This window comes from Balaenoptera ricei, chromosome 19 (assembly GCF_028023285.1).
Source record: "Balaenoptera ricei isolate mBalRic1 chromosome 19, mBalRic1.hap2, whole genome shotgun sequence".
NCBI lineage: Eukaryota > Metazoa > Chordata > Mammalia > Artiodactyla > Balaenopteridae > Balaenoptera > Balaenoptera ricei.
Genome location: NC_082657.1, coordinates 3,729,988 through 3,863,373, shown reverse-complemented (window position 1 = coordinate 3,863,373; position 133,386 = coordinate 3,729,988). Strand labels below are relative to the sequence as shown.

The window sequence follows — 133,386 nt, the reverse complement described above, 5'->3', positions numbered from 1 at the left end:
AGTGAAGCTGTAATTGGAGAAATTCTGTGGTGGTCTTATCTTGGTCTGCCTTTGGGGAGGGTCTGAGTAGGACTTTGGAAGAGGTTTGCTTGGCAACCAAGAGTGATGTCATGAAGGGAACGACGGTGAGTTGCGTGAAAGGTGAGCTGGAGCATGAACCACTGGAAAACAACAACTAGAATTTCACTTGGGATCTGCGAGTCGGATAGAAATAGCTTTTATACGGTAGCTGACATTTAATGAACGTTTTCTGTGAGCCAGTCACTGTTTTAAACCCTTCAGATGCATTGTCCACTTAACTCTGATGAAGTGGGTATTTTCAGTGCTCCCATCTTACAGACAGAGCAACCGAGGCTGGGGAAGGGTCGCTCTCCTAATATCTCGCAGGGAGCGAGCAGCGCACGGGGCTCCCAGCTCAGGTCTTCCTGGCGAGGAAGCCTTAACCACACCGATAGTGCCTCCCGCTGATCTGGGAGGTCCTGGAGAAATGACCCAAAAGGAAGATATCCAGGGCGTGGAGCAAAGGTTATTGTTACTCGGGAAGCTGGGCTCAGCGGGGAGGGCTGTGGGTCTCCTGGAAGGGCGGTCCAACCCAAGGGATTCCAGCTTCTTCACCATCCTCTCTGGGAAGTCTTCTCTGTCCCCTGAGGCTCAGGCCCAGATGATTACGAGGGGCGCGATTCTGGCTGCGCCGGTCGAAAACGACCAGCGTGCCCAGAGCCATGAGGACCAGGCCCGCCAGCCCCAGGCGGACGAGGTTGCCCTGGGTGTAGTCCAAGGAGCCCGAGCCTGCGGGGCCAGCAAGGGGGAGAGGCGGTCAGCGTCCGAACCACAGGTTCGGCCCTCCCTCTGGCTCCCTAACCTCCAGAGTGGAGTTGGGGCGCAAATCCCAGTCTCAAACTTGAGGGGGGTCGATGGGAGCAGGGGCCCCGGACCCCTGGGTCTGAGGGAGGTGGGGCTGGGGGCCCGGACCCCTGGGTCTGAGGGGGGAGGGGCTGGGGGTCTGGACCCCTGAGTGTGAGGGAGGAGGGGCTGGGGGCCTGGACCCCTGGGTCTGAGGGAGGAGGGGCTGGGGGCCTGGACCCCTGGGTCTGAGGGAGGAGGGGCTGGGGGTCCGAACCCCTGGGTCTGAGGGGGGAGGGGCTGGGGGATGGACCCCTGGGTCTGAGGGGGGAGGGGCTGGGGGCCTGGACCCCTGGGTCTGGGGGCAGAGGGCTGGGGCCCCTCACCGGCCGCGCTGATGACCAGCGGCTCGCTGCGCTGGGACAGCACGTAGGGGGCGGAGGGCGTGTGGTAGTAGCAGCTGTATGTGCCGGGCGCGCGGGCGCCGAGCAGCGGGAAGTCCGCCCAGGCCTGCGCCGAGTCGCGGTACTGCAGCGGGGCCGCCACGCCCTCGCGGTACAGCGCGAAGCTCATGCCCCCCAGGCGGCCGGCGCAGCGCAGGCTCACGTTGGCCCCGGGCGCCACCACCGGCCCGGGCAGCGCCACCAGCGACGGGCGCGGCAGCTCGTCTGCGGGGGAGGAGGACCGGGACAGGGGGGCTTGGTCCTCTCTCCCCTCCCCTTCTCTCTCTCCCCCCTTCCTCCCCCATCTCCCCCCCCCCACTCTTCCCGCTTCATCCTCTCTCCCCTCCTCCCCGACTCTTCCTACCCCCCATTTTCTCTCCCCTCCTCCTCCCTCCTCCCTCTTTTCCGCCCTCCTTTCCTCCCTCCCTCTCCCCCCTCTCCTAGTCTCTCAGCCTGTCTCCCCCTTCTCTCTCCTCTTGTCCTGGCTAGTGTCTCGACGTCTCTCCCTTCTCTGTGGGTCTCCCTCAGCTTCTCTGTGTCCGTATTCCTCTCTGTGCCCTTGTGCCTCTGCGTCTGTCTCCCTCCCTGTTTGTCGCTTTTTCCCACTGTGCCGGTGCCTCACTAAAATTCTGTTTTTAACGTCCCACTCGTTCGTGTTTCACTCCCCCGGGTCTCAGAGGGTGCGTCTCTCCCAGAGTTACTCAACCTCAGCACTAGTGACTTTTTTTTTGGATCTTAGTTCCCCGACCAGGGATTGAACCCGCGCCCTTGGCAGTGAAAGCGCGGAGTCCTAACCACTGGACGGCCAGGGAATTTCCACTAGTGACATTTTTGGATAGATCTGGATAATTCTTTGGGCGTGGGGTGTTGGGGGGTTGTACTGTCCTGTACACTGTAGTATGGCTACCCGTGGGATGGCAGTAGCAAACCCTTCCCCAGTCGGGACAAGCAAAAATGTCTCCAGATGTTGCCAAACTTGGGGTGGGGGTGGGGGGAGGTACAATCGCCCCTGGTTGAGAATCACCCCTATTTCTCTGGTGTGTTTTCTGTCTCTCTCTGCCCCTCCTCCCCCTCCCTCATCCCACCTGTGTCCCTTCTCCACACCCCCCTCCCCCAGGCTCTCACCTGTCACCAGCAGTTCCAGGGCATCACTGGGGTGGGACCAGACACCTGGTCCCCAGTTTAGCCTCTGGTAGCAGCAGCGGTAATTGCCCCCCTGGCCTGGGGTCACCTCCTCCAGGAAGAACTCCGCCAGCGCCGCAGATACATCCCGGTAAAGCACAGGAGCAATCTCTCCAGACTTGAAGAGTGCAAACCTCCAGGTGGGCTGGGGTGCCCGGCACCTCAAAGTGACGTTGACCCCGGGGGTCACAACTGCAGCTGGCTGAGCCCCCAGCCACGGCTTGGGGTATGAGGCTGGGGGGACTGAATAAATGGGGCTGCCTGGGTCCTCAGGCTTCCTAGGAGCCCAAGGAAATGAGGGGGCAGCTGGGGTAGGAGGAGAATCTCCTTGAGAATCACTGGCCCTTTCTCAGCCTCAGTTCCCTGCTTGTAAAATAGGGGAGACATTGGACCCCAACCAAGGCTTGTCAAAATTAGCTGCAAATCAGAGGAGCAGGGCATCAACTCCTGACTTTTACTCCATGGTTTTTAAACATCACTTCAAGGGATTGGGTCCCAGAAATCTGTGATTTCAAATTGCCCTCCAGAATATTTGTACCATATTTGACATATTTCAATAGTTGCCAAAACTTGCTATCTATTTGGGGGAAAAAATTGTTGGATCCCTACCTCACACCATTCCCCAAAACTAATTGCAGATTAATGTAAAGAACTACATGTGTTTTTTTAAAAAAAAAAAAACTATAAAAAAGTATTAACAGAAAATATAGGAAAATATATTTGTCTTGGGGGTAGAGAAGGCTGTCTTAAAATATAAAATGAAAAACTCAGAAGGGACAAGGTTAATTAAGTTGACAGCTTCAACATTTTTAAGCTGTGTATGAGAAAAGACATATAAATGAAGCTAGAAGACAAGTGACAGCACTGGCAGAAATGGCTTATTCATAAATCACATAGGTTACGAGTGTAGAAAGAAATCCTAGAGCCAGTTCAGCTGGAAGTTGGGCAAAACATATGAATAGGCAATTCACAGAAGAGGAAGTCCAACTGACCAAAACACATTTGGGGGTTATGATGTGAAAGTTGTCCAACCTTAGTGATATTAGTTTTTAAAACTAAAACAATAGTAAGACATTTTTGTCTCTCAGGTTGTCAAAAATTTAAATAATGGTTAACATTGTGTTTGCGTGAATATGTAGTAAAACAGGCACTTAGGTGCACTCAGTTGCACCTTTTGAGAAGTCATTTTGTCAGTTTCTGTCAAGACACACAGAGGGCATGACCAACCACCCAATAAGTCCACCCTAGACAAATGCACTTACATGGGCACAAAAAGCTTATACAGAAATGCTCACTGCAGCAATCATTGTGAGGGGAAAAGTTGGAAACAACCTAAATATGCATCAAGAGGACCAAGTAAACTAGAATCCAGCCGTACAATGGCAAATGCTAGACAGCAGCTTTAAAAAAAGAGAGAAAAAGGTAGAGCTAGCTACAATGACATGGAAATGTCTCCAAGAGAGATTGCAAAGTGAAAAATGTAAGATGCGGAACAACGTGAGTCACGAAATATCAGTTTTGCTTTGGGAGAAAAAGAAGTACAAAAATACATACGTGTGTTTGAAAGCATGGAAATTTTTTATAAGGATTCAGAGATTATTTAAGGAAGATGAGGAAGGGGAAGAAGGAGGTTGTTATATGTCCCTTGATAATAATTTTTAAAACCATGAATATATGTTAGCTTTAACATTTAAAAAATAATTAAAATAAATTGATAGCTAAGATATTAATGATTCTCCAGGTGATTCTTATTTGAAGTTGGAGTGTAATGGAGGGAAATTGAGAGGAAGAAGAGGTCTCACCCATCAGAAACCCTGGAAAGAAACCCAGAGCTGTCTCAGGGTGGAGGACCCTACTTTCCAAAGGGGAATAATAGGCATTGCCAGAGATCCTATTTCTTGAGCCCTGCACTTTGCGAAGCTCTGAGCCAAGGGTTTTATGCATGTGATTTTATTAAATCCTCACAACAGCCCATTTTACAGAGAAAGAAACTGAGTCTTAGCACTCAGTGGTTTGTTCAAGGTCATAAATGAATATGATGGTGAAACGGGGGTTCCAGCTTAGGTCTCTTTAACTCCAAAGTTCATGATCTTCACTACTTACCTATACTGGTCACTAAAATGAATGAGGAAGGAAGGAGGGAAAGAAATAAAGGAAGGGGGAGGGAAGTAAGGAAATCTGGGGTGAGGGGAGGCACCAAAATAAAATCTGAGTAGTTGGAAATGGGGTGTCAGCAACACACAGGAGAATGGGTGCGGACTGTTACTCACCAGTTGGAGTGATGTCTGCGTGACACACCAGCCCTATAGAAGGTCAAAGGGGCTTGGTCTTGTCAAACCCTTCGGCTGCTCCCAGCCCCACCTCATTGGGCACCCAGGAATCTAAGTCCCCAGGCCCTCTGTCCTCTGGGAAACAGAAATCTTGCCCATACTTCCTCCTCAGTAGCCATAAGTTCACACTTCCAGTCCCCACTTATTTAAGAGCCTAAAAGTCTGGACCCAAGCCCCTCTTGCCTCTGTACCCAAGAGTTCAGGCCCTTGGATTCCACCGTTTCCAGGAGACAATAATCTGAGCCCACAGTTTCTCCTCTTTGGGCTGCAGGAGTCTGGGCCCCCAGTTTCCTTCTTTCCCAGGTGTCTTGGCTTCTCCATCCCTCCCACATCAAGATCTAGGACTATAGGTTCTCTGTCCCTAGGAGTTCAGATCCCTAGCCCTCTCCTGCTTCAAGATCTAGAGAATCCTGCCCCCAACTTCCTCCTCTTCCAGGAACCCAGGAATTCAGGACCCCTGGGTCCTCTTGCCTTAGGACCCAGGGGTCTGAGCCCCAGTCCTGTTATTCTGGCCTAGAATTCCAAACCCTCAGCTCGTGCCTCCTGATCACCCTGCACCTGCCCTCAGGGAGACCCCAGCCCAGCCAGGGGCCCAGGGAGAAGGGGGTGGGGTGTCTCACAGAGAGTCAGCAGCTGCAGATTCATCACCAGGGCCATGGTGGGCAGTTCTCGGCGGGAGCATGAACAGGAGCCAGGGCTTGGCCGTGCCCTCTCCCCTACCAGGAAATGAGGCAACATCAGAAAGCCAGAGCCCTATTTAGGGAAGGAAGGAGCGAGGTGGGGGCCCCTGGGTGATTGTGTCACAGCCCCATGGTGCTGTGGAAAAAGTTGGGAGAGGCCGCAGTCATAACTGTTGTGTTCATTAAACTTAAAAAAAAAAAATTAACACCTGTTATGTGCCAGACCCTGTGCTACACGGTTGGGGGAAAGGGGCACAGAAGGGAGTCAGACCCCATTACTGTGCTCAAGTAGCTCCCAGCCTGATGGAAAGGCAGATTCCGACGAGGTTAGTTAAAACAAAACAAAATGATGTACGCTATAATGGAGGTCACATAGGGCACTGTGAGAGTATACAGAAGGCCCCTAACCCTTCTGGGATGAGACTTAGGGCTTGCAGGACGAACCGATTTTAAGCTGAGACCTCAAATTGGTGATTCGTCCTCTCCCAGCCTCCGTTTGTCCATCTGTAAAATGGGCTCTCATAAGTAAACTATAAAATGAGGACTGATGCATTCCGCCTTAGCTGGACCTCAGTAGGAGGACTGGAAGTTACTCCTCTGGAACGACTTTCTAGGCTGATGGAAAAAACAGAGAGCGGCGGCAGGTGCGCCAAGACAGGTTTGCACTTAAATCTGCAGCGCCGCCTCTTTTCCCCGCAGCCGTCGGCTCGGACCGCTGTTCTGCGCCAGTGCGCACGCGCGGATTCAGCCCGTGGAGGCTAGCGGGCCAGGACCACAACTCCCAGAGTGCTCCGCACCTCCGCCACCCCCTGGGATTGCTTGCTGCGCCAATGAGCACGCGCGGACTCCGACTGCGGAGGCCGTGCCCAGGGACCACAACTCCCAGAGTGCTCTGCGCCCTCGCCGCCGCAGCCGCCGCCGCCGTTGCCGAGACCAAGATGGCCGGGAGTAAGTGCGGGTTTTGTCAGCGCGCGGGGATGGTACCGGGAACCCCGGGTGGTGCTAGGGGTAGGGCAAGACGGAGCCCCCGTGGAGACGGTGGGGTCCGGGCCGGAGGGGGACGCAGAGGTCACGAGGGGGCTCCTCCAGGGCGGGGGTGGCGCGAGAGGGGTAGAGGTCACCGGGGGCATCACCTGCAGGGGTGACCCTCCTCGCCCACCCTTCCAGGAATCGCCGCCTTTCTCAGGAATGTCTGGGCCAAGGAGCCGGTGCTAGTGGCATCCTTCACCATCGGGAGTCTCGGTGCGTGAGTGCCCCAGGCGCGAAAGTGCATCACCCCCAATCGGCGTCCCGGCTTTATCTCCTCCACTCCCTAGAGGTCCCACTGCCCCCCACCAATGCTCCATCGCCACCCCCACCATCGTTCCATCCTGTACCCCCGAGGCCCGACCGCCGCCCTCAACGTTCCGTGTCCCCACTTGTATGAACACCCCCCACCCCTAGTATTATGACTCCTCCACCACCCCATCGCTCCCCACCCCGTACACACCCACCCAAGAGGTCCAGAATCCCTTCAAAGAAGAGGTTGTCAACCCTAGCTGCGCATTATAATAGCTAAAAATAATAATAATAAATGAAAAGTAATGTCTTTATCCTCCCCTTTCACCCTCACCCCCCCCCCCGATTCTGAATTGAATTGGGTGGGGTGGAGGTGCGGCTAGGGAGTCTTGTGTCTTGTGAAAATCCCCCAGTGATTCTAATGTGCTTCTGCGATTGAGAACCTCAGCTGTAGAACTGGGCTACTCAGATTTCAAGGTGATGCTGTGGGTCTTGTTGAAATACAGGTTCTGATTCAGTAGGTCTGGGGATGCTGCATTTCTAACACGTTCCCAGGTCTTGTCAATACTGCTGGTTGGCAGGCCACACACTGAGTGAGGTTCTAGAACACAGTTGTCCCACACGGCAGCCACGGATCACACGGGCCACTGAGCACTTGAAATGGGGCCAGTATGAATTGAGATGGTACCTGTTACCCTGATGTAAAGCATACACCGGATTTCAAAGACTTTGTATAACAAGGAGTATATAAAATATCAATGTCTTTTATGCCGAGGATATGTTGAAATGTTTTGGGTATACCAGCTTAAATTTACTTTTTAATTTGTATGTTTTATGTGGCTATTAGAAAATGTAAAATTACATACGTGGCTCTTACATTTATGTCGGACAGCACTGACCCAGACTATTCCTTTACATGCCCTGCCCCACCCCCCATGACGCCCTGCTCCTACCCCAGGTGGACTGTAATTTCTCAATGACTGTTCTTTGTACAAAACCTTCTCCTCAGTTTGTAACAGTTCATGATTTCTCTGGAACATTCCCAAGACACCCCCGACCCCCACCCCTTAATATGCTCCATGGCTCAAATGCGCTCATTCTGTGACCAACGCTTTCTTCCTTCCTGTGTCTTCCAGGTCCCACAAGTCTGTGGGTGCTTGGCTTCCACCCTCACTTCCAAAAAAAAAAAAAGTCTTATAAACACTTCTGCTGATGTAAGGGGCTCCCAGGGTGCCAAGGGGCCTCCTGGAGGTGCTGGACCCCCTTGCTCCCCTCCCCGCATGCACTTGACCCCCATCTTGAAAAGGCTCAGCTACTGTCCCCGCCGCCACCTCCTTCCCCTGGGCCTCACCCCCGTGTCTCTCCGCAGCTATAATCCTGCCTGCACTCAGCCCCTATGCCAAGTACTCCATCATGATCAACGAGGCCACACCCTACAACTACCCAGGTGAGTGGGGGCCAGGGCAGCAGCCTTAAGGACCTTGCTGAGCTGGGGGCGGAATGATGATGGGCAGGTCTTTCCTCTGCAGGGAGCCAAGATTCTGCAGTGCAGTCGGGACTCTCTTTTTTTCCTTCAGTAGATATAATCCACATGCCGTAAAATTCGCTTTCTGTCTGTTTTTGCACTTTGAGTTTCTGTCCTGGTTCCAGATTTCTGTCCTTGTCTGGGTTCCCAATCTCTGTTGCTTTCTGGAGTTTTGTCTTCCTGGGTCTCCACCTCTCCAGGTCTCTGTTCTGCTTCCTTGTATCTGTTGGGTCTTTCTCTGGGTCTCCTTTCTGTATCCATCGTTCTGGTTTCCCATGTCTCTGGGTCTCTATTTCCCCACTTCCCTGCATCTCTGATTTTCTGACCCTTACTCTCTTTCTTATCTCTCCCCGGGGTCCCATTTCCCTCTCTGAAAGTAAGCTGACAGGCCAGCCCTTCTCTGTGGGCCCCCAGCGATCTGCTCATCTCAGTGGCCCACCCTCCTGTCCCACAGTGCCCCTCCGAGACGATGGGAACATGCCTGATGTGCCCAGCCACCCCCAGGACCCCCAGGGCCCAAGCTTGGAGTGGCTGAAGAAACTGTGAGCTCCTCCATTGACAGGGAGAGGCCCCCTCCCTGACGCCCCCCAATAAAAATGTGAAAACCACGCCCAGCGTCTGAGTGTGTGCGGCTGCAGGTGGAAGCAGTGGACAGTGGCCACGGCGAGTGTGGGGGTTGGTTTACTGTGGGGGGGGGGGGGTCAGTCAAAGGCGGGGCTGGCTAGGGTGGGGTAGGGCAGCAGTTTGTCCGGCCCCCGAGAAACCCAGCTGGAGTCTAGGGCCTCGTCCGCTTCAAAGCCGAAGTCTTCCTCGACCTTAATCTGGGGGAGATGAGAACAAGGCGTGAGAAGGGCCCCGGCCTCGCTGTTCTTTCCCAGGCCAGACGGCGTCCTCTTTGCACCTCACCAGAAGTCCCGGCATCCCCAGGTCCGCGTGCTCTCCAGTGTCACCTCCCTCACCCGCCTTCTCTCCCTCCTCTGCCGCCAACCCTCCCCGGTTATCTTTTCTTCTCCCCAGAGCCTCCTCCAGATCTTCCTTCTCCACTCAAGCCCCTTGCCTGGCATCTTCCAACTCTTTCTCCTTCCCCGGTCAACGCCAGCCCTGTCCAGCCCTTCCAGCTCTCCCCGCCTTGCAGGGCCCAGCCCCGCTCCCCCCCGCAGCGCAGCAGGGAAGCCCAGGAGCCCCAGTCCCGCCCTGCGGACCCCTGGACTCCAGGCCGCCCCCACCTGCACCGGGGCCAGTTCTGGAGTCAGCGCAGCTCCCACTCGGCGGCCGTCCCGGGGTGCTCGCCGCCGCTTCCGCCCGCTGGGCCCCTCGCCAGGGGCCGGGCTGCCAGGTTCTGGGGGTGCGGGCGTCCTTCTAGGCGGGGACAGCCCCTCTTTCTCTGGAGGCTCGTTCTCGGCGTTGCCTGGGGTGGGGGCGTCTGCGCCCTGGCTGCCCTCGTCCTGGCAGACAGGGAGGTGGGCGCGTGAAGGCTGCGTCCTGGGCCCCCGGTTCTCCCAGCCCACCCGCGGCCGCATCGCACTCACCTCCAGCACGATGGTGAGCTGGCTCGCGCGGTAGTCATCGCCGTAGGAGTCCAGCACTCTCATGAGGAACCTGCGGCCGGAGAGAGGCCGCCGGGGGGCAGCTTTATCTTCCGGCGGTTGGGAAGGGGGCCCGCGACAGCCCAGCTCTGACTCTGAAGCCAAGGCTCTCCTGGCCCCAGAAGGTCTGAGACACCCGGTGGCAAGCACTTGGGCAGCCAGTGGGGCTCTGGGCAGGACCAGGTGACCTGCACCTCCGCTCCTGCTCTGTCATCTGGAGGGGACAACCCCAACCGGGCGGCCCGCTGACCACGACCCTGCAGCTTGATGACAGCGCTGCAGTACTCGGCTTGTAAACAGTCAAACGTTAAGTTATTATTTTCATTAACCCCTGGGAGGCGGGCCCAGAGCACTCTCACTGGGGATGCTGCCTTCTCTTCCCCACTCCTGCTTCTAAAAGCTTTTTGGTTTTTTGTTTGTTTTAAGCTCTGATTAGATGGTCCCCATAAGCCAGCGCCTGGGTGGAGCGTTTCACGTGCACAGTCTCTTATTCTACAAGTAGGTATCAGGTGTCCTCTCTGTGCTATCCACCACGGAAGCCACTGATCACCTGTCACCGTCCTTGAGCGCCTGCCACGTGGCGAGAGTGACTGAGGAATGGAAATTTTAAATTTCGCTTGATTTCAGTTAATTTAGATGAAAATCGGAACCACGTGGCCACCAAGCACATGAAATGAGGCTCGTGCAACTGAGGGAGTGAATTTCCCATTTCACTTCGTCTTAATAAACTTGGCCTGTGACCACTGAGGAACTGAATTTTCAATTTCATTTGAATGAATTGAAATTTATTTTAATGAATGTTAAGATTCAACTTCAATGTAAGATAAAGTCACCACCGGCAGCTGGCATCCTGGACAGCACAGGTGCGGACAAGAGGAGGGCCCAGGGGCTGAGCCCTGGCTGCTGCAGGTTCAGGGTTTGGGGAAGTGAGAATGAACCGGCAAAGAGGCAAGAATCAATGGCCGGGAGGAGGGGAAACGGAGGCAGATGAGTGACCTGGCCAAGAAAGTGCTTCAAAGAAGAGGGTGTATCCACTGGGTCAGGTAAGTGGAGGGCTGAGGGCTGACCGGGGGGTCTCGGCATCACGGAGACTCTGTTGTAAGGCCTGTTCTCCTAATTTCATGGAGATGGGGACCCAGTGGAGTGGTGGGCCGGCCCCAGAGCTCACTCTGCGTCCTGGTCGCGGTGACCCGAGGCGGGAGGCTCAGCTGAGCTCATCCCCTGTGGGCTCCCATTTAATCCTCAGCAGCCTTGTGATCTCAGTGTTCACCCTTAGTTGATGGGGAACTGGGGCTCGGAGAGGGGGTGGGGCTTGCCCTGAGTCACACAGCAGAACGGCGCCTGAAGCTGAGTCTGCGACCCTAAGTCTGGTCTCCTGCATTCTGCTACACTCCGTTCAAAGGGAGCACACCACTCCCCCCAAGGCCCAGGGCTCAGCTTTCTTCCAAGGCCCAAGGTGGTGGTGACGGGCTGGGGAGCAGAGGCAAGCGACGCAGGCCCAGAGCAGGTGTGCAGGGGGGTTACCTCCGCTCCTGCTGGAGCCTCCGCGTTATCCTCTGTACCTGATGGAGCCTGTTCAGGACCCGCTCGTTCACCTGCGGGGGGTGGGAGAAGACACAGGTCAGCCGGACTCGGACTCCGCGTGCTCAACACGTGGTGAACGGGGCCCCGCTGGAGGGCGACTGGCCCAGGACCGTCCCGGGGCCCCCAGGGCCCGCTGTGTCTGCTCCTTCCCCCTCCTCACTGCCTCTCTTGCTCCTCTCCCGCATCCATGGCACTCACACTGGCCTCCAAGCTCGCGCTTGAGTCCCGACACCATCCTGTGCTGGGGGCTTTCCACGTGCTCTCCCCCAGGTGCCCGCAGAGCTCTCTCAAAGGCTGCACTCAAAGGCTACCTGCTCGGACCTCCCGTTAATTGCAGCAGACCCTCCCCCACTTCCCACGCCAGAGCGTCCCCCTCCCCCTTCTCAGCTCCACTTTTCCATCGCCTTACAGCCTCTCTCGCTATGCCGTGTCCTCACTCTCCATCTCCCCCACCAGAACAGAAGCCCCAAAGGACCAGGATTTGTGCCTCTGTCCCCGGTGCCTTGAGCAGACCCTGGCAGAGGGGCGCTCCCTAAATACTGCTAAACAAATGACTTCACCTAGCAATAAAATGCTTGAAGGACACCAAACTGGTAGATATGCTGGAGATCAGGGCAGGAGGTGGCCGCTTCAGTTAAGGTCATCAGAGGAGATGTGTGCCCAAGCGTGAAAGAGTATGTTCTGCTCCTGCGTCAGAGAGACCTGGGTTTGAATCCCAGCCTGCCACTTCTCAGCTCTGTGACCTTGGGCAAGTTACTTAACTTCTCTGAGCCTCAGGTTTCTGCACTGGTAAAAGGAGAGTAATAACAACTTATTCCTGGCGGGGGACGGGGGAGCTAGGAGCAGAGGCTCAAATGCAACTCCGTTTGAGCAAATGGTTGAGTCTCTTTGGACCCCAGCATCCATCTGTTGAACAGGGCTCAGGATACCTGCTGCTTGGGGGGTGCTGAAAGAGGTCCCAGGTGTCCTTGCGTGCAGCCCCCAGAGCAGGCCTGGCACGTAGCACGTGCTCACAGGTGAGAGTGCTCGCTCTGGCAGCACCACCCTTGCTGTCAGGCCCTGGGAACACACAGTGACGTGAGGAGTCTGGAAATCACGCGCGGGGGGCGGGGAAGAAGAGAGAGGAGTGGTCGTGGAGAGAAGAGAGGTTGGGGTGAGCTGACGGATGAAGCGGAGGCAAAGCTACCTGGTAAAAGACACGTAGTATCTGCTTTATGTATATTATGTAAGTTTATATTAACACGTACATAAAACCATATTACAGAGTGCTGCAGGGACTCCCCTGGCGGTCCAGCGGTTAAGACTCCGCGCTTCCACTGCAGGGGACGTAAGTTTGATCCCTGGTCGGGGAACTGAGATCCCACAGGCCACACAAACAAACAAACCAAAAAAAAAAAAAAAAAAAACCAAACAGTACGGCTAGGAACGTCATCGGGTTACCTGTCATCGGGTGTGTGTTCGTATGTGTGTCTGCTGGGGACGGAGGGAGGAGTGGGACAGCTGGCCACAGGCTACGCGTAGGTTCAGCCTTCGTGCGGCTTCAGGGGAATATACTTTACCACCTGGAGCTGACCCTGCTCCAAGCCCACTGCCCTCAGCCTGGCATTCAAATCTCCTCCCCAGAATCCCCATCAAACCAAACACCTCTCCAATCCTGAGTAAGCCCTGTGCTACACGGAGTCCCAAATGGACCTTTCCCTCCAGCGTGACATGCTCCTGCTTAATCTAAGACTTGATGCAAACCTCACCTCCTTATTAGTTCTCTAAGTCGTCCCTCTCTCTCCCTCTCCTTGACTCCTACCCCAGCTCAAGCCGCCTCCTCTCCTGCCTGGGCCACTACACCAGCCCCCTTCCAGAACTCCCCCAACACCGTTGTTATGGGTCGGATGGTGTCCCCCCCCAAAAAGGTGTGTTGGAGTCCTAACTCCCAGTGCCTCAGAATGTGACCGTATTTGGACACAGGGTCTTCACAAAGGGAATCAAGTTAAATGAGGGGACTGGCCTTAACCCAATATGACTGGTGGTGTCCTTATTAAAAGAAATTGGGATATACACACACACACAAGCACGGGAAGATGAAAGCAGAGATCTACAAGCAAGGAACACAAAAGATCTCCAGCAAGCCACCAGAAGCTAGGGAGGATGCCTAGACTAGACAACAGAGTCTCTCTCGCAGCCCTCAGGATGAACCAACCCTGCTGACACCTTGATCCCAGACTTCTAGTCTCCAGAACCGGGAGGCAGTACATTTCTATTACTTAGCCATCCGTTTGTGGTTCTTGATACAGCGGCCCTAGCAAAAGAGTCCAGCCAAATTCAGAGAGTCTTTCAAACACTGACCCTGGCCCTCCCCTGTTTGAAACCTTTTGATAGCTCCCCATCACTCTCAAAAAAAAAATAATAATAATAATCCAAACCTCTTGCTCTGGTGTTTGTGGCCTTTCAAGATCTGGGCCCTGCTTACTGCTCCATCCTCATTCCCACCAAGGAGGCTAATGCAGTGATTCAGCAGAAAGAACCTGAGGCTGGGCAGAGGCGTGGGGATGGAGGGGAGGAGAAGGACCCCAGAGAGATCTGAGAGGCAGAACAGACAGGACATGAGGAGCGAATGATGTCAAGGGTATGGGAGATTTGAAAAGCTTGATCGGTGGGGAGCAAGAGAGGCACCTGTGAAACATCAGTGAGCTGATCTGGGCTGTCAGATGATGCTCCTAGAGGAGACATCTCTCCAAGGTGCCTTGCACAGTGCCTGACACATAATAGGTGCTAAATAAATGAATAATGAATGAACAAGTGAATGGAAAATTCATTCAGCCGGTCAAGGAAGGCTGGGCATCTAGACAGGCAGAGACTGGGAAGGATTGGTCATGGAGGTCAGGGGACCCCAAAACAGGGGAATCCACACTCACCTACCTGCTCGATCTCCCGGCAGCGCCGACCTAGCGCCTGGTACTTCCTGCGGTTTAGTTCCCGCTGGCGCCGCCGCCGGCCCCGGGCTGCCTCTTCCTCTTCATCTCGCTCCCGGAGCCCGGAGCCACCCAGACCCCCAGACACAAACTCCACTTCTGTCTCAAGCTCGCTCTCCAGGATGTGACCACCGAACAGCGGAGGCAGCGCCAACTCTGAGCCTGGCGGCGCTGAGAACTCTTCAAAGCCCACGGCTGCCATGGTCCTGTAGAGTCAGTGGGCTCAGGGACCCTGAATACCCAGCCCTTAGTCCCTCCTCCCACAGACCAGGAGCCCAACTCCCAGACCCCCTCCTCTCTCTGATGCAGGAGTCCGAGGCCCCCAGCCCACCATTCCCAGGATCCAGAAGAGTTCGAGCCCCGACCCCTTCCTCCCAGGATCCAGGAGTCCAGAGCCCCAGCACCCGCTTCCCAGTATCAAGGAGTCCAGACTTCCAGACCCTTCTTCCCCGAGTCCCACGGGGAGTTCGAGCCCCCCAAGCCCTCACTCAGACCCAGGAATCCTGACCTCCAACCGCCTCGCCTGTCAGATCCAGGAGCCTAGACCCGTAGCCTTTTCCCCCAGGATGCTCGAGTACAGACCCCAGTCCCTACAAGAGTTATAAGCCAAAGGAGTTGCAGGAACTGCAATCCCCGTCAGTCCTCAGCGCAGAAGACCGCTCTTATGCAGCCGCAATGTCTTTTGGGATTCGTGGTTTTCCCCAAAGCCACTCACCCTTCTCTCTGCTCCAGTTCCATCTCTCTCCGACTCCGGGCGCCCCGGGCCTCAGAACTTCCAACCTCGCTAACCTCTAGGTTAAGTCGTTCGCAAAACTACCTTTCCCATCAGGCTTCACGACGACCCAGCATCCGGGACTTTGCCGCTATGCCTTCTGGGAGCTGTAGTTTCCTATTTCCGGCTCCGCTCCCCAACCCCTCCACCTCCACCTCGACTCCCGGCTGAAAGACTTGCTTTCTCGTCGAACGCCTCCACCAGTGGTCTGAGTTGCCCTCGACTTTATTCTTGTCTTGACACCCTGTCGTCAGACTGTGGCGATTCTCCGCTTATCAGGCTCAGTCCACAGCGGGCGTGAGCCGGATAAAGCCCCTCTCTTCTCTCCTGCTCATCCCTTCTCCGCCTAGCGGCAGGTGCTAATAAAGTTGTTGTTCCAAACGCAGCCAGGAAAGACGCGGTGCAGGGGCCAATCAGAACGCAGCTTTGCTTCGACGACGGCGCAAGGGTGAAACGTCATCAGTGAGCGTCGACCGCTGCTGGGCAGCTAATTTCCTAGAAACCATCGTGCGAGAAGAGAAAAGGTGAGTGTGATGGAGACGAGGGAAGGGCGGAAGGTTGGCTTCCTGGGTCTGGGGGAGGAAGTGTGTAAGGAGAAAGGCGGGCCTTCGTAGACCGACTACCCAAAGGTCTCAAATGCTCCTACATTGTTACGGCTCTGGGGATATAGCGGCAGCAAAAAATCGTTCCCGGCCCTCTTGGCGCTTTGCATGGTGCCTGGGGAGACAGGCTTAATCAAGTAATTACTTAAATAATCACAAATGTGTGAAGTGCCTTAGGGTACACACAGGGCGTGCGGGGTGTATATCACCAAGCAACCTATCTATTCTAGAGTGGGGTGCGTGGGTCAGGGAGGTGGAATATGAGAACTGAAGGATGAAGAGGTGTTGAACTGGTAAAAAGGGAGGGAATGAAGACCTAAAGTGAGGGGAAGAAGTTGGTAAGCGAAAAAAGCGTGAGAAGGATTCAGGGGCGTGGGGGATAGTGGCGGGGGCTGAGGCTGGAGAGGTTGGCTGGCATCAGGCGAGGTCGTGGTACCTACTCCGTGCCAGGTGCTGCGCTGGGCGATGGAAATAGTGTGCAGGGAACAAAATGGACACGGTCCCTCTTTTCATGCAAATTTAAGCTTAATGGGGAAGATAGACATTAAACAAAATGTTAGACATTTAGAGAATCTCAAGTGTTGAAGTGAACTAAAGTGTTCATAGGATGTAGAACAGCGGGATAGGGTCTAGTCTCAGGGTCAGAGATAGTCCACGCTGCAAGAAATAATGTTTGTGCCCTTACCTTTGGGATGAAAAAATAATATATCCAGAGAGCCGGAGAAAGGAAACCATAATGTGGTTTAAGGATTAAATTAAAGGATTTAATAAGGATAAGGTATAATTATTAAATAAAGTTAAGGATATAAGGATTAAATAAAGGATTTAATAAAGTTTATTATATAAGGATTAAATAAAGTATAAGGATTAAATAAAGTTCATTCATTCATTTGCCCAATATTTCTTGAATACCTACAACGTGCTGGAGATTCTGCTAGATGGTGGAGATATAACAGTGAACAGACAGATACCACCCCTGGTTTTGCTTACAGTTTAGTGGGGAAACAGAAGAGAGGATAAGAAGAGATACTTGAGTCTTATGTATGGAGAGCAGGTCATGTCCAATAAAGGAAAAGTTCCTCTTATTCAGAGAAAGCGAGAGTAACGAGAGTTTTAGAGAAAGGTGTGTGTGAGATAACGTGGGTGCGTTTACAAGGAAAAGCTGTGTCTTTTAAAGAGAAGTGAGTATAAAGGGGACATTGCATCTTAGGGAGAAAGGAGGGTATGAGGGGAGACTGAGCTCAGAGACAACTGAACATCCAGGGGTCCTAAACCGGCAGCTCAAGGGCCAAATCTTTCCTGTAATCGTTTTAGTTTGGCCTGTGCCATGGTGGTCTGTTTAAATTAGCCACTTAGAAAGAAACTTTTCAAACTGGAAGGTTACACATAAAAATTCTGACTCTCTTACTTTTCTTGAAAAAAATTAGAAAACCTGGCAACATGGAGCCCGTGTTCCCACTAGCAGGGCGTGTCTGAAGCGTTGTGTCAGCTGAGCTTTCACATCAGGCATGATTCCCTAGCTCTCCAGGCTCCACGTCTCCAGTTGCCCAACCCCCAGCCTGCTTCACTCACTTATGTCACCCACTTAGCCTCTGTGGACATGGAAGTTTGCAGCCTCCGTTTGTCTTTCTGTAAATTTTATTTTATTTCTTTATTCTTTTGGCTGCACCATACAGCTTGCAGGATCTTAATTCCCCAACCAGGGATTGAACCCGGGGCCACAGTAGTGAAAGCGCCAAGTCCTAACCACTGGACCGTCAGGGAATTCCCCTGTTCTTTAATTTCATTTTTTTAATTGAAGTATAGTTGATTTACAATGTTGTGTTAGTTTCAGGTGCACAGCAAAGTAATTCAGTTATATATATACATATATATCTATCTATTCTTTTTCAGACTCTTTTCCCTTATAGGTTATTACAAAATACTGAGTATAGTTCCCTGTGCTATACAGTAGGTACTTGTTGGTTACCTGTTTTTTATATAGTAGTGTGTACATGTTGCATTTGTCTTTTTTTTTTTTTTTAATTTTTATTGGAGTATAGTTGGTCTTCAATGCTGTGTTACTTTCTGCTGTATGGCAAAGTGAAGCAGTTATACATATACATATATTCGCTCTTTTTTAGATTGTTTTCCCATATAGGTCCTTACAGAGTATTGGGTAGAGGTCCCTTTGCTATACAGCAGGTTCTTATTAGTTATCTATGTTATACATAGTAGTGTGTGTATGTCCATCCCAATCTCACATTTATTCCTCCCCCCCTTCCCCCTACATTTGTCTTATTGAAAGAGGAGAAGAACAGGAAGAGGGAGTGTTTCTTATTTAAAAAAAAAAACAAAGCACTGGGGAGGACAGAGTGGTGGGGATTGTACCTTGTAGAGTAGTGCTTCGCAGGCTTTTCCACTGCGTGGGATTCACCGAAAATACTAATATTTGGACAGCACCTGGGGGTAGATGAGGAGTTGCTCGTAGCCCGAGGTGATGGGCCTGGAGGCTCTAGACACTTTAGGCCCCGCCTGGTTGTCCTGATGGCTGAGGAGAGCAGGATGTGTCACCCATTTGGGGCCCAGCAGTTGGTGGGGAGGGGCCTCTGCTAGGGGGGGAAGGAAAGGATGTGAGGAGAGGTCTTATCAAGGGCGGGGATGTATCTTCTAAGTCTTAGCGAAGTGGTGGTGTGAGGGGTGTGCAGTGTCTTGTCCAGTGAAGTGAAGGTGAGAAGGGTGGGTAGTGTGAGTTTTGACTGGAGACCATCTGGTTCTGGGAAGTGGGTTCATGGATTCATTCAGTAGGTATTTACTGAGCATCTGTTATGTGCCAGGCACAGTTAGGAGCTAGAGAAAAAAGCAAAAGAGTGTACCTGTCCTTGTGGAGCGTGCATGCTGGTGAGGTTGATCAAGAAGGACCGGGGCCATCTGGCGGGGGGGCCTCTCCCAGTAATGAGCGGGGGCCCCACTCGCCCTCCCCGCAGGCCTCGGGATGTCTCTGGCCGACGAGCTCCTAGCTGACCTCGAGGAGGCGGCAGAAGAGGAGGAAGGAGGGAGCTACGGGGAGGAAGAGGAGGAGCCGGCGATCGAGGATGTGCAGGAGGAGACCCAGCTGGATCTTTCCGGAGATTCGGTCAAGAGCATCGCCAAGCTGTGGGACAGCAAGATGGTGAGAGGAGCTCCGGGGGGTGTGACACGGGCAGCAGCTGCTTTGCCTGGAGAGTCCCGGGTTCTGACTCTCCGCTTCTCCCCGGACAGTTCGCTGAGATCATGATGAAGATTGAGGAGTATATCAGCAAGCAGGCCAAAGCTTCGGAAGGTACCTTCGCCCTCGCCCTCGCCCACGCCCACCCCCACCCAGGCTCTTCTCCGGCCTGGCCCCTCGGCTCTTATGCTGCTGGTGACTTTGGAAGTTGGCTGTTTCTCTCACCCTTTGCCAGAGCCCTCTTCTCTTCCATCCCAGCCCAGTCCCCTCCTCTCCCAAGGGTGTACTGCATTCTAAAGCTGATACTTCTTTCATTTTTTTAAGTTTTCTTTTTTCTTTTTTGGCCGCGCTGTGCAGCCTGCGGGTCTTAATTCCCCAGCCAGGGATGAGACCCAGGCCCCCTGCAGTGGAAGTGCAGAGTCCTAACCACTGGACCGCCAGGGAAGTCCCTAAAGCTGACACTTCTTAAGTGTCAGCTCCTTGTTCTGTGCTGAGTGCTGGCTAATTGTGATTGATAGGATTTATCTCAAGGCTTCCCAAACTTTATTGATAACCTGATCAGTTATAGAGTTTTGCCACACCTGTAAAACACTTCTCTTATTATTTCACATTTTTAAATCCACATACTTTTTTCCTTCAGTTTACCCAAGAAGGAAAGATATTGCTACTGTGGATGGAAAACTGGTATCATTTGGTTAATGGAAAGTAACCATGAAAATATAAAAAAGTATCCATAAAAATTATTAAAGTCTCTCCTCACTTCTAACTCTGGGCAAAGCTGGGTTATCTGTTGAGTGTTCAGACCAACTCTAAGAGGACAATGCCGTCATCACCCCCGTTTTTCTTGGAAAGCTGTGGCTCTCGAGTGGAATTCCTCGGCAGCGGGGAGCCAAGGGAAGCTTTTTGGCACAGGAATGGTGTAGTCAGAGCAGAGTTTCAGGGAGACTCACTTGTTCCACCCTTTCTTTTTTAAAAAAATTAATTAACTTGTCGGCTGCGTTGGGTCTTCGTTGCTGCGCACGGGCTTTCTCTCTAGTTGCGGTGGGCTTCTCATTGCGGTGGCTTCTCTTGTTGTGGCGCACGGGCTTAGTTGCTCCGCGGCATGAGGGATCTTCCCGGACCAGGGCTCGAACCCGTGTCCCCTGCATTGGCAGGCGGATTCTTAACCACTGCGCCACCAGGGTTAAACTTTAAACCTTTAAAACTTTCTTTAAAGTTTTCCTGAGGCTCCCTGGGGGCCAGGCCTGTGTGGGCCCCTGCTCTCAGAACGCTCAGGGGCTGGCGGAGCAGTTACTGGTGGGCGGCGCCTGCTGGGATGGAGGGAGCCCAGGGCACTCGGGAGCCACGGGAGGAGCTGGCTGACCCTGCCGCGGTCAGGGAAGAACTGATGTCTCGGCTGGGCTTTGAAGCATGAATACACATGACAGGCCAAGAACGGGGTGGCGGGGGGTGCGCCCAGGGAGAGAGAGAGAGCTGCACCTGCAAAACCTTGGACGTCCACAGTGGTGGGGAGGCTGGCAAGGCACCAGACCCTGCAGGGTTTCAAATGCCAGGCCAGGGAGTCGCGGGGAATCATAAAAGTGACATTTCCTGGTGTGGGCCAGGCTCGGGGATTTTAAGTCAGACCCAGTCACACCCCGTGTCTGGTGGGGAAGGTGGACACGAAACACCTCAAAACTGGGTGGCGATGGTGCCTAATGGATGTGGCGGGAGTGTGGCGGGAGCCCAGAGGAGACAGCCGACCCCTCCTGCAAGGTGAGGGAGGGGTTCTCAGGCACCTTGTGAGTCTTAAGGACATAGAGGCACTTGAGCATCAGAAATCAGAGCGCAGACTCAGGAGTCAGCTCTCAGCTCTGCCATCTGCTGGCTCGGTGACATCAGGCCGTGTCCCTCCGTGTCCTTCTCTGCAACATTGGCCTGATTTAACACCAGCCTCCCTGGCTGGTGGTGGATAAAATAAGTTAATGCCCGTAAGGCACTTATAACAGTGTCGTATGCCCAGTAAGTCCTGTGTGTGTCAGTTGCTCGTGATAATACTGTCATCATCGTCATTATCGTTGTTATTGTTAGAGCTTGAAGGGTTTTCCAGAAACAGACACGAGGAAGGGATGTACCAGGGAGAGGGAACAGCATATTCAGAGGCCAAGAGAAGAGTGAAGCAGGCCGAGTGTTCAGGGCACTGTAATCAGTCCTTTAATGGCTGGAATGAAATAAAGCGGGGGTGTGATGAGAGGATGGGGCCAGGAAGGTGCAGAGACCAGACTGGAGTCACTGAGTCAGCAAGTGTGCACGGAGCGACTGCAATGGGCCAGGCGCATCGGGGTGCAGCCACAGGAAGCAGACCCGGTGCTGGTCCTCGCAGAGCTTCCGGCCTTTTGGGAGGCCTCAAACATCGCTCTGGGTAGCTGCGCTGTTAGTCTAAGGGTGTGGTGAGCCCCAGGGGGGTTTAGGTCCACGGTGAGATGGGATCAAGTCTAGACTGGCCTGGAGGGAGAGATGGGAGGTTTGCAGATATGCAAACCTGTCCCCCAGTTTCCTCTTCAGCCCCTCCCTGCCCCGCCCCAGCCGCATCCCCAGTCTCCCTGAGCTGTGGGATCTGGGACGGGGTGGGTGCATAGACACACACCCACACCAGGCTCTTTCTCATCCTCACAGTGATGGGACCGGTGGAGGCGGCCCCCGAGTACCGGGTCATCGTGGACGCCAACAACCTGACGGTGGAGATCGAGAACGAGCTGAGTGAGTGCCGGGAAGGGCAAGCAGGGACAGCCCTGCCCGGTGTCCCCCACGGCCTCCTCCCATCCCCAAGGGAGGGGCAGGCAGGATCGCAGGCCGTCTTCCCTGCTGGCCTTTCCCGGGGTCCTGCCCCCAAGCCCCTGTATTAGCTGGAATCCAGGTTCAGCTCCTGTGACAAGTGGTTACGTGAAAAGGAAGCATATTTTCCTGTCATATGAAAGTCTGGATGAGGAGTCCAGGCTCTTTCTGTCTCGTTGATCTGCCACCTGTTTTCATGGTACAAGGTGACTGCCCACCTCCAGCCATCACCTCCACATCCTCATCAGCAAAAAGATGGGAGAGAAGAGGAGGGCGCATTTTTTTCCTTTGAGGGAGTGGCCTGGAAGTTGCACATGTGACTTCAGCTCACATCTTGTAGATCAGAACTAACTCCCATGGCTGCATCCAGCCATGAGGGCAGCTGGGAAATGTAGCTTTGTGCTGCGTGTCCGTGAGCCCAGCTATAATTAGGGGTTTTGCTGCTGAAGGAAGAAGGGGAAGTGGGTACTGGGGGAGCCAGCAGAGTCTGCCTGCCCCTCATCGGGCTCCTCTCCGCCCTGTCGCCCTTAGACATCATCCATAAGTTCATCCGGGATAAGTACTCGAAGCGATTCCCCGAACTGGAGTCTCTGGTCCCCAATGCACTGGATTACATCCGCACCGTCAAGGTAAATGGGAAGAAGGGGGCTCCCCGACTGCCACTAATGTGAAGGGGAGGCGGGGCCTTGCTCTCGGACCCCCCAGGTCTAAGGGGAAGGCTCCCCTCGCTCAGCCTTTGGCCGGAGACGGGATGAGAATCAGGGAAGCAGTCCTAAGTGCCAAGACCCCGAGATGGCAACAGGCCTGGTGCATTCAGGGAACAAGAGAGGAGGCGAGAGGCGAGTTGCAGAGGCTCCGGGTCTTATGGGAAAGTGAAGGCGGGGTCACCAGTGCACAGGGCCCCCCGTGAGTCCAGGGGCGGGTGGGGGCGGTGGCAGGGGATGCCCACACAGGGAAGTGACGTGGTCAGACCCGCACTCTGAGTGGCCACGGGCCGCAGGCCTGTGGCGGCAGTGGGTCTTCCCTGGGTGGCCCATGTGCTCGGCTCTGCTTCCGGGTCAGCCTGCACGGGGCAGACGGTGCGGATCCTTTGAGCAGCGGAGTTGCCAGGAGTGGGGGAGGCAGGGGAGTGCCCCGGGTACGGATCGGGGGGGTGCAGGAGCACGAGAGGCTCTAGAGCTTCCTGAGTCCCAGGCCCTTGTCCTGCCCTCTTGCCCCCCAGGAGCTGGGCAACAGCCTGGACAAGTGCAAGAACAACGAGAACCTGCAGCAGATCCTGACCAACGCCACCATCATGGTCGTCAGCGTCACTGCCTCCACCACCCAGGGGTGCGCACGGGGTCCGGCCAGCGGCATGGCCGTCAGTCTCGGGGGCTAGGGCACTTGGGCTCGCAAGCCAGGCACCGTGCTGGGCTCGGGGCTCCCCGGGCGTGAGAAGCCAGCCGCACCCGAGGTTCCGAGGGTGAGGCAAGGGGCAGGCCCGTAATTGGAAGTGTCCGCCTCTGACGTGTCATCCCCTCGCTGGGGTGAATGCCGGCTCTCCACCTGCCCCTCCGGCGTCCATGCTGTGCCTAGGAGAAGGGGACATCTGTCACCCCGGAGCAGAGCTCTGGAACGGTTGATCGCAGCGGTGACCGTGCTCCGAGGGGTGGCCAGCAGGGCTGAGGCCCGCAGGGTGTGGGGGGCCTCGGCGGGAGAGCGTTTCAGGCAGAGGGAGCGCCTGCAGAGGCGCGGATCTGGCATGGCCTGGGCAGGGGCGCCTCCCCCAGACGGAGACAGGACTGGGCAGGGAGGTGGTGCCACCGAGGACGGGTTCCCGGCAGCGCTGGCCTCCAGGCCTCAGGGCTGGCGGGAGCGATAGCTGCGGTGAAGCCGCACACGCGTGTGCACACACACACACACACACACACGCAGCTGGGAGGACGCGGGCCCGGGCCGCTCAGAAGGGAGCTGCTGAAGCTCGAAGGTCGGGTCGTCCCAGCCTCGCCCCCGCCCCGCCCCCGCCCCGCAGGCAGCAGCTGTCGGAGGAGGAGCTGGAACGGCTGGAGGAGGCCTGCGACATGGCGCTGGAGCTCAACGCCTCCAAGCACCGGATCTACGAGTACGTGGAGTCGCGCATGTCCTTCATCGCGCCCAACCTGTCCATCATCATTGGGGCGTCCACCGCCGCCAAGATCATGGGTGAGGCCCGTGCCCACGCAGCGACGGCCCCGCGGGCCGCGTGACCTTGGAGAAGTCTGTTCCTCTTCTGTAAAATGGGGGTCTGGCCCTGGGGCCCCGGGACCGTGTCCCCTCGCCCCCACCCTCTCATCTCTCCCGGAGGCCACAGAGGTCGGCCAGCTTGCTCTTCACACAGACACGGAGGAAGGATGGGGGCCCTGAGCCGGGTCAGCGCCCGCATCCCCGGCAGAGCTGGGGCCAGACAGGCCGCAAAGGGGAGAGGCGGCGTGGCTGGTGGAAAGGCTGGGCATGCCAGCAGCTGCCAGCTCTGCCACGGGCCCACGGCGCCGCCTGGCAGCAGTAAAGTCAGCTCTCTGAGCCTCAGTATTCTCCACAAGAGGGGGCACTGCTCCTGGCAGTGTGTTAGGACTAAACAGTGGGTCCCTTCCTCCTCGGGGGCTCTCTGCGGCCTCAGAGTGCCCCCTCAGTCTCCTGGCCCCTTCAACCGAGAAACACTTTCTGGGGGAGTTTGATAAAGCAGCCGTATTAGTCAGCTCAGGCTGCTGTAACAAAGTACCATAGACTGGGGGGGCTTCAACAACTGAGGTTTATCCTCTCACAGTCTGGAGGCTGGGAGACTGAGATCAGGTGTCAGCAGGGCTGGTTCCTTCTGAGGCCTCTCCCCTTGGTGTGTAGATGGCCACCTTTTCACTACGTCCTCATGTGGTCTTCCCTCCATGTGTGACTGTGTCCTAGTCTCCTTCTCATAAGGGCACCAGTCCCATTGGATTAGGGCCCATCCTGTGACATCATTTCACCTTGATCACCTTTTTTTTTTTTTTTTAATTTGGTCGTGCTGGGTCTTAGTTGTGGCAGGCGGGCTCCTTAATTGCGGCTCGCCAGCTCCTTAGTTGCGGCTCACCAGCTCCTTATTTGCAGCTCGCTGGCTCCTTAGTTGCGGCGTGCATGTGGGATCTAGTTTCCTGACCAGGGATCAAACCTGGGCCCCCTGCATTGGGAGCGCTGAGTCTTAACCACTGCGCCACCAGGGAAGTCCCTGATCACCTCTTTAAAGACCCTGTCTCCAAATACAGTCACATTCTGAGGTGTGGGGGGGGGGAGGGTTAGGACTTCAATGTGTGAATTTGGGGGGGGCACAGTTCAGCGCATAACACAGCCTTGGGGGCAGGTGTGTGCAGAGTTGCAGGTAGAAGCAGTGGTGTCGGGGAAGGATAAGCTCGGGTCTGGATCCTGCTTCCCCCCTCGCTGACCTCACATCTTTGGGCAAACGGTGTCACGTGCCTCAGTTTCCCCAGTGGCGATTGGGGGTTGTGCTAGTTTCCTGTGACTGCTGTAACAAATGACCACGAACCAAGAGGCTTGAACGACGCAGTTTATCATCCGACAGTTGTGGAGGTCAGAAGTCCACCGTGGGCCTCACGGGGCTAAAATGAAAGTGTCGGCAGGGCTGCGGTCCTCTATGGTGGGTCAGGGGAGGAAGCCGTTTCCCTGCCTTTTCCAGCTTCCAGGGGCGCCTGCATCCCTTGGCTCGTGGCCCCTTCCTCTGTCTTGAAAGTCTCCTCTTGCGCCACTCTGACTCTGCTTTTCTCTCCCACTTTTAAGGACCCTCATGATTACGTTGAGCCCACCAGGATCCTCCAGGATAATCTCCCCTTCTCAGGGTCCTTAACTTGCTCATATCTGCAGAGTCCCTTTGGCTGCATGTGGCACTGTAGTTGCAGGTTCCAGGGATGGTGATGTCAGTGACCGTGGGGGTTGTTCTGCTCCCGCACGGGTGTTGGAGGCTTGTTTCAAGGACTCGTGTGTGTGATGAGACCATTTACCTAATCCTTAAAAGCGCCCAGCACAGAGCCCTGCACACAGCGGTCCCGCCTCAGAGGTGGCACTACTTACAGTATTTACCTGCAGCTCCTCGTCCCCTCCCCACACCCGCAGACACGCTCAAGGGAGCCCAGAGGTGGCGCACACCTGGGCCCTGTCGTCACGAGCCCCCAGCGTGCTGAAAACCACTCCAAGGCACGGAGCAGGGCCTGTGTGGCTTCGCAGATGTGGGTCCGGTTCCTGCTGGGCCAGTTGGCTCCCTGTGCACCTTTAGCAAGTGGCTTCACCTCTCTGAGCCTCCTCCAAACCCCTGTCGGAGGTGGGATACGTCGGCCCTCCTTGGCGGGGCCGCCTCGGGACTCCAAGCAGAAACTCCTGTGAAGGTGCAGCGCACGGTGAGCCCCCAGACAAATGCCCTCGCTCCTTCTGACCCCCTCCCTCCCTCCCTCCCGCTGCAGGGGTGGCCGGCGGCCTGACCAACCTCTCCAAGATGCCCGCCTGCAACATCATGCTGCTCGGGGCCCAGCGCAAGACGCTGTCCGGCTTCTCGTCCACCTCAGTGCTGCCCCACACCGGCTACATCTACCACAGCGACATCGTGCAGTCCCTGCCCCCGGTGAGTCCCACCCCCCTTGGAACCTTATGCTGTGCCCCAAAGGGCACCCCCCGCCCCCTGCTGCTCCCCGGGTCCCAGGGGTCACTGCTGACGACAGGGGTCAGGACCCTGGAGGATGGACCACACAGGGTGTACGAACAAGGGCGCTGGAGCTGATAGGCCAGGTTGGAGTTCTGGCCCCGCCTCAGGCTCCCCGTCTGTAAGTGGGGTGAACTGAACCTGCTTCATGGGGTCGAGACGAGGGCTCACTCGTACGAAACACCTTGACATCAGGCCTCGCACGTAAAAAGCAATGGAAGCGTGAAGCTTGTGAGTTCCGGGTTCCCAAGACCACGGTCAGGTTCAGTGGCCACTAGAAGGACTCACAGGGCTCACCTTGAGCTGATCCACCCAGGGTTACGGTTTATCAGAGTGAGGGCACCCAGAGTAACGCCAGCCGAGGGGAAGGCACGAGGGCCGGGTCCAGAAGTCCCGAACGCAGCGCTGCCGGGAAGCCCCGCGGGGCCTCGGGGCTCAGTCTCTGCCGAGGCTCGGGGGCACAGGCATGGCTGGGACCCCATGACGCAGAGACCCCACCCTGAGTCACAGCGCTGTTCTCTGGCTTACCCAGGCCCCTGCCAGCACAGATCACCACCCAGGAGCCAGGGCCAAGGCCAGACTTCTTAGGACAGGGTTAAATTCTCCTCTACGCCTAGCTGCTGCTGGCTTACTATGTTATTATTATTACTGTTATTCTTCTTATCATCATTATCATTGGTACCACTACCATTACGACTAGTCACCGAGACTTGGGGCTGTGGGTGTGACAGGTACCATCTTGGTGTTTCTCAGAACTCGGCCCCTACCTTTTGTGGCGCGTGACACCATTTTTGGTGATACACAGATGGATGTTTTAAATTTTAATCATAATGTAGGTATTTTCTCCGTATCTGATAATCTTCCATCTGTAGTAGTGCAATTCAGTCTTCTGTGCAAACGGGGAAGTAGGTTATCGTTATCATTGACTGATAATTTGTTACTGTAACACGTTATTGCAGTAAGGCGGTAGCAGTAAAGGTGACTTGCTGACACGGTGGCCAGCACTGTGGAAAGGCAGGGGTCTGATTGCACCCCCACGCTGACTCTGCCTTCCTGTCCGTTGCTGCAGGATCTCCGGCGGAAGGCGGCCCGGCTGGTAGCTGCCAAGTGCACGCTGGCAGCCCGAGTGGACAGCTTCCACGAGAGCGCGGAGGGGAAGGTGAGGGGCCGGCGGCGTCTGTCCGGGTGGTACGCGGTCTGTCTCAGGGAGAGCTGTCAGTAGAGGGCCCGCCACGGCGAGCGCTGTCCTAACAGGGCAGAGGCGGGGGTGTTTGTTGTGGCCCCGCCGAGGTCAGCGTCCCCTCCCCCTGCTGTACGAGTTTCCTGCTGCTGCTGCTGCTGTGACAGATTACCGCAAGTTTAGTGGCCTAAAGCAACACAGGGTTACTGTCTTAGAGTTCTGTAGGTCAGAAGTCCACGGCGGGTTCCCTGGGCTGAAATCAAGGTGTTGGCAGGGTTCATTCCTTCCGGAGGCTCAAGGCGAGGATGGCTCCGCTGCCTCTTGCAGCTTCCACAGGCCGCCCGCGTCCCTCGGCTTGTGGCCCCTTCCTCCATCTTCAAAGCCAGCGTGGCATCTTCCCAGCTCTCTCTGACTCTGCTTCTGTCTTCACATCTCCTCTGACTCCTTTAAGGACCCAGTGATTACACTGGGTCCGCACTGATCATCTAAGGCACCCTCTCCCCGTTTCAGATCCTTAGCCCAGTCACATCTGCAAAGTCCCTTTTGTCAGGTAAAGTGACACATTCACAGGGACCAGAGAGTTGGTAGTGGACACCTTTGGGGGAGGGGGAGGTATTTATTTGCCTACTGCACCAGGATCTGTCCCCTCTACCGGCACTGTCATTGTTCATGTAATTATTCCATCAACCTGTGTGCCTTGGTGGACTTGTTCTGGGAGAGTAGGTGTTTTCTGTCTTGTGCATGATTGTTTTCCGAGCACCCACCCTGGCACTGTGGGTTCAGGGGTTCAGTCTCTCTCTGACCACTGGCCTGGATGCTGGGGGTACAGCAGTGAACCGCACAGACAAAAGCCCTGCCTCTGTGGCATCTCCATTCTGGCTGGGGGCGGGCCGAGAAGACACAAGCGGTAGATCTGCGGTGTGTCCAGTGGTGCTGAGTAAAGGCTGGGAAGACAGATGCGGGGCGTTGGGGGTGGCGAGGGAGGTGAGACTGATGAACCTGGAACTCAGGGCGGGCTTCTCTGAGGAGGTGAGGGTTTAACATAGACCTGAGTGCACTTAGCACGCGAGTCCCATGGATGCTGGGGGGAAGGGTGTCTCAAGCAGAGGGAACGGGCGGTGCACAGGCCCTGAGGCTGGAGCACAGCGAGCTCCGGGGAGAGGAGGCTGGCGGGATGGGGGCAGATCACCTGCAGCCTCGCACCCTGGGGAGAGCTTGGCCTCAGTGGGGGTGCTGAAAGGGGGCCGATTTGGGGTCCTTCCTGAAGGAAGAGCCTGGCGGGATTCTCGGGGTGTGACAGACTCCAGGGCGTCGCCACTGACTGACCTGAGGAGAGCTGGGGCGGAGGGTGGGGAGCGGGCGCGGGAGCGTCGAGAGGAGAGGGAGAGGGCTGAGCCGAGATACAGTGTGGGAGCATCGCGTGGTAGGTGCGACTTAAACCCGCAGAGCCCAGAGGGTCGAGGTCCTCCAGGGCCACGTGGGAACGGGGGGGCCGGGCGGACAGGCCAGGCCCGAGGGAGCAGCTGTGGGGCCCCCACCCCGTCCTCCGCAGGTGGGCTACGAGCTGAAGGATGAGATCGAGCGCAAGTTCGACAAGTGGCAGGAGCCGCCGCCCGTGAAGCAGGTGAAGCCGCTGCCCGCGCCCCTCGACGGGCAGCGTAAGAAGCGAGGCGGCCGCAGGTGGGGCCCGGAGACCAGTCGGGCCGGGACGGAATGGGAAGGGAAGAGGCTTGCACCCTCCCAGCTGACCCCCTGCCCTGTCCCCAGGTACCGCAAGATGAAGGAGCGGCTGGGGCTGACGGAGATCCGGAAGCAGGCCAACCGCATGAGCTTCGGGGAGGTCAGAGCCCACCCGGCTCTGCCCCCGCCCCCTGCTGCATTCCTTCCTCTCCATCTGTGGCCATGCCCCCCCGCCCCAGATCCGGGACAACACCTTAGCCTCCGCCCTGTGCTCCCCCCCCCCCCGCCCCCCCCCCCCCCCCCCCGGCCTCCAGTCTCTCCCCGCCCCATCCACCCGGCACCGGCCCCGGCCCCCTCGCCCCGAGGCTTCCCATCCACCCAGGATCTGGAGGCTGTTCAGTCTCGTCCCTCCCCAGTCTCGTCCCTCCCCTCTTCCCTCCACCGCCCCGCTGTACACGCGCTTCCAGGCTCCACCCCTGCCAGGCTCGTTACCCGAGCCTCACCCTACTGATCCTGCAAGAACTAGCTCAGATGCCGTTTCATCAGTGAAACCCATTTCAGTTCTTACACCACACGCACGCGCACGCACACACACGCACGCACACGCACGGCCCCTCTCAGCTGTGAGCTCAGGGAGCAGTAACGGGGCCTGACTTCCTTGCTGGGCCCCAGCAAGGCTCACTGCACTCGGGGCCCAGTCGGTGCCTGAATAGGGCCGGCTGATGGGGTGGGTGCCTGGGCCTCTAGCTGACCGAGGAGGCAGCTGACACAGGGCGCCTTCCCCTCCCACCAGATCGAGGAGGACGCCTACCAGGAGGACCTGGGCTTCAGCCTGGGCCACCTGGGCAAGTCGGGCAGCGGGCGGGTGCGGCAGACACAGGTGAACGAGGCCACCAAAGCCAGGATCTCCAAGACGCTGCAGGTACGGGCGGGGGCGGGGGCGGGGGCTGAGGGCGAGGGGCGGCGGGCTCGGGCGCGTGGGCCCCAGCCACAGTCTGCACCTCCCTGGCCCTCCCCACAGCGGACCCTGCAGAAGCAGAGCGTGGTGTACGGCGGGAAGTCCACCATCCGCGACCGCTCCTCGGGGACTGCTTCCAGCGTGGCCTTCACCCCGCTCCAGGTACCGGCCCCGCTGGGGTCAGGAGGCTCAGGGAGAACCCCTTCCCCTCCTGGGCTTCAGCTGCCTCGCCTGCGGAAGGAACACACGACAGGGCCCCTCTCAGGGCTGCCGTGGGGGGAGTGGGCACCGATGAAGCCCCTGAAGGGGCGTATCTGGGTTCCCTGCACTCGGTGAAGTTACCAGGGACCAGTTGGTCTCCAAGACCTCGAGCAGGCTCAGTCCCTCCCTGAGGCTCTGGGTCCCCACCTTCCGAGAGCCGGGTGGCACAGGAAAGGTCCTAGGTAGGTGGGCTGGGCAGTCGGGACCCCAGCCGGCCCCCAGAGCACAGGGTGGATCCAGGGCAGGCCGCTCACCTGTCGGGTCCGTGCCTCGGTTTATTCACCCACCAGAGAGCGCTAGTGTGGCCCTTGGGATCTGAGGAGTACGAGCTCATTCCCTCCGTCAGCAGGTGTCTGCTGAGCGCCTGCTAAATTCCGCGCGCTGTTGCAGGCGCCGGGACAGAGCCACAAAACAGAGACAGGAAGTTTTGCCCTCCCAGAGCTTAGGGGGTGGCAGGGGGACAGATAACTAAGATACATAGTGTGTTGGAAGGTGGAAGGTGCTGGAGACTGAAAGGACTAAGGGAGATGGGGAGCCTCCAGGGGAGGCCTCAGCGAGAAGATGAGAATCACCGTGTGTAAAACATTCACAACAATGCCTGCCACGCGTCGGGTCCCCAGAGCTGGTGGTTAAATCCTCGGTGGGGTTGGTGCAATTTGTGCTGGAACTGCAGGCAAGCCACTTACTTCTGGGACTCAGTTTCCTTATTCAGGAACCAAACAGGATCAGCTGTTCTCCAACGGTGGTGTTTTTAAAATCTCCTGGGGAACCTGCTAAAAATGCAGATGCCCAGATCCTCCCCTCTTCCCCCACCCCCCGGCCCACAGAGTCAGAATCTCCCAAGGTGGGGGAGATTTGGGGGCTGGCAGACTGTCCACGTGTTTGCCCAGAGCCCAAGGGCCACTGGGAAGGGCCCGTGGGCCCCTGACATTTCATGATTCCTTCACTGGGAGCTGGGGGAGCTGGGCGGGGGGCATTGTTAGGGCCCAGGCCCGTCTCCCCACCCCATCCCATCTCCCCCACCTGCCCAGGGCCTGGAGATTGTGAACCCACAAGCAGCGGAGAAGAAGGTGGCTGAGGCCAACCAGAAGTATTTCTCCAGCATGGCCGAGTTCCTCAAGGTCAAGGGTGAGAAGAGCGGCATCATGTCCACCTGAGGGGCGGCGCCCTGGGCCTTCTCCCGCTGAAGGGACACAGAGGCCACACCTCTCTGAAGGGATCGGGTTCAGGATGGGCCTGGGAGGTTCCGGCAAGGAGAGCCGCCCCGTGCCGGCCAGTGCTGGGACTGTCCGGCGAGGCTCGGGAGAAGGCCCGGCCCCGGAGCACAGAGATCGCCGCCCCACTCAAACACACAGCCCGCCTTCATCACGCGTCCTTTTTATTTTAACCGGGAAAGGAAATACCTTTGAATAAGTGCAATTAAAAGCACGTTATCAGGACCTGTTCTTGGCGAGTGATCGTTTGTCAAACACCTGGGCGATTTGAGGAGTCAGAGCTACGGGGTTTTGGGGGACAGAGCTTGGGCTCCCTGGAATCTGGATCCAACCCCGGGCCTGTCACTTCCTCATTGTGCAGTCCCGGGAAGAGAAGAGCCCTCTCCATCTTCAGCCCCCTTAGAGAACCCCGGCCGTTCTGACGCCCCAGCTTTCAATGCAGGCCGCCCTGGGTGGTCGTGGCATCTCATGCAGCTGGCCTCTGCCGCCTTCCAAGCCTCCACACTTCAACCACCAGGCGCACCTGTGAGGACGTAAAAGATGCCCAGGAAGCACTTAGCACTGGGCTCACCGTCAGGGCCCCACGACGGGGCACTTTTGTTGTTCTGTCCAGTGTTTGCTGAGGACTCCCCCTCCCACCCTGGTGTGCCAAGCCCCGGCGGGGTGGAGCAGACAGGTGCCCAGCCCTGGCAGGGACTCAGGGCTATGAAAGTTCCTGCCAGGTAAGGAGAGTGCCGTGCCGCCAGGGGTAGCCTACCCCGTGCTGGGAGATGGGCTTCACGGCTGCTCACTTACCTGCACGGTCAGCACTTAATTACCCAGGAGGACCAGCCCTGGGGGAGCGATGTCTCTCTAGCTCGAGCTTTCTCCCTGCGTCTCTTTCTGGCTCACTGGGTCCTATCTGAGATCTCTCTCTTTCTGTTCGTCTCTCTGGGACTCCCCCATCACCACTAGGGGCTCTGTGTGTGTCTCCGGTCCCCAGTCCCTCCCTCAGCCCAGGGCTCTGTCTCTGGACCTCAGAGGCCCTCTCTGAATCTCTCCCCTCCCACACATGAAAAGAGTCTGCACACCAGGGAGGTTCTTTCCAAAGGCCAGATTACCCCAGGTCACATAACTGTTTCCCCAGATTTATCCCTGAACTTTATTTAGGTCAGCCTTGCTTAAAAGTGATGACCTTTGCTGATCTCTGTCTCTGGGGGTGCCAGGGAAGGGCCGTCTGTCCGCAACTCTTCAGAGTCCCCATCTCCCCTGGCCAGACTGAATCGAACGGTGGAGGGGGCAAGGAGGTGTGAATCTCAAGAAGGAATCGGAGTCACCTGGCCTGCAGTCCCAAATACTCTTAGAGTTTCTCCAAGTTCCATATGCCTCAGAATTGCCTGGAAGGACTGTTAAAACGGGTTACAGGGCCCGGGTTTCCAATTCATTTGGTCTACGGTGGGGCTAAAAAACGTGACTTTCTAACAACTTCCCAGGTGGTGTTTATGCTGCTGATGCAGGGACCACACTTTGAAAACCACTGCTCTAGAAAATCCTCTTATCAGATTGGTGGCATGTTGGAATCATCTCAGGAATTTTCATTACTAATGTCTGGTTCCCATCCTGAGAAACCCTTATTTAATCAGTCTAGGGCAAGGCCTGGGTATCTGGATCTTTTTTAAGCCCCCAGGTGATTCTCACATGCAACCAAATTTGAGAACCACTGCTGTGGACCCTTGCTACTCAAAGTGTGGACTGTGGACCGTCAGCACTGCCTGGTAACATGTTAGAAAAGCAGGATCTGGGACCTCCTGGATCAGAATCTGCATTTGACAAATCCCCAGGTGATTCCTGAGAAACCTAAAAGGCCCTGCTCCATCCAGGGACCACACTTTGTTGTTTTTGTTTGTTTGTTTGTTTTAGGTGAAGTATAGTTGATTTACAACAGGGACCACACTTTGAATAACAAGGGTCTTCTGGACCAATATTTCTTAAACTCTAACGAGGGACTTCCCTGGTGGTCCAGTGGATAAGACTCCGCGCTCCCAATGCAGGGGGCCTGAGTTCGATCCTTTGTCAAGGAACTAGATCCCACGTGCATGCCGCAACTAAGAGTTCACATGCCACAACTAAGGAGCTGGCGAGCCGCAACTAAGGAGACCGCCTGCCGCAACTAAGACCTGGTGCAACCAAATAAATATTTTTTAAAAAACCCAAAAAACCTCTAATGATCACCCAGGAAGTTTATAAAAATACAGATCCCTAGGCTTCACTCCCCAGATCTGTGTGGGCCTAAGAGCACTGCGTTTTTACAAGCATTGCCTGCCTTGCCACGGGCGATTCTGATGCAGTTCTCACTTGCATTTCCCTTGGATTTATCTTACTTTCCTCCACCTAGAGGAGATGGGCAGAAATGACTGCCCACCTTGACTGGGTGACCCCGGGCAAATGCCTCCTGGTTTGCCAAAGCACCAGTGCCTAGCAAGTTTCAACCACAAGTCATTCCCCGTATTCATCCAGGTATTCATTCAGCAAACGGTTACTGAGTGCTTCTTGCTGCTAAGCGCTGGAGATGCAAAAATCCGGAAGGGGAGATTCAAATAATTAAGAAAATGACAGTATACATGCAAAAGTAAATCCGAACGAATAGGGCTCACGTGAGCACTCAGCACGGGAGGTCAGGGAAATTTTCCCGCTAGAAAAGACCACTGAGCTGAGATCTGAAGGACCAGTAGGCGTTAGGAGGCAGCCGTGGGAGGGGATCAGGGACTCCCACCTGTACCTTCTGCGGCGTCCTCACAACACCAGGGAAATGGAGGTGCAGAGGAGAATAACTGTCCCACGGTCACGTAACTACACAGAAGCAGGACAAATACTCCATGCCTCCATGGCGCTTCCCAACCAATTCAGCTATGCGTGATGCCAGTGACTTGGGGCATCGTCTCCTGCTTCCTTCCTTTTCTTCCTTCTTTTGTGTCTCAAAGATATGCCAAATACAGGCACTTGGAGAAAGACTGTGCAGCTCACAGACAGGGACCGGCCTGCCCGGCCAGGACCCAAGGGAGGTGGAAGGATGCGCCCAGGTTCCAAGCCTGCCTGCTACGCCCCGTTTCACACGCCTTAGGAGCGGTTACCGCCCACTCGCCAAACTATTGGACACTCTGGGAGGAACGATAACAGGGCCAACGAAGAAGAGGGGTGGACCCTCTTTCCCGGCTCCTCCCTACCAGCCCAGGGGCTGTCTTCATTGGCAGATGACTTCAGCCCGGCCCCCGCTTTGAAGGCACCTGTCTTTCTCCCATTAGGTACGCGGCCTCTAACGCCCACTCTCCATGCCTTCCTCCGCTTTCCCCACCCACTTCCTGGACCAGCCAATGACTTCAGGGCAGAATGTCCCCCCACGACCAATTGAAAACGGCTCCAAACTTGACGGACGACTTCCCGCCCCTGATCAGCCTAGCTCCGCCCCCCGACCAATTGGCTTACGAGAAGGGGGCGGGTGTATCCAATCAGCACGACACAGGTCTCTGGATTGACGCACGAGTCCTCGCGCTGGCGTGTTGTGCCCCGAGGCGGGAGGAGGCGGAGGAGCGGGGAAGAAAACCTGAGCCAATCCTAGCAGCCCGCGCAGGAGGCCAATCGAACGCCGCGCCTTGGAGAGATTGCCCAATCGGCAAGAGGGGGCCGGCCGCATCCCCGCCAAGAACCAATAGAGCGCGTCCGAGGGGCAAGAGCGACGTGCGGCCGGAGCAATGACAGGCCTATATTTGGGGCTCGGGGGCGGGTCGGCGCCAGAGACGAGAAGAGAGGAGGGGAGGCCTCCGCCGCCGCCGCCATCTTGGACCGGGCCCGGTCAGCTTCCGCGGAGCCATCGGCAGACGCCGCGGCCTCCCTTGAGCCCCGACCCCCGTCGTCAGAACAACCCCGGGCCCACTTCCCCCCACCCCACTTCCGCTTCGCGCCGCTATCGCGATAGCGCCCGGGCCCGGGGCGCGAGAAAAAGGCGGCGGGCGCTCGCCTCCCCCGCCTGTCGCGATACGCTCCTCAGCGGCGGCGCCAGCTCCTGTGGTGAGAGCGTCAGGCTCGACTGGGCCGGACCCCTTCCCCTCCTCCCCCGGCGCCGTTGGCCGCCTTCCCCGCCGCCTCCCGCCCCTGCGACCCCGCCGCCTGCCGCGATATGGCCGCCCCCGGCGCGGCGCCCCCGCCACCGCGCGGCCCCGGCGCTCGCCGTCGGCCTGGCGGTGCGCGGCTCCCCCGCCCCCGCTCCCTCCTCCACGCCCCTCGGCGGCGCCCGGGGGTCCTCCCGCGACCCTGGCCCCGCGCGGCGTCCGCGTCGGGCCTCCGTGGGGTGTGAGGGTGCGAGGTGCCCGCCCCTCTCCGCGTCGGTATTGGCTCCTCGCTGGAAGGATGGAGGCGCCTTGGCCGCAGGTGCCCGCCCTCTCGGGGCTCAGGTGCCTGCCCCCCTCGGCAGCAGCCCCTGTGCTTGGGGGGCGGTCTCTGGGCGAGGCTGCCCCCTTCGCGTGGGTGTGGGGCTACGAGACCCCTGGTTGAGGACCCCCGTGGGGAGAGGGGGTCAGCCTTCCCGGGGCCAGCGCTCCTCTCTCCGCTCCCCTCCCTCCGTGGGCGCCACTCTCCTCTTTGGGGATGGGGTGGGGGGTGAACTCCCCTGGAGTGAAGATGCCACCTCCAGGAGTTGGAGCCTCAGCCCAAGTTTCCGCCTCTGTAGTGAAAAGTCCCCCAGGTCTAAGGCTTCCACATCCCACAGCCCAGGCCTTCCCCCTTGGAGAGTCAGGATTGTCCCTGGCGTTACCCGCTCAGGCCTCAGCTCTTACTCCCTGGGTCTGGGTATCGGCCTCTGGCTTGTTGCATGTGAGCTCTCCCTGGATCCAGACTCTGCCCACCCCCTTCCCGGTGTGGGCTTCCTCTCGATGTCGCTCCCGCCTCGGGGTCCTTTTGGTGGGGCTGTTGAGCTCCCCTGGGTCTCAGGTACCTGGTTCTCTCTTGGTGGGACCTCCCAGGTTCCCGCTTTCTCCACGTTGTTAATGATCTCCTGTTGTGGGCAGCGCCAGCACCCCTGTGTCTAAGCAGGACCTGCCTCTTAGCTCAGGGGCTGTCACCTCCCCCGAGGTTGATGCTCCTGTCCTTTCGGCACTGTTTTTTTGGACACCTTCCGTCACTGCCCTCACCGTGTCGGCTGTCGCTTCCCTCAGTCTGAGGCTTCTATCTACACTCACATCAGTTCCTGCACTGGGGTGTCGTCTTTCCGGGGGTCAAGGACCCCACCCCCTCGGTGCTCCTCCAGGGCTCCTCGTTGTGGGTGTGTGAGCTTCCCGGCACTAGGGAACCCTCTTGGTGTAACAGTCGTGGAACCAGGGCTCATCCCTACCCGTACCCACCCTGCTAGAAGCCTCTAGGAGTGTAGGACTTTTTAGAGCTGAGGTTCTTGTACTGTGAGGTGTGGGGTTTTGGGGCTGGAGTGGTGCCTTTTTCCAGGACAAGGAGCCTCTCAGTGTTACCTCCTCCAGGGGTAAGGTTCCTGCCTGTATTGGCCACTCTTGGATTTGAGGTGTCTCTGCCTTTCTGTGTGTCCCCTCCTGTGGGACTAAGGACCCTCTCAGGTGTTGGTGCCCAGGGCTAATGCTTCAGCCCCTGCTTGTGATGTCCCACTGGGTGGGACTAGGCTTCTGCCCTCTCCTGAGGCACAGGTTCCTTGACGTGGGGCTGTGAGATGCCCGAGACTTGCGGGGGCGACCCCACTGTTGTCACCTTGCCCAGGACTGAAGATTCCTCTGGTGTAACCTTTCCAAGGTGGGATTTCCAGTCCCCCACCCTTGGTACTGGGCCTCGCAGTGGGGAGACAACTCCCTCCGCCCCAGGACCTAATACATCCACCTTCCGGCCTCTCAGATCTCTGTGTGCCAGCGTCAGCAGCCTCCCAAGTTAGGGATGGCCTTCCAGCATCACTTCCCAAGCAGGCCCGCCCTCCTGTCCCCATGGCGCCAGGCTGCTCTGTATCGGCCCGTGACAGCCCCCAGGATCAGGGAGCGCTTGGCTCAGCTCGCCAGGACTAAGCTCTCTGCTCCGCCTGCCCCACTCCTCATCAGGCCTCTGTGTGTGGCAGCGTCATCTCCCCTGAGGTGGCGTGTTGGGGCTCTTTGTTACTTTCAGCCCCTCACTTTACGGTGTTGGCTCTTGTGGGTCTGGCACCCTGCTCACCCTTCCCACCCCCTCAGTACAGGCTCGTCACTCGTGCGGATGTGCCTTCTTCTCGGACGGAGTCTTGTGGTTAAGCCTCCGGGGCCAAGTTCCCGGATTCCTCGGAGCCCTTTGAGACTCCACGCGGTGAGGACACCAGGTCCTCGCTCCCCGAGATGCCTGCCCGTCTCGGAGTGGGCCTGCCGTGGTTCCCGTCCCTGGAGCATCTTGGTGGACCCTCCCAGAGCGGTGGGGCTCCCAGCCCTCTAAGCACGGGACTCTTCTGTGAGGGCACCTCTGCCTCAGGACTCAGGCTCCAGCCTCCTTTCTGGTCCTTCGCTGGGGATCTCAGCTACAGGCGCCTGTTGCTGTGGGGTTTTTCTGTGGAGAGGGGTTGTTGTCTCTGCCGCGAAGACTTGCTCACTGTAGGGCGCAGTCTGTCGAGGGGGCTAGTACCTGGGCCCGGCGTACTTGCCCTTCTCTGGAGGAGCTGCCTTCCTCAGGGCAGGTCTCCCGGTCTCAGCTGTTGCCCACTTTGAGGTTCTGTCTGAAACATAACTCCCCCGGCTGGGGCTCTTGTTCCCTTGGCACCTTGCTTCTGACTCCTTCGGGACTTCCTGGTGCCACCGTCTGTTGCCCCCTCTGGAGGGTACCAACTCCTCAGCTGGGCTGGGTGTCCCAGCCCACTCAGTGTGGGGACTTGGAGAAAGCCTCCCCTCCCTAGAGCGTGCAGTGCCTTGTTTAGGGGTGTAAGCTGGGCGTCCTGTCCCTCTGGGCTGGAGCACCCGGCCGTGCCCAGCATTGGGCTCCTGGGACGGAGGCCGGGAGTATAAGCGCCCGTCTAAGCTTCCTGTACCCACCCCACACCCCTGGGCAGTAAGAGGCTTTTCAGCGTTGGGGTGTTGGAGCGCAGACCTCAGTGTTGGGGTCCAGGCCCTTGTGTGAGCTCCCGCTCAAAGGCGCTTGCCCCACCTCAGTTTGAGTCCCTTCTGTGCAGCTCTCTCCTGAATCCTTTTTCTGGCCGCTTCGCCTTCCTGGAGCTGGAATTTCCCGTGTTGGGATTGGGCCCCACCTTGGCATGTCAGGCAGCCCTGGGCCAAGGGTGCTGCCATTCCTCTTGCTTGCTCCTTTACGGGGGAGATCCACGCTCCCCCGAGTCACAGGTCTGCCGCCACGCAAAGTGGGTCCCTATGTAGGACGCTGCTCTGAGGTTGAGGGCCAGCCCCGTCACGTGGGCTTCTGGTTCTGAGGCGTGCTCTCTGATACCCTGTGCCACCGGTAGCTGCTAGCCACGTGTGATTTAAATTTCAGCTAGTGAGCAGGAAAATTTTTCATTCCATTCTGTGTTGCACTAGCCACGTTTGGAGCTGTCGAGCGTTCAGTGGCACAGATATAGAACGTTTCTGTCACTGTGGAAAGTTCCGTTGGGCCGGACTCTTCTTTGCGTTCCCTTCCCAGTGGGTGGAGGCCCTCTTGCTGTGACTCCCTCTGGGTTAGGGCTCTGAGTCCTCCGTGTAGGGCTCTTGCTGCCTGGGCAGTTGGGGCTGCTCTGGGGCACCCTGCCCTAGGCCTGTAGAGTGGGCACTCCGCAGATCTCAGGAAGCCATGCTTTTCAGTAGAGGCCCCCTCGCTGGGAGCGGGGAGCTCCTGCAGCACAGGCACAGCCCTCCCTCCCCAAGGCTCCCCATCTCCCCTGGTCTTGGTGTCGGGCCCTAAGGTGCCGCTTCCCCCTGGGCGAAAGCTTCTGGTGACTCCCCTTTGACCTCAGTCCCCTCTGGGTTGCATGTAACTTCCTTTAGGATGGAGGTGCCCATGTCTCTAAGTATTGGGTGCTTGTCTGAGGGTTTATGTTTCCCTGAGTCTACATTGCCAGTGCACTTGACATGTAATTCCTTCGTGTGTGCCGATAGCTCCCGCACAGCTCGGGTTCCCTTCCATCCTCTCACCTTTGTAGGAGTTCTCTTCTCCTGCTCTTCTCTCCAGTGGTGCTTTCTGCCCCCACACCTCGAACCCTTTTTGGTATTACCCTCTGTGGGTTAGGAGTATTATCTCCTTTGGTTTAAGGATCCTTCTCTGGAATAAACAAACTTGTCAGAGGTCTAAAGCTCTCTTCTACTTGGAACCAGCCATGTCTGTGCGGGTGGGTTTAGCTTTCACAGTTGTAGGCATCTTCCGTGTCCCCCCACTGCACTTCCCCTTTGTTCCTTACAACTGATACACGTATAAATGGTATCGGGCCCTTCTCCATGGGATGCAAAATTCTTTGTCTCCTGACTTGTCTGAGGAGTAACCTCTCCCTGTGTTAGGATTCTGGTCACCTGTGTGCTTGACTTCTCTATGGGAATTGTGGTCTTCAGGTCTAAGGCCTTTGTCCCTAGCAGGCAGCTGTGTGCTGCATGACATTTTCCTGCTCTAAAAAATCCTTTTGAGTATCATCTGGGGAGAAAGTGCTCCATGCTCTAGGAGTTTTCCATTTCCTGGGTCAGAGGCACACAAAAAGTATATCTTATTTATTTATTTATGTATGTATTTATTTTTGGCCGCGTTGGGTCTTCGTTGCTGCGTGCGGGCTTTTTCTCTAGTTGGAGCGAGCGGGGGCTACTCTTTGTTGTGGTGCGCGGGCTTCTCACTGCGGTGGCTTCTCTTGTTGCGGAGCACGGGCTCTAGGCGCGTGGGCTTCAGTAGTTGTGGCACATGGGCTCTAGCGCACAGGCTCAGTAGTTGTGGCGCACGGGCTTAGTTGCTCCGCGGCATGTGGGATCTTCCTGGACCAGGGCTCGAACCCGTGTCCCCTGCGTTGGCAGGCAGGTTCTCAACCACTGCGCCACCAGGGAAGTCCCAAAAAGTATATCTGTTTCCTTCTTTCCGCGAACTTCCGGAGTCCTTTTATGGACCAGACCCTGTGCTGGTCAGTCAAGGCAGCATAAGGAGAACTGGGCCCAGTCTCCGTCACCAGACAGTAAATGCATCTTCCCCTTTCCATCCCATGCACCCTATTCCCAACCTCGTTCATGTGTCTGGGTTTGGACCAGCCAGGGAGTAAATGTGTATTCCTTCCGAATCTCTCCCAGCAGCGTCCTTCTCCAAGAGAGTATGAAGAGAGCGCGTCTGTAGGGCAGGGAAGATGGCGGACAAGCGCAAACTCCAAGGTACTAGGTCCACTGCCTGCTGCCTGTGTGGCCACGTGCTGACTCTCCTCGCAACTCCTCTTTGGATCCCTGCTGCCTTGGCAGGACGCTAACAGCCTTCCTTCCTCCCTGGCCAGGTGAGATTGATCGCTGCCTCAAGAAGGTGTCCGAGGGCGTGGAGCAGTTTGAAGATATTTGGCAGAAGGTACAGGGGCTGGCCCCTAAAAATCTGGGTGGGTCTCTAGGGAGGAGAGGACAGGACAAAGTTGAGGAGTTCCTGAGTGTCAACCAGGGAGAGGGCCTGCATGTCCAGGTGCCAAGGACCTCAGAGAAGCAGCTCTTAGATGGATTGGTCCTGGGGGGTTGTCCCCAGAGTCCCCGGCCCACAGAGAGAGACTGGAGTTTTACCACTGGAGTGGGCAGTAGGGCAGCCAGAACCACACAAACTCCTGGATTCTCTCCATCCCTCAGCTCCACAATGCAGCCAACGCGAACCAGAAAGAAAAGTATGAGGCTGATCTAAAGAAGGAGATTAAGAAGCTTCAAGTGAGGGGGCTGGGGGTCCGGACTCCTGTGTCCTGAGGGCGGGGGGAACAGGGAGAGGAGGGGGCGGGGGCCTCAGCGCCCGGGTCCTGAGTGTCTTGCTGTTCCCACCGCCAGCGGCTGAGGGACCAGATCAAGACTTGGGTAGCATCCAATGAGATTAAGGACAAGAGGCAGCTTATAGACAACCGCAAGCTCATTGAGACGGTAGGAGCCCAGAGTCTGCTACCTGAGAGGTGGTGGGGGGTGGGTCGGATTCCTGGGTCCCCAGAGGTCCCGAGAAGAGTGAGGTCTCTGCACCTGGGGAAGGTGGGAGGCGAAGGGCTGGGAACCTGAGAGTGGGGCTCCTGGGGCTCCGGTTTGAGTGTCCACTGGCCTTGAGTCAGCTGCTCTCCCACCTTCGGGAGCCCCCTTCCAACTGTGCTCTCCACAGCAAATGGAACGGTTCAAAGTTGTGGAGCGAGAGACCAAGACCAAAGCCTATAGCAAGGAGGGCCTGGGCCTGGCACAGAAGGTGGACCCTGCCCAGAAGGAAAAGGAGGAGGTCGGCCAGTGGCTCACGGTGAGTCAGGGTAGAGGAGGAGGTGACCTGGGGCCCGGACCCTGGCTGTATGAGAGGACTCTGGCTGACCGCTTGCCTTTCCCCTCCCACCCCCAGAATACCATCGACACCCTAAACATGCAGGTGGACCAGTTTGAGAGTGAAGTGGAGTCACTGTCGGTGCAAACACGCAAGAAGAAGGGCGACAAGGATGTGAGTGGGGGGCCCCTGTGCCCAGAGGACAGAGATGCGCTGGCGATCAGGAGAGGCTGGCTCTCCGGCGTGTGGGAGTCGGGGCCTGGGCTCCTGGGGCAGACAGGGCCGGCAGCTGGGGTTAGGGGGTCAAGGGGTGGGATGGGGAGGGCTTAGCAGCTGACTGGAGGGTGCGGTGTGCAGGGAACAGGTGAGGCAGACTCCAGGGTCCCACCTGGGTGTCTGGGTAGACGTTGGGGCCGACAAGAAGAGGAGTGCTTTGGGGGAAGATGCTGAGCTCTGCTTGGGTCGCCGAGTAAGTGTGAGACCTGAGGGACAGCCAGGGCAGGGAGGGTACGGAGCTGCAGCTGTGGCCTCCCAGTACCTAGAGGGCCCGGGTCCTAAGGAGAGGACAGCAGGTGTGGACAAGGGCGGGCACGGAGGAGTGGCTCATTTAGCCTCAGGAGAAGGGTGGTCCGAGACAAAGCCAGGGCTCAGGACCCAGATTCCAGAAAGCCGGGGTTGTGGGTCCGAGTTCATAGGGCTGCAGACTGTCTCTGCCTATTGACACAGGAAGTACGGGGGACAGAGCGCTGGCTCCTCGGGAAGCTGGGGGCGGCGCTGTGCCGGAGTTGGGTGTCTGAGGCTGAGGGGTCTGGAACCGTGGGCTTGGAGGGAGGTCCTTGCAGGCAGGAGGGATTTGGAACTGGGGCTAGGATGTCAAATCCTAAAGGGAGTGGGGCCTTGGGAGGGAGCCTAGGAGACAGGCCTCTGAATCTGGGCTTCCTCTTAGGGACACGTGGATGGGGGTGGGGGTCATGGTGGTGACAGATGCTCAGAGTTATAAACAACAAGCTTCCGCCAAACGGGGATTGCCATTATTACCGTTAGAGCAAGACAGGGGCGGCTGTGCTCCTGTATTCCACAAGGTGCTCGGAGCTGGTGGGTGGGCTGGGCGGTCAGGCGGGGTGCAGATCGGGCCCCGTTGTAGGGGAGACGCCGGGATCCCTGGCTCCTTCAGCACTTCCCAGGGATGTCGGGGTGGGAGGAGCCGCGGGATCCCTGAGGGGTCAAGGCGGGCAGACCCCGGAGGGGCTGGAGTGGGGCCTCTGGGTCTCCACCAGGGTCAGGGACTGAGGACGGGTTCTGGGGGCAGGAGGGGCAGGGCAGGCCCCGCAGCCCCTGAGCCTGGCCCTGGGCTCGCCAGCAGAAGCAGGACCGGATCGAGGGCCTGAAGCGGCACATCGAGAAGCACCGCTACCACGTGCGCATGCTGGAGACCATCCTGCGCATGCTGGACAACGACTCCATCCTCGTGGACGCCATCCGCAAGATCAAGGACGACGTCGAGTACTACGTGGACTCGTCCCAGGACCCCGACTTCGAGGAGAACGAGTTCCTCTACGACGACCTGGACCTCGAGGACATTCGTGAGGCCCGGGCTTGGCCTGCGGGCGAAGGGCGGTGGAGGCCTGGGGGGGGGGGGGGGCGTCCCCACCGGCTCACACCCCCTCCACGCCCCCACAGCACAGGCGCTGGTCGCCACCTCCCCACCCAGCCACAGTCACATGGAGGATGAGATCTTCAACCAGTCAAGCAGCACGCCCACCTCCACCACCTCCAGCTCGCCCATCCCGCCCAGCCCGGCCAACTGCACCACGGTGAGGCCTGTGGGTCTGAGTCTCCAAGGAGGGCACAGGGGGCGGGGGCTGAGGAAATGTCCTGCGGGAGGGGAACCTCGGTCTCCAGGGTCTGGGCCCCAAGGGCTGTAGATTGCCGATAGGGTGGCTAGGGCCACACGTGGGTCCTGGGTGTGGAGGAGGGAGGCTGGTGCCTGGGGTGCCCAGGAGGCTGGGCCACTGGACACCTGGGAAGGGATGGAGAGTTGGATTCTCGAAGGAGAGCAGGTTCCTGGACCCTTAAGAGCCTGGCACGTGGTGCTGGCCCCCAGAAGACAAGCAGCCTAAGGAGCAGGGTTTAGGTAGGTTCCCCAGTGAGACGAAGGTCACGGGGGCTTGAACAGCTCTGGGGCTGGAAGGTAGGTCAGCTGGGTTCAGATCCGGGGGTTCGGAGATTGGCGTCTCTGTCAGGTCCTTAGAGACACACAGGTTTCTGACTGCACCTCTCAAACCTCAGGAAAACTCTGAAGATGACAAGAAGAGGGGACGCTCGACAGATAGTGAAATCAGCCAGGTGGGTCCGATGGGCGTCGGACGTTGATGGGCCCAGCACTCGCTCATTCGCTGGTTTCCAGAGGCTTACTGAGGCCTGAGTGTGGCCCCCATGCTGGGCTTTGGGGACGCGGTGGGTCAGGCTGCCCTGAGGGAGGCCTGCGGTACTGATGGGCAGGCAGACAGGTGCGTGGCTGGTGCTGTGGTCGGGAGATGCTTCTTGGGAGCGGCGTCTGCCCTGGGCATTAGAGGAAGATGCATTCCCGTGTGGGGCAGCGGCAGGAGGCATAGGCCAGGCGTGGTGGACGTGGAAGTGTGGAGAGGTGAGCCCGGCCAGGCCCGCTGGGCTGACCGCGAGCGCAGGACCTTAGATTGTCAGGCTGAGGGGCCCATACCGGGTGGACCAGCTCTGAAAGGGCCCAACAAGCCCCAGAAATGATAGGGCAAAAACCACACAGGTTTCTTTTCTTGGGCGCGCTCTGGGCCTTGGCTGCGCAGACGGTGTACGTCACAAGTTTCCAAGAGGAGAAGTGCCTCTGAGAGTTTTTCTCCTTAGTGAACCCTGTGGATTCTGCTCACGTCTCCCAGGGCAGCAGCACACTTCAGGAAATGCTGCTGCGCCGGAATGCTATCTTTAGGCAGGAGGAAAGTGAGCCTGAAACCCCTCTGTGGGCTCATCGGAGGGCTGGTCCCGAGGGAGACCCTGAGGGCGGAGTTGATGAGGCTGGTACGGGACCCGGGTGACCATGCGTGGTGTTGGGAAGGAGTTGGTCGCAAGTCCTGCTTGGTGCGGAGTGAGCGTGAGGTGCCCGTGGGGCCTCAGGATGGGTCCAGGAAGCAGTGAGGACGGCAGCCGGGTCGGCTTGAGAGGGCTGGTCAGCAGCTCAGCTGCGGGCTGTCATGGGCACGTTACCCCACGTGCTTTGTGGGGTATTGGTCATTAACGGCCCCTTGAGTTGCTTTTGGGACAGTTTAAGTGACATTCAGAATTACTATCCTATTTTCAGCTGTTCTCTCTTCTCCCCTTAGACTTCTGGCTGGGTCCAGCTAACCTCATACTGAGGACATTGATGTGTTTCCCACGACTCCCCTGTCATCAGGTGGATGGGTTTCTCTTACACCCAAGTGGTGTCTCAGATCCCTGTGGGACATCGTGGGGATGTCCAGGCAGGACGTGGCAAGCTGGATGCAGGCTAGAAGTGCACGAGTGTTGTGCGCATGAAGGTGGAGGTTGAAGCCATGAGGGCGAATGGGGGTCACCTGGGTCCCCAGGGAGGGGCAGCAAGGCCAGCACCGAGGATGGAGCCTTGTTCCGGGGAGGGGTGTGCGGGAGGCCGGCGAGACCTGCGGCCCACTGGGTCCTGACCCTCTCCTCCCTCCCACCCGCAGTCTCCAGCCAAAAACGGCTCCAAGCCTGTCCACAGCAGCCAGCACCCTCAGTCCCCAGCTGTGCCGCCAAGCTACCCCTCCGGCCCCCCGCCCGCCGCCTCTGCCCTGAGCACCGCCCCTGGCAACAACGGGGCCCCCGCCCCGGCAGCACCCCCAAACGCCCTGGGCGCCAAGGCCAGCCCAGCTCCCAGCCACAACTCGGGCACGCCCGCCCCCTACGCCCAGGCTGTGGCCCCGCCAGCTCCCAGTGGGCCCAGCCCCGCGCAGCCCCGGCCCCCCAGCGTGCAGCCCGGTGGCGGCGGCGGCGGCAGCAAGCAGAACGGCGCCACCAGTAAGTGGGAGGCGGCCGGGAGGGGGGTCCTGGGGTGGCTGCCGCAGGCCCCTTTCAGCCCCTCTTCCTTCCCCCAGGTTACAGCTCAGTAGTGGCAGACAGCCCGGCAGAGGTGGCTCTCAGCGGCGGCGGGGGCGGCAGTGCCAACAGCCAGGCCCTGGGCCCCCCGTCTGGCCCCCACAACCCACCTCCCAGCAGCTCGTGAGTGTCCGGCCTCGGGCAGGGCTGGGGACAGGCAGCCTTTGGCCCGAGGAGGGATGGGGCCGCCCTCACGGTCGCCACACGGTGCAGATACGGGCCCTGCCCTTGCCGGTGGGGGCTTCCCCCAGAGCTCTCTCCCACCCGCTTAGGTGCTGTGTCCCGACTGCTTCCCAGCTGGGGTATCGTATACGTGTGTCCCCCAGCTCTGCCCTAGAACATTCCTCGCCTAAGTGGGATTGTTCTCAGAGCCCCCCGGTGACGCGTTGGAACGCTCTGGCTCTCCCTTTCCTGCAGGCGTCTTGTGCCCTCCCGCCTCCTCCCGTGTCTGTGTCCTGCCCCTGGGCCTCCTCACTCCGTCAGGGGGCTCAGCGTCCACTTCTCGCAGTGAAGGGTCCCAGTCGTCCTTCCTCTCCCCGGCCACCCCTCCAGGTCTTAGGTCAGACCGTTTCCCAGAAGAGTGGCCCAAGAGAGAGCTCAGCCTCCTCTGTGGGATGTGGGGCAGACCTCCCCGGGTGCCTCACCCCTGGGCTCTAGGTGGGCTGCTCTGTTGTGTGGTTGTTTCCCACCCCCTCCTACACGGGCCACTGCGTGTAGGAAGTGGTCCCACCTGCTTCCTAGAGAACGTTTAGCCGTGTGGTCTCTGGGAGCGTCCTGAGAACGCTTGTTCCCACCCCCACGGCTCTTCTTCACTGGGAAGGGATCGCGAGGAGCGGGCCCCCCTCGCCCGGAGCTGCTCTCCTGTCTGCATCCCTCAGCTGGCCCCGTTTTCTGTGCATTCTCCCTCTTTTGACTCCTTCCCCTGATCACCCAAGTCTTCCTGTCCGTCCCGCCCTTGGGGACCCTCCTCTGAGCCTCCAACCCTTTGTACCCCTCCCCAGGAAGGAACCCAATGCGACACCCCCAACGGGGGCTGGGGGCGTGGCCCCAGGCTCAGGGAACAACTCGGGGGGACCCAGTCTCCTGGTGCCACTACCTGTGAACCCTCCCAGCTCCCCGACACCCAGCTTCAGCGAGGCCAAGGCGGCCGGCGCCCTGCTCAATGGACCTCCACAGTTCAGCGCTGCCCCGGAGATCAAGGTGGGCCCCGCACGTCCCCGGCGGGCCCCGAGCCTCTCTGTCCTGGCCCTGTGTCTCCACTGCAGACGGTCGCTGTCCCCTGGCTCCAGGTCTCTACCTGCCATCTCCACCTCCATCCCTCGCTGTGTTGCTCTGGCTTCTCTCCCCTGGCACACCTGCACGCTCACGTCATCTCCGGGCTTCTCTGCCACCCCCCACCTGGGTCTCTCTGTTCCTCTGGGTACTTGCCTTGCTCCTGATTGTACTTGCTTGCTCACTCCCCGGGTGTCCACTGTCATTGCCCTGCTTCCAGCCCTCGGTCATTTCTCCCCATAAGACGTATTACTTCACATGGCCCACCATCCAGAGCTCACTGCCCTCTTCCCTTCTACAAAAACATTTAAGTCCAGAAAACGCTTGACGTCTGCTCTGAGCCACTTTGTGCTGGGTAAATGTAGCCACTTCCCACCTTGCGTACAGGGAGCAGAGTGGGACTGTATGGTGGGCGTGTCTGGGTGGGGTGGGGGCCGGGGTGCTGTGGACCCACGTGCGTGCATCTGACTTAACCTGGGGAGGCAGCCCAGCAAGGTTTCTGAGGTGGAACCGGGGCCAGGTCGTGTGGGGTCACAGCGGCAGGCGGGGCAGACGGGGAGAAGTGGCTCTCCCCGGCTGGAGTTCTACGAGGGGCTGATGCCAGAGCTGTAGTTGGAAGGCTGGGAAGCAGGCTTCAGCGGAGGCGAGAGGAACGGGGTGCAGGCTGGCTGCAGGGCCAGAGTCTGAAAGGGCAGCAGCAGGATGTGGGTTGACCATCTGGGGCAGTGAGTTTTGGGATTTATTTTGGGTTTTTTGTTTGTTTTTTTGGCCGCGCCACACGGCTCGCAGGGTCTTAGTTCCCCGACCAGGGATTGAACCCGGGCCCTCCGCAGTGAAAGTGCAGAGTCCTAACCACTGGACCGCCAGGGAAGTCCCTGGGCCAGTGTGTTTTAACTTCACTTCTGCAGGAGGCAGGGTGAGGAGGGCCCCACTGTCAGGGTCCAAGCCCCGCATTGCCTCCTTACCTGCCTTCATCTGGAAAATGGAAGTAATCGCAGTCACTCCTCCAATATGATAGGATGCTTGGGAATAGTCCTCACAAAGCTCTCAGGATAGTTTCCGGCTCAGAGTGAGCACCCAAAGTTTAGAAACACAACGGACAGGAAATTCAGTGTATGCGTTTTTCTGGGGGAAAAAACGAGCCTTGAGATTCTCAAAACAGGTCCACAACATTTTTTTTTTTTTTTTTTAATTACTGGGTGAGTGATGGGGAGTGGTGGAAAGGTTTTGAGTAGAAAAATGACAGAGAAAGACATGGCTGGAAAGGTCCCTCTGGGGCCTGTGAGAACAGGACGGTGTGGGGTGTGAAGGTCTGGGCGGCAGAGGATAGGCCCGCAGTGCAGGTGCCTCCGAGGGAAGAGAGGCCTCGGTGACTGAAGGGCGTGGGGAGTGGGGTGGCGAGAGGAGTGGAAGGCGACTGCCAGTGGCCGGCGGTGGCCGGCGGCCGCGGAGACGGGCAGGGGTCTTAGTGGCGCACGTGGGGCAGCCGGCAGCGGGCGGGCTCCTCCCAGCGTGTAGGCGCGCAGACGGCTGGGAGCTGCTGCCGGCTCCGTGACGGCGGTGGCGCTCGGGCTCTCCGCTGGTGTGACCGTCGCGGGGCTGCACAGCAGGGTCTACACGTGCTAGGCGCCCCTCTGTCTGTCGGTGGACACTTGGTCGTGTCCAGGTCTTCTCCCCGCTGTTAGGTGCTGCAGTGGACGCGCTCTTACACTAACGGCCTTGGCTTAGCTGAAGCCCCACCAGAGCAGGCGAGGGTGCCGGGGCCCACGAGGACCCAGTGCCAGTCCTCGGCCCTGGACCTCAGGCCAGGCACCTCTTTCCTCCCCAGGCCCCTGAGCCCCTGAGCTCTTTGAAGTCCATGGCGGAGCGGGCAGCCATCAGCTCCGGCATCGAGGACCCCGTCCCCACGCTGCACCTGACTGAGCGAGGTGAGCGTCCGGGGTGGGGCGGGCGGTCCAGGAGGGGCCGGACGCACCAGCCTCACTGCTCGCCGGCCCCGCCTCTGCCCTCCCCGCAGACATCATCCTGAGCAGCACGTCAGCTCCCCCGGCCTCGGCCCAGCCGGCCCTGCAGCTGTCGGAGGTGAACATACCGCTGTCGCTGGGTGTGTGTCCCCTGGGGCCTGTGCCCCTCACCAAGGAGCAGCTCTACCAGCAGGCCATGGAAGAGGCCGCCTGGCACCACATGCCCCACCCCTCAGACTCTGAGCGTATCCGGTGAGGGGCCACGCGGGGCGGGTGCGGGCCCCTGAGTCCGAGGGAGCCTTGACCTGGGCTCCCCACAGGACGCAGGGACTGAGGCGGTAATGCTGGGTGATGTGGTGCCTGAGACGCTCCCTTTGATCCACGAGAGGAGAGAAGGCAGGGAGGCCGGGGGCTGCCGCCCACCGGCACTGACCGTCCCGTCCCCCCACAGGCAGTACCTCCCCCGGAACCCCTGCCCGACGCCCCCCTACCACCACCAGATGCCGCCCCCGCACTCGGACACCGTGGAGTTCTACCAGCGGCTGTCGACCGAGACGCTCTTCTTCATCTTCTACTATCTGGAGGTACAGCAGGGCCCCCGGGGCAGCCTCGGGCCCCCCGGCTTCGCCGCCACCGCCGCCGTCCCCCCTCGGGCTGGAGGGGTGAGGTGGGTGCCCCACTGCGGCCAGCGGGACCGCACCCCTCCCCCTCCCCCAGTCCTGCCCCCCCCCCCCCCCAAAGCAGACCCCTCCCTGTCCCCACTCCGGTGCTGAGGTGTCGGGTCGGTTGAGGCTGAGGGCGGGGCTAGCGCAGCACCCAGGGAGCCCAGCCCCGCGGTGCCCGCCCCGGTGACTCTCACTGTGCCGCCGCGCTGCTCGCTGGCACGTACTCGGGCCTCCCTGGGGACCGCTAGGGAACTGTCCAACCTCTGCGTGACCCAGTGAGTCACCAGTGACCCCCTCCCTCATCCAGCCTGAGAAAGCTTCTAGACTGCCTCCTCTCAGCTCTCGTCACGATTAGTTTCTCTTCTCAAAGCTTCTCTGAAAGCAATTTCCACCTCCCGTCTCATTTTCCTTCTCCTGACCAGCATTGGTACGTCTGTGCCCCAACGCACCCGTACTTGGATTGTCCAGCCCAACCTCGGTCTGTGGCGGGGCCTGGGGCCAGCCCTGTCGCCCTGCCGCGTCCACCTGGCCCCCACCCAGTTGCGAGGCCCCCTGATCCCCCGTTCCATCCTTCCTTCCCCAGGGCACTAAGGCACAGTACCTGGCAGCCAAGGCCCTAAAGAAGCAGTCATGGCGATTCCACACCAAGTACATGATGTGGTTCCAGAGGCACGAGGAGCCCAAGACCATCACTGACGAGTTCGAGCAGGTGAGGGCCCCTCCCTGTGCCCCGTCCACTCTGGTCCCGCTGGCTGAGCCCAGGTAGAGTCCCCACTCCACACGCAGACTGGCAGCCCTGCCGCCTGCTCCCTTTGCCACCACCTTCAGCCAGCTCGGCCCCTCAGGCCGTCTGCCCTGCCTGGGACGCCGCCCTCTTCCTTCCTCACTGGCCAACTCGTGGTCAGCCCAGAGGTCCCAGCCTCCATGTCCTTCCTCAGAGGAGCCTTCCCCAGGTACACACAGCCTGTGCCTCCGCCCTCCTCTGGCACGGTGGGGGGATGTGGTGTCTCCCACCCAAGACCATGGGCTGCACTGCACGGGGACCTTGACAGTCCCCAGCACCCAGCAGAGCAGGGGCTCAGCAAACACGGATGGGGAAGCGCTTCTGCTGTTCTCGTAATTGATTGATTGGGATCTCCCACTTCTTGCAAAACACTCTGGAGCCAGACTACCTGGTTTGGAACCCAGCTCTAGCTGGTGACCGTGGACACTTCACTTGAACATCTATCTATCTGTCTCTACTTCCTTATCTGTAAAAACGGGGTAACAGCACCTACCTTTATGCAGTTGTTATGAGGATTAAATGAGTTAATAACGTGTAAGTACTAAATGGTGCCTGCTATGTAGTGTCATGGGCGTACTGTACTTTATTTCAACTTTCAGTTGGTATGTTCCACAGTGGTTTTTTTCCACCAGATCTTTACCTGATGCCAAGCACTGAACAAGGGCCTTGTCCTCAGGGAACTCGGTCTCCTCCCCTCCATTCCTTCAGGTTCTTTGAAGCATTTCCACCATTCATTCAGAACCCGGCCCCATTCCCACTGTGTCTTCTCGGACACTAACTTCAGACCTCCTGTCCCCTCCCGGTTTGGTCCGAAGTCATCCTCTAAGTCAGTCAGTGTATTTCCAGGCATCAGTCCTTCAGAAGTTCCCACACCACCGCTGTTGCCAATAAAACGTCTGTCCCGGCAGCGTGCCTGGATGTAGACTCCAAGCCTGTCCATGGCCTCAGGGGTTTTGTGAAGACTAAACCCTAGGACATACATCACGTACTCAGCACGTGATCAGTGCTCGGAAAGCCACAGCCATCGAGAGAAGCAATAGGATGCTTGGCACACGTGCCCGGGGTCGAGGCCCGGCTCTGGCGTGTGACCTCCCTGCGCCTCCCTCTGCTTCCTCTGAGGCGGGAGTGATGATAACGTTTCCCACCTGAGCAGAGCCTTGTGAGGGTGGAGTGAGACGGCGTGTGCATGCAGGGCAGTTGGCCTGGTGCCTGGCTCATCCGTGGCCCTAAGACCCGTCCCTCTGTCGGTCTGACCCAGATCCCCGACCACCTCGTCCACTCACTGACCGCCTTCTCCCCCGGCCAGGGCACCTACATCTACTTTGACTACGAGAAGTGGGGCCAGCGGAAGAAGGAAGGCTTCACCTTTGAGTACCGCTACCTGGAGGACCGGGACCTCCAGTGACACCGGCCCCTCCCTCCACCCTTCCCTCCCCCCGCATGCTGATCCCCCTGCCCAGGTGAGGGCCCTGCCCTGGAAGACTGGGGGGAGGCCCCAGGCCATAGGGCAGCCCCCTCCCCCAGGAAGCAGGGAGGGGGCCGGGAGGCTTTCTCTTCCTCTCAGCCCCACCCTGGGGGCCCGGGGGCGAGGGCTGCCCCCTCCTCCCCTCCCCAGTGAGGGACATTTTTTGGTAAACCTATTTTCATTTTGGAAAATATTTATGAATAAATAGTTTTATATGACGGCTGGCAGCAGCGGCCTCTCCTGTACCCCCTCAGAGTCAGTGAGCCAGGGGGCGTTCCTGCTGGCGGGGGCGCCGGGCCAGCTGGGGGTTGAACTGGGAGTTGTACCGCCTCCGCCGATCGTCCGCCTCTTCTGGCTGATCCTCCTGGGCTGCCGTGCCTCCAACCCGGGCCAGCAGGGCCTCTGCCCGAGCCCTCTCGGCCGCTTCCCGCCGGAGACGTTCAGCTCGAAGCTGGTCCAGGGATGGGGGTCTGGGAGGAGACGAGAGTCGGTTCAGGAAGCTGGTAGCCCCGGGAGGCCCCGCCCTCCCCCAGTGTCCTCTGGGAGGGAAGGAGACTGGTGCTGGGACCCTGAAGCTGGCCTCGCCACCTCTAGAGGCGGGTGCCCCTCCACCACCAAGCCGCTGTACGGCACTGAGCACAGCCTGGCCCTCCCCATTCCCTCATCTGTGGGAGAAAGGAGACGGGTCGGTATAGCCGATCTACACTCAGGGGTCTGCATCCTAGGGACACAAACCTGCTTTAACTCTAGCCCCACGGTTCTCACGCTCTGGTCTCAAAAACTGAACCTCAGAGAGCTTTGTTTCAGTGGATTTTATCTGTCAATATCTTGCATATACAAAATGAGAAATCTTAACACAAGTGAATGTTCCACCAGCCACATCAGTGGTGTCGTCTCATATCATGTAGCCTCTGGGAACCCCGAGAACAAGAGTGAAAAAGTTAAATGATGTTATGAAAATAGGCTTGACTTCGCAGACCCCGTGAAGGGGTGTCAGGACCCCCGGGGTCCCTGGACCACGTGTTGAGAACACGTGTCTAGACCCCAGAGCCCTCCCGTCCCAACCAGAGAGAGCTTCCATGGTGCCCGCATGGCCATGGCCAAGCCCCAAGGCCCAGGCTCCTTACTCTTTGGGTCGTTTCTCAGGCCCCTCCTTTTCCTTTCTGCTGTGACTGCCATTGTCACCACTGTGCTTTCTCTTCTTCCCCAAATGTTTCTGCATCTCCCACAGAGGGTCCAGGCGGTTCTTGATCTTCTCATCTGGTCCTGGACCAGACGGGGGGCCGCCCCGCCTTGGGGGGAGCTGGTACCAAGGGAGCTGAGTCTGGGCTTCCGCTGCACTCTGGCCCAGGTACGTCAGGATGCCCAGAGCCTTCTCTTGCCTCTCCTGAGGCAGACAGAAAATGCGGAAGTGAGAATGTCAAGTGTGTCTCCTCTTGGGGAACCCAGGGACACCCAAGGTTCCCGAGGCAGAACCAGACATTGAGCCAAAAGGCCTGTCATGAGCCAACTCTGCCAGGTGCTGGGGACACAACAGACCAGTACGTGTGGGGCTCCTGCTCTGGGGGCACAATGGCAGCTTCAGAAACAGCAAGCACAGGAAGGAGGGGACAGGGCGGAGCTGCTTTAGGTCAGGGTTCAAAGGCATCTTTGGGGAGACAACTGAGAAAAACCTGAGAGAAGCAGGCAAGGAAGAGGAGTGACTGAGGCGGGGGGAGGAGGCACGTTCAGAGTTCCGATGGGAAATCCCTGAGAGCAGGTGAGTGACAGGATCTGATTTACATTTAAAAGCCCCTTAACACTTCCCAAATATCTATAGGCTCTGGACAGCAGGTGAGAGACCTGAGAGGTCTGTACCTAGCTGCCGGCAATAACCAACACCTCTTAAGTGCTATGTTTTGGTACTGTTCTGAGTTCCCTACATTAGCTTGTTTAATCCCCACCATATCCCTAAACACTCCTCAGTCACACCTGATGGGCAAGTGCTCCCCTTCCCCCAGCTCCATCCATGACTGACGAAGAGGGCAAGACCGACTTACTTTCTCTCGTCGCTTCTCTTCCTCGTACTCTTTATTGCCTCTGCTCACCCCCTTCCCTTCTTCCAGCAGCTCTTGAAACAGATCCACAGGGCCACAGCTGCTTGGGGCTCCTGCTGCTGCTGCTTCAGCCGCAGGTAGTGAGTTCTGATGCCTGGCTTTCTTCCGTAGGAATTCTGTGCGGGCCTGGGGGAAAAGAAAGGTATAGGCAGAACATTCAGAACCTAGATGTGACTCAAGGAACCGTGAGCCTGGTGCTGACCACAGAAAACCGCAGGCCCTGGTGCTGGGGGCTGTAAAGGAAAGGAGCAGGGGCGCTGGGAGCCCAGAAGAGGCACCTATCCCAGCCTGCGGAGAGGGTGGGGGAATGAGGCAACGCCTGGGTTTGTAAGCTACCTTTCAAACAGTAAACCAGGGGGGTTCCCAATCTCGAGTGACACAGTAAAAACAGCTACGAAGGCAGCCAATTCGTGTATTAGGACAGGTGATCTGAATTCCAGGCAGGGCTCCACGTCACTATCCCCAGTTGATTTGCAATCTCTACTGATAAATGTGAATTTTAAAAACCCTGACTACCTCCCGGCCAGTGTTGACAATCAGATTAGCCAAAGGACAGAAAGCTAGGTGTAAACCAAACAGGTTAGGAGTTATAAAGAGAGCCTCTGGTGTTTGTGTGTGGGCAGCGGTGCAGGCAAAAGGCTCGCCCGACAGAGCGGAACTGGCTTGTTCCACTGTCATTTCGCTGTGTCTTCCTCTCTGAAGCCATCTCACTTCTCTGCACAATGGAAACGACAGCCTCTCTAAGAACGAACAGTGCTTGACAGATTCGGCAAGTCAAGCGCTCTGCACGGGGCGAGCATACAGTAGGCGCTTACTAAATAGGGAGTTTGTGCAGGTAAACTAAAAAGTGGTCCGAGTTTCCTTGACTTGTCCAGGGCTTCGTTTATTCATGCGCTCCTACTCTAGGAGTGGGGACAACCGAGACCAGGGAGAGTTCGAGGTGGGATCCGCAAAAGACCGCACACGCTCCCAGGGAGCCCGGCCCCTAATTCCGCACGATGTGCATTGCGCCTGCGCGCCGTCCCACTTCCCACTTCCGGTCCCTCCGAGGCGCCTGGGCGCTCCGCCCCAGAGCCTCGCCCGGCCGGACTGGGAGCTTACCTCTTGCTGAGCGAGCAGCACCCTCCGCTCACGCTCTTTCTCCTCCTCCCGGGCTTGGGCCTCGTCACGCCGCACACGGGCGACATTGTCCTTGTTCCGGACGTGCCAGCTCTTCTTAGGTAAGATATTCATGGCGCCGTAGCTGTCCACGGACTGGCAGGCCCGCCTTCTAGCACTTCAGATTGGCGAGAGGATGGCCCCTCCCTGTCTCGGCCATGGATTGGTCCTGGACTATTTGGCACGCCCCTCTGGGTCTGTAGCGAAAGTTGATTGGCTGAGACGCCCACCTCCCATCGCCCGGAATTGCGCGTGTTGTCGCCTAGCGACCGCCTCTTATCAAGATTCTGAGTCAATCACAAGTGTCCCCGCCCAGACGCTACTGAGCGCGGCCTCTGATTGGCTGGCACTCCCGCCAGGTCCTCTCGCGGAAGAGCCCGCCGCACCGACCCACAGGTAAACACATTTGATTGGCTTATGTCCCGCTGATGCCTTGCCCCGCCTTCCGGACGCGAGTTTCAAAAAGCGCTCTGCAGCCTCCGCTGTGTTTATTGGTACTAGAAAGAGGTTCACTGGAGAGTCAGGGACTTAGCAGTGAATCCCAGGGCTGGAAAAGCATGGGGTCTTCTCCAGTTCGCTCATTTTCCAAATGATGTGGCCGAGGCTTACAAAGTATCTGAGGGCAGGTCTGGGTCTGAAAGTGGGACGTCACCCTGAGCCAGGCTGGAGAGGTCAAAGAGCTCTGTTGGCCGAGCTCAGCGCCACAGCGCGCTGTGCCAGGAAGACTTTATTCTGCGCCTCCTGAGGTAAAGGGTAAAGAGAGGTGGAGATGAGACAGATCTTCTCTCCACCCGTGTCCCTTTCCATATTCCCCAGGACCCCTTCCCAGGGACCGGGCCTGGCTCACCGTCTCTATCTGGCGTTTGAGTTCAGAGATGAGGCGTCCATATGAGTTAGCCAGGGCCACGGTATACACCATCAGGATGCTAGAAGAGACGGAATGGAAGCTACTCCCCAAACGCCCTTAGAATATCTTCAACTTAGGGCTCTTTAGTGATCAGGAGTCTGGACCTCCTCCTTCAGACTCAAGAAGTCTAGTATCCCAGCCCCCTCCTTTCCTCAGACCCAAGAGTCTGGACCCCCAGCCCCCTTCTCTCTTGGAAGCAGGCAGCGGGACCCCAGGTCAGACATTCAAACTCAGACCCAGGAGTCTAGGGCTCTCACCTGGAGATCAGCAGAAGGGGCACAGCAAAAGCCTGGGTCCCCAGGAAGAAGAGAAATTCCTGGGCAGTCTGAGGGAGCTTGCAAATAGACTCGGGGATCTTGGCCCAGATGGACGACTGCCCCCGGAATGGACCACACAGCTTAGAAGGTGGGATCCTGAAGTCAGAGACAGGCAGAGCTCAAGGATGGCCAAAAGTCAGAACCCTGGAGAAAGGAGGAAGGAGGGAGGGAGAGAGAGGCAGGTGCCTCTCACACTTACAGGAAGATGCTATAAAGCACAGGAACGGTGGAGCTGGCCAGACCCAGGAGAAGGACCAGGGGGAAGAAGAAGTTCACAGTGGAGGCCCGAAAGGTGCGGGAGGCCGGGGAGCAGGTGGAGAAGAGGGTGATCTGGTGGGAGGGGATGAGGGAATCTGAGCCCCAGACTCTCCTTCTCCACCATCCAGGAGCCCTGGTCCCTGGCCTCCTCTCCTCAGTCAGGGTCCAGGAGCCCTAGTTCTTTTCCACCATCAGACACAGGCGTCCGGGTCCCCCCTTCCCTCAGACCCAAAAGTTGGGATGCCCTGGACCCCTCCTTCTCCCACATCCAGGAGTCTGTCCTCCAGACCCACCCTCCGTCAGGATCTAGTAGTCCACGACCCTGGCATCCTCCCCCGCCGGGACCCAGTAGTCATATCCCTCAGTCCCCTCCTCCCCCCAGGACCCAGAAGCCCAAGCCCCAATACCTCCCGCTTCAGACCCAAGGGTGCTCCCCACCCCTCACCTTCTTCAAATAGAAAAGCAGCAGAAACTTGGCCGTGTTGAGCAAAGGCAGTAAAGGGCAGAAAAAACTCCCCACCCAGACCACTGTCTGTGCGTAGATGAGCCCCAGCACTTCGTCAGGCACCTGGAACTCCAGGGTCCCCGCAAAACGACCCAGCGCCCCGGGACAGAGGCCACAGAGCAGCCTGAGGGGCGGGGTGAGGCCGGGCCGAATCAGAGGCGGGCCGGCCACGGGTTTCCCCGCCTTCACCGTCCCGCCCACCAATCGGAAGTGAGCATATCTGGGGGTGGGGCGGAGCCTTCAAGGTTCTGGAGGGGGTGTGCCTAGAGGGCGGGGCTTGAGGCGTAGAGGTAATCATGGCAGTAGGGACAGGGCCACAGGGAAGTGACTACCAAACTCGTGGAGGGGCGGGGTCTGCGGACAGGGCAGTCAGAGGCAGGGCTAGAAAGGGGCGGGGCGAAAGAGAAAACTGGGTGCGGGGCGGGGCCACAGCAAGGGGCGGGACTCTCACTTCCGAGGAAACTGGATGAGCAGCGTGACTGCCAGGCCGGTCAGGAGGTCAAACAGCAGGAGTTTGTACATCTCCTGTCCCAGGCGAGTCTCCCAGCACTGAGGAAGGAAGAACAGGTCATAAAGACCTCAGGACCCAGACACCTGTAGACCCGAACGTCTGAGTCTCCAAACTGCAAGCATATGAGATTCTATCAATACTTTCTCTGGGGGTCTTTAGGGTTTTTTTTAATCCATACCCCTGTCCTCAAGGGGAAGGTATTCTAGCACCCCAAGCTCCCCTTTCCTCCCAAGCCAGGGGTCCGGACCCACCGGGCTCCTCCTTTCCTTCAAGGACCCAGGAGTCCGTCCCCTCCCACCCCTCATCCTCACCGGAAGTTCTCTGTAATTGTAGCCACAGGTTTTGCACTCCTCAGCGTTCGCATCTCCCCGGCAAGTGATCTGATTCCAGAGAGACAAGAGCAGGACCGGCAGGGAGACCAGGCGGAGAGACACTGTCCTGGCAAGGGGAAGAGAGAGAAAGGGAATCAGCTCTGACCGAGTGCCCACCACGTGCCTGGACCCTCCTGTGTGGAGCGTGCTCACAATTCTCCTCATTTCCCAGATGAAGAAAACTGAGGCTCAGTGACAGGAAGAGTCGGGATTTGAATCCAGATCCCGCTGGATCCCATATCCTGACGATTTCAGTCTCTTATTTGCTACAACCAATGTCCCCCGACCAGCCCCACCATCATCCCCAGCCCACCCCAGGAGTCCAGAACCTGAGCAGGATAAAAACGATCTGGCGGCTCCTGGTGTAGCCCTCCAGTGGGGCAATGAGCTTGAACACCGGTGGCAGCACGAAGTTGACCCCGGAGATGAAGATGGACGGAAGGTACTCCACCACGAGCTTCAGCAGTGGCGTCCGCTGGATATGATGCATCTCCTAGGAGGGAGGGTGGACCAAGAGAAGAGGCTCTGGGGTCCTTCAGGAGCCATGCTTAACATCCTCCCCCAGCCTCTTCCTCCTTCATCACCCTGAAGTCCAAAGTCCAAACATAATCCCCCCCCCCCCGCCCCACACCAATCCCTCCTCTCTGAGATTCCAGGAATCATAGGCCTCAGTCTCCTCCACCCCTGGAAATGTAGGTACCAGGCCCTTTCCTCCCCCGGGGCCCTCCACACCTGCAGCTTCGCAGTGGCCCCTGTAGCCCAGTAGACGCCGTAGAGGGCTGCCCCCAGGAGTGCCACCACCGCCACGTTGAGCAGCACCCGCACCGACCACACCCTGGCTTGTTGGCCCAGCGTCCGCACCGCAGCCTGGCGCCGCACCGCTGCTTCCTCCAGCTCCACCTAAGGCCGGAAGAGACGTCCACTTGGGTTCCATTACCCTAGGTGCAGCCTGTGGTCCAGAGCCCAGGCTCAGCGTGAACCGATGCAGCACCGCCCCTCCAAGAACATCTATAATCCTTATCCCAGCCCATCCAGGGCCCTCCAGGTGACAATTGAGATCTGGCTCCGCCCCCAAGGCCCCGCCCAACACGTCCAGCTCCTCCCAGGACCCGCCCAGCACTCATGCCTGGTGTTTGGAGTTACAGTTCTACTTTATCAAGCCCTTTCTGGCCACACCCTTCTCTTAACTTTGAACCGAGGAGCTTTAGGTACCGCCCGTTTCCTGCTGCTAGCTTTTTCCTGTACCCTTTGACTTCAGGCATCCCTGTAGTGGCCTTGACCCCTTTTCCCCAAGGCCCGCCTCCTTAGAAGAAAGCTCCGCCCAGCATCTCTCTGGAGGCCCGGTCCCTGGTCTAGGCCCCGCCCATTCTATCAGCCCCGCCCCCTCGGGTGACATCTGGTTGTAGGCCCCCCCCACCCCTAAGCGCACCTGCAACTCAAATAGGATGTTGCGCTGGCGCAGCCGCACGTGGACCTTCCCGCTGAGGCCAAAGTCCCAGGCGGAGAACACCCGGTGGCTGTAGCTGGTCACAGCCCCTGACTCAGCCAACAGCGTCTGCTTCAGCCCAGACACGGAGCTAAGAGAGGGGAGATCCGAGAGACGGGGTGTAGCAGGACAGCCACAAGCAGGGGGGACCCCCCTCTCCCCTTCTGGGGCAAACAGGGAAAATGAACTCTAAGACCTTGGGCATTTGGAGAGCTGCTGCCTGGTGGAGACACATACAGTCATTGTCGCCAAAGACCAAGAAAGAGATGCAGAGAGGCCCAGAGGAGGCCAGACACCCAAAAAGAAAAGACGGAAACCTAAGAGATAAACGACAGCTCTTCAGAGAGAAGAGAACAGAGACTCTGGGGAGAGAGACGTTCAGAGGGAAGACTGAGACCCCCAAAGGGGGGCAGAGATTCCAAGAAAAGGGGACAAAGACTCAGAGAAAAAGAGACGGAGGAAGGGGGGGGGGTGGTCAGAGACTCAGAAGAGGAGGGGGCAGGTAAAGAGACTGGAGAGAGGGGGACAGAGACCCAGGGAGGGGATAGAAAACCAGAGAAAAGGAAAGAAACAGAAAACAGCAGGAAGACTCCACATCCACCTTCGCCGCCCCGGCGCTGGCCCCCATCACCTCTCAAGTGGGCCCAGAGGACTCCCACCTGCTCTCCCTGCTAACACCTGTGCCCGGTCTCCGCTCCCGAGCTAGTAGAGCGTTCCTTTCATGCGGATCCGATGGCATTCCCACTTAAAACCTATTCCGCAGCTTCTCTTTGTTTTTTGTTTTTTGGTTGTTTTTTAAAAATCTTTCGGCTGTGCCCTGCAGCGTGTGGGATCTTAGTTCCCCGACCAGGGATGGAACCCGTGCCCCCTGCAGTGGAAGCGCAGAGTCTTAACCACTGGACCGCCAGGGAAGTCACAGCTTCTCTTTGTTCTTGAGTCCTAGGCTCCTTCATAGCATAGCCCCCCTGATCTGGCCCCCACCTACCTCTCCAAGCTCAAATCCTGTCCCCCCTCCTCCTCCTCGCCTTTCATTTCCCAACCTCTTTCCACCACAGGGCCTTTGCACTCACGGTCCCCTCCATCTGCAATGCTGGTGTCTTGGCTGTTCACCTGGCTGGCTCCCTCCCAACTTTCCAGTCTTCCTCTACAGGTCACTTCCTCAGAGAGTTCTTTACTGACCACTCCATCTAATGAGGGTCCCCACCCATTATTCTCTATTACACGGGGGCAGCAAACTACGGCCCTGGGACCAAATCCTGTTTTTGTAAATAAAGTTTGATTGGCACACAGCCACACCCACTCATTTTCCTACTGTCCACAGCTGCTTTTGCCCAGCAGACTCTAGCTGAGACAGAGACCACATGGCCTGCAAAGATGAAAATATTTCCTACCTGGCCTTCATTTTTTTTTTATCAGAAAAAAAATTGTGCTGATCCCTGCTCTATGCTCTATCGTTATCCTCCCATTTGTTTTCTACATAGTACAGCTCCCAAACTCAAATTGCTGACTTGCCTGTTTATTTAACAGTCTTATCTCGAAATTTATCTCCCCTACTCGACTGTAAGCTGGACAAAGGTAGGGGGACCCCCATCTGGTGTTCCTGGGCCCTGTCACGGTGCCTGGCATTTAGGAAACACTCCTCTTTTTTTTTTTTAAGTTCTTGGTTTCTTTCTTGATCCTAGTGCCTTCCCTTGGGGATCTCCCAGGCTTGCCTGAATGCCAGTGAGTCTCAGGTTTGTAACTTCAGTCCAGACTCCTCTGCAGAACCCATGTATGCAACTGCCTACTCAGTATTCCCTCATCAGTCCAAAAGGCATCCCGGAATCAGCTGGTCCAAAACTGCACCCCAGATACTCCCCGACAAAGCCTGTTCTTTCTACAGCCCTCCCCATCTCAACTGACAGCAAACACCTGGAGTCATTCTTAACTTCCATCATTTACCACACCCCACATGCAATTATCAGAGAATCCCGTGGGCTTTCCTCTCAACATATATACAGTCTCCCTTTATATAAAGAACAAACAGGCCAAAAGCAAGCTATAGGGTCAATAGAAACAATGGTGGTTGGGCACGTGGGGGGGGATGGAGTAAGCTGAAGAGATATCGAGGAGCTTCTGGAAGCTAGTCATGTTCTATTTCTTGATGTGGATGGGAAATGTACCAAGATCTATACTTTGTCCATTTTTCTGGGTGTGTGTGTGTGTGTGTGTGTTTTGTCATGCCACGCAGCTTTCAGGATCTTAGTTCCCCGACCAGGGATTGAACCCAGGCCCCAGCAGTGAAAGCACAGCGTCCTAACCACTGGACCACCAGGGAATTCCCTGTGATTTTTTATTTTTAATGAGAAATATATATGGTCAACTAATATTTGACAAGGAAGCCCACATACTCAGTGGGGAAAGGACAGTCTCTTCAATAAATGGTGTTGGGAAAACTGGATATCCACATGCAGAAGACTGACATTAGACCCCAACCTTAAACCATTCACAAAAATTAACTCTAAACGGATTTAATACTTAAGCATAAGACCTGAAACTGAAAAACTCCTAGAAGAAAACAGAAGAAAGTCTCCTTGATGTTGGTCTGAGCAACGTTCTTTTGGATGTGACACCAAAAGCACAAATAACCAAAGGAAAAATTAATAAATGGGGCTACTAAAAAGCTTATACACAGCAAAAGAAACAATCCAAAAAAGGAAGAGGCAACCTACAGAATTAGAGAAAATACTTGCATATCATCTATCTGATAAAGGGTTAATATCTAAAATGTAGAAAGAATTCATAGAACTCAATAGCAAAAAAACAAAACACCAACCAACCAACCAACCCAAACAACCCCATTAAAAAATGGGCAGAGGAATTGAATAGACATTTTTTCAAAGAAGACAAGCAGATGGCCGACAGGTATATAAAAAGGTGCTCAATGTCACTAATCATCCGGGAAATGCAAATCAAAATCATGAGCTATCACCTCACACCTGTCAGAAAGACTGTCACCGGGCTTCCCTGGTGGCGCAGTGGTTAAGAATCCGCCTGCCAATGCAGGGGACACGGGTTTGAGCCCTGGTCCGGGAAGATCCCACATGCTGCGGAGCAACTAAGCCCGTGCGCCACAACTACTCAGCACACAAGCCACAACTACTCAGCCCACGAGCCACAACTACTGAAGCCCGCGTGCCTAGAGCCCATGCTCTGCAACAAGAGAAGCCACCGCAATGAGAAGCCCGTGCACCGCAACGAAAAGTAGCCCCCGCTCGCTGCAACTAGAGAAAGCCCACGTGCAGCAACGAAGACCCAACACAGCCAAAAATAAATAACAACAACAACAACAACAAAACACACAAAAAAACAGCAGCCTGGCCTTTTTCCGGTAAGTGGCCTGAGGTGACCTCTAAAAGTGGTTCGCTATTCACTTGACCCAGAAAACCCCACAGAATCATGCAAGTCAAGAGGTTCAAATCTTTGTGTTCACTTTAAGAACACTCGTGAAACTGCCCAGGCCATTAAGGGTATGCATATCCAAAAAGCCACCAAGTATCTGAAGGATGTCACTTTAAAGAAGCAATGTGGATTTTTTGATGATGCTGATTCACTGTTATACAGCAGAAACTAACACAACATTGTAAAGCAATTATACTCCAATAAAGATGTTTAAAGAAAAAAAACAAAAAAAACGATGTGTGCCATTCCGTCGTTACAATGGTGGAGTTGGTAGGTGTCCCCAGGCCAAACAGTGGGGCTGGACGCAGGGTCGGTGACCCAAAAAGAGTGCTGAATTTTCACTGCACATGCTCAAAAATGCAGAGAGTAATGCTGAACTTAAGGGCTTAGATGTAGACTCTCTGGTCACTGAGCACATCCAGGCGAACAAAGCCCCCAAGATGCGGTGCAGAACTTACAGAGCTCATGGTCAGATCAACCCATACGTGAGCTCTCCCTGCCACATTGAGATGATCCTTACTGAAAAAGAACAGATTGTTCCTAAACCAGAAGAGGAGGTTGCCCAGAAGAAAAAGATATCCCAGAAGAAACTGAAGAAACAAAAACTTATGGCCCGGGAATAAATGCTGCAAAAAATAAATGCAAAAAAAAGTGAAAACAAGAAAATCCCAGCAGCCTGGGGAGTTCCCTGGCGGTCCAGTGGTTAGGACTCAATACTTTCACTGCTGGGGCCCGGGTTCAATCCCTGGTCAGGGAACTAAGATCCCACAAGCTGTGTGGTGTGGAGAAAACAAAACAAAACAAAACAGCAGCAACCTGGCCCAGTATCACTGTCAATCCCCCTCACCTGCTCTGCTTGTACCCGATCACCCTCTAACAAGCCATGCAATCCACTCATTAGGGCTTATTGCTTATCACTCGTCTCTCCTGTTAAAATGTCAGCTCCCCCAGGACCAGACTCTGTTGGGTTTTTGTTTGTTTGTTCTTTTTTGCCAGCTGCCTAGAACAATGCCCGGCCCATAGTATCTGCTCAATAAATATCTGTTGCATGAGTGAATGAATCACCTCTATTTGTTTAGCATTCTCCCCTCCAGAAAAGATGTAATTAATCTGCTTGCTTGTTTAATATCTTACCTTCCCCACTAGACTGTAAGTCACAGGAGGGAGAAACTTCTCATCTTTATCCCTGGCCTGCAGCAATCATGAAGCATTTTAAAATTCGATTGCAACTCAAACGGAGAGAAAGGGACCACAGAGCAAGACTCGGGATTCTGGAGGAGGGGGATCTATCACTGCTACTCCCCCATGGTCTGGGGGGCCTGGGCGTAGGGGTGGCACTGACCGGTGCAGGGTGAGCAGCAGGTAGAGGAGGCAAACGGCGAAGGTGCAGCACAAGTAGGTGATGGCCAGGTGTGAGCGGGGCGGGTAGAACCCATAGAAGAGAGGAGACCATTCTAGAAAACCCTGGGGAAGGAAAGGCAGGGCAGAGGTCACCACGGGTCTGGGTGGAGGCAGGGTTCAGGGAGCTGGGCTATCGGGGTCGGGGGTCACTGAGGGCACTAGAGCTCAGAGCGGGGGCTTCCCAGGGACCCAGGCACGCACCTCTCCGGAGAGCAAATTGAAGAGCTCGGTGGAGAAGGCGACCAGGCCCTGAGAGCCGGGGCTGTAGGAGCCGCAGGGTGAGGAGGCGTTAGGGGCAGGGGGACCAGGGGGAGCCCCTTCCAACCAGGTGGGCAGCAGAATCATGCAGGCTGTAAGCACGGAGGCCAGCACGTTGAGAAGCAGCAGGAAGCGCAGCAGGGAGAAGTAGGACTTAGTGCCGGCGCCAAACTGGCCTGCAGGGGGCAGCAGAGAGGCCGCGGGCTCCTTTCTCGTCCCAGGCCCCTCCTCCCTCAGACCCGGGAGTTCAGCCCCCAGCCCCTCCTCCCTCAGGCCCAGGGGTCCTGGCCCCCGGCCCCAACCCCCTCAGACCCAGGGGTCCAGTCCCGTCCCAAGATGCCAGACCAAAGCCCACTGTACCCCCAATCCTCTTCAGCGTCCACTCCCAGGGCTGCATGGAGCGCAGGCCTTCCCGCACCTTCTCCTTCGACCTCCGAAGCCGAAGAGTCCAGTGGGCGGCCCTGGACCCCGAGCCCTGAGCCACTTGGTTCCTGGCAAGGCTCTGTCTGGGAGGGAAACAGAGTCAGACACAGAAAAGGAAGGGCCTAGTGGCCCCAAATGGAAACCACCCACATGTAGAAACAACCTAATCCTTGAACCAGGAAGTTAGTTGAAATATATTCCTAACACGGGATACTCCATAGCAATGAAAAGAAACACACCTAATGCTCAGCATAGGAAGACAGACAGAAAATACAGACTGCAGGGTTCGATTTACACAAAGGCACAGAGCAAACACAGTTAAACTCTTCTCTTTAGGGCTACACACACAGGTGACAAAGCTATGAAGAAAAGCAAGGAATGATCCTCAGTGAAAGTGTGGGAAGAAGAAAGGGGGTTGCCCTAGGTGGCGTTTACCTGGGCCCTCACTTTGGGAAAACTCTAAGTTTCTACATGATGTTTCATGCACTTTTCTGTCAGCAAATACCATCATGAAGTAAAAAATGAAAAAAAAAGAAAAAAGAAAGGTAGTTGTGATATTGTGATTTATAATAAGAAATATATATTTGGTAGTGTATGATGATCTCACATGTGGAATCTAAAAAAACCGAACTCAAAAGAATAAATAAATAAAAATAAAAAAAAAAACCAAACCAAACTCAAAAGAGCTTAGGATGGTGTTTACCAGGGGCTGGGGATAGGGTAGGGAAATGGAGATGTTGGTCAAAGAGTACAAACTTCCAGTTATAAGATGAATAAATTCTGGGGATTTAAGGTATAGCTTGGTGATTGTAGCTCATAATACTGTGTTGTATACTTGAAGCTTGCTAGGAGAGTAGATCTTCAATGTTCTGACCACTGAAAAGAAATAGTAATTATGTGACATGATGGAGATGTTGGCTAGCGCTACTGGGGTAATCACTTTGCAATATATCAATATAAGTGTATCAAATCAACACATTGTACACCTTAAACTTGCACGATGCTGTATGTCAACTGTATCTAAATAAAACTGGAAAAAACTTTTTAAAAAAGTATATATTCGGTCTTTGTCCTGTTTCTGGCACACAGTTCTTAAATCCTCGAATTTCCTAAGTGGTGATAGTGATAAAGGTGCCTTTTTTTTTTTTTTAAGGTGCCTTTTTTTATGTTAATGAGGTTATATCTCCAGGTAGATAGCGTCAGAATTGAGTTGAATTGTTGGACACCAAGCTAGTGTCAGAGCGTCAGAAAATTCCCCACAATCCTGAATCGGTGTCAGGATTATGTAAGGAACAAGGGTCAGTTTTCAAGGGCTCTCTGAAGAGTCACACAGGGCCCCGTTCTCGGAAGGGCGTCCCACTTGCTGTGCTGTTTGAATGCTGTGCTGTTGCCGTCTTAAAATGAGTAATAATTGTTGAACGGGAGACCCAGCATTTTCAGCTTTCACTGGGTCCGTAAATTATGTAGCGGGAAAGAGGAAAGAAAGAAATGAAAGAGTGATAGGCTTTGAAGAGGGGGAGGCAGAGACAGACATAAAGCAGAGAGGAAAAAAACCTGACAGATTTCAGACACCCAGAGAGAAATAGAGGCAGACAGCCTTGGAGGGACAGACGACACAAAGAGACGAGAACTTGGGAGAGAGAGAGAGAGAGGAGAAAGAATCCCGGAGACAGGACTCCTTGCAATCAGAGAAGCACAAACACAGACAGGAGAGAAAGAAACCCAGAGGCAGCTCTGAGAGAGGCAGGGACTGACAGAAGGACAGAGTGAGATGGAGACAGAGCCTCCAACGAGTGGGAGGATGGTCCACACCTGGCTGGGAGGCGGGAGGTGGGAGGTGGGCCTCACCTGTGTGCCCGTCTGGCCTGCATGGGCCACGGCAGTTCCCGGGAAGGGCCAGGCTCCTGCAGCTCCTTTTGTGTGGCTTCTGCACGGGACTGGGTGCTCCTCTGTCCGTCCTCCTCCTCCTCCTCCTCCACGGCCCCCCAGGGCAGCACCCCAGGGCCTCGGTACCGAAGGGTAGCAGCACTGGGGAGCTCATTAAGCACAGAGGACAGCGATGGACCTGGGGCAGGAGGACAGGCGGCTGGGAGAGTCCAGGCGTCCAGGCCCCCAGCCCCTCCCCCCTCAGGCCCAGGGGTCCAGACCCCCAGCCCCTCCCCCCTCAGGCCCAGGGGTCCAGACCCCCAGCCCCTCCTCCCTCAGGCCCAGGGGTCCAGACTCCCAGCCCCTCCTCCCTCAGGCCCAGGGATCCAGACCCCCAGCCCCTACCCCCTCAGGCCCAGGGGTCCAGACTCCCAGCCCCTCCCCCCTCAGGCCCAGGGGTCCAGACCCCCAGCCCCTCCCCCCTCAGATCCGGGAGTTTGGAATCCCCGGTCCCAGACACACCCCATAGCCCCGCCAAGCACCCAAGTGCGGCCCCTCCAGGCCCCTCCTACCCCAGGGCTGAGGAGTTCGCTCCTCAACTTCCTTTTCCCTCTAATTCAGGTTGTGATCCCGGCCCCTCCCATTCCTCAGATACCCTCAGATACTCCAGCCCCTAGCCCTCTCCTCCTCCAAGACTCCGGGTCTCCAGACTCCTCCCCAGGACCCAGAAGTCCCAGCCTCTGGGTCCCCTCTCCCCCAGAGACCCGGGAGCCGAAGCCCCTCCCCCTTCGGCCCTGGGGTCCCAGGAGGCGGACCTCCGTTCTCCGCCTCCCTCAGGACTTCTGCCAACCAGGGGAGTGGGACCTGACCTTCCTCGGGCTCCCCCACCTGTTCTGGCCTCCCGGGGTGCCGGCCACCCCCCAGAGGAGGCCCAGGCGTCCGGTTCCCACATCGGGCTCTCTTCCATGGCCCCAGCCGAGGATCTGTTTCCGTCTCTAGGGCCAGCTGAGCGGGGACTGCCCCAGGTGAGGGAGGAGCCTGAGACAGGGGCATACCTGGCCGCCAGGTGGCCCGGAGGAAATACCCGGCACTTCCCATAAACTGTCAGGGCCTCTGCTCCGAAAGGTCTCCTGGGAGCTGAAGTCCACAGATGCCTGCGTGGCTCCCGGGGGGCTGGGTGTTAGCACATCACAGAGGGATGCGGCGGTACAAGTCCCCCCACACTGATCACCCACAGACATTCCCACATAGAGTCTTTGTGTGACACTTTATTAGGAGACATTTACACATTCTGAGCCTCTTAGGTCAAAGGATGACAAGAGGGTGACAGGAGCGCTGGGACCCTTAGGTGGCTCAGATGGAACCTACGAGAACCATAGTCCAAAGGCCTGTACATCTGCGCTCAGCTTCTCCGTTCCAGGAGGGTTATACTCCGTACTGGTCTAATGAGACAAGAGTGGAAACGACCAGAAAGAGGTCCCCCACTCCCAGAGCCTGCCCTGAAGCTCCTAACCCCACACTGTGGAGCCAAAGAAGGGAAATTTGCCCAAGAAACCATGTCGCCCATCGGCCCCTGCTGTTGGGGGGAAAACGCAGTTCTCTCTGAATACCTGGTGCTGGGCAGGGACAAAGGGAGATTCTTGTCTGGACCATATCTTGATTTTTACAGGAGGGAAAACTGATCATCTGGGGCCCTCAGGGCGGAGGCTTTTCCAGGCACGGTGCTGAGCTGGGGAAGCGGGAATCCTCTCCAGGCCCCTTGCCATACTCAGGACTCTTTCTGGGAAAGGCGACAGCAGCATGCTTCACAGAATTCCCAGGCAAAAGCTTGGTAGCTGGACCGACGGCAGAGGGAGTGTCGTGACAGCTTACTCCTCCCGAAGCTTTCCCGAGGCAAGGCTGGTGGCGGGGGACGCCGTCTTCCGCCGGCTGGGGCTGCCCCCACCTAGAGCCAGCCCCAGCCCGAGGGCCACCAGGGCCAGGATGTGGATGCAGAAGTAGATGGAGGCCCAGTACCGGAGGGTTTCGCCCAGCGAAAGCAGCACAAAGCCCATGCACATGTAGTCATAGGCCCGCATCTTCAGGAACCAGTGTACCCAGTCCCAGGCCTTCTGGCCCCTGGGGCTGAGCCGCCCCCGAAAGGCCAACTCCAACCGGCCCTCAGCTGCCAGGCACAGCGGGATGGTCAGGAAGCTGAGGTAGTAGCCAGGGTGCAGGCCGTGCCAGTAGGCGCTCAGTAACATGGTCCAGGCGCTCCTGGGGGAGGGGCTAGGAATCAGGACCCGGAGTGCAGGCCCCCCGCCCTCTTCCCTGAGACCCAGGAGTCCAGACCCCCAGCCCCTCCTCCCTCAGACCCAGGGGTCCGGGCCCCCAGCCCCTCCTCCCTCAGACCCAGGGGTCCAGGCCCCCAGCCCCTCCTCCCTCAGACCCGGTACTCTTACTCTCTTCTCAGGAACCCCCTCCCAACACTATTTTCCCTCAGGACCCAGGAGTCAAGTCCCCAGCCACTTCCTCTTTGAGGATCCAGGAATATAAATCGTGATCCATGAAGACTCAGAGATCTCCAGCCATGGTCCCTTCTCCTTAAGGACTCCAAATGCTATCCCTTGAAGACCCACAAATTTAGGCTCTGATCCCCACTTCCACAGAGAACCCACAAATCAGAGCAGGCTTTGCCAAGGACTGTGGCCTGAGTTCCTGCCCATGGGCATCAAGTTTTCCCTCTGGCACATCATCAGGGTGTTAAAAGTGCAAAAATAACCGAATGACAGAATGACACTGACCACCCTTTCCTGGGGGGGCGGGGGGGGCGGCAGAGGGTGTAAGGGTCCGTAAAAAGGTTGAATTTCCCCTGTTGCCAAAAGGGAAGATCTTTTCCTCCTTCTCCTTTCTTAGGCCATTTCCTTGAAAAACCTGTTTGAGCATCTTTCCGTTATCCTTTGGATACAGATGGAAATCTTTGAAAAGGTAAAACAGGCCTGTAGAAAGTGTTACAGTCCGGGAATGTTCTTCTCGAGGGCCTGGGAGCCATCTCCTTGAAGCCTAGGTGTGGAGGGAGATAGCGCCTGTCCCCCTGCAGCTATGAGGGTTTATCCTAGGTGCCAGCTCCGAGCTGTAAACACCTGCTGGTCATAGAGATAGCAGTTTTATTCTTCCTTCAGATAAAGACACGTAACTAGCCAGGTGGCTACCCCCATCACCAGGTGAACTTAGGATGAACATGAGAGCACGCAATAGTGCTTGTGGAGTCCTCCGACGTGAGGACCAGTTACGGTGTCTCTCGAGAACACGCTACGTAAAGGGCTCTAAGTGGCGACGGAGAAGACAAAAAGGGTGAGATTTCTAGACAACTAATAAGGACCTACCGTATAGCACGGGGGATTCTACTCAGTGCTCTGTAATGGCCTATATGGGAAAAGAAGCTAAAAGAAGAGTGGATATATGTATATGTATAACAGATTCACTTTGCGATACACCTGAAACTAACACAACATTGTAAATCAATTATACCCCAATTAAAAAAAAATAAAATAAAAATAAAATGGATGGATGGATGAACTGTTAAAAAAAATTTTAAAAAGGGTGAGCTTTCTTTCCATCTTGGTAATCTCAGCAGTGGGTTACTTGCGCCATGCCTCGAAATCTGGTTTAATGCTTATTCAATAACTGGTTTTTTTCCCCCTATTTTTTGGCCACGCCGCGAGGCATGCAGGATAATAGTTCCCAGAGCAGGGATCGAACCCACGCCCCCGGCAGTGGAAACACGGAGTCTTAACCACTGGAGCGCTGGGGAAGTCCACAAAACTGTTTTCTTTCTTTTCTACCTCTGGTGGAGAGAGAATGCTGTGGGTCGGCAGTTGACAGACAACTGAAAGCAGTTGACAGACAACTGAAAGCAGTTGACAGACAACTGAAAGCAGCTGACAGTAGGCCACGCATCAGCGCAAGCCCGGCATCTCTAACTCCACGTGCGCACACCTGAGCTCTTGGCCATTCCGCCACCCACTCTTCTCTCCCTGCTTCGCTGCCCCCCTGTCCCCCCCCACAGCGAACACTCTCCAAAGAATCGTCTAGGCTCCCCTTCCGTCCTCTCTGGAACCCTCTCCAAGCCGGCTTTCACTTCAGCCCTCCACTCTGCTCCCGTCAAGGTTGGCGGGGACTCCCTCCCATCACGCCCCACCCAGTGGCCACACTCGCCCTCAGCGCACTGAAGCCCCTGGCACCGGCACACACACCATCCCCTCCTCGCTCCTCCTTGAAACACTTACTTCTCTCGGCTTCCTTCCGGGAATGGATACTTTGCTGACTGTCCTCCTGTGTCACTGGCTGCATCTGTGCTGGCTCTTCCTGCTGGTCCCTAGTCTACACCAGGGTTTCTCGATCTTGGCGCTACAGATACCTGGGGCAGGATCATTCTTCGGGGGGGTGGGGGTGGGGGTGGGGAGGTGGAGTGCTGTCCTGTGCCGCGCAGATTGTTCAGGAGCATCTCTGGACCCCACCCACTAGATGCCAGCAGCACATCCCCATTATGACAACAGCGTCTCCAGACATTGCCAACGCCCCCTGGGGGTGCAGCACAATTGCTCCCCCCCCACCCCCCGCATTGAGAATCCCTGGTCTAAACGTTCGCGCACTCTGTGCTTTGACCTGATGCTCAGCCCCAGAGCTTTAAGTATCGTCCACACCTGCTGACGCTCACGTGTCCACTTCTTACACCAACCCTTCCCTTACGCACCAGAATCACACAACTAACTGCCTAGCCAACAACCCCAGCTGGAAATCTAACAGTCACCTCAAAGTCAGGGAGACTAAACCCGAGTCTAGCTTCCTCATCCTACCCACTCCTGAAACTTCCTTCTGCCCAGTTTCCCCTCTGCAGGAAACAGCCCTTCTGTGCCCTACCATCACGCACAGCCCATCACCTGGCCATCAAGCTGTTTCCCACCTCCACCTCTCAAATGCATCCACTTCTAGGCCACTGGTCCCTACTCTAGGATACCATCAATGCCCACCGGGCCAGTCCCTGCTTTATCGCCTGCTCCCCTCCCCCACCTTAGCCCATTCCCACACAAGGTCGGAGCAGATCTTTAAATCATAAATCAGATCACACACCCAGGGAAGTCTAGCTCCAGAGGCACCATGATTGACTGCTTCATTATAAGAACGTGTCATGATGTATCCTGACCTCATCTGGTGACACTCGGCAGGTTGCCTAAGATCAGACCTCTGATCCTGGGTCTCTTCATCTTTAAAATGGGGATGTTGGGGCTTCCTTGGTGGCGCAGTGGTTAAGAATCCGCCTGCTAATGCAGGGACACGGGTTCGAGCCCTGGTCCGGGAAGACCCCACATGCTGCGGAGCAACTAAGCCCGTGCGCCACAACTACTGAGCCTGCGCTCTAGAGCCCGTGAGCCACAGCTACTGAGCCGGCATGCCACAACTACTGAAGCCCACGTGCCTAGAGCCCGTGCTCCGCAACAAGAGAAGCCACCGCAATGAAAAGAAGCCCCCGCTCGCTGCAACTAGGGAGAAGCCTGCGCACAGCAACTAAGACCCAACGCAGCCAAAAGGAAATAAATAAAAGAAACAAATTTTAAAAAAAATAATTAAAAAAAAATAAAATGGGGATGATGAGAACTCCTACTTCCTAAGGTTGTAAAGATAAGTTTATCTTATCTTTACAGAAAGTCTCAACTCAAGAAATATCAGATGAGTGAAGGATAATACAAGCTAATCAGGCCTCACATTAAGTGCATTTCACACTTTATTTCACTTATTCTTCACATCAACCTATGAAACGGGTAACTGCATTACCCCCATTTAAGAGTTGAGGAAACTGGGTTCGGGGGGGGATAAATTAGGAGTTTGGGAATAACATATATACACTACTATATAAAAAATAGATAACCAACTAGGACCTACTGTATAGCACAGGGAACTATACTAAATATTCTGTAGTACCCTATAAGGGAAAAGAATCTGAAAAAGAATAGATAGGCAACCGCTGGCGGTCCAGTGATTAGGACTCCGCGCTTTCACTGCCGGGGCAGGGTTCAGATCCTGGTGGGGGAACTAAGATCCCACACACTGCTCAGCGTGACCCAAAAAAATAAAAGAATTAATATATATATAAAAAACTGAATCACTTTGCTGTACACCTGAAACTAATACATCATTGTAAATCAACTATACTTCAATTTTAAAAAACTGGGGGGCTTCCCTGGTGGCGCAGTGGTTGAGAGTCTGCCTGCCAATGCAGGGCACACGGGTTCGGGCCCTGGTCTGGGAGGATCCCACATGCCGCGGAGCGACTGGGCCCGTGAGCCACAACTGCTGAGCCTGCGCGTCTGGAGCCTGTGCTCCGCAACAAGAGAGGCCGCGATGGTGAGAGGCCCGCGCACCGCAATGAAGAGTGGCCCCCGCTTGCCACAGCTGGAGGAAGCCCTCGCACAGAAACGAAGACCCAACACAGCCATAAATAAATAAATTAAAAAAAAAAAAAAAAAACTGGGAAAAAAAGCATATATGGGGAGGGTGGGAGGGAGACGCAAGAGGGAGGAGATATGGGGATATATGTATATGTATAGCTGACTCACTTTGTTATACAGCAGAAACTAACACACCATTGTAAAGCAGTTATACTTCAATAAAGATGTTAAAAAAAAGAGGTAACTTTAAGAGCTAGGGGATTGTTAATTGTGTTTGATTTTGCTTTTGGGAAAAGATAGAGACTGCCTTTTCCTCTTTTATTTCTACAGTCCATGTTTGGGTGGGGCCCCTGCTCCCACAGTTTGTTTAAATTTTTATGTTTACTAGCCAGAAGTTACATAAAGGTTTACAAAGCAGAGTGATTATTTCAATGGCTTCCTCTTGCAGTATGCTGAAGCAATTTATCTTGCTGGGCTCCAAGTAAACAGCTGTATCTCTTGGGGTTTAGTCAAGGGTAATTAAAGTAAGCATTTGGAATTTAAAAAAAAAAAGCGTATATGGGAATTTTTGAAATTAAAAAAAAAAAGTTGAGGAAACAGGGGTCAACTAACTTCTTAAGGTTTCTTAGTAACTGGCAGGGTTAAGATTCCGGAAAGTCTAGCTACTGAGTCCACAGGACTCAGTACACTGCGTTTGCGGAGCGAGGCTGACTCTACGGAGGTAGAAACGGAGGCCCAGAGAGGAGGAAGAATTGACCCCGGAATAACGCAGATCAGAGCCAGCGCAAGGCTCAAGAAACTACAACTCCCATGACCCTCAGGGGTGGAGGCCCAGCGGGGGAAGCCGCAGGCGGCCCCAGGGGCAGCTGAGAGGTGTACTTCCGTGCCGTCCTCCGAGACAGTTGGGCTCACCTGAAGACGTAGGAGCGCGCGGGCGCGCTCTTGTAGATGTACTGCGCCAGCCACCACTGCACCGTCATGTTCCAGTACCGCATGCCATCCCGCACGCGCACGCAGAAGTCTGTGCCATAGCAATCGATGTTGCGGATGGTCTCATAGTCGTACTCCGTGGAAGCCGCCTTCTCCGGACTGGGGGGGGGGGGGTGGGGGGGGTGGGGGATGAGGGTGGGGGACAGACATGCAGCTCAGCCAGGCCCCCTCCTGACTCTGGCTACTGTCCCAGCCCCGGATGCTAAGGAGGGGATCCTGGCCAGGCAACAGCTCTCTGGCTGTCACGTTTGCTAGCGCAACAGGGGAGGGTAGCCCAGACTGAGCATTTTTGGGAAGTGCACAGTTCATCAGCAATAGGGTTCTCCTCTTTGGTAAGGGGGCCTGCAACAGCCAGGAAAAGTCTGGAAGGGCCACGGTTGCTAAGCTATGAGTCCTTAGCAACCTGACCTGCCAATGGTCTCGGATGCTAGGGAAAGGCCATTCCTTAGCAACCAAGCTCAGCATATTCAGAGAAGCCTCCAAGTAGTCCATTCTAAATTGTTGGACACTTTGGTTGTTAGGGAAGCAGCATCCCTAACAATGAGGTGGTCCGTGGCTGCTAGGGAGATGTTCTAGGCCCGCCTGACACCTTGATGGTCTCTGCTGCTAGGGAAAGGGCATTCCTTAGCAACAAGGTCTAGGATGTTTAGAAAAGCTTCCTGAAAGGGCCTTTCCTGGCTATTGGTCCCCAGGATTGTTTTATAAGGGTCATCTCCAGTAATACAGTGGTTCCTGGGTCACTGGTGCCAACCCCCCCCCCCCACCACCAGCAGTGGGGGATATCCTTGGCCCACCTGAACCGTTGGCAGCTTCTGATAATGGAAGGGGAGCATCCATTAGGGGCGGGGCCCAGAAGGTTTAGAAAAGCCTTCAATTCCTGCTTGACGTCTTCTGGGGGATACCCTATCCTATGGCAGTGGCAAGAAATTTGCAGGGGTGGGGGGGTGCCACTTCCCCCGCAATGGAATGGCAGTTTGTGACTACTAGGCGATTGCCCAACCCTTGTAAGGAGTAGTTCAGAATTTCCATCAAAGGGCTGCTTTCCCAGCCCCAGCCTGAAGGCTGACCATGACTGCTAGGGACAGAGGGACAGGCCATTCCTGGTTGCTAGGGGTGCCATTTCCCTAGCAACACAGGAGCAACATATCCTTAGCAACAAGAGAGTCTGTAGTTACTGGCTGTGTGATTTATCTAGTGATGAAGGAGCTAGGGGGCTAGTTTCGCCAGCAACAAGGTTAATTCATAGTTACCAGGGGATTTCCTGGGCAACAGTAGGAACATGACCTGCAGTTGCTAGGAATGGTGTCCCCTCTGCTAGAGGACAGCATGGTCAAGGATGCCATTTCCATAGAAAAAGAGGGCAACAGCAGGCTGTTATGTGACGACATCCCATGGGGAGGGGCGTGCTCGCTCCCAGCAACAAAGGGGCAGTTTAGGGGATGCCGTTTCCGTAGCAACAAAGAGCAGCTTTCTGGCAGGAAGGGGCAGTGCTGTTGCTAGGGAATGTCCTCCCTAGCAACAAAGGGCTACTCCTCACTGCCCAACGATGGCACCCTGAGCAACCAGGAACAACTGGGTTACTGGGGTGTCGCTTCCACGGCAACAGAGGGACAGCGTGTGACTGCTGTAACACCTTCCTTTTCCTAGCAACAGAGAGCAATTCACCACCCCAAGGGGGGGTCAAGCACTAGCAACAGGGGGCAATCCGTACGGATCAGGACTACTGTTTCCTTAGGACGGGGGAAGGCGGGCTGTGGTGGCTGAGGGTGACACTCTGCTGACAACAGGTGGGAGACCTGCCCCCCCCTGCTCCCCGCTATCCTCCCTGCTAGGGGCAGGGCCAGCCCGCGGTGATGGGGCCTGCCGGGTCTTGGGACACCTCCCTCCCGCCGCCTGACCTGCTGGGGGGTGGGCATTGGAGGGTGGGGCCGCCCCCGGCCCGGGCTTTGGCGGCCACGGGGTAGGCCCCGAAGCCGGCGGCAATGCAGCCGCACTCGGCGGCAATCCAGGCCACGTAGAAGCGCATGCGGAAGGCGAAGAAGACGGGGATCATGTAGAAGAGGCGGGCGGGCAGCGGGCGGGCGTAGAAGGCGTCCTCACGCACGGCCTCCAGCGGGAACAGGTGGGAGGAGAGCAGGAAGAGCAGGCCGAAGAGCGGGGCCGGCCAGGCTCGGCGCAGCAGGGGCCGCAGGCTGGGCACGGCCCCGGGGAAGGGCTGCCCTAGCCAGTCCAGGTACGTGCGGTAGCGGAAGAACGGGCCTGCGGCGGGAGGGAGGGCAGCTGGTCAGACACGGTACACACGGCAGGGGCGCCCAGCTCCAGTCTCGGGCGGGGTTGGGGGAGGGGGGAGATGGACCAGAGATTCGGGAGCTGAGGTGGACCAGGGAGAGAGGAAGGAGACAGAGAAGCAGAGAGGGGAGTGGGGGTATGAAACCCAGAGAGAAAGGGACAAGGAAGCGGAGAAAGGGGAGGACGAGGGACAGACACTTCCGGAAAGGGACACAGAGCCTGAGGATGAGGGGTATGGAGACGCCGAGACAGATGGAGACAGACAGACCGGACCTGGAGAGATGGGGTGGGGGGGTGAGCTGGGTATAAAGGAGTGACAGGAAGTGCAGCAGTGCATCTGCAGAGGAAGAGTGGTGTGAGAAGAAATGAGAGGGTGGCAGGGGCGGGACCCCTGGGGGATATGATGAGGACTTTGAGTTTTGTTCTAAGCGCTAGGAAACCAGTATAGGCTCTCCCACCAGGGAAGTGCTGGATTATCATTTTGCCTTTTCATGAGATGCCTCTGGCCACTGAGCAGGGAGGGGCTGCAGAGGGACAGAGATGGAAAAGAGGAGACCGCTCTTGGCCTAGGGAGGGAGCAGAGTGGGGTTAACAGGAGTGTTAAACGTCTTACACGTCACAGAAGACCACACACTGTATGATTCCACTTATAAATGTTCAGGATAGGCAAATATATAGAGATAGAAAGTCAATTAGTGGTTTCCAGGGAATGGGGGCAGACGGAGGTTTGGGAGACGACGGCTAAAGGGTGCAGGGTTTCTTTTCGAGGTGACGAAATTACATGGCAGTGATGGTTGCACAACTCTGTGAATAGACTAAAACCCAGCAAGCTGGATGTGGTTACAAGTGAGTGAATATGGTAATCATAGCTCAATACAGTTGCTATGAAAATGAACACCTTCTAAGAGGTCAACATTAGTGAAAAATATTTTCTGAAACTAAAAATGGGATCATAAGCTGTGAATACTTGTTGCCCGGGCAGCAGAAACGTTAGGGTGATGTAGATCTTTCTCCTTCATCTCCTGTTTGCTCCCAAAAAGTTACAAGGAATCACTGAGGCTGAGAACAGTCTGTCTGTACTCTGGAGGGGCCCTGGGACCAGGGGGACAGTCAGACGTGGACTCGGGCATAGATGCTCACCCTCAGAGCGGCAGATGCTGGGATGGGATGTGGGAACATGCAACAGGCACCAAACTCCAGGCAGAGAATGGAGACAGAGGGTGAGGAGCTGCGGAGGCAGGCCTGCGGGGCGGGCACGCTCACCTGTCATGATGCCCACGTAGCAGTAGCTGTAGCTGAGCGTCTCCAGCAGAGAGGGAACGTCAGGCAGCAGCCCCAGGCTGGGCCCCTTGCTGAAGCCTGAGGCCATTTCCTTCCTCTGGGCCACATGCAGGTCCTGTACTTCACTGGCCAGACTCACCAGCTGGGAGGAAGGGGTGTAGGGAAGGACAGGTCAGACCCGGGCTTCCTCTCACCCACCTCCCTTTCACTACCTCTCTGGGCAGCCAACAGCTGCTGCAGCCCCGTGCAGCTGGGCGCTGAGACTCTACTCCACGGGCAGCTCTGGGCATCTGGTCGTGAGTAAGGGCTTCTTGGTGACTCTCGCAGGGCTCACTCCTGGGCCCCTCTGTCTTTTTTCTCTGAGTTCCATCTTTCTGGGTTCTCCAGCAGTTCGTGACTTTAGATACCACCCACAGTGTAACCCGGTGGGACTTCTCCTCCAAGCCCCAAGACTGTTCATCAAGCTGCCTCTAGGGAATTCCCTGGCGGTCCAGTGGTTAGGACTCAGCGCTTTCACTGCTGGGGCTCAGGTTTGATGATCCCTGGTCGGGGAACTAAGATCCCACAAGCCGTGTGGCGAGATCAAAAAAAAAAAAAGCTACCTCTTGTCATTAATACTTGACATCTTCCAGGCACCTCGAATTGAACACATCCAAGGTGGAACACGGTATTAGCCTCTCCCCAAAGTGGGTCTTCTTCTAGTCTCTGCCGTCAGCAAATGCCACCACCATCCAATTAATTGCTTAGGCTGGAAACCTTCCTCACTCCCCCAGTCGAATCCCTTAAGTCTCTGGAGTCTGTCCCTCTCGCTTTGCCTCCACCACTGGGCTGAATATGTTCGGGCTCCTCCTTCAGATCTGCCCTCTACCCTTCTCCGCACAGACCCCAGGCCGGCTCAACATCCACAGGCCTGTGTCTTCCAGCTTCCCCCTGGGTTTAGTTGGCACAGAGCCCCAGGCAGAGATGGAGGAAGGCAGGAGTGAGGCTTGGGTTTTTATTCCCTTGTATTGATAAGATCACCTTGGGCTGGCCATGACCCTTGATGATCTTCTTGAATTGGGGGGCTCTACCCAAGTCTTTTTCCTTCCCGGCTCCACTACCTGCCCCTCCTCTCATGCCCTGGGGGCCAGGACCTCTCCCCAACCCGCCCTCAATTTCTCCTAAATGCCGGGCTTCCTGGTGGGGCCCTGACTGACCTGCCCACAGGCCTGCATCAAGCCGCCACTGTTTGTCAGTTGGACTTTGATAAAAGAGTCCCACGTCACCCCATCTTGCCCCTTCTGCTTCAACTCGCTCAGCATCGGGAGGAAGGATTTTTAAACCTGTAAATCTGGTCACATTACCTCTTCTGGCAACAAATCAAAAAACCTCTTGCAGTGGCTCTTGGGCCCCCACAGGAAGAAGTGGGGACCCCCTCATCTTAGCCAACAAGGCCCTGCATGGTTTGGCCTGGGCTGCCTGTGCTCTTTTCCGCTCTTGATGGACGGTCCGTGTGGCTGGTCCACTGCTGATGGGACTCAGCCTGCTCCCTTCCACACACGCTGGTCCCTATGTCCTGAGAGCCTCTTTCTCCAGCTCCCGCGGGGAACACAGGATGCTGAGGAGACCTCATTCACCACCTCACATGACCGTTCTGTTCACTGATACGTAGCGCATAGTAGGAACGCACGACTTTACGTTCCCAGGGGTGGGGCCTGGGAATCTGTTTTCACCCATCTTCCCAGGTCACGGAGAGCCGCACGTGGTGTCCTGGTTTTGCGTCCTTAACTGAGTGCTACCTCCCCGGAGCTGGCTGTCCTCCTCTGCAAAATGGCTTGCTACAAAGACGCACTTTAGCTCAGCCAACACATGGCACCCACAGTTACATAACTTTGCATACTTCTTTATCCCAGGGAAGAGCTGAGAGGTGAAGCCCCGCCCCCGGCGGGCTGTGTGGGACAGACCATCCCCCTTCCTCTGCCTCCCACGGGAGTGGCTAGGAGGAGAAGGTAAAGTTTTGGTGGTTAACTGGCACACAGCGAGGGCTGGAGGGGAGTCTGACCTTCAGTGTCAGCAGCAGCTGGACGGCATTGGTGAAGGGTGTGGGAGTGGGCAGGCCCAGCAGGCTGAGCGCGCGGAAGAAGAGCAGATATGAGAAGGTCCAGGCTAGGGCCAGGGCGTGGCAGGAGCTGGGCAAAGGCAAGAGGCGTGCAGTGCTGGGTGCAGGGGTGCACGAGATCTTGCCTCAGCCGCCCCTAGATTCCAGCTACAAATCCTTCCCCACCTCCCCACCTCCCGAGACAGAAAATGAGGGGCGGGGGGTATGGAATGAGCACGATTGAAACAGCTACACAGAAATGCGCAGCAACAGAGAAGAAAATGAGAAGGGGGTTAAGAGAGGCTTCAGGGTGAAGACCCTTCAATACTCCATTTTTTCTGGGAGGGAGGAGGAAGGGCGAGGGAGAGAGGGGAGGTGGAGGGAGAAAGAGGGAGGGAGAAACAGAGAGAGAGAGAGAGAGAGAGAGAGAGAGAATACCAATACCAACGGTGGCAGGGCCAGCAGACTAGTAACGTCCTCCTCTCTCCTGAATCCACGACATGGATGTAAAGGACCAGGACAAACACACAGGGACAAAGACCCAGAAAAAGGCAGGAGAGGAAGAAAAACAGACCAGACAAATGACACAGAGAATCTACAGATAAACAAGAGACATCCGGAGATGGAGACAGAAATAGAGAAAGACCCCAAGAGGAAACAGGTCGCTTCCTCCACCCCCTCCATCTCCCCCAACTCCCCCCACCAAATCCTCACCAGGGCTGGGCCTGAATGAGCGCCCAGGTCCCAAGGATGGTGACCAGAGAATGCAAAGTGTGGGGGCCACAGGTGAACAAGGTGAGCCCTAGGCCCACAGCTGCTGCCCCCCATCTCTTCAGCCCAGGTCCTGCAGGGAGAAGGCATAGCATAAGCGTGGAACCTTCCAGGGGTCCCCAGCCCGGGCACCCCCCCTCCCTTTATTTTCCACTGGGGAGGGAACCTGACTCACCAGCTTTCTTAAAGAGGAAGCCGATGGGGATAGAGATAAGAAGAACCAGTAGATACGTCCATTCTTCGGGCGACATGTTCTGGGGGAGCGGTAGAGGTTCCCAGTGAGAACCCAGGAGTCCGGGCCCCCAGCCCCTCCCCCTTAGAGGAGTCAAGGATCCACCCCCCCCCACCCACTCCCCAGTTGTCGAGGATCAAGGAGTCCTACCCTCAGCTCCTCTCCTCTGACAACACAGGAATCCCGACCTCCAGGCCCTTCCTCCTTCGAAGATAGAGGAAGCCACCCACAGAACCCCTCTTTGAGAACGCAGGCCCCCAGCTCTCTTCTCCTTTGAGAACCCAGGAATCCAAACCTCCCGGCCCCCTCCTCCTTCGAGTATCCCAGCAATCCAGCTCCTCTCTTCTTATCCCCCAGCCTCTCCCTCTTTGAGAACCCTGCTCTCCAGACTCCCTGCCCTTCTCCGAGAGGGCCTCAGAGGAGCCCAGGCCTCCAGCCTCGCCCTCTTTTCGGAGCTCCGGTTCCTTCTCCCGTCTGAAACCCAGAGAGCGGGCCCGCTCCCGAGCCCCACTCCCGTTGCGCGCACCAAGCGCGGGTCAGATCCGCTCCGGGCAAAGCCACAGGCGGTTACGCCACCCGGGAGCTCGGTCGCGCTCCCGGCACCGCCCCCGCATCTCATCAGCCCGCCGATCCGCAGCGACCCCACACTGTCCAGACCCCTCCCGGTCTCCGGGGCGCCTCCGCGCCCACCGCACCCCGGCCCAGGCGTGGCGGACCCACCTGGGCCCGCGGCTCCGCGCCGCCCGCAGGGCAGGAAGCAGCCGAGCAGTCCCGGCCCGCCGGCCTCCGCGGATCCGCCACGCCTACCCCGCCCAGCACGCCCCCGCGTCCCCAGTCTCTTTCGGGGGGCCGGCTAGGGTGCGCGGTCCGGGGCCGGGTGTGCAGCGCCCGGCAGGCTCCGGGCTGAGCAGAGAAGGAGCCCGGACTGGGTGCAGGGAGCACGAGTCTGCAGCTGGACCCGGACTCGGTTCTACCGAGCTGCGAGCACGCAAAGGGGCGGGGCTTTGGCCTCGGAAAGGGGTGGGGCCAGAAGCTTCGGGCACGGCGGGAAGCGACCGAACCTGGGAAAGAGGCGGGGCCTGGAGCTCAGCGTTCGGAATGAGGTGCAGTCTCCGCTTCAGGTTCCTTGGGACAGAGTCGGGAGGCGGTTTGGAGGCGGGGCCACAAGCTTCGGTTTTCTTCGGAGGTAGTCGAGTACTGAAGGACTCTGTTCGGATGTAGGCGGAGCCAAGAGCTTCGGCCGGATGTGGAGGGGCCACAGCGTCGGTTCCCTTCGGAGGTAGTCGGATACAAGTGACCCTGGGTGGCTGATAGGCGGAGTCTCATGTTTAGGAGGGAGGCGGAGCCACGGGTTTAGGCAACACGAAAGAGGCGGGGCTCAGGAGTATTCCAAGGGGGCGGGGCAAACAGCATCCCGGCCTAAAGGGGGCGGGGCCCCGGGCCGTGGTGCCAAGGGGTCGGGTCCAGCGTAAGGAGCCTCCCATTTCCAAGTCCCGGAACCGAAGAGGGAGGTGCGCTTCGAGGGGCGGGCTCAAGGGAGTTTCACTTTCGGGGGAAAGCAAGGATACGGCCCTGCGGGGCGGGTCCCAGACTTCCCGCTCCGCTGAGGTGGCGGCGTGACGAAATCGACGCAGGGGGTCGGCATGGGGGGGTGGGGGTGGAGGAAGCAGCGCGTGGCGCGCTACGTAAGGGGGTGGCTCCGCCGGGACTGCGAGCTGGTGTTTACGAGGTGACTAGCTGGTTCTATCAGAGGACGGTGCCACATTCTGAAGGGAGCGCTCACGAGTGGGGTGAGCCCGCCCGAGCGGAGAACAGACGGCGGGTGTTCACGGGACCGGGCTTCCGGCTGTGGGGTTCGAACGTGGGACAGGAGCTCCAACTGGGGGAGCTCAGGCGGCCGGAGGGGGCGGGGCCTCAGGCTATGGGATTGACGGGAGCCGAGGACGCCCGAACGCTGAACCCCTTATGTTCGGGAGGGGGCGGTGCTGCGGTTCGGCTGAGCCGAGGACTCCCGAACTTACGGACCGGTCAAGCTCGGGCGGGGGCGGGGCTTCGTATTCTAGGAGCCCGACTCAGAGCAAGGGGACCTGAGGCCGAACCTCGGGGGTTCGGAAAGGGGAGGGGCCAAGTCCCGAGCAACCCGAAGAGGACGTGGCCTCAGCGGGGCTTTGGCCTCTGGAGGTCCCGACACCTGACGGGGACACCCGAAGGGCGAAGCCGAAATGGATCTTTCGAAGGGGGCGTGGCCCGCGCTGGGGCAGGCTTTGCTCCGAGGCGCGTGGGCCGGCATGGCAGTGTTGGCCCAGACCAGAATGTTGACCGCGGGGTCCGAGACGCCCCAGCGGGGCCCGGCGGCTCGGTTCGGGGCGGGTCCTCGTCTCGGTCAGCCCCGGGGCCTGGCGGGATCGCCCGAGGGCGGAGTCCAGCGCCCAGGCGGCGGAGCCTGGCCCTCCCGCTCAGCAGGTGGCGAACGCGGCACTGAGCGAGGCTCCGACCCCCGAGACTCAGGGGCTGGGCTTCGCCGAGACCCCTCCCCCCCGGCGGTGGGAGGCCTCCCCGCGGCGCAAATCGGGCGGTGAGAGGCGTGCAGCTCTGTGGGTGACTGCTGTGCCCCTGGCCTCCCGCAGGAGGATGCTGGTGGTGGAGGTGGCGAACGGCCGCTCCCTGGTGTGGGGGGCCGAGGCGGTGCAGGCGCTGCGAGAGCGCCTGGGAGTAGGGGGCCGCACGGTGGGCGCCCTGCCCCGCGGACCCCGCCAGAACTCGCGCCTGGGCCTCCCGCTGCTGCTGATGCCCGAAGAGGCGCGGCTGCTGGCCGAGATCGGCGCGGTGACCCTAGTCAGCGCCCCGCGCCCGGATCCCCGCCAACACAGCCTGGTAAGGGGGCAGGTTGGGGGCGCCTGCGGGAGAAGAGGCTGGGGACAACAGGTCCCTGAGGTGGGAGGGGTCTGGGAGTCCTGGATTCTGGAATACTGTGAAAGTAGGATACTGGGATCCCCGGGTTCGCGCCCCTAGGTTGGAAGGCGCCAGGGAGTCGGGATTCCTAGCTTCCTAAGGCAAGGCATGCCTGAATCCTGAGATTACAGATAAGTTTACTTCTCAGGCATTGGCATCCTTCAAGCGCCAGCAAGAGCAGGGCTTCCAGGAGCAAAGTGCTCTGGCAGCTGAGGCCCGTGAGACCCGTCGTCAGGAGCTCCTAGAGAAGATTGCAGAGGGCCAGGCTGCGAAGAAGCAGAAGCTGGAACAGAAATCAGGGACCAGCGGGAGCCAGGAGGCCGGTGGGAACCAAGCTGCAGAAGAGAACGAGGCCAGTGCTGGCCAGGCTGCTGGAGAGCGTGAGGAAGCAGGTGAAGGTGGGAGCTGGAGTCCAGGGACCAGGGGAAGGAGGGAAGAGATCTTTGGGGAATTTTGGCAGGGAATCTAAGGCTGGTTCTCCCTGGGGCTGGGAAAACCTTGCCCCTTGGATTCACCAAACTCTCTTGGATTCACCCCCCGCCAGGCTCCTCCTCTCCCCAGCCAGGGCCTTCAAATGGGGTGGCTCCTTTGCCCAGGTCTGCTCTGCTCATCCAGCTGGCCACTGCTAGGCCTCGGCCCATCAAGGCTAGGCCCCTGGACTGGCGTGTCCAGTCCAAAGACTGGCCCCACGCTGGCCGTCCTGCCCACGAGCTTCGCTACAGCATCTACAGAGACCTGTGGGAGCGAGGCTTCTTCCTCAGTGCGGCTGGCAAGTTCGGGGGCGACTTCCTGGTCTATCCCGGTGAGTTTGTGTTGGGACCTCTGGTTGCCACTCATTTCTTCACAATCCCACTACATTCTGCATTTTTCTTTTCTTTTTGTTGGTCTCATTTTCTCAGCCTCTGAAACCATGGAAGGACAGGAAACACTTTTGGGAACCCGTGCTCATTTGAAGGGCAGTTTAGTAAATGAAAAAAGGGGGCACAAAAGAACAGCTCATAAAAAACATGTGTAGTAAAAAGTAAATCATATTTTATACTGTTATGCAGTTATAGACAAATTATTTAAGTAGTCTTAAAAATTGTGGCTCTAGTGAAAGAATATGAAAAGAACTTAAAGTGGAGTACTAAGTAGCCAGAGAATCCTATCAAGCAAGTGGGAAAGAAGCTTGAAAGGATTTACTCCAGCCCAACGACAAATAGTTAATAGTTCTGGGAGGGAATTTGCATCAGGAATAGGTAAAGGGGACTTTTGATAAATCAGTTAATTTTTGAATTTATTGTGTAACTTAAAGGTTAAAAAAAAAGTGCAGAAAATCACTCTTTGTTCTCCTTAAGAACATAGATAGAACTGCCTGATAAGTAGTCAGATCTTAGCCATTCATTGGAGACTGTCCACTAAGTTTCCTGCAGATGAGTTGACAGGCTTATTCTCTTCTCAGACTAAAATTTAACTGACTGATTTAGGAGCTGAGAACAGTTTCCCTGCCCCATGCTCTATAAGTAACCATGGTTTAATTACTTTGCTGCTGGTTTTTTTGGGTGATTTTTGTATGCTAAAAAAAAGAAAAAAAAGATTATTTTGGTTTTGCAAATGAATATTCAACTTACCTAACATACAAATGTTAATTTCTAGGTTTTTTCTAAGCTTTCAGTTCAATTTATAAAACTTAATTTTTTCAATCTACCAGATTTTAAGGGGACCATTAATTCATGTTTGATCCCATTTACAAAAGGAAATAAGTAGTTTCAAACATTATAAGCTGCATTTTAAAATTTAATATTTTCTTTTTTAAGTTCTGCAGTTTTCTGGTTATGAATCTTGCCAATAACTTAAATCTAATAAGTTATAAATGGGGTAATTTTTAAGTTTATATTCTTACACTGTTAATAGACTTACTAAAACTTCAGATTAAGTTTAAATCAATCAATTACTCAATCACACATTTGAAACTAAACCACAAGGCTGACCTGTTACTTGTAATAGGTCAATATTTCTAAAACAATAAATACTCAGTGTATCAAATGTACATAAAATCTTTGTCCCCTGAAGATTAGTGTTCAAGGTCTGAATCTCTTAAATACATATTTCTAAGTCTAACTCTAAATCTTCCTGAGGTTAAAAGATGCTAAGTTTCTTGGAGAGCAATTTTGGGGTAACTTCTCAAGCATTTTGATGCTCCTTTCTCAGCTGACTGAGGTATCATAACAACCAGAGAGGTGCCTGGCTCCTGGAGAGCTTCTTGCCGGAAACCCAGCTGCCAGGGAGGGCCTTGATTTATAGTTGCTACGACATCCCCTCAGATGGAAGGTCTTAGAGCCTTGCTCTTTTATTTATTTATTTTTTCCCTCCGTTTTATTGAGACATAATTGACATACAACACTCTATAAGTTTAAGGGGTACAGCATAATGATTTGACTTATACACATCATGAAATGATGACCACAGTAAGTTTAGTGAACATCCATCATTTCATACAGAAACAACATTAAAGAAATAGAAAAAAAATGTTTTTCCTTCTGATGAGAAGTCTTAGGATTTATTTGCTCTGTTAACAATGTTTATATATAATGAACAGCAGTGTTAACGATATGTATCGTGTTGTACATTACGTCCCTAGTACTTATTTATCTTATAACTGCTAGTTTGTACCTTTTGACTACCTTCATCCAATTCCCCCTCCCCCCATCCTCTGCTGCTGGTAACTACAAATCTGATCTCTTTTTCTATGACTTTATTTTTGAAGTATAATTGACCTATAGTACTGTGTAAGTTCCTGGGACGCAATATAGTGATTTTATATTTCTATACATTTCAAAATGAGCACCATAAGTCTAGTTACCATTGTCACCATACAAAGACATTACATAATTATTAACTATATTTCCCACACTGTACATTTCTTACCTGTGAGTCATTTATTCTGTAACTGAAAGTTTGAACTTCTTAATCTTCCTTACCTATTTCCTCCCCCAGCCCTCCTCCCCTCTGACAACCACCTGTTTCTTCTCTGTATCTATGACTCTGTTTTTGTTTAGGTATGTTTGTTCATTTGTTTCGTTTTTTAGATTCCACATATAAATAAAATCATGCAGTATTTGTCTTTTTCTAGTTTATTTCACTTAGCACAATACCCTCTATTATGCTAATAGAGGTCCATCCATGTTGTCAAAAATCCCAAGATTTCATTCTTTTTTATGGCTGAGTAGTATTCCGTTGTATGTATGTATGTATGTGTGTGTGTGTATATATATATATATATATATATACCACATCTTCTTTATTCATTCCTCTATTGATGGGCATTTAGGTTGCTTCCATATCTTGGCTATTGTAAATAATGCTGCAGTAAACATAGAGGTGTGTGTATCTTTTCAAATTAGTGTTTTCATTTTTTTCAGATAAATACCCAGGAGTAGAATTGCTGGAAGCCTTGCTCTTTTAGATTTACATTACCTGTTACTTAGTCTTCTGGAAAGTGCCCTACTCAGGGTCCTACTTTACTTGAACGCATTCATCTAATCTGGGGGCAAACTATAGCCCCAGGTCAAATCTGGCCCACTGACTGGTTTTTTTTAAACAAAGTTTTATTGGAACACAGCCTTGTCCATTTGTTTACATATGGTCTGTGGCTGCTATTGTGCTAGAGTGGCAGATTTGAATGTTGGCAGCACGGCCCACAAAACTGAAAATATTTACTCTCTGGCCCTTTTCAGAAAAATTTTGTTGACTCCTTTCTTCTATCTATTTTATTATGCCATCCTATTGTAAATTGTTTTCTTACTTCTTTTAGTCTGTTAGAGTCACTTCTCATTGGATATTTACATGATACCCTTTTGAGTTCCTCATGGCTTTGACTGACAACGATGTATTCAATTATTTGTTTTCATTTTTGTTTTTTAAATAAGATTATGCTATACATGTGTGTCAACTTACCCCACCTCCAAGGTCCAAGGGTGTCTTTTAAAATATTGGTAGTGATAGCTGGAACCATCCCCATGTCCTCCGTGTCGACATCCCAGTGTCTTCCAGCTCCCTGCCACTGGAAACTGCTACCTGCCTCTCTCCTTCACCCAGGCGACCCGCTCCGTTTCCACGCTCACTACATCGCTCAGTGCTGGGCTCCCGGGGACCCCATCCCACTCCAGGACCTGGTTTCTGCTGGCCGCCTCGGCACCAGTGTCAGAAAGACACTGCTGCTTTGCTCTCCGCAGCCTGATGGTAAGGTGGTCTACACATCCCTGCAGTGGGCCAGCCTGCAGTGAACTCCAGAGACCTGTGGGCACGTGGCTGTGTCCTTGGCAAGAGCCTTTCTAGATGGTCCCAGGCTCATCTCCAAGTGGGAGGCTCGACCACCCTCCTGACTCTCTCGGCAGTTAGTTTTTGATTCCAGATTTATAAACACTACATCCTTCTCATGTCCCTCCCTGATTCCAAGCACTTAGTGGCTGTGTTGTTTTTATAGTTACCTATTTCAAATCGTGAGTTTCTTGAGTGTGAAAGCTGATTCATCTCTGTTTTCTACAGGGCTTAGGTCCCAAGAGGTCTCAATAAACTTGTTGAATAAATGTGGAGTTTGTGATTTGGATCCTTATGACAGTCCTGGGAAATGTGGCCATTTGTGTCTGCTTGTACAGATGAGGAAAAGGCCTGGAGGAGGGGAAATGACTTGTCTGAGGTCACACATCTAGTAGGGAGCAGGGCTGGGATTTAAAACCTGGTCTTTCTTTTTTTTTTTTTTTTGATTGATTGATTAATTTATTTATTTGGCTGCACTGCGCATCTTGTGGGATCCTAGTTCCCTGACCAGGGATTGAACCCTGGGCCCTCAGCAGTGACAGCGCCGAGTCCTAACTACTGGACCGCCAGGGAATTCCCAAACCTGGTCTTTCTGACACCGAATTTTGAGCTCTTCCACTGCACTAAACTTCCTTTTGAAAACATTTGTACAAGGCATTTCAGATGCATACAAAGGCATAAATAAAAATAACACATGAAGAAAAGAAGGAAGCGAGTGTTGCAGTTTTAGGATAGCCATTAGGAGTAGGGAGGGGAATGTCAGGGGTGGTCTTTTTCTTGCCTTGGGTGCTGTTTATTCAGGTCTTTGGAGAATTACTTTTTATACCATACATTTGTATTCTAGATCCTCCTTTAAGTATATGTTCTATTCCACAATTTTTTACAAAAGCTAAAACACATACATATGAAATATGCATTTGTAAAATGATCTATGTAGCGCCTTTCTGCTTAAGAAATCACTAGAACGTTACCAGTACCAGCTTCCAATGTTTATACATTGATTTTTTTTTTAGACTTTCTAGACGTGGACCATTTTTATTTATTTAAAACAATTTTTTTAAACATTATTATTTTTAAAAAATATTTATTTATTTATTTATTTTTGTTGCGTTGGGTCTTAGTTGCAGCATGCGGGATCTTTTCCTTGTGGCATGTGGGCTCCAGAGCGCAGGGGCTCTGTAGTTGTGGCGCTCTGGCCCTCTAGTGGTGGCCCATGGGCTCAGTAGTTGCGGCACGTGGGTTTAGTTAGCCCCACAGCATGTGGGATCTTAGTTCCTGGACCAGGGGAACCATTTTTAAAGTCTTTATTAAATTTGCTATAATACTGCTTCTGTTTTATGTGTTGGTTTTTTGGCCGTAATTCAGGTGGGATCTTAGCTCCCCACCCAGGGATCAAACCCGGGCCCCCTGCATTGGAAGGCAAAGTCTTTTTTTTTTTTTTTTTAATAAATTTATTTATTTATTTATTTATTTTTGGCTGCATTGGGTCTTTGTTGCTGTGCGCGGGCTTTCTCTAGTCGCGGCGAGCAGGGGCTACTCTTCGTTGCGGTGTGCGGGCTTCTCATTGCGGTGGCTTCTCTTGCGGAGCATGGGCTCTAGGCGTGCGGGCTCAGTAGTTGTGACGCACGGGCTTAGTTGCTCCACGGCATGTGGGATCTTCCCGGACCAGGGCTCCAACCCGTGTCCCCTGCATTGGCAGGCGGATTCTTAACCACTGCGCCACCAGGGAAGTTCCTATACCTTGCTTTTTTTTTTTTTTTTAATTTTAAAATTTATTTATTTATTTATTTTTGGCTGCATTGGGTCTTCATTGCTGCGCACAGGCTTTCTCTGGTTGCGGTGAGTGGGGGCTACTCTTCGTTGCGGTGCGTGGGCTTCTCATTGCGGTGGCTTCTCTTGTTGCAGAGCACAGGCTTTAGGCGCGTGGGCTTCAGTAGTTGTGGCATGTGGGCTCAGTAGTTGCAGCACGCAGGCTCTAGAGCACAGGCTCAGTAGTTGTGGCACACGGGCTTAGTTGCTCCCCGGCATGTGGGATCTTCCTGGACCAGGGCTCGAACCGTGTCCCCTGCACTGGCAGGCGGATTCCTAACCACTGCGCCACCAGGGAAGTCCCTACCTTGATTTTTTAAATGTGTAGCTTTGTTTGGTCACATAGATTTCGTTACTATAATACAGTCACATGGTGAAAATTCTGGGGCTGAAAGTCTCCACCTCTGGTTCTCAATTTCTACCCCCCCCCCCAATTTCTTCTTTCTTTCTTGCCCTGTTTGGTGAATAAACTTGATAGACTCTTGATGTCCTGCAAGCTTAGATTATTTATTTATTTTTTTTTGGCCACAACATGTGGCATGTGGGATCTTAGTTCCCCAAACAGTGAGAGAACCTGCACCCCCTGCAGTGGAAGCACGGAGTATTAACCACTGGACCTCCAGGGAATTCCCTAAGCTTTGATTAATTTAAACTAGGACACTAACCCCTGCCTGGCTAACACTCTGTACTTCTGCCTGTTTTGTAATGCCTCTCTTCTCTCTACAACAAGGTACTTTGATGACTCAGTACCTGCGTCCTGAGTCTTCCCTCTCAAAAGTTCCTCATTAAAAACTATTCTGAGGGCCTCCACATGTAAAAAAGAAAAAATCCAGATACAGACTTTACACCCTTTACAAAAATTAACTCAAAATGGATCATCGACCTAAATGTAAAAATGCAAAACTGTAGAACTCCTGGTAGATAACATAGGAGAAAACCTAGATGACCTTGGGTATGGCGATGACATTTTACTTTATTTATTACTTTTTTTATACATTTATTTATTTATTTTTATTTTTGGCTGCGTTGGGTCTTCGTTGCTGCGTGTGGGCTTTCTCTAGTTGTGGTGAGCGGGCTTCTCATTGCGGTGGCTTCTCTTGTTGCAGAGCATGGGCTCTAGGCGGGGGGGCTTCAGTAGTTCTGGCATGCAGGCTCGGTAGTTGTGGCTCACAGGCTCTAGAGCGCAGGCTCAGTAGTTGTGGCACAAGGGCTTAGTTGCTCCGCAGCATGTGGGATCTTCCCAGACCAGGGCTGGAACCGGTGTCCCCTGCATTGGCAGGCGGATTCTTTACCACTGCGCCACCAGGGAAGTACCATCGACGACATTTTAGGTACGGCACTAAAAGGCATGATCTGTGAAAGAAAAAACAGATATGCTGGACTTTGTTAAAATTAAAAACTTCTGTGAGAAAATATTGCAAAAGACACATCTGATACAGGATCGTTATCCAAAATATACAAAGAACTCTTAAAAGTCAACAATAAGAAAACAACCTGATTAAAAAAATGGACCAGGGACCTTAACCGATACCTCACCAAAGAAGATAAAAAGATGCCAATACGCACGTGAAAAGATGTTCCACATCATCTGTCATCAAGGAAATGCAAATTAAAGCAATGATGAGTGGGGAAGGTCATCACCCTTTCCCTGTACATTGCCCTGGGCATCTCTTCCATCTTCCTTTTATAATAAACCTCTAATTTTAGTAAGTAAGGTGTTTCTCAGTTCTGTAAGCTGCTCTAGCAAATGAATCGCACCTGAGGAGGGGGTCGTTGGAAACTCTGAAACACCAATGATGCATGTATAGTTAAGTTATTCATACATTTAACAGTGTTTTGACTGTCAGCTTATATGTTAGGTCTGTGCTAAGACACTGATAAACAGGAAAGATGAGGTCTCTGCCCTCCTATAGACTTTTAAAAAAATTTATTTTTATTTTTTTAAATATTTATTTGGTTGCGCTGGGTGGGCTCCTTAGTTGCAGCTTGCTGGCTCCTTAGTTGCGACATGCGAGCTCTTAGTTGCATCATGCACGTGGGATCTAGTTCCCTGACCAGGGATCGAACCCAGGCCCCCTGCATTGGGAGTGTGGAGTCTTAACCCCTGCACCACCACGGAAGTCCCTGCCCTCCTATAACATTTTTGTCTGGGAGCTAACTTGTAAACAAGAAAACAAAAAAGAACAAGGTAGTCTGACAGATACGGAAATACAATGAGAGAATAATGATAATGGTAATTAACGCTGAGTGCTTTCTTGGTGCCAAGCACTATCCTAAACAATTTGCATAGATTGCATCATTTCATCCTTATGATAACCCTATGAGGTGGGTGCGGTCGTCACCCCCATTTTATACATGAGGAAGCTGAGGCACAGAATGACTGAGAAACTTGTCTGAGGTATTAGAGCTAGTAATTGAGGACTGCCGAATTTGAACCCAAGCCATCTGGATAGAGCAGGGTGATGTCATAAAGGAAAGGACTGAGTGGGACTGTTGCTCTGAGGAGGGAATACTGACTGCTGAGTCCGCTGGACAGCAGCTGCAGAAAACAGCGGTGAAGAGCGTGGGCTATGGGGCCATACTGTCCCAGCTGCAATGCTGGCCTGACTTCTAGTTGCTGAGAGGCTGAATATACAAACAGACAACGGCCAGATCATATATGAAAACAGAACTCTGATCCACAGCCTGCAGCAGCCTGCCCAGAAAACCAGCCCCCTTATCTATAATAAACAGCTCACACTGGTCAGAATGGCCATCATCAAAAAGTCTACAAATAATACATGCTGGGGAGGGTGTGAAGAAAAGGGAACCCTCCTACACTCTTGGTGGGAATGTACATTGGTGCAGCCACTATGGAGAACAGTGTGGAGGTTCCTTCAAAAACTAAAAATAGAATTATCATATGATCCAGCAATCCCACTCCTGGGCATACATCCAGGGAAAACCGTACTTCGAAAAGATACACGCACCCCAATGTCCATTGCAGCACTATTTACAATAGCCAGGACATGGAAGCAACCTAAATGCCCATCGACAGATGAATGGATAAAGAAGATGTGTATATATACAGTGGAATGTTACTCAGCCATAAAAAAGAATGAAATATTGCCATTTGCAGCAACATAGACATAGAGATTATCATACTAAGTGAAGTAAGTCAGACAGAGAAAGACAAGTATTCTATGATATCACTTATATGTGGAATCTAAAAAAATGATACAAATGAACTTATTTGCAAAACAGAAACAGATTCACAGACATAGAAAACAAACTTACGGTCACCAAAGGGGACAATGGGGGGGAGGAATGATAAATTAGGAGTTTGGGATTAACATATACACACTACTATACATAAAATAGATAAAAAACAAGGATTTACTGTATAGCACAGGGAAATATATTCAATATCTTGTAATAACCTATAATGGAAAAGAATCTGAAAAATATATGTATTTATAACTCAATCACTTTGCTGTACAAGTGAAACTAACACAATATTGTAAATCAACTATACTTCAATAAACAAACAAAAACAGCTCAGGAAGCCAGCCTGCTATAAGGCAGGCTTGTAGGAAGTAACAATCCAAGGAGCCAAATAATAACCCCTACAACAATAGGTCCAAAAGGGCCAGGACTTGATTAGTAATTCACAACTCTACTAATTTTTGTCCCCACTTCCAATTTAGGACCAAGAAAAGAAAGCCAAATATGTACCCCAACCAATCGCATAGGGTACCTAACTTCTAGTCTGCCCACGTCTAGCTTCTCCATGACGACAGCCTCCAATCGGGGACACCTGAAGCCTTTCCTTTTTTCTGCTATATAGCTTTCCCACACCTCTGCCTGCCTTTGAGTCTCTGCCAAAACATGAGTGATGGTGACTGACTCTCTTACTCTGAATAGATAGCCTTTGCTTGTTCTCATCCGGTCAGTCTTAATTTATTTCCACTTTGTGCAGTCTTGGGCAAGTTCTGTAACCACTTTTTGATGCCTCAGTATCTGCCTCTATAAAATAGGATAATAGTATTAGTGCTCCTTAAGCAAGCATCTATAAAAGTATTACTATGAGGGAGGGCAACTTCTCTGAGAGTCCTCCTTAAATATGTATTGAGGATTAAGTAAATTAACATATGTAAAGTTCTGAGAACAGGGCCTGATACATAGTAAATATTCCAGAATGTCACCTGTTATTATTTTTAGTGATGGAAATCATGGGTCACACGAATTAAAAACAAAACAAAACAAAACAAAAACAAACAAAAACAAAAAAACCATAAGGTGTTTAGCCCAAAGCCTAGCACATTTAGAATGCTCATTAAATATTATCTAACAGCGATAAAGAAAGTCATTGGTGTGAATGGGATTATCCCAGAGAGAAAAGGACTAGAGGAAATAATCCTGTCTGAGAGGAAGATGTTGGCCGAGGAGATCAAAAAACAATGTATAAATTGCTCCAGGTTTATAACAAGAGGTGTCAGAACATTTTCCCTGTTCTGGAAACCCAAAGGAAATCTCAGGATGTAAACTGCTGTCTTTGATAAAGAGGCACAAAACCTTTTAATCATTGGGTCTCAAGTTAAAAAAAAGTCAATCACCTTCTTAAAGAGGCTTCCCTGACCATCCTATGTGGAGTACCATTTTCCCTCAGTCATTATCAGTAATTTATTTTCTTCACAGCACCACTCTGAAATGATCTACTTTATTATTATTTTTTCCCTGTTCCCCTAAGGCTCAAAGCTTCACGAGTAGAGGATTTGTTTTAGGGTTCAAAAGGGCAGACTGGCTTCTGGCTGTGCTTCGGGTTGACATTCTGATATGAAAAATGATTTTTTTCATTATTCATGGATATAACATTATCTTCTGGAAGGAGCTTTGATTTCTCACAGCTCCAACCGTCTGGGGATCTTTTCACAGAGCCGGAGCCGGCTGAAGTCTAGTGGCGGTGGCGGTGAATACTCCAACTTTATACTGCGACTCAGAGGCTAGCTGACGGTACTTAAGTAACCACCCGAGGGCGGAGAGCAGTCCTCACTTCTCACCGGACGATGCTCCGACACCTTGTCAGCTAGAGACGAGGTCCTCCCAACTTAGCACGCCGCTCTGGCCCAACCTCTCGTCTCTATTGCTTTCTCCGCCCGCCAACGTCTTTTCTGATTGGTGCAGGCGGGCGCTGCGCGTGCTGACGTCACAAGACTGCGGTGCTGCTATAAGAGCGCGGCCGGGGGACGCGTGTGCCTTTTTCTCGGTTACCGGAGGGAGAGCGTAGGTGAGGTGTACTGCTGTGCTCTTTATTTCGGGTGTGGGTTGTAAGGTCTTGCGGACCATCCGAGCTTTAATGAGTTCGCTAAAGAAGATGCAGGTGAGATGAAGGTGGTTGGAGAGTAGTGGGAATAGTATCGGTTATAAAAGCTTGAGGGACGGTTCTCGCGATATTTTCCCTCGGCGCCGCGAGGTTCTAGCTGAGTTGTGGGACTGCGCAGGCGCTGCTCCAAGTCCTCACTGTCCACTCTCCTTTCCACACAGACGGGCAAGTAGAGCCAGCATGCCGGTGGCCCGGAGCTGGGTTTGTCGCAAAACCTATGTGACCCCGCGGAGACCCTTCGAGAAGTCCCGCCTCGACCAAGAGCTGAAGCTGATCGGTGAGTGGCTAATGCAAGGTTTCTGCTTCCCGAGTCGGGGAAGCTAACACGTGGGTGAGGCCGCCCACGTGCTCATTCTGCTGGAATCCCTCCGGTGTGTCCCCCTCCCTCTTCCCCGAATTCGGGATCGTTCGTTGTTTAGATTTTCTGTACCCCGAGACCACCAATCCTTTTCGCTAGTCCGTGGGACTGAACTTGTTCGCCCATTCTTTGCAGGCGAGTATGGGCTCCGGAACAAACGTGAGGTCTGGAGGGTCAAATTTACCCTGGCCAAGATCCGCAAGGCTGCCCGCGAGCTGCTGACGCTGGATGAGAAAGACCCGCGGCGTCTGTTTGAAGGTGTGTATGGGAAACACTGGGCTTCAGTTTCCTCTCGATTAGAACTAACAGTGCTCAGCAAGCTTGGCCCCCTGGCTCCAGCGGTACACAGCGTAGCAAAACAGTACTGCAGCTTGTGTGTCTTGTTCACTGGCGGTGGGAGTAGACTGAAATTTCTGAAATGCTGGATGGTTCTAGCAGGGAGGGAGCTTTACTGTGTACATTTGCCTGCTTTAACATGGTGGTCAAGGACATTTGCTCAAGGTCTGAACAGAAGAGGACCTGTGGATCTCACAGGGAAGAACATTCCAGGGGATTTTGGAGAGGGTACAGATCATATAGTAATTACAGTGACTAAAAAAACCGTGGTAAGGTACACGTGACAGAATTTATCATCTTTTAGACTCTTAAAGTTCTAGATTTCTACCTTGAGATAGGGAGTTAATGGAGAGCTTTTGGAAGGAATGATTGACATGATCAGATTTTAGTAGGACCTCTTAGATTGTGGCTTCAAGTGGCAAAAATATTAAAATAGCTGGTATTTATGAGGCTCACTGCATCCCTTTTTCTAAGCTCTTGGTGTACATTATTTAATCTGCACAAGCAGGCTCATAGCAGGTACTGCTAATACTCTTTTTCAAATGAGCAAATGGTCAGAGGCCTCCCACCATAGGTGGGACTGGAGGGCAGGCTCCAGAGTTCAGGTGAGTTCAGCGATGGGGATGGAATGAGGGTTCCAGGAGAAGCTTAGAGAACATCACCAAAAGTTGAAGCAGTGTCTAAGTGTAAGAAGTAATCAGTAGACTTGGTTAGTGTGTTCTGCATTGTATCCTGGTGTGGAAGATATATGTACACACACACACGCATACATACATACATACATATATACATATATGTACATACATACACGTACATGCATACATACAGTTTGTGATTCTAACAGATGTGAGTTTGGTTGTAGGTGGTTCTGTATCTTGTTTGTTTTTTTGTAACAGTTTTTATTGGGATAAAACTTATACAACATGAAGTTTACTCGACGTGTCTACAACTTGTTTTTAGTTGCCTCTAAAATTGGCCACTGCCTAGGTGTCATCTTGATAACTTGCTTTTGGCCTGTCCCTGGGAAATCTTGATTTCTGGTGGAAAGCAGGAGGGGCTGGGAAACCCGTCAGGCTTCCTTGGGCACCTGGCTTTGTATTCTCAGTCAGGGTTGCTAGTCTGACTTTTCTCCCAAACTGTGACTGAGGAAGGAAGTGCTGTTACACTTCTCGCTGTTAAGCATGAGTGGTCATCCATATTAGAGGTTGAGAAAGGTTTGGAGCGTGTTTAACTAACTACCACACATTTATCACTCTTATCTGTCCAAGGCCCAAGGATGTGAGAGGTTTTCATTCTTAAACTTTTGTTAGTTCATAAACTCCTTTGACAGTCTCATGAAAATTGAGGAATCTTTGACAGTCTCATGATAATTGAGGAATCTCCCCCATGGACACTGGTATTGGGTGGGACTTTATCCCTGAGTCTGGGCGACAGACCCGCAGCTGGTTCTGGTCTCAGGGGGAACTTGCTGAAGATGGAGATAATCACAGAGAAACTTAGGTGATAAGCAGTCATGTGACAAAGAGATGGCGTAGGGCAGGGTGAGAGGCAAGTGTCCAGGGATTATTTGGCTTTCAGGGTGGAAGTGGAAGTTGCAAGAGGGAAGCATCAGGTAGCACACTTTCTAGTGAATGAAGCTCTTTAGATTCCTGGGATGGGGAGGAGGAGCCTGCAAGCTCTGAGGCAATTGCTCGCCGCCACAGCCTCGCTACAGCCTCGCCCTGCTTCCAATGCAGCCTCGCCCACTAAGGTGTGAGAGTCTCATCTGGTAAAAAGACTGACTGGTTCATTCAGTCACTGACAGGTATGAACTCCTTTCTTACACCAGCTTAGGGAGGACAGGTATTGCATCCATTTTTCACATTAGAAACTAAGGCACTTACAGGCTTGCTGCATGCCATAGTGACAAGGGCCCCTTTGCCACTGAGGTGCCCACTGGCTTACATTTTTAAAAAATTTATTGGTTTGGCTTTTACATTTTAAAAACTGATTCTGGGGGGCTTCCAGTGGTTAAGACTCCACGCTCCCAATGCAGGGCCCTGGGTTCGATCCCTGGTCAGGGAACTAGATCCCACATGCATGCCGCGACTGAGTTCGCGTGCCACAACTAAGGAGCCCTCGAGCTGCAACTAAGGAGCCGGCCTGCCTCAACTAAGACCTGGCACAACCAAATAAAAGTAAATAGATGGATAGATAGATAAACAGATAGATAAAACTAGTCTAAAAAAAAGGAAAACTGATTGATTGTTAACGCTTTGGCCAAATGGAGCCCATGTAACAATTTTTAGTAGTTGGACATGATCCTGTTGAAGATGCAGAGTTTATCGGTGTTATTTTTGTCTTCATACAAAATAAGGTTTTCCCTGTATTGATGACCCTCCCCATTGTTTAAGGATGTTGGTGGTTTAATAGTAAATATGAAATATATTTTTGAAGTAATACAGGTTGAATTATTGTCAAGTTTCTATTTTCTAATGTAAGGACAAAAAGGCATGAAGTGTCCAAACTGGTAGATAATCCCAAACTCACTTTTGTTTACCTTTGAATATGTTTTTATATTACTATTTGAATATCATGTCTGTGTTTTAAATTGAGGTGTAATTTATAATTCATTATTATATTAGTTTCAGGTGCACATAGTTTGCTTTTTTTAAAATTAATTTATTATTTATTTATTATTTATTTTTGGCTGTGTTGGGTCTTCGTTTCTGTGCGAGGGCTTTCTCTAGTTGCGGCAAGCGGGGGCCACTCTTTCATCGCGGTGCGCGGGCCTCTCACTATCGCGGCCTCTCTTGTTGCAGAGCACAGATTCCAGACGCGCAGGCTCAGTAATTGTGGCTCACGGGCCTAGTTGCTCCGCGGCATGTGGGATCTTCCCAGACCAGGGCTCGAACCCGTGTCCCCTGCATTGGCAGGCAGGTTCTCAACCACTGCGCCACCAGGGAAGCCCAGTTTTGTTCTTAAGATTGGCTTTGTTCTTAAGATTGGTCTTTTGTGGTACCATAAAAATTTAGGTCTGTTTGTTGTTTTCTGTGAAAAATGGCATTGGAATTTTGATAGGGAGTGCATTGAATCTGTATGTTGCTTTTAGGTAGTATGGGCATTTTAACTATATCTTTCCATTTATTTGTGTTTTTAATTTTTTTCATCAGTGTCTTATATTTTTCATTGTGTAGGTTTTTCATCTTTTATGCAGTTGTAAATGGGAGAATATCCTTGTTATGTGTTCAGCATTTATTCAGTGCATATTATGACCTGGGGTGTTGGGAAAGGTATATAGTGTGTATAGTATGTTTCTCCATTTAGATTCTGGTCTGCTAGGTTCCTGGTCTGCTAGGAAGACTTTGTCATCACAGTGAGCCATCTTTCCTTCAAGCTTTGCCTGGGGGCAAGGGAGGGGTGGGGTGGTAATGGTGCTTTTACCCCAGTGTCAGGGTGTTAGTGATAATCCTGTGTGGTGATAAGGAGCGCAGTGAGTGTGAGCCTGGGGGAAGGGGTTTGCCCACAGCATCCCAAGAGCTGTCCTGAGTGGAGCTTTGGATGCCCGTGGACAAGAAGTAGGGTTGTGTGAAAGGTAGAGGCTGACCCCTGCTGGATTACTTTGTGCCAGGCACTGTTAGGTCCACACCATCTTTTTAGTAGAAAATCTCAGAATGGTAGAATGGATGACATGTGCTCAGCTTAAATGTATGCCCAGTCTTTTTCAGGCCTGTAAGATTGGTTCTGATACTGTTCCAATAGTATAGATACGGAAGGTGGTTTAACCTCATTTGATTAGTAGGGCTTTCTTGACTCTAGAATATTAGCTCCTAGCCGCTATGCTGTGTTATGGGAGGAGTAGTTTAGGAACAGCAGCACTTAGACTTTTGCAGATGAATGCTAAGCCTTTCAAGGGGGTTGTCTCATTTACTCTTCCCAACAACTCTGGAAGGTTCTTCCTTTTTCAGGTGAGCAGAGTTGCAGGTAGCCACCTGCCTTAGGGTGGTGTGAGGATTCCGGTAGTCACAGTGGCTCACGTAATAGCATTCTGAGTCCTGTATCAGAATTCGCTCTTACTTCCTACTTTGTCCCACCACCGTGATTTGGAGGTGGAGGGTTTGAACCCGGAAGCCTGAGGTCAGCCAGAATGCTGAGGCAGGCCTTCCTTCCCCTCTTACCAGGCAATGCCCTGCTGCGGCGACTCGTCCGTATCGGGGTGCTGGACGAGGGCAAGATGAAGCTGGATTACATCTTGGGCCTGAAGATTGAGGATTTCTTGGAGAGACGCCTGCAGACCCAGGTCTTCAAGCTGGGCCTGGCCAAGTCCATCCACCACGCCCGTGTGCTGATCCGCCAGCGCCATATCAGGTACCGCCTCTGGGCTCCCTGAGCCTTCCCCGCCCCATCCCCTCTGATGGTCGCCCTCGCTAAGCCGCTGTCCCTATCTCCTGTGCAGCCCTCGGAGGTGAGGAAGGTGTGAGCTCCCCTTGAGGGTACAGATTGACCCCTACAAACAGCTCATGGGGGAGCTGGGGGCAGCCTCATCCCCCCGTAGCCCAGCGCAAGGGTCACTGCGGCTGGAGCCGTACACCTTGCGAAGGCTTCTCCGAGGCGTGCAGGTAGCTGGACAGGTAACAGCCCTTGGTGTCCAGTTGAGAGGAGTCACTGGGGCTAACTGACTTGGGTGGGTTTGGCTGTGTAGTGGGCCCTTGTGAAGCCACTCCAGGCCCTGCCCACTACACTGCGCTCTCCTGTCGGCCTTAATTTGGTGAGTTCACCACAGGCCAGGGTCTGATGCTCATGGTGGCAGCTGCCACAGTGAAGACCAGAGGCCAGATGGGTCTTTATCTGAGTACTCAGTTTACCCTTTGTAAATTGGGCCCCGTTCACGAGGCCCAGTTGAGTTGTGTAGTAAGTGGGCGGGACACACGCATACTGAATTTCTGCCGCAGCCTTTTGTTAGCCCCGTGACCCACGGGCAGGAGCCTCTCACGTTGCTTGTCTGAAATGAAACAACCCCTATTCTTTCGGGTTGCTGCTTCGAAGACAGTGAAACTACACCTGCTAATAAAGCTCAGTGTGTGATACACACAGTTGAGAATATCTGAAGTGCCTGGCACGGTTGTGTATTTGAAAAGCAGGTCTTGGGTGTATATGCTGCCACCTCACCTCATTCACTCTGATCTCGTGGGTTACTTCTGAATTGCTCTCTCCCTTCTGTGAGGTGTGAATGTAAAGGTGGATGCATTTGTGTGAATCAGGTGATGCCTGAAAGCTCTCCGGAACACACAGCAATTCCTTAGGATCAGGAATGCCCTTCCCGTTATTGCTTCAGAGTCAGTGCAGCTCTATAGCACCAGCCCTGCCAGCTGCAAAGCACAGGCGGAGAGGAGAGCAGCGTCCTGTTCCCCTGTCCTCTTCACCTGCCGTCCCCTCCAGGGTCCGCAAGCAGGTGGTGAACATCCCGTCCTTCATTGTCCGCCTGGACTCCCAGAAGCACATCGACTTCTCCCTCCGCTCTCCGTACGGGGGCGGCCGCCCCGGCCGCGTGAAGAGGAAGAACGCCAAGAAGGGCCAGGGCGGGGCTGGAGCTGGCGATGACGAGGAGGAGGATTAAGGTCCCGCCTGGCCTGATGGAGTGTCTAGTTTTCCAGTCGGTCAGATAATAAAACACTTCAGGACTGGTGTTGATTGGTGTTTCTCTTTTCCTCCCTGCTCTGAACACAAGCCTTCTGTAGTAGGAAGTGCAGGCTGCGTCCTTCAGCGGGTTTCCACACACACACAGAGGGGCCTGGTCGGCTTTGTTCAGGTACTTGGTACCACCTGCAAGATGGTGGTCCTTTTCCCCTTAGGGCTGGGCTGCGGTGTCCTAACAAACATGTCTACACATAGCTTATCACAGCAGGGAGACCAGTAGTAGTGTGAGGAAGGTTCTTTAAGACAAAACAGAAGGAAATTCTCAGCCGCCCGTTTGCATGTAGGGCGAGGAGTCCTTTCCAGGCAGAGGATGCAGGCGAACCCTGCCCTCCCCCGGCATTTGGAGTTGCTGATGATATTCATGGGCGCAAGGGAGGCAGTCTTTTCTGTTTGCGAGGCTGCCTCAGGCAGGGAAGGAAGGGGCTCGGTCTCAGGAAATGAGGAACACTTGGAATTGGGCAACCTCGCAGCAGCTGCAGCCACAGGGCACACCCGGTCTGGGGGATTTGGGGCTGTGATGTAAGTGGCCAGCTTCTCAGTGAGGGCTCAGGGTTCTTTGTGAAGTCGCTGTGAAGCCTGCAGAAGAATCCAAGTCCTCGCAGCCTACTTGGGCTGGGTGGTAGGCCTCCCTCACCCCAAGGTGTTGATGGCAGTTCTGTAGGGTCCTTGAGGTCAGGACCCTTGGTAGGGACCATAAAATCAGCTGTGATTTCCATGGAGTTCTGGAAGCAGTTGGCTTCCAGGAGGGCTCAGAAGCTCCTGGTGGTTCGTGTCAGGACTCCAGGCTGGCTGGAGTTCATTATAAGCATTTATGGGGGCAGCTCCTGGGGGTCCCTGAAATCCGGTCCCTGGAGCGTGGGCCCTGGGTCCTTACTGGGCTAGCGGACCGCGAGAGCAGCATACACGCTGGGCTCTGCTGGGGGCTCCTCTGACTGGGGGGTGGGGGGGTGCAGTCTCCCGTCTGAGGGTTGAGTGGTTCAACTGAGCATAGGTCACATCCTGGGGGGATTCAGATGCCGCGGCCTGCGGTGGGGGAGAGGGAGGGAGGGTGGTTGGGTGGGGGAAGCCTGGGTCCCGGGAGGAAAGGAGGCACTCCTTGGTGGTCTTAGTCATCAGGCCTCTGCTGGAGACAGTGACGGGTGGTCTCTGAATCTTTCCTTCCTTCAGTCCCTGTAGCTTTGAGCCTCAGGGAGGAGGGAAGTGAAGGAAGTTGAAATTGCTGTGACTGGTGGCTGGTTGTGTAAGTTTGGTGCAGGGGCGAGGGCAGGACTGGAGATAGGAGCTGGGTGTGGCGCCATCAACTTGGAGGGACAGTCAGACCCCGCTGCAGCCTGGGAGGGAGTTAGGGTTCGCCAGAGTGTGAACGGGAGCTGATCCTCACCCCAGTTAACCAGCGCTCGAGGTGCGTTGCTGGGGTCCACCCAACCCCGAACAGACAGCCAAGGGCTGAGCGAGGATTTTAGAATCCTCTGGAGTTCAGAAGGCATCCCCTCTGGGTCGCTCTGCAGCCCCAGGATTGGATTGAGCCCCTTTTGGGGGGCACAGACTCTTAGCCCTAACCTTCAGCCCTGCCAGCTCGACCTGAGCATTGCAACACCTTGAAGGTCAGAGGAGACGAGGTGTGGGGTTGCAGCAGCCCACAGGGCAGGTGCTTCCAGAAGGGAGAGGCTGCCAGGAGTTGAGTGGCGTCAGGGTTCAGTGGCCGCTGGATTTAACGTCTGAACAAGGAGGTGCGGGTGCCCTGGTCAGGACTGGGGGAGCTGACCTGACTGTCCAGCTGCCTGCCATCCTCCGGCTGTGTGTCTTCCACGACAGCATCCGGTGGGGACAGAACAAGGGGGTCCCATCTCTTGCCAAGATTCCCTGACATCTCACACAGCAGATGTCCAGAGAGGGCCAGTGATGTGGCCCAGGCCACACAGTATCAGATTCGAGCTCTCACATCCCCAAGCCCAGAACCCTTTCCAACCACTCCCTGGTGTCCACTGCCCACCCACATTGTCTGGCCCTGTCTCCTGCCCCCAGGAGGGTCCCTCTTCCCCTTACACAAGCTCTCCTCCTGGAAGTCAACAGCTGGGCTGGAGCTGGGGGAGGAGAGAGGCGTGTGAGAGGCGGTGCGGGAGCTGTGCGCGGGCTGGGCGGGGGGGGGGGGGGGGGGGCGTCTTTGGGAGAGGTCTTGCCTCTTCTGCCGGCCTCTGTCCTCGAGCACTGATGCTGCGGCCGCTGCAGGAAGTTGGGAATCGGCCTCCAAGCCACCCCAGAACCCTTCTCTAGGGTTACAGTAAGATCTGCGAGGGCCTACGAACTGATAAGATTATAATCCCCTCCCACCTTCATAAAGAATTCAAGAGAAAAATCTAAACCATAAAATACAGAACTTGCATGTGTTTTCAAACATTTCGTAAGTTTGAAAAAAATCAAAAGAATAGTTTAAAATACGTGTACACTCATATTTAATCTCTTCTTTTTAGATTTTCTCATTCGGAAATGCTGGAGGGGTTTTCTAACCTGACTTCACCCGTCTCTTAGGTTTCCCTTTGGCTGGTGCCCTAAGCCCACCACCTGCAGGGGCCTAGGTCACCCCACTCCCTACTCACCCGACTTCCTGCGTCTTCCCTGATCCCGGTGTCGGACGAGGAGGAAGGTGAGGCAGCAGCAGGACGAAGGCCACCGAGACCCCGATCAGAACGTTCAAGGTACCATTTGAGACCTGGGGCACCAGTGACGTCATGAGTGAGCCAGTGGTGCCATTTAATTGAGCGCCTACTGTGTGCAGACTCGTACTGGGGTCTGTGCATTCATCTCCTCTAACTTTCACAACAATCATGCAACAGTGACTGTCACTCCCACCCACTTTACAGATGAGGAAACTGAGGCACAGAGAGGAAACGCACATGCCCCAGGTCACCCAGCCTGGATGTGGCAGAGCTGGGGTTGGAACCCAGGACTGTGGGCTCCCTTGTATTTTTTTTAAATTATTTTTTTAATGCTGTCGCCTCCAGGCAGAACACCAGTGCAGGGACCTGTCCCTCAAACCCAACCCCTACTCCTCTGCCAGCCCGGCCCAGATCTGTCCCCACTCTGCAGAGACCTGGCATCCCCCCCCTGGGGCCCGTGTGGACAAGGGGGTGTGTGTCTGGGAGGGGCAGGCGGGAGGCTCTGGCCTTCCTGAGCTCTAAACAGGGCCTGTGCTGAGGGCTCCCCGTTGAGGGAGGAAGCAGGAGGGCTCCTCCACGCAGGGTGAGCCTCGGACTCGGCGAGGAACATGACTCAGCCAAGATCTCAAGCTTGGGAAGTAGCAGCGCGGTGTGACTCCCAAGCCCTGTTCTTTCCCTGGCCCCACGGCTGCTCCTTGGAGGGCTGAAGCCCCTGACTTTAAGGAGGAAGGCTCAGACACCGTTCCCACGCACAGCGTCGGAGCAGACTTCTTGCCCTTTGCAGTCGGGGAAGTGGGTCCCAGTGAGAAGAAGGAACTTTCCTCAGGCCATTAACTCAGGAAGTGGCTGAGTCAAGACCAGACTGAGCTCCTCTCACCACCACCTCCCCACAGAGACCCCCACTCACCCATCTGCACGCCTGACTCTGTGTGGGGGAGAAGCTGATCCTCGGAGCCTCCTGGGGGTCGGGACAGGAGGGGAGGGCCGGGGGCTGCTTCTCCCCACACAGCCCACTGCCCCTGCCCCAGGATGGCCCCGACATCTCCCTCTCCATGGCCCCCCACCCTTCATCCACCAGCCTCTGAGCCCCGGGAGCCCTTTGGTCTCCCTGCATCTCTGCCCGACTCCCAGCCCCGCTGGGACACAAGCTGTGCCAGGGCCTGTGATCTTGGTCGCTTGGGGATCGAGGCCTCTGCTAGTCGCCCGCTCTTGTGTTGTTCTCTCAGGGTGAGAGACTATGAGGAGTGGGGACCAGAGGAGGATGGAGACGGGGGTGGGGGGGAACGCTGGTATTTTCCCCTTCTGGTCAGACCCGAGTCTTCTCTGCCACCCGGAACATGTCTGGACCCCAGGGATGAGGATGAGGATGGTGCAGGGAAGGGAGTTGCCCTGGCTTTTTCCATCCCTTTACTGTTGATTCTCCTCCTTCTGTGACCCCCTCACTCCCAGCCCAGCCCAGAGCTGGGGACAGGACCCTGAACTGACCAGGAAGACACAGAGGGTCAGGGCTGGGGTCCCTCACCTGAGAGCAGGAGCTCCAGGGGTCGCTGGGCTGTGACATCAGGGAGGGGGAGGTGCTGAGTGAGCTGTAGCACGTGTAGGTCCCACTGTGGGCTGAGGTCACAGCACTCAAGGTGAAGCTGTTCTGAAAGGGTGGAGCCGTGTCCTGCAGACGAAGGTTCTGGGGAGGAGTGAGTGACCTCTCCTTGGACAGATGGAGGGCATTGGACCAGACCTCAGAGCCACACTGCAAGGTCATGTTCTCTGTGCAGGGTCCGGAGGCCCCCAGCTGGGCTCAGAGGGAGGGTTTCCTGTATATTCCTGGGGGCGAGGAAGGTCGTGATGTGTACAGAGCCACCCCCAAGACACCCTTGACCCTGAGCTGAGGGACCACCATCCTCTCTCCAGGGACCGTGTCTGTGACCCCCTCTCAGCTGCTCTCAGCCCCCCTGTGTGGGTCTCTCTTATCTCCCGGCACCCGCTCCATTTTTCTCACTCACTCTCCCTGGACCACTGCCCTATCTCAATGTCTGCTCTAGGACCCCCTCCCAGCACCCCATCCCCACCAGGGGTGACTCTGGGCCCAGCACGCTGAGAACACAGTCAGGACGTGGGGCAGGACAGGGGCTCCCCACCAGCACCAGGCTGTCTCCACGGAGCACGAGCGAGCCCGGCTGGGCTGAGAGGGAGGGCCCCCTGTGCACGCCTGCAGAGAGGGGCAGTGGCACCGAGGGGGACGCTCACCCCGCAGTGCTCACCGGAGCTGCAGTCAGAGCTCTCCCGGGTCCTCCCAAGCCTCTCGCTAGTGGTTCTGCCCCAGGAGGGCGGTATCACTGACCCCCATCACCCCAGGGCTCACTGGGCACAAGGCTCAGGTCAGGGGTCCAGGAAACGATGGGGCTGGGGGCCCTCACCTGTGACCTGGCGATGCAGAGGGTCACTGGGGTGTGACCACACATGCGGAGGGAGCTGGGAGAATCATAGCATCCGCAGGTCCCCCCACGGGAGGAGTTCACGGGGCCCACAGGGCACACGGCCTGTCCCCTCCCATGGGTCCTCGATGTCCTGTGTCGGGCGGGTCAGCACCTCCCTCCTTCAGCAGGTGCAAAGTGCCCGCTGCAGACTGTGAGCTGCGTGCCAGGGACACGCTCCCTCCTGAGGCCACCACAGGGCGTGGCTGGGCTGAGGGGGGGGGGCTCTGTGCACCCCTGAGGGAGGGGGAGGGGCTGGGTTAAAGGGGGAGCGTCACCCCGCTCACCGCAGGTGTGGGCTGCGAGGGGAGACGTCCGGCCCCCGGCGCCCACACTCTGCTCCCTCTGCCTGTGAGGACGCCGCCGCAGTGGGAGGGGACCCGGGTCCTCCCTCCCGCCTGTCTCCACCAGGGGCAGGGGGTCACTCCGCTCTACCTGTCTTTCCTGCTGCGAGAGACACACTGATACCGCCCTGCAGGGCTTGAGCTCGAGGATTCAAAGGGGAAACTGGCCTTGTTACTGGAGTCCCGTGGGGCCTCAGCCTCCCAGAGTCCAGAGGGCCTCTCTCTATACAGACGGTAGACATCTGCCCTCAGAGACCCCGGACACCAGATGGTCACAGGGCTTCCCTTGGTGACCATGGGGCCGGGCCTAGGTCAGCCCAGATGGAGGGTGTCAGGTGGATTCCTGGAAAGGAATCAGACCTGAAGTGTCAGGGGTGCCTTTCTCCCCTCAGTTTCCCCAGCTGTCACCCCCAGACCCCTTCCAGACTGGTCACCATCATCCCAGACCTGCTGTGCTCCCCCCAGATGACCAGGGGCTTGTGGGATTGAAGCAGGTCTTGGGGGGGCTCACCTGCCGGGACCTGGTCCCATGGGTCCGGGCACAGCCCTGGGAGAGAGTTCCCTGTGAGCGCCCATCCCCCAGCACACACAGATGCTCCAGGCCTGGTCTGGGCCCTGAGCGCTGGGGTCAGATCTGAGGCTGAGCACATCCTTCCTCCCCCACCAAGTTCTGCCCCCCCTGAGCCTTCTTAGACCTGGGATCTCTCAGGTGAAGCTGAGACCTGGGAGGACAGGGGCCCCTTCCCCCCTCCCTTCCCCAAAGCCCACCGAGGCAGAGAAGGGCAGTGAGGGCCGGGGTCGTGGCTTTGCCTCCCATGGTGCCCAGCCGTGCTGGTGTCTTACAGAGTCCACAGAGGCAGCAGGACAGACAGATGCACGGGGGGTGACAAGGGGCAGGCTCTGTGTTGCACGTTACTGGTTCCTTCCTAGCAGCCGCTCAGAAAGAGGAACAGCCCCCCAGGGCCTCACACTGCTCTCCCTGCAGGATGGGGCCCAGGAGATAGCAGGCTCTGGGGATGTTTCAGGCCAGATCTGATACTCACCAGATCCCCCTCCCCCACTCTGCCTTCCTGTCCTACCTCCTCATGCCAAATCCAAATCCAGAGAGTGACATAACATCCCAGAACATGAGGCTAAAAGAAGCAGGCCTAGGAGCTACCCCAATACCTGTTCCAATTCTTATTCTGCCTCTTACGTAGGCTGTGTGATCTGGGGCAAGTAACTTCCCTTTCCTGAGCTTCTGTAAATGCAAATCTTGTTCCTTTCTTTCGTCATCTAGTCCAGTCAGTCAGTATTTGTTGAGCAATGACCATGTTCAGTCATGGTGCCAGACACTGGAGATTCACTGGAGAAGCCGACAGATTCCTTTCCTGGACTCATGGGGCCCAGAGTGCTGAAAACAGACATTGCAAATATTTACATGGCAAACAATTCAGTTATAGTCTTGTGAGACTGTTACAAGTTGGAAGAAAAAAAAAAACGGGGAACAATGAGTTTCATTAACAGGTAGACGCCATGAAGCCTGGGTCCTGGTTGTGAGGTGTCCTTCTGGTGGATGGATGAGTAGTTAGCTCAGGGGTGGTGGTGGCGGTGGTGGTGGTGGAGGCATCCTTGACCAGAAAGATCTTGGGCTGTTCTCAGAACTGAGAGCAATTAGGCGAGGGCTGGGGCCTTGCCACACAGGATCTTGAGCGCCATGTAAGTATTTTGGATTTTATCTTTAAAGCAATTGGAAAATTTTAAACAGCAGAGAGTATGAACAGATTTCTATTGGAAAAGGATTACCACCATATAGAAAATGTAATGCAGGAGGGCTCTATTGATAATTAACTCTATTAATAGTAAAATTCCAACATTAATCTCTCTCCTGGATGATGTGTTGACCAGTATTTTAAGTCATTCATGTGGTTTTCTCCTATAAACCTTACACGAACTTATAACTCAACATGTATTTATAGTTGAGTGGAATGAACAAGGAAGACTTCTTGGTCTGGCAGGTTGGAAAGGACATGGCTCCGTTCACACTGGCTAAGGGGGCAGGCTGAGGAGGTACGGAATTGTTCAGTAGCTCTGTGTATGTGTGTGTTTGGGGGAGACATGGTTAAGTGTGATGAGTTTGGCTGCGGAGGGAGAGCGGCGTTTGCTGGGGCTGATCATTCACAGCCTGGAATATCAGATGATGCACCTTGACTTTGTTTCAAAGGTGGAAACTGTTGGAAGGGTTTTGAGCAGGGCAGGTTCAGATCCGATACGGTTATAGGAAGAGTCCTTCGGAGGTGGTGAGAGGAATGAGCTGGAGTAAGGAGTGGAGCCTGGATTGGAGGACCAGGAAGGAGGCTGATGTGATGAAACAGACAAGATGTCCTGAGCCTTGCGATGGATCAGGGACATTGTTAAGAAGGGCTCAAGGGGCACAGCGTGTGGATTTGGTGGTTGGATGTGAAGTGCAGGAGACTGGGGAACTGAAAGCGCTCCCACTCTCTGCCTTGGTTGCCTGGAGGAGCCAACGGGGCGGTCATAAATGGGGTGACCCCGGGAGAGAGGGACGCATGGGAGATGCTTGGAAGACTGATCACCGTTCTTTAGAGTGAAGCACAGCCCTGCCTCCTGAGCTGGGACTGGATTTTCTTTTCCCCAAACACTTCCCTTCACTGACTTCCTTGTGTCTATAATTCAGCACCATCTTTTTTCATCTCCCTTCTTCAAAACCTCTGAGTCATTTCTGCCTCCTCAGTGCCCCTTCCTCCCCTGGGCAGAACTCTTCATCTCATTCTGTGAATTCTTTCTCCAGGCATGGGGTAAGAGCATAGGTTGGAAGCAAAGAGTTTTTAAAGTGAACACACAGCCAGGATCTGTGAGGCCATTTATATCATTGCTCTCCCAGCAAAGGGAGAATGATATCAATGAACAAAAAAATTTTTTTGAGGCGCTAAATACTGACTATTTTACAGATTTTTTTTTTGATGTGGACCACTTTTTAAAAGTCTTTATTGAATTTGTTATACTATTGCTTCTGCTTTATTTATTTATTTATTTATTTATTTATTTATTTATTTATTTATTGGCACTGAGTCATGTGGGATCTTAGCTCCCTGACCAGGTATTGAACCTGTGCTCCCTGGCGAAGGCAAAGTCTTAACCACTGGACCACCAGGGAAGTCCCCAGATTTGTTGCAAGTCATCCATTTACATGTCCAAGATGCTCCACAAATGAAAAATTGGATAAGATTTTAAAACGATGCCCAAGAGGGCACACAGCAGAAGCAAGAAGAACTACGATCCTGCAGGCTGCAGAACAAAAACAACAATCACAGAAAGACAGAAAAAAATGAAAAGGCAGAGGATTATGTCCGAGATGAAGGAACAAGATAAAACCCCAGAAAACCAGCTAAGTGAATTGGAGATAGGCAACCTTCCAGAAAAAGAATTCAGAATAATGATAGTGAAGATGATCCAGGATCTCAGAAAAGGAATGATGAAAATGCAAGAAATGTTTAACAAAGCGAGAAGAACTAAAGAACAAACAGATGAACAACACAATAACTGAAATAAAAAATACACTAGAAGGAATTAATAGCAGAATAACTGAGGCAGAAGAACAGATAAGTGACCTGGAAGACAGAATGGTGGAAATCACTGCTGAAGAACAGAATAAAGAACAAAGAATGAAAAGAAATGAAGTTAGTCTAAGAGACCTCTGGGACAACATTAAATGCCCCAACATTCACCTTATAGTGGTTCCAGAAGGAGAAGAGAGAGAAAAAGGACCTAGGAAAATATTTGAAGAGATAATTGCTGAAAACTTGCCTAACATGGGAAAGGAAACAGTCACCCAAGTCCAGGAAGTGCAGAGAGTCCCAGGCAGGATAAACCCAAGGAGGAACACGCCGAGACACACAGTAATCAAAGTGGCAAAAATTAAGACAAAGGAAAAATATTAAAAGCAAAATGGGAGGACTTCCTTGGTGGCACAGTGGTTAGGAGGACTTCCGTGGTGGCCCAGTGGTTAAGAATCTGCCTGCCAATGCAGGGGACACTGGTCCAAGCCCTGGTCCGGGAAGATCCCACATGCTGCAGAGCAGCTAAGCCCATGTGCCACAACTACTGAGCCTGCGAGCCACAACTACTGAGCCTGCATGCCACAACTACTGAGCCTGCGTGCCACAACTGCTGAGCCCGTGCGCCTAGAGCCCATGCTCTGCAACAAGAGAAGCCACTGCAAGGTGAAGCCCGTGCACCACAATGAAGAGTAGCCCCCGCTCGCCGCAACTAGAGAAAGCCCGCTCGCAGCAATATTTGTTTTTTTGATCAGTCTCCCAGAGTAATGGAAATAAAAAAACAAATGGGACCTAATTAAGCTCAAAATCTTTTGCACAGCAAAGGAAACCATAAACAAAACGAAAAGACAACCCACAGAACTGGAGAAAATATTTGCAAATGATATGACCGACAAGGGATTGGTCTCCAAAATTTACAAACAGCTCATGAGGCTTAGTATCATCAAAACAAACAACCCAATCAAAAAATGGGCAGAAGACCTAAATAGACATTTCTCCAAAGAAGACATACAGAAGAGGCACATGAAAAGATGTTCAACATTGCTAATGACTAGAAATGCAGATCAAAACTACAATGAGATATCACCTCATAGCAGTCAAAATGGCTATCATCAAAAAATCCACAAACAATAAATGCTGGAGAGGGTGTGGAGAGAAGGGAACCTTTCTTCACTGTCAGTGGGAATGTAAATTGGTACAGCCACTGTGGAGAACAGTATGGAAGTTCCTTAAAAAACTAAAAATAGAGCTACCATATGATCCTGCAATCTCACTCCTGGGCATATATCCAGAGAAAACCATGGCCTGAAAGGATACATGCACCCCAATATTCATTGCAGCACTGTTTACAATAGCCAAGACCTGGAGGCAACCTAAATGTCCATCAACAGAGGAATGGATAAAGAACTTGTGGTACATATATACAGTGGAATATTACTTAGCCATAAAAGAGAATGAAATAATGCCATTTGCAGCAGCATAGATGGACCTAGAGATTGTCATACTGCGAGAAGTAAGTCTTACAGAGAAAGAGAAATATCGTATGATATCACTTATATGCGGAATCTTAAAAAAATGATACAAATGAGCTTATTTACAAAATAGAAACAGACTCAGAGAATAAACTTATGGTTACCAGGGGTAAGGGTGGTGGGGAAGGATAGTCAAGGAGTTTGGGATTGACAAAAAAAAAATTGTATATCACTATATTGTACACTTGTAACATATAATATTGTATATCAACTATACATCAATAATAAAGTAAAATAAAATAAAGTAAAATAAAAACGATGCCCACACATCACAATCATAATCAAACCAGTGGGAAAAAATTTGAAAGCATCCAGAGAAAAGTGCCAGGTTCCATACAGAGCAAAAAGGATTTGAACGATTACAGATTTCACATCAGAAACCACTATGGTCAGATTTATACTTCTGAAAAACAAGAAGAGCTAACCTGGACTTCTTCTGGATATATTCTTCAGGAATGAAAGCAAAATAGTCATTCTTAGAGGAAGGAACACTGAGAGAATGTGTTGCCTGCAGAACTGCTCTAAAAAAAATGATAAGGTAAGTTCTTCAGGCAGAAAGGAAATAATTCTAGAGGGAAACTTGGAAATTCAACAATAAAGGAAGAGCAAAAGGTGGTAAATATCTAAGTAAATGTAACAGCATATTTTTCTCGTTTCCTCTTAAGTTCTTTAAAATATGTATGGCTGTTGAAAGCAAAAATAACAATGTCTGGTTGGGCTTTTAATATATGTAGATGAATACATATAACAGCTACAATATGATGGGGAATGAGGGTGAAAGGACCTGTATGGTGATAAGGTTTCTGTGTTTCTCTTTAAAAAAAAAAAAAAAATTATTTATTTATTTGGGTGCTCCGGGTCTTAGTTGCGGCACACGGGATCTTCATTGCTTCATGCAGGATCTTTAGTTGCGGCATGCGAACTCTTAGTGGCATGCAAACTCTTAATTGCAGCATATGGGATCTAGTTCCCTGACCAGGGATCGAATCCGGGCCCCCTGCATTGGGAGCGTGGAGTCTTAGCCACTGGACCACCAGGGAAGGCCCCTATGTTCCTTTTGAAGAGTTAAAATATTAACTCTGTGGAATTAGGTGTGTGTATTATAATGCCTGCAACGGCCACTAAAAAAACATGTGAAGATTTTCAGTTAGAATATCAATAGATATAATGGAATACTAAAAATATACTCCAAAAAGCCAACAGAAGGCAGGGAAGGGAAACTTGAAGAGCAAACAATAGAGGGGATAAAGAGAAGACAAACAATAAAAGGGAAAATGTAAATACAGCCTTGTCAGTAATTACATTAAATATAAATTGTGAAAGCACAATTAAATGACAGAGATTGTAAGACTGGATTAACAACAAGTAAGACCCAAGTATATGCAGTCCTCAAGAGGTTCACTTAATACAGTGGTATGAATAGGTTAAAAGTGGTATAAATAGGTTAATAGGATGAAAGACTGTATTATGCAAACATTCATCAAAAGAAAGCTTACGTGGCTGCATTAGTCTCCTATTGGTGTTGTAACAAATTACCACAAACTTAGTGGCTTTAAGCAACACAGATGTGTTGTCTTACTGTTCTGGAGGTCACAGATACAAAATCAGTCTCAGTGGGCTAAAGTCGAGGTGTCAGCAGGGCTGGTTGCTCTTAGTGGCTCTGTGGTGAGAATCTGTTTCCTTGCCTTTTTCAGCTACAAGGGTCTGCCTGCATGCAGCACCTGGCTTGTGGCCCCTTCCTTCCATCACTCCAACCCCTGTTATCACGTGTCCTACCCCTGATTCTGATCCTTTTGTCTCCCTCTTACAAGAAGCCTCGTGAATACACTGGGCTCACCCAGATTACCTAGGATAATGTCCCATCTCAAGATTCTTAATTTAGTCGCATCTGCAAAGCCCCTTTTTGCTATGTAAGGTAACATATTCACAGGTTGCAGGGATTAGGGCTTGGATATCTTTGGGACAGCAAGGAAGTGACATTACCTTCCTTGGTGGCTGTGCTGTACAAGACAGTACAATAAAATGTATCAGAGGCCTTAGAGCAAGAAAATTATCAGGGGTAAAGATAAAAAGGTCAATTCATCAAGAAGACATAGTAATCCCAAATGTGTGCACACAAAACCGCAGAGCTTCAAGGTATATAAAGCAAAAACTGACAGAAATGAAAGGACAAGTAGATAAATCAACAGTTATAGTCAGGGACTTTGAGACTCCTCTCTTGGTAAGTGATAGAGCAAATAGATGGCCAATCAGCAAGGATATAGAAAACCTTGACTATACTATCAACCAACTTGACCTAACTGGCACACAGAGCACACTCAACCAACAGCAAAATACACCTTTTTCAAGTGTGCATGGGATACTGGCCAAGATAGTCTTTATCCTTGGCTATTAAACAAAGGTTAACAGATTTAAAAGAATTACTATCATACATCACTTCTTTTCTGACCCTAATGGAATTTAAGTTAAAATCTATTATTAGAAAGCTATCTGGAAAATCTTCAGCTATTTGGAAATTAAACAACACACTTCTAAATCATCCATGGTGAGGAACTCAAGGAAAATTGGAAAATATTTTGAACTGGATGAAAATGAAAATACACTAACCTTGTGAGATGCAGCTAAAGCAGTGTTTAGAAAGAAAGTAAGACCAGCAAGTGCTCATATTTAAAAAAAGAATGGTTTTTGGGACTTCCGTGGCGGTCCAGTGGTTAAGACTCTGCACTTCCAGTGCAGGGGGCATGGGTTCTATCCCTGGTTGGGGAACAAAGATCCCACATGCCTTGCGGTGAGGCCAAAAAAAAGAAAGAAAGAAAGAAAGAAAGAATGGTTTCTAATCGCTAACCTAAGTTTTCATTTTAAGACACAAGAAAAAGAAGAGCAAACTTACCTCAAAGTAAACGTAATAAACATTAAAGGGCAGAACTCCATGAAACTGAAAACAGAAAAACAATAACAGAAATAAATGAAAGCTAAAGCCGATTCTTTAAAAAGGCCAATAAAATTGACAAACCACTAGTCAGAGAAATTATGGAAAAAAGAGGGAAGACACAATTTGCCAATATTTGGAATGAATGACAGGGTATCACTACAAACCCCACTGATATTAGTAGGGTAATAAGAAAATATTACAATTCTGTGTCCATAATTTTGACGACTCGTGAGAGACATAGACTACCAAAACTCATTTAAGAAGAAATAATCTGAATATTCTTTAAAAATATTAAAGAAATTGAATTTGTAGTTAAAACAACTTTCCAACAAAGAAGACTCCTGTCCAGAGTGGCCTCACTGGCATGTACTACTAAACATTTAGGGAAGAAATAATGCAATTTTACACAATCTCTTCCAGGAAATAGAAGGGAAGGAAACACTTTGCAGCAATTTTATGAGTTAAGCATTACTCCAAACTCAAATTAGGCAAAGACAGTACAAGGAAAGAGAGCTGCAGACCAATATCCCTCAAGAACATAGAAAAATTCTCACCAACATATTGGTATATGAAAGCCAACCATATCTGAAAAGGATAACATATCATAACCAAGTGTGATTTATCATCAGATGCCAGGCTGGTTCAACATTTGAAAACCAGTAAGGTTAATCCACCATGTTAATAGACTAACAAAGAAAACCCACATCATTATATAAGCATATGCACAGAACGATTTGATAAAATTAATAAGATGCCCAGCTATATAGGAATAGAAGGGAACCTCCTTAATCAGATGGAGAGCGTCTGGGGTCTACACTTACCTAATGTCATACCAAATGCTTTCCCTCTGTGGTTGGGAAGCAGACAATGATGCTCTCATGACTTCTGTTCAGAATTGGCCAGTGCAGTAAGACAAGTAAGAGGGAAAAGAAGCTTACAGATTGAAATGGAAGGAATAAAACTGTCTTTATGCCCAATCTACATGATCCTGTATGGAGGAGTTCCTAAGGAATCTACAAAAGAGCTTCTGCAACTAGTAGGTGAAGGAGCAAGTTCTCAAGATAAAAGATCAATATTCAAAAACCAATTGATTTCATTCCACAAATTAACAAAGGACAACTGGAAAGCAAAATTAAAACACAATACTATTTACTATAGCACCGAAAACCATGAACGTGTAGGAATAAACATAAGTATATAAGTGTAAGATCTGAAGACTAAGAACTATAATACGTAGGTAAGAGAAATTAAAGAACAACAAAAAAAAAGATATACCACATTTATTGATTGAAAGACTCAATATTTTAAGATATCAGCTCTCTCTAAATTGATACGTGTTCAAAGAAACACCAATCAAAATCTGAACTAGCTTTTGTAGCAATTGACACGCTGATACTAAAATGGAGGTAGAAATATGTAAGAGCAATAATAGCTCAAGAATTTAGAAAAGGAATAAAATTGGACGTCTTATTCCAAGACTTTCTATGGAAGGAGCAAATGTAGTGGATAGTGTGGAATTTGCATAAGGATAAGTAGAAAAAATAAACAACAGAGATCCCAGGAGTAAACACGCATATATGATCAATTGATTTTTAACGAAGGAACAGAGTACTTCCTTGAGGAAAAGATAATCTTCTTAACAAATGTTTCTGGAAGAACTGGATATTTATTTGGAAAAAATGAAGCTTCACCTTTACCTCACACCATACACAATAATTCACATGAAATGGATCATAGATCTAATTGCAAAAGCAAAACCATAAAGTATCTAAAAGGAGACATTAAAGAAAATCTCCACAACCTTGGATTAGACAAAGATTTCTTTTTTTTTTTTAAAGGCTTTATTGAATTTGTTACAATATTGCTTCTGTTTTATGTTTTGGTTTTTTGGCCGCGAGGCATGTGGGATCATAGCTCCCAACCAGGGATCGAACCCGCACCCCCTGCATTGGGAGGCGAAGTCTTAACCACTGGACCACCAGGGAAGTCCCAAACAAAGATTTCTTAAGAAAGGTACAAAAAGCAGAGAAAACAACAAAAACAAAAGATTTATTGGACTTCATAAAATTAAAAACTTTTGTTCTTCAGAAGACTGTGTTAGGGAACTTCCCTGATGGTCCAGTGGTTAAGACTCTGCACTTCCACTGCAGGGGGCGAGGGTTCCATCCTTGGTCAGGGAACTAAGATTTTGCATGCCACATGGCGCGGCCAGAAAATAAATTAAAAAAAAAAAAAGACCGTGTTAGGTAATGGAAAAAACAAGCCAAGACTAAGAGAAAATAGATACAGTATAAATATATATATATATATATATATATATATATATATATATATATAGTGTGTGTGTGTGCGCGAGATAAAGGATTTGTATGTAGAATAAATAAGAACTTTTACAAATAAATAATAATAAAACCTTCCCACTTGAGCAAAACAGTTTAAACAGACATTTCTCAAAAGAAGATATATAAATGACCAATTAGCACATGAAAAACTGCTTAACGTCTATAATGATTAGAGAAATGAAAACTCAAATGAGTTACCAATAAAGCTGATGAATCAAAAAATTATACTGCACCGAAGAGGGCAGCTACAGAAGAGTACAGACTTTATAGTTCCATTTTGATGAAATTCTAGACCTGGTAAAACGAATTCCTAGTGAGGGGCACTGCTTGCTGTTTGGCTCAGTGTGGGTTTGGAGGCTGTAGGTTGACTAAAAGGTCACCATGGAATCTCAGGAGTGATGGCAATGTTTCATATGTTGATTGTGGTGACAGTTGCTACGTGAATGTCTACATTTGCCAAAGCTGATCAAGCAGCACAAAGGGGGTCCATTCCACGTCTCAATATACATACACATACTTACTAGGCAGGCTCAACCAGTGTCCATCCCACCAGGATGAAGTCAACCTGCAACCACGTGTCTGATTTGCTTCCATAAGGAATGATACAACGTTAAGGACTCAAGTGTTCCTTTCCTCTGCTGACACAATGGACATCAGCAGTATCTGTAGTTAGGTCACTCCCGGTGAATGGCAGTCAGTCCCTGATTCCAGGCTCGTGACGAGCCTCCATCTCTGTCTCTGCGGCCATCCTTCAAAGGCCCAGTGTGTCAGCAAGGAGGCAGAGGCTGGCAAACATCCACGGAACCAGGCGTCCTGTCCCCTTGGCTGTTAAGGACCCTGTCTGCAGTGAGGCTCTGGGGGGGACGTTCATACCTCATTGAAAGACCACGTGCCTTGTGCCCACTCCTGTAGCCACTCCTCCTTCCTGGATATCCTTGTCTCCTCCCGCTCAGTTCCCCTGACTGTCTAGGCAGGGCGGTTGCTCCCGTCCCCGGGTCTGTGTACATCTTTCCCTCTACCCTGTTCTCTATCCACACACACAAAAGGTGTTATCCTGTTCATCACCCAGATGTCTGCCCCCTGAAAGCATTTTCCCTCATTAGTATCTTTCAGGTACAGGGCTGTAGAGCAACACCACCCCCAAACCTGACGCTGCTCAGACGTGACCCAGGCCGTAAAGCTGCAGAGGACAGCTGAGGGAGGGGTGTCACCATGACAGGTAGCTGTGGAGGTATCCTGTGCCTCTAGCCCCTGTCTTCGTGGGGCTTACCTTGTTCTCCGGACCTATTCCTGGCCCCAGGTTTACCACTCATCCAACAGTGGGTTGCAACCCAATGACTTGGTGGGAATGACAACACCCGGCTCATCACGGGAAGTTCCAGCTGCACAGACACTTGATGTCTCTTTGTCAGTCAGTCAGTGTCTGTTGGGAACCAGGAGGCTGCCAGGAGCAGTTTTTGCTTTAGTTAATTAATTAATTAATTTTATTTTTGGATGCGTTGGGTCTTTGTTGCTGCGCCCGGGCTTTCTCTAGTTGCAGCGAGCAGGAGCTACTCTTCGTTGCGGTGCGCGGGCGTGTCATTTCGGTGGCTTCTCTTGTTGCGGAGCACGGGCTCTAGGCGCGCAGACTTCAGTAGTTGTGGGGCACGGGCTTCAGTAGTTGTGGCTTGTGGGCTCTAGAGCTCAGGCTCAGTTGTGGTGCACGGGCGTAGTTGGTCCGTGGCATGTAGGATTTTCTGGGATCAGGGCTCGAACCCGTGTCCCCTGCATTGGCAGGCAGATTCTTAACCACTGTGCCACCAGGGAAGTCCTTAGGAGCAGTTTTTTAAGTGGCGTCTAGCTCTCTGTTGCAGGTGGTGGATGTGGTGACATGAACCCATAGGGCTAAACCTCACCTCTGCCACTGGGGCTCAGCAGAGAATTCACACAGCCTCCGGTACACTCGGATACCTGGGGTCCTGGTACTGCAGCCTGAAGCTACTGCAGAGCCCCACCTTCCTGGGGACTCCACTCAGACCTGCAAGCTTCTCAGTAACCTGAGAAGTCAGTTGTTTTCTCGAGGATGATATATGCTGCTTCCACAAGCCAAGAATGCATACCCAGAATTGTGCCTCTTTCTCAGCGTTAGGTGTTGCGATGCAATGGCACGTGCTTTACTACACAGGGTGTGTCTTGGCAGCCCTCAGAGAATAGGACCTCTATAAAGGTCACTGCTTTGGCAGGCTCTGCATCTTTGAATTTCCCTTTCTTTCTTTCTTCCTCCCTCCCTCTCTCTCTCTCTTTCTTTCTTTCTTTTCCTTCCTTCCTTCCTTCCTTCCTTCCTTCCTTCCTTCCTTCCTTCCTTCCTTCCTTCCTTCCTTCATCTCCCAGCATATGGAATACATACCAGAGTACTCTCCACCCTCTAACCATCAGGTCCAGTTAGCAAGATGTCATCAATGTTGTGGACAAATGGGATGTTCTGCCCAATGTCACGATGCCGAGGGTCCCTTTGGACTGTGCTGTGAAAGAGGGAGAGTTAATTTCTCTCTGGACAGAGTATGAACGTGTACTGCAGTCCATCCTAGGTGAAGAACGGCTTCTTAGTTACCAGATCCACAGCTGCCTAGAAATGACCAAAGGCTGCCTGATTCTGTTCTAGGAAAAATATACATCCCGCGCAGCAGCTGTGACAGGGCTTAGCGCTGGGGGAAGTCTGAGGCCCTCCACCACCAACCACCCCTGATCCGCTCAGTTTCTGCAGGGGCCAGGCTGGTTTACTAAGCAGGGGTGCGATGGGCCACCACCACTCCCTCCCTTAAGTCTTTGAGGGCAGCAGTAACCTCTGCTATTCCACCTGACCGCAGGGTTGTTTTTGATTTACCATACACTGGGTTATATGAAAGTTATATTGTTTTTTTTGTTCATACCGGGCAGCTTACAGGATTTTAGATCCCCGACCAGGGATTGAACCTGCACCCTGGGCAGTGAAAGCGCAGAGTCCTAACCACTGAACCTCCAGGGAATTCCCTGGAAAGTTATATTGTTAAGTATACAGATTCTGCTTCCTTTCTTTAAAGACTGTGTAACTATGTTTTGGAAGTTGATTAAATGACTTTGTGGTTCAACTTTGTGGTTCTTTTCAAGGCTTAAAAAAAAATCTGCTTTTGGGTACATCCTAGGGTTAGTTTGGTCTTACTGTGAAGGGTAGGTCTGCTTGTGATAAATCCTCTCAGTTTTCCTTCACCTGAGATTGTCTTTATGTCCCCTTCATTCCTGAAGGATAGTTTCACAATGCATAGCATTGGGGATCAACAGTTCTTTTCTTTCAGCACTTGAAACTGTTGTGCCACTACCTTCTGATAAGTCCAAGGTCACGTGAGTGGCGGGTTCCCTCCACAGTGAGGAGGCATTTCTGTCTCACTGCATTCAAGGAACTTCTTCCTCTTTTTCTGGATTGTGATGAGTCTTGGCATGGATTTCTTGGGGTTCATCCTGTTTGGGGTTCACTGAGTTTCATGAATGCATAGACTCATGGCTTCTGCAAAGTTTGGGGAAATTTCAGCCATTATTTCTCGAATAGTTTTCCAGTCTCATCCTCTTTCTCCTCTGCTTTTAGGACTCAGATCCCAGGGATGTGAGGTCATTGAGACTCCGTTCTCATGCTTTTCCAGAATATGTGCTCACTGGTGTTCAGACTGAGTAATTTTTATCCTTGTATCTTTACATCATTTCCTCTGTTGCCTCCATTCTGCTGTTGGGTCCGTCCATCCATGGAGCCTTTTATTTTAATTATTGTATCTTTCAGATCTGAAATATCCATTGCGTTCTTTTTTTAAAATTTATTTGTTTTATTTTTGGCCGCGTTGGGTCTTCGTTGCTGCGCGTGGGCTTTCTCTGGTTGTGGCGAGCGGGGGCTACTCTTCGTTGCGGTGGGCGGGCTTCTCATTGCGGTGGCTTCTCTTGTTGCGGAGCACGGGCTCTAGGCGTGCGGGCTTCAGTAGTTGTGGCTTGCGGGCTCTAGAGTGCAGGGTCAATAGTTGTGGCTCAGGGACTTAGTTGCTCTGCGGCATGTGGGATCTTCCTGGACCAGGGCTCGAACCTGTGTCCCCTGCCTTGGCAGGCGGATTTTTAACCACTGCATCACTAGGGAAGTCCTCCGTTGTGTTCTTTATGTCTTCTCTTTCTTTGCTGGGCCTTTCTAGTTTTTTAGATTTATTTTAAGCATGTGTGTAATTGCTCCTCAAAGCATTTTTATTATGGCTGTTTTAAAATCCTTGTCAGAAAATTCCAAAATCTGTGTCATCTCAGTGTTAGCAGCTGTTAAGGATGGTTTTTTCTCACTCAAGATGAAATTTTCCTGGTTCCTGTTGTGACAAATGATTTTTCAAATTAGACCTGGTCATTTTGGATATTATGTTTTGAGAGTCTGGGTCTTATGTAAATCTTGTTATAGAAGGACTTTTCTTACACGTGGCTGGGGCACTGACTCATTACTGCCAGGTGGATGGGGCAGTCCAGGTACCCTACTCGGTCTCCTTTGACACCCACTGTGTCATTCCTGGGGTCTTAGCAGTCTTAGTGTGTCTGCCGCCTTCTCTCTACCCTTCAGAGTACAGGCAGACCTTGGAGATATTGCAGGTTCAGTTCCAGACCACAGCAATAAAGCAAATATCACATTAAAGCAAGTCCCACAGTTTTTTGTTTTCCCAGTGCATATAAAAGTTATGTTTACACTATACTGTAGTCTGTTAAGTGTGCAATAGCATTGGTCTAAAAACACAATGTACATACTTTAATTAAAAAATAATGCTGTTGGGGACTTCCCTGGTGGCGCAGTTGTTAAGAATCCACCTGCCAATGCAGGGGACATGGGTCGATTCCTCGTCTGGGAAGATCCCACATGCCGCGGAGCAACTAAGCCCGTGCACCACAACTACTGAGCCTGCACTCTAGAGCCCGCGCACCACAACTACTGAGCCCATGTGCTGCAACTACTGAAGCCCGTGCACCTAAAGCTCACGTTCCCCAACAAGAGAAGCCACTGCAATGAGAAGCCAGTGCACAGCAACAAAGAGTAGCCCCGCTCGCTGCAACTAGAGAAAGCCCCATGCGCAGCAAGGAAGACCCAACACAGCCAAAAATCAATAAAATAATAATAATAATAATAATGCTGTTGGAAAAATGGCACTGATATGCTTGCTTGATGTGGGTTGCCACAAACCTTCAATTTGTAAAAACAAAAACAAAAACAAAAAACTCCCTGCAATATCTGGGAAGTACAATAAATGGAGGCATGCCTGTATTCTTATGTTTGTTGTGTATGTAAAGTCCAGGAGTTTTACTGTGCTTTGTGGGGGGTTAGGGAGACATACTTCTATTTTCTCCTGCTCCAAAACTGGAAGTCTGAAATGCAATAGGAAGACATATATATTATATATTGTATAATATATATATATTATACAATATATATATTATTATATATTGATGATGTTCCCAGTGACGTTAGATAAATTCTTTTCAAATTCGAATAATAGGTCCTTATTCTATTTTGGATTTTCCACTCACACAATTTTGTAATCTTGAGCAATACAGTTTTATTCCATCCCTCAGTGCCTATCACTTTTTTTTCTTTATTTAATTGGTTGGTTCTTCCAGGCCTGCTGAATAGAAGGGTAATAGTGAACGTTCTTGGCTCAGTCTCAATTGCAGACAGAAAGATTGCACGTTTTTACCTTTAAAAATGATTTCTATTGTAGATTTTAAAAGATGCTTTTACAAATAATAGGAAATTCCCTTTTATTCCTGAGTTTTTTTCATTATAAATTGGTGATGTATTTTATCAAAAGCTTTGCGTCTGTTGATATGATGATTTTAAAAATTTCTTCTTTTAATGTTTGAATTGTATTGATTGATTTCTGAGGATGAAACGACCCATGCATTCCTTAAAAAAAAATACCTGCATGTTCATGATATATTACTCATTTAATATAGCAATGAATCTTGTTTGTGAGTATTTTGTTTAGGAAAACAAAAAATAGAAAAACAGAGCTTCCTGTGATTTTCCCATTTTGTAGTTTCTTTGTCAGGTTTTGGTCTCAATTTTTTTCTGGCCCGACAAAAGGTGTTGTGGGGAGTATTCCTTTCCTTCCCTATTCTCTGCAGAAGCTTGTGTAAGTTTGGTGTGTGTGTGTGTGTGTGTGTGTATTTCAGAAGTGCATACGTGTTCAGAAGCATTCACCAGTGAAGCTTTCCGGACTCAGAGTTCACTTTTTGGGAAAATTTTAAATCACAGAGTCAACATATTTAATATATACAACAATCCAGATTTTCTATTTATCCTAATGTCCATCATTTTGGTAAATTATATTTTTGAGAATTTTTGTCCATTTCATCTACATTTTCTAATATAATGGCATAAATTGTTCATAAAATTCTTTATTTATATAAAGTCTATAGGATCTGCCGTAGCGTCATGATAATAGTAAAGCATGCCTTCTCTCTTTTTCCCTTGGTCATTGTGCCTAGGGTTTATACGTGTGATTAATGTTTTCAAGAATGAAGTTTTTTGGCTTTATTGATTTTTCTCTACTTTTTGTTTGTCCTCATTAGTAGCTACTCTTGTCATTGTTATTTCCCTGCTTCTACCTTCATTTGGAATAATTTGCTATTCTTTTTCAAAATCATTGGTAATTGAGAAGTCTGTTGCTATTTTTCTAAAATGTAAGGATGTTAGTTATCTTTGAGGGTAGAATCAGGTGACTGCCAAAGGGTCCCAGGGGCTCCTGGTGGTCTGTGTTGGGAGTCCAGGCTGTCTGATGGTCGTTAGGTGGTGTCCACTGCGGGCAGCTCCTGTGCCTTCCGGGGTCCGTGCAGTCTTCCTTCCTGGAGCGTGGGGTCTGGGTCCTTCCTGAGCTAGCGGACGGCGAGAGCAGCATACACGCTGGGCTCTGCTGGGGGCTCCCCTGACTGGGGGGCAGGGGGTGCAGTCTCCCGTCTGAAGGTCGAGTGGTTCAGCTGGGCATAGGTCACATCCTGGGGGGCTTCAGATGCGGCGGCCTGCGGTGGGGGAGAGGGAGGGTGTGTGGTTGGGGTGGGGGAGGCCTGGGGGCCGGGACAGGATGGGACCCACCTGACTGTCCCTCTGCCCGTCCTCTTCCGCTTGTCTGTCCTTCGTGTCCAGCAATCTCCCTGACAGGGAGGAAGGAGAGGTGGCCACCCCCTGCCTTAGTCTTGATCTTGAGTGGTACACCTGGGCGTACGTCCCCTCCTGGGGGTCTGCATCCTGCCTGTTCTGCTGGAGGGAGAGAGTGGGACAGAAAGGGGACTTCCTGGATCCGCTGTGATCTCCTCCCGTCAGCTTTCCGCTGTGTTGCCAGAGTGATGCTTTAAAACCTTAGATCAGGTCACTTTCCTGATGGAAACTCCGGGGACCTCCTAACACCTTGGAGCCTCTGGATTCTTTCTGCAGTTCTGATTTCTGTATTAACACGTTATCTCTCTTGCTCATTTGGCTCCAGCCGCACGGCCATCTTCCGGCAAAAGCATGTCCCTGCCTCAGGACCTTTGCACTTGCTGCCCCCCCACCATGCACTCTGTCACCTTCTCTTGCTTTACTTTCCTTATCTTGACCTTGCATTCTAGGACGCTACCTGCTTCTTTACATATAGTCTGTCTCCCCCACCAGGTGAGCTCCCTGCTGCACCTGCAGCACCTACAGGGAGCCGGGGGATGTGCTCTCCTTGTGCACCACTTTTGGGTGAACGAAGGAAGGGGGGCCTGGGGACTTTCAGGTGATTCACTTATTCACAAATCCTCTTGAGACGTGGGACTTGTCTGCAATGCCAGAAGGTCAGACAGAGGACGAGGAGTCAGGAAAGGGGACCCCGAAGGAGGGGCCATGAGGTCACAAGGAAACAGGAGGGGTGGAGGCACAGCAGGACGACCCAGGAAGCCCGGAAGGAGAGGTCAGTGCGGGACGCTGCTGGAGCTGGGACGTGAGGGCAGAGACGTGTCCACTGGACTGAGTTTGGCAACAAGAAGGTCTTTGGTGGCCGGCACAGGAGCAGGGGTCTCACCGGCTGGTCCAGCTGCACCCCCTCCTCAGGCTGTGTGTCCTTCACGGCAGCATCTGCTGGGGCGGAACAGGGTGTGTATCGCTTGGCGGGATTCCCTGAGGTCCCTCAGGGCTGGAGCCCCCGCAGTGCACCCAGAAGGGGCCACTGAGACCCAGGGGTGAGGGGACGTGTGGGGTTTCAGTCCGCACCCCCTGAGCCCACCCCGTCCCAGCCTTCCCCTCCCCCACCGCCTCCAGGACCCTCTGTCCCCCACCCCGTCCTCTTCTGCTCACAGAGGGCCTGGTCCTGGGCGGCGGCGGCTGGGCAGGAGCTGGGGAGGAGGCGGGCGTGTTAGGGGGAGAATGAGGGGGAGCTGCGGGCGGGGTGGGCCTGGGGGTCTTCGGGGCGGGAGTTACCTGCTCTGCAGGCCTCTGTCCTTGGGCTGTGGGTCTGTAGCCCCTGCGGGAGGGTGGAAATCAGCCTCGCCCTGGGCAGGGGCAGATGACTGAGGCTCGGCCCTGCGACTGTTACGACCCCCGCCCCCCGCCCCTCACACGGGATTCAGGAGGAAAGAAGGAGGCCTGAACTCATACTTGCGTACATGTTTCAACAGTTCATGAGATTGAAAAGGAGGAAGATACCTTGAATTATACATGTCAGCTGACAGTACGTGTTTTCTTTCTAGATTTTTGAGTTTCAGTCTCTGGACGATCGTTTTCTAAGCTGACCTTGCCCATCTCTTAACCTAATTATTAATTAGTAACCTAAGGGAAACTCTCTTAGGTTTCCCTTTGGCTGGTGACCTAAGTCCACCACCTCCAGGGGCCTGGGTCACCCCGTTCCCTACTCACCCGACTTCCTGTGTCTGCTCTGACCCCGGTGTCGGATGAGGAGGAAGAGGAGGACGAGGAGCAGCAGGACGAAGGCCACCGAGACCCCGATCAGAACGTTCAGGTGCCATTTCAGACCTGGGGCACCTGTGACGTCATGAGTGAGCCCAAGATGCCACTTAATTGAGTGCCTACTGTGTGCAGACTTGTGCTGGGGTCTGTGCATTTATCTCCTCTAACCCACTCCACCCATTTTACAGATGAGGAAACTGAGGCACAGAGAGGGAATTCACAAACCCCAGGTGACCCAGCCTGGAGGTGGCAGAGCTGGGATTGGAACCCAGGGCTGTGGGCTCCCTGAGCTGTCCTCCTGCTGCGCCCCGCCCAAGGTGGACACCAGCTTTGTGCTCTGGGGGCTTCTCATCTGCAGGGGGGCCTGTCCGAGGGTCTCATCTGGAGCCGAAGGTCCTTCCTTGTTACCCTCCCCTCCCCCACCACAGCAGGGACTGGGGGAGGGGCCGGCTGTGTGCAGTTGACTCTTCATCTTTCCCTCCCCCTCCCCGTACAATGCCACCATCACTGCAGCGGAGGGGACAGGCCCCCGTACAGTCACATCCTCAGGGGCCTCCCTGTGAGGCCTCCTCTCCTGGGGGGTCACAGCCAGAAGTCAGAACTGAAGGAAATCTAAGCTCTGGGCCACGATTCTCTAATTTTACACTTGGAGAAACTGAGGCCCAGGCAGGGGAAGGGGGTCCAAGTCAGCGTCTCCACAGGTGCCTGAACCAAGGGCATAACTCAGCCCTGCCCCCCTGGACCCAGCACCATGTCCCACAGACCCTCACTCACCCGTCTGCGGGCCTGGCTCCGTGGGGGGAAGGAGCCCAACTTCAGAGCCTCCTGGGGGTCAGGACAGGAGGGAAGGGTCGGGGGCTGCTTCTCCCCACATCAGCCCACTGCTCTCCCCCAGGATGGCCCCCGACATTCCCTCTCCACGGCGCCCCCCCCTTCATCCACCAGCCTCAGAGCCCCGGGAGCCTGTGGTCGCTCCAGCATCTCTACCTGACGCCCAGCCCCCCTGGGACACAAGCTGTGCTGAGATTGGGTCAGGATTTAGAGCAGCTGAGGACCTCAAGGGACAGGCCTGGGGCCAGGTGTCCACGTACTGGAGAGAGCCCCAGTGACTCACCAGCTCTTGAATTGGGCCCTGTGTGTGGGTGGTGGTGTCCCCAGAGGATCCTGGGAAAATGCCTGTAGTTGGGTGAGGGGCTGTGGCTTCCCTGGGACCCCCCCCTCTGCGCACACGCGGCTCACACTCGTGTCCTGTATCTGCTCTGGGGCTGCCCTTGGCTTTCCCCCTCCTCCCATCTGAGAAGTCTAGTGACCGGACGTGAGAAGGAACAGGGACAGGAGGGCCTTGTTTCCCTCCGTCCCTCTGCAGGGTGGACCCCCCTCCGGATGACCCTCCCTTGACTCTCCTTTGGAGCCCCCCTCACTCCTATGCTAGACAGGGGGCCACCTTCAGAGCTGACAGCAGGGACACAGAGGGGACAGGGCTGGGGCCCCTCACCTGAGACCACGAGCTCCAGGGGGACACTGGCGTGTGACAGCAGGTAGCGGTTACTGCTGAGTGAGCTGTAGCACCTGTAGGTCCCACTGTGGGCTGAGGTCACAGGACTCATGGAGAATTCGGCCTGGAAATGCCGACCTCGGTACTTTGATCTAAGACGCAGTGGGGAACGGGCTGACCCCTCCTTGGACAGAAGGAAAGTGTCCGTCCTGCTCCCTGACTGACACAGCAGGGTCACGTTCTCGCCTGAGGTCACCACGGGGCCCGGCTGCACCGAGAGGGAGGGCGTGTCAGGGAACCATCCTAGAGAGAGGAAGGGGGGTGAGGGGCTGCCCGCCCCCCTGGTTCTGAACTGCGACTCAGCAGGGCCTCCCTGAGGCCCCTCATCGCTGTCTGTCTCTGTTTTCTCTGAGTCTCTCCCTCTCCCTGCCCACCCCCGTCTCTCTCTGTCTCTCTCCCTCCCTGGGGACCCCGCACGCCTGGTCCCAGCATCACCACCTGGGGCTCCCCCGGCAGGGCCTGTGCAGAGTCTGGGTCCCTTACCGACCCGCTGGCTCCTCACCTGCCACCAGGACGTCCAGGGGGTCACTGGGGGCCGACCACTCGGAGGAGGGGTTGTGCCCACCGTAGCATCTGTACCGGCCCCCGTGGGTGCTGGTCACCGGGCCCAGGGGGAAGTCGGCCTGCGAGAGCCCAGCCTGGGGCTGCCGGCCAGGGCGCTGGGGGAGGGCCTGTCCCCCCTCCTGGGACAGAGCGAATCTGTCGTAGCCGACGTCAGAGCGACACTGGAGGGTCAGGCTCTGTCCAGAGGCCACGACAGGGCCCTGCGGGGTCAGGAGGGAGGGCTTCCCAGACACACCTGGGGGAAGACCAACCCTGGGCTGTAGGGGCTGGTTCCTCCCGTGAAGCCCCTTCTCCCGTCCTGGTCCGCAGGCCTCACTGTCGCTCACACTCTGTGTCTCTGTCCTGTGCGCCCCACTCTCCCCTCACCCCACCCTCTCATCTGGGACAATCCTGGGAGAAAAGCATCTAATAATCTGTCTCGTGCCTCAAAGTGTGTGAGGCCAGGGTGGGACTTCCTCACCTGTGACCAGGAGCTCCAGGGGGTCACTGGGGGCCGACCACACGTGGGGGGTGTCCCTGTTAAAGCCGTGGCATCTGAGCGTCCACCTGTGGCTGGGGGTCACGGGACCCACAGAGAGCAAGGCCTGGGTCTGCCCATAGGGGCTTCGCCATGCTTCCAGGATCCCAGAGGACTTGGGTTCTCCTTCCTTAGTCAGAATGAACCCGTCCCATCCCTGCCATGAGCTACACTGGAGGGTCACGGTCCCTCCCGAGGTCACCACAGGGCTCGGCAGGGCTGAGAGGGTGGGTTTGTTGTGGACCCCTAGGAGAGAAGGAGGGAGCTTGTGAAATGGGGCTCACACCCCCCTTCCCTCCCCCAGGGCTGGGCTGTGAGAGGGACACACCCCTGAGAGCAGACCCCCTTCCTGAGGGCAGAGCCTGAGGCCGGGACCCCCGAGTGTCCTCTCACCTGTCACCACCAGCTCCAGGGGGTCACTGCGCTCTGACCAGCCAGTGGGGCTGAGATAATAACAGTGGTATCTCCCTGCGTCGGGCTGTGTCATGTGTGGGATGGAGAACTTGCCCTTGTCCCTGGGCTCCAGTGGGGACTGTCTGTCCCAGGGAGCTGAGCTTCCCTCTTTATCCAAACGGAACTCCCAGGCCCCCAGGGTCCCCTGACACCAGATGGTCACGGGGCTCCCCGAGGGGATCACAGAGCCTGGCTCAGCCCAGATGGTGGGTTTGGGGAGGGTTCCTGGAAGGACGTCAGAGGCTGGGTCACAAGGCATCCTCACCCCCCAGGTCCCCAGCTCTCAGCCCCAAACCTCCCAGACTCCCCCTCCTTCAGCCCAGAACCGCTGTTCCCCATCCCCATTGCCTGGGGGTGGCCCCTTGTCCCCATGAGCAGGAGGGAGCTGGGACACCTGGGGACAGACTCACCTGCCTGCACGTGGGTCCTCAGGCCCACACGCAGCCCTGGAAGAGAGACCCCTGTGAGAGATTTGCCCTGAACCCTGAGCAGCGCCTCTCCTCCCCGTGAGCCTCCTGAGTCCTGGGGGCTCCTGACGGAGCAGCCTGGCTGTGGGGGGGGTCCCTCCGTGCCTAGGGCTTCCCCTCCCCTCCTCCATCTCACCGAGGCAGAGCAGGGCCGTGAGGCTGGGGGTCATGGCGTCTCGTCCCTGTGGTCCAGGCGGTGCAGATGGAGGAGACCACGGTGCCCTCGGGACGGAGACCCGAGGGTGTGTCCCCCGGGAGGCTGGTCCTCCCCGTCACGGGGCTGTCACGTCAGCAGCCCCACAGGAAGGGGAACTGCCCCTCCCCAGGAGCCTGGCCCTCGTTTCCACAGGGCTCAGGCTGGAGTGGGCAGCGGGCTTCTGCAGACATATCTGACCACGTCTGAGGCCTCACTTGACCCATAAGCTGCTGCCTTCGTGGCCTGAAGTCCTTTTTGACCCAAGCATCAACACATATTTATTGGGTATTTGCAATGTGCCTGGCTTAGAAGTACATCCTTGGACATGACAGATTCAAACCCTGAGCTTGCAGAGCTCAGATTGGCAAACAAACGAACAACTGAACAACGACCACCAGCAATCAACCCCAGAAATATTCAGTGTATTTGTTTCCTGTTGCTGCCGTGGCAACCACTACAAGTCCATGGGTTAAAGCAACACAGATTTATTACCTTTACATTCTGGAGGTCAGAAGTCCAAATGGAAACCCTTGTGTTAAAGTCAAGTTGTTGTCAGGCTGTGTTGCTCCTGAGAGCTCTGGGGTGGAATTCATTCCCTCACGTGTTCAAGCTTCTGCAGGCTGCCATGTCCCTTGACTCAAACCCTCCCATCTTCCAAGCCAGCAGGCACGTCTCTCCAACTTCTGCTTCCGAGTCCCATCGACCTTGGCTCTGGCCCCTCTGCCTCGCTCTTTCACTCATCAGGACCTTGGTGGTAACATGGGCCCCCCCCCCGGGTAATCCAGGGCCGTCTCCCCATCCCCACCACTTAGAAGGTGCCTTGGGGGGATCTTAAAGGGAAATTCAAGGCTCATCCTAAGAGTACAAAATGATAGTACTACAAATAGGACTCAGTATCCTTCCTCGCGGAGTAAGGTAGAGCAGGTGGTGAGTTTCGAAATCGCGAAGACTTTCCTGCCCACCCCGGCTGAGTAGAGGGACAAGAAGACAGAGCCTGGGAGGCCACGCCGACTAAGAGGACGCCCCGGGCAAGTGCCCATCACCCCCAGCGCGGGTTTCAACACTAAAGGTTTCACAGGAAGCAGAACAGCTATTTCCCTACACGTCAGTCTCTGTTGCCATCCTAAATAAGACGCATGACGTCTCCTTTTTTAGAAAACAATTTCTGCCCGTCATAAACCCCAGATGTGTGCTCCAGACACGGTCCAGATATGCCGTCAAGTGCCGAGAGCCCGATGCTGGGTTTCGAGCTGGACGGTCAGAAGATCAATGGTTCCTGCCCAAGGTGTTTCCTCTCCCCACACTTAAGTGGTTCGTGTTCATCTCCAAATGCTCCTAGATCACGGAGTCCTGTTTGGATTAATGAGATTTAAAACAAGCGCACGAATGGAGATGTTGGGTTCCTTCCTTTACAGCCTTGGTCATACTGGGGTTGATGAGAGAGGTGACTGAGGGCTCCTGAGGAAGGGGAGACCCTGCAGAGAAAGGAAGCGTGATACACACAGAATAGGAGGTTTGCCCAAACCACTTCCTGGTTAGATGCAAGCTGTACATTTTGGGGTGGAATACCACTCAAGCCATATTGTCCTTGTTTCTCCTTTTTGGTGATTTGGGCTTTCCTAACTTGGTTAATTCGGCATGCCCCAGGTTTCTCCAGAGTAAAGCTGTTATTTGCCCTTTGTAATTAATCACTGGTTTGTGGGGAGGTACTTTGAGAGTTTGTGCATATCATGCTCCTTATTAAATTTTCACTTTATAAGTTTAGCAGCTACTGACCCTATGCCATAGCAAAAGCTTCTCTTCTCCCAAATGCACCCATTCACATGGAAATCACATGGTTTATAATATCCCACTACTTTTAAATGCCTGTGAAATACGGCCAATCCTTCTTGTGTTTCTTCTGTCATAATAAGCAGACGCATCGAGGCTTTATTTCCTGATGACTCAGAGGCTGTATGGTGTGTTTTAATTTCTGGTTGGGCTTGTCCCCGCTACCCGCATAGCTCTTCTCTTTGTGTGTTTTCCTAGGTATTCTTATATTTTTATTTTTCCATATGGAGCTTAGTATCAGCTTGTCTATTTCCAGAAGAAAAGCTTGTTAAACTCAAAAGCTTTTGCACAGCAAAGGAAACCATAAAAAAAACAAAAAGACACCCCACGGATTGGGAGAAAATATTTGCAGATGGTGTGACTGACAAGGGATTGGTCTCCAAAATTTACAAACAGCTCATGAGGCTTAATATCATCAAAACAAACAACCCAATCAAAAAATGGGCAGAAGACCTAAATAGACGTTTCTCCGAAGAAGATATACAGATGGCCAAGAGGCACATGAAAGGATGTTCAACATCACTAATTATTAGAGAAATGCAAATCAGAACTACAATGAGGTATCACCTCACACCAGTCAGAATGGCCATCATCAAAAAATCCACAAACAATAAATGCTGGAGAGGGTGTGGAGAGAAGGGAACCCTCCCGCACTGTTGGTGGGAATGTAAATTGGTGCAGCCACTATGGAGAACAGT

At 53.8% G+C, this 133,386-nt stretch overlaps 11 protein-coding genes and 2 pseudogenes across 25 annotated transcripts; 6 read left to right on the top strand and 7 right to left on the bottom strand.

The window, feature by feature from the left end:
• Positions 1–550: 550 nt before the first annotated feature.
• OSCAR (osteoclast associated Ig-like receptor) lies at positions 551–5,455 on the bottom strand. Its single transcript, XM_059905398.1, has 5 exons — positions 5,419–5,455; positions 4,739–4,771; positions 2,412–2,711; positions 1,230–1,511; positions 551–789 (listed from the first exon to the last, which is right to left on the bottom strand). Exons 1-5 carry the CDS (start codon positions 5,453–5,455, stop codon positions 551–553), a joined length of 891 nt encoding a protein of 296 aa, XP_059761381.1.
• An 897-nt stretch (positions 5,456–6,352) lies between these two features.
• On the top strand, positions 6,353–8,889 carry NDUFA3 (NADH:ubiquinone oxidoreductase subunit A3). Its single transcript, XM_059905816.1, has 4 exons — positions 6,353–6,426; positions 6,646–6,720; positions 8,126–8,203; positions 8,736–8,889. Exons 1-4 carry the CDS (start codon positions 6,417–6,419, stop codon positions 8,825–8,827), a joined length of 255 nt encoding a protein of 84 aa, XP_059761799.1. The 5' UTR covers positions 6,353–6,416; the 3' UTR covers positions 8,828–8,889.
• A 57-nt stretch (positions 8,890–8,946) lies between these two features.
• On the bottom strand, positions 8,947–15,535 carry TFPT (TCF3 fusion partner). The gene is made up of 6 exons (XM_059905781.1): positions 15,133–15,535; positions 14,365–14,623; positions 11,392–11,462; positions 9,811–9,880; positions 9,508–9,726; positions 8,947–9,102 (listed from the first exon to the last, which is right to left on the bottom strand). The coding sequence occupies exons 1-6, from the start codon at positions 15,153–15,155 to the stop codon at positions 8,983–8,985; spliced, it is 762 nt and encodes a 253-aa protein (XP_059761764.1). The 5' UTR covers positions 15,156–15,535; the 3' UTR covers positions 8,947–8,982.
• Positions 15,536–15,626: 91 nt separating this feature from the next.
• PRPF31 (pre-mRNA processing factor 31) lies at positions 15,627–32,006 on the top strand. Its single transcript, XM_059905708.1, has 14 exons — positions 15,627–15,713; positions 18,758–18,942; positions 19,032–19,092; positions 21,634–21,717; positions 22,324–22,421; positions 23,015–23,121; positions 23,804–23,973; positions 26,253–26,410; positions 27,558–27,647; positions 29,221–29,348; positions 29,436–29,508; positions 30,142–30,270; positions 30,370–30,468; positions 31,599–32,006. Exons 2-14 carry the CDS (start codon positions 18,766–18,768, stop codon positions 31,722–31,724), a joined length of 1,500 nt encoding a protein of 499 aa, XP_059761691.1. The 5' UTR covers positions 15,627–15,713; positions 18,758–18,765; the 3' UTR covers positions 31,725–32,006.
• Positions 32,007–35,562: 3,556 nt separating this feature from the next.
• CNOT3 (CCR4-NOT transcription complex subunit 3) lies at positions 35,563–52,693 on the top strand. 4 transcript variants are annotated; one of them, XM_059905685.1, is made up of 18 exons: positions 35,563–35,825; positions 41,027–41,101; positions 41,218–41,285; positions 41,552–41,626; positions 41,741–41,830; positions 42,057–42,185; positions 42,282–42,377; positions 43,567–43,786; positions 43,884–44,017; positions 44,493–44,549; positions 45,917–46,247; positions 46,325–46,448; positions 47,327–47,525; positions 49,426–49,525; positions 49,615–49,813; positions 50,013–50,145; positions 50,810–50,935; positions 52,317–52,693. In XM_059905685.1, exons 2-18 carry the CDS (start codon positions 41,077–41,079, stop codon positions 52,413–52,415), a joined length of 2,205 nt encoding a protein of 734 aa, XP_059761668.1. In that variant the 5' UTR covers positions 35,563–35,825; positions 41,027–41,076; the 3' UTR covers positions 52,416–52,693. The 4 variants fall into 4 exon arrangements, with proteins under 4 accessions (XP_059761668.1, XP_059761665.1, XP_059761666.1 ...); XM_059905682.1 differs by having other exon boundaries at positions 43,564–43,786; XM_059905683.1 differs by having other exon boundaries at positions 41,024–41,101; positions 43,564–43,786.
• On the bottom strand, positions 51,576–56,093 carry LENG1 (leukocyte receptor cluster member 1). The gene is made up of 4 exons (XM_059905776.1): positions 55,673–56,093; positions 54,515–54,697; positions 53,603–53,862; positions 51,576–52,945 (listed from the first exon to the last, which is right to left on the bottom strand). Exons 1-4 carry the CDS (start codon positions 55,802–55,804, stop codon positions 52,732–52,734), a joined length of 789 nt encoding a protein of 262 aa, XP_059761759.1. The 5' UTR covers positions 55,805–56,093; the 3' UTR covers positions 51,576–52,731.
• Positions 56,094–56,200: 107 nt separating this feature from the next.
• On the bottom strand, positions 56,201–68,514 carry TMC4 (transmembrane channel like 4). Its single transcript, XM_059905679.1, has 15 exons — positions 68,362–68,514; positions 67,456–67,672; positions 65,545–65,690; positions 65,128–65,360; positions 64,868–64,989; positions 60,028–60,175; positions 59,331–59,498; positions 58,928–59,091; positions 58,539–58,665; positions 58,168–58,265; positions 57,657–57,840; positions 57,153–57,283; positions 56,894–57,049; positions 56,577–56,655; positions 56,201–56,470 (listed from the first exon to the last, which is right to left on the bottom strand). Exons 1-15 carry the CDS (start codon positions 68,438–68,440, stop codon positions 56,402–56,404), a joined length of 2,121 nt encoding a protein of 706 aa, XP_059761662.1. The 5' UTR covers positions 68,441–68,514; the 3' UTR covers positions 56,201–56,401.
• Positions 63,485–66,232, top strand: LOC132354137 (large ribosomal subunit protein uL22-like; annotated as a pseudogene).
• A 212-nt stretch (positions 68,515–68,726) lies between the features above and the next one.
• Positions 68,727–82,753, bottom strand: MBOAT7 (membrane bound O-acyltransferase domain containing 7). Of its 4 annotated transcripts, none has more exons than XM_059905723.1 (8): positions 82,603–82,753; positions 81,485–81,563; positions 81,253–81,382; positions 80,503–80,629; positions 78,444–78,603; positions 76,790–77,150; positions 74,814–74,990; positions 68,727–69,729 (listed from the first exon to the last, which is right to left on the bottom strand). In XM_059905723.1, the coding sequence occupies exons 2-8, from the start codon at positions 81,558–81,560 to the stop codon at positions 69,342–69,344; spliced, it is 1,419 nt and encodes a 472-aa protein (XP_059761706.1). In that variant the 5' UTR covers positions 81,561–81,563; positions 82,603–82,753; the 3' UTR covers positions 68,727–69,341. The 4 variants fall into 4 exon arrangements, with proteins under 4 accessions (XP_059761706.1, XP_059761705.1, XP_059761707.1 ...); XM_059905722.1 differs by lacking the exon at positions 82,603–82,753 and adding an exon at positions 82,262–82,539; XM_059905724.1 differs by lacking the exon at positions 82,603–82,753 and adding an exon at positions 81,692–81,745.
• Positions 82,754–83,004: 251 nt separating this feature from the next.
• TSEN34 (tRNA splicing endonuclease subunit 34) lies at positions 83,005–89,061 on the top strand. Of its 6 annotated transcripts, none has more exons than XM_059905770.1 (5): positions 83,005–83,052; positions 84,169–84,415; positions 84,642–84,891; positions 85,038–85,295; positions 88,516–89,061. In XM_059905770.1, exons 2-5 carry the CDS (start codon positions 84,173–84,175, stop codon positions 88,710–88,712), a joined length of 948 nt encoding a protein of 315 aa, XP_059761753.1. In that variant the 5' UTR covers positions 83,005–83,052; positions 84,169–84,172; the 3' UTR covers positions 88,713–89,061. The 6 variants fall into 6 exon arrangements, with proteins under 6 accessions (XP_059761753.1, XP_059761752.1, XP_059761751.1 ...); XM_059905769.1 differs by lacking the exon at positions 83,005–83,052 and adding an exon at positions 83,204–83,270; XM_059905768.1 differs by lacking the exon at positions 83,005–83,052 and adding an exon at positions 83,215–83,331.
• A 6,721-nt stretch (positions 89,062–95,782) lies between these two features.
• RPS9 (ribosomal protein S9) lies at positions 95,783–102,322 on the top strand. 4 transcript variants are annotated; one of them, XR_009499175.1, is made up of 6 exons: positions 95,874–95,960; positions 96,125–96,240; positions 96,457–96,579; positions 100,818–101,004; positions 101,093–101,267; positions 102,076–102,165. XR_009499175.1 is itself a non-coding variant. In XM_059905804.1 (5 exons), the coding sequence occupies exons 2-5, from the start codon at positions 96,144–96,146 to the stop codon at positions 102,251–102,253; spliced, it is 585 nt and encodes a 194-aa protein (XP_059761787.1). In that variant the 5' UTR covers positions 95,783–95,867; positions 96,125–96,143; the 3' UTR covers positions 102,254–102,322. The 4 variants fall into 4 exon arrangements, 2 of the variants coding, with proteins under 2 accessions (XP_059761787.1, XP_059761786.1); XR_009499176.1 differs by having other exon boundaries at positions 101,093–101,255; positions 102,076–102,164; XM_059905804.1 differs by lacking the exons at positions 95,874–95,960; positions 101,093–101,267 and adding an exon at positions 95,783–95,867 and having other exon boundaries at positions 102,076–102,322.
• An 889-nt stretch (positions 102,323–103,211) lies between these two features.
• Positions 103,212–108,336, bottom strand: LOC132353906 (leukocyte immunoglobulin-like receptor subfamily B member 2; annotated as a pseudogene).
• A 16,528-nt stretch (positions 108,337–124,864) lies between these two features.
• LOC132354083 (leukocyte immunoglobulin-like receptor subfamily B member 3) lies at positions 124,865–130,832 on the bottom strand. The gene is made up of 13 exons (XM_059905698.1): positions 130,799–130,832; positions 130,606–130,641; positions 130,136–130,420; positions 129,686–129,988; positions 129,164–129,460; positions 128,602–128,904; positions 127,881–127,931; positions 127,056–127,172; positions 126,621–126,663; positions 126,498–126,535; positions 126,226–126,278; positions 125,280–125,444; positions 124,865–125,206 (listed from the first exon to the last, which is right to left on the bottom strand). Exons 1-13 carry the CDS (start codon positions 130,830–130,832, stop codon positions 125,063–125,065), a joined length of 1,869 nt encoding a protein of 622 aa, XP_059761681.1. The 3' UTR covers positions 124,865–125,062.
• Between the last annotated feature and the right edge of the window lie 2,554 nt (positions 130,833–133,386).

What these genes read in the sequence shown, in the direction of transcription:
- OSCAR (XM_059905398.1), bottom strand. Translation starts at nt 5,455, where the DNA reads ATGGCCCTGGTGATGAATCTGCAGCTGCTGACTCTCT. An exon ending in TCTGCAGCTGCTGACTCTCT is followed by an intron (nt 4,772 to 5,418) that starts GTGAGACACCCC and finishes GACCTTCTATAG; the next exon opens with GGCTGGTGTGTCACGCAGAC. An exon ending in GCTGGTCATCAGCGCGGCCG is followed by an intron (nt 790 to 1,229) that starts GTGAGGGGCCCC and finishes CTGGCCCCGCAG; the next exon opens with GCTCGGGCTCCTTGGACTAC.
- NDUFA3 (XM_059905816.1), top strand. An exon ending in CTTCACCATCGGGAGTCTCG is followed by an intron (nt 6,721 to 8,125) that starts GTGCGTGAGTGC and finishes GTCTCTCCGCAG; the next exon opens with CTATAATCCTGCCTGCACTC. An exon ending in CACACCCTACAACTACCCAG is followed by an intron (nt 8,204 to 8,735) that starts GTGAGTGGGGGC and finishes CCTGTCCCACAG; the next exon opens with TGCCCCTCCGAGACGATGGG.
- TFPT (XM_059905781.1), bottom strand. Translation starts at nt 15,155, where the DNA reads ATGGAACTGGAGCAGAGAGAAGG. An exon ending in AGGCTCCAGCAGGAGCGGAG is followed by an intron (nt 9,881 to 11,391) that starts GTAACCCCCCTG and finishes CTCCGGCCGCAG; the next exon opens with GTTCCTCATGAGAGTGCTGG. An exon ending in AGCTCACCATCGTGCTGGAG is followed by an intron (nt 9,727 to 9,810) that starts GTGAGTGCGATG and finishes CCTGTCTGCCAG; the next exon opens with GACGAGGGCAGCCAGGGCGC.
- PRPF31 (XM_059905708.1), top strand. Translation starts at nt 18,766, where the DNA reads ATGTCTCTGGCCGACGAGCTCCTAGCTGACCTCGAGGAGGCGGCAGAA. An exon ending in TCGTGCAGTCCCTGCCCCCG is followed by an intron (nt 26,411 to 27,557) that starts GTGAGTCCCACC and finishes CCGTTGCTGCAG; the next exon opens with GATCTCCGGCGGAAGGCGGC. An exon ending in GGATCTCCAAGACGCTGCAG is followed by an intron (nt 30,271 to 30,369) that starts GTACGGGCGGGG and finishes CCCTCCCCACAG; the next exon opens with CGGACCCTGCAGAAGCAGAG.
- CNOT3 (XM_059905682.1), top strand. Translation starts at nt 41,077, where the DNA reads ATGGCGGACAAGCGCAAACTCCAAG. An exon ending in GGACAAGCGCAAACTCCAAG is followed by an intron (nt 41,102 to 41,217) that starts GTACTAGGTCCA and finishes CTCCCTGGCCAG; the next exon opens with GTGAGATTGATCGCTGCCTC. An exon ending in CAGATAGTGAAATCAGCCAG is followed by an intron (nt 44,550 to 45,916) that starts GTGGGTCCGATG and finishes TCCCACCCGCAG; the next exon opens with TCTCCAGCCAAAAACGGCTC.
- LENG1 (XM_059905776.1), bottom strand. Translation starts at nt 55,804, where the DNA reads ATGAATATCTTACCTAAGAAGAGCTGGCACGTCCGGAACAAGGACAAT. An exon ending in AAGAGAAGCGACGAGAGAAA is followed by an intron (nt 53,863 to 54,514) that starts GTAAGTCGGTCT and finishes TGTCTGCCTCAG; the next exon opens with GAGAGGCAAGAGAAGGCTCT. An exon ending in CCTGAGAAACGACCCAAAGA is followed by an intron (nt 52,946 to 53,602) that starts GTAAGGAGCCTG and finishes GTCTCCTCCCAG; the next exon opens with ACCCCCATCCCTGGACCAGC.
- TMC4 (XM_059905679.1), bottom strand. Translation starts at nt 68,440, where the DNA reads ATGGAAGAGAGCCCGATGTGGGAACCGGACGCCTGGGCCTCCTCTGGG. An exon ending in CAGGCCAGACGGGCACACAG is followed by an intron (nt 65,691 to 67,455) that starts GTGAGGCCCACC and finishes TTTCCCTCCCAG; the next exon opens with ACAGAGCCTTGCCAGGAACC. An exon ending in TCAATTTGCTCTCCGGAGAG is followed by an intron (nt 64,990 to 65,127) that starts GTGCGTGCCTGG and finishes TTCCTTCCCCAG; the next exon opens with GGTTTTCTAGAATGGTCTCC.
- MBOAT7 (XM_059905723.1), bottom strand. Translation starts at nt 81,560, where the DNA reads ATGTCGCCCGAAGAATGGACGTATCTACTGGTTCTTCTTATCTCTATC. An exon ending in CTTCCTCTTTAAGAAAGCTG is followed by an intron (nt 81,383 to 81,484) that starts GTGAGTCAGGTT and finishes TTCTCCCTGCAG; the next exon opens with GACCTGGGCTGAAGAGATGG. An exon ending in AGCTGCTGCTGACACTGAAG is followed by an intron (nt 78,604 to 80,502) that starts GTCAGACTCCCC and finishes CCTTCCTCCCAG; the next exon opens with CTGGTGAGTCTGGCCAGTGA.
- TSEN34 (XM_059905770.1), top strand. Translation starts at nt 84,173, where the DNA reads ATGCTGGTGGTGGAGGTGGCGAACGGCCGCTCCCTGGTGTGGGGGGCC. An exon ending in ATCCCCGCCAACACAGCCTG is followed by an intron (nt 84,416 to 84,641) that starts GTAAGGGGGCAG and finishes TTTACTTCTCAG; the next exon opens with GCATTGGCATCCTTCAAGCG. An exon ending in CGACTTCCTGGTCTATCCCG is followed by an intron (nt 85,296 to 88,515) that starts GTGAGTTTGTGT and finishes TCGACATCCCAG; the next exon opens with TGTCTTCCAGCTCCCTGCCA.
- RPS9 (XM_059905804.1), top strand. Translation starts at nt 96,144, where the DNA reads ATGCCGGTGGCCCGGAGCTGGGTTTGTCGCAAAACCTATGTGACCCCG. An exon ending in CCCGCGGCGTCTGTTTGAAG is followed by an intron (nt 96,580 to 100,817) that starts GTGTGTATGGGA and finishes CCCTCTTACCAG; the next exon opens with GCAATGCCCTGCTGCGGCGA. An exon ending in ATCCGCCAGCGCCATATCAG is followed by an intron (nt 101,005 to 102,075) that starts GTACCGCCTCTG and finishes CGTCCCCTCCAG; the next exon opens with GGTCCGCAAGCAGGTGGTGA.
- LOC132354083 (XM_059905698.1), bottom strand. Translation starts at nt 130,832, where the DNA reads ATGACCCCCAGCCTCACGGCCCTGCTCTGCCTCG. An exon ending in GAGGACCCACGTGCAGGCAG is followed by an intron (nt 130,421 to 130,605) that starts GTGAGTCTGTCC and finishes ACGTCCTTCCAG; the next exon opens with GAACCCTCCCCAAACCCACC. An exon ending in GACAGAGGCCTGCAGAGCAG is followed by an intron (nt 126,536 to 126,620) that starts GTAACTCCCGCC and finishes CCTCCTCCCCAG; the next exon opens with CTCCTGCCCAGCCGCCGCCG.